At 31.5% G+C, this 115,907-nt stretch overlaps 3 protein-coding genes across 7 annotated transcripts; 2 read left to right on the top strand and 1 right to left on the bottom strand.

The window, feature by feature from the left end:
• Positions 1–16,685: 16,685 nt before the first annotated feature.
• Positions 16,686–19,044, top strand: LOC132747551 (adenylate cyclase type 9-like). Its single transcript, XM_060736960.1, has 2 exons — positions 16,686–16,778; positions 17,129–19,044. The coding sequence occupies exon 2, from the start codon at positions 17,521–17,523 to the stop codon at positions 19,027–19,029; it is 1,509 nt and encodes a 502-aa protein (XP_060592943.1). The 5' UTR covers positions 16,686–16,778; positions 17,129–17,520; the 3' UTR covers positions 19,030–19,044.
• Positions 19,045–71,326: 52,282 nt separating this feature from the next.
• On the bottom strand, positions 71,327–79,061 carry LOC132747549 (heavy metal-binding protein HIP-like). 3 transcript variants are annotated; one of them, XM_060736957.1, is made up of 2 exons: positions 72,439–72,914; positions 71,327–71,803 (listed from the first exon to the last, which is right to left on the bottom strand). In XM_060736957.1, the coding sequence occupies exons 1-2, from the start codon at positions 72,869–72,871 to the stop codon at positions 71,397–71,399; spliced, it is 840 nt and encodes a 279-aa protein (XP_060592940.1). In that variant the 5' UTR covers positions 72,872–72,914; the 3' UTR covers positions 71,327–71,396. The 3 variants fall into 3 exon arrangements, with proteins under 3 accessions (XP_060592940.1, XP_060592942.1, XP_060592941.1); XM_060736959.1 differs by lacking the exon at positions 72,439–72,914 and adding an exon at positions 78,538–79,056 and having other exon boundaries at positions 71,328–71,803; XM_060736958.1 differs by lacking the exons at positions 71,327–71,803; positions 72,439–72,914 and adding exons at positions 77,426–77,883; positions 78,538–79,061.
• A 2,626-nt stretch (positions 79,062–81,687) lies between these two features.
• Positions 81,688–112,088, top strand: LOC132747548 (cytoplasmic FMR1-interacting protein-like). 3 transcript variants are annotated; one of them, XM_060736956.1, is made up of 28 exons: positions 81,688–81,809; positions 84,030–84,254; positions 85,614–85,691; positions 85,954–86,055; positions 87,969–88,150; positions 91,336–91,561; positions 92,113–92,217; positions 92,447–92,650; positions 93,118–93,234; positions 93,480–93,557; positions 94,647–94,861; positions 95,413–95,560; positions 96,041–96,197; positions 99,133–99,215; positions 99,523–99,596; positions 99,851–99,947; positions 100,446–100,522; positions 101,183–101,411; positions 101,728–101,927; positions 102,994–103,081; positions 104,785–104,928; positions 105,560–105,650; positions 106,401–106,531; positions 106,743–106,821; positions 107,374–107,489; positions 108,123–108,361; positions 108,728–108,875; positions 109,214–112,088. In XM_060736956.1, exons 2-28 carry the CDS (start codon positions 84,042–84,044, stop codon positions 109,379–109,381), a joined length of 3,789 nt encoding a protein of 1,262 aa, XP_060592939.1. In that variant the 5' UTR covers positions 81,688–81,809; positions 84,030–84,041; the 3' UTR covers positions 109,382–112,088. The 3 variants fall into 3 exon arrangements, with proteins under 3 accessions (XP_060592939.1, XP_060592938.1, XP_060592937.1); XM_060736955.1 differs by lacking the exons at positions 87,969–88,150; positions 96,041–96,197 and adding exons at positions 87,176–87,357; positions 96,937–97,093; XM_060736954.1 differs by lacking the exon at positions 87,969–88,150 and adding an exon at positions 87,176–87,357.
• Positions 112,089–115,907: the final 3,819 nt, after the last annotated feature.

Genomic DNA, 115,907 nt, shown 5'->3' with positions numbered 1-115,907 from the left:
GCCATCTTGGACGCCATCTTGGATTTCTTGATTGTCCGACCATTTGGGTTAAAATGAAATATCGTTTCGTATTCTACGAACCCTTGTGAACATTTTGGTATATAAAACTTACTGTTCCTAGACATAGACTGGTTGACCCCCAAAATATGCATGATTTACTAGTTCATTTCCTACACTATTATGAATTCGTTGTAAAGATAGTTTGTAAGTTTATTATGACTTTGTATTAACGTTTGTTTGCTATATAACCCTCGCCCATGTGTCTAATATTGAAAGGAAAATTATACAGACCATGTATAAATTATATAAAGATATACCCTGCAACAAGCAGGATAAATAATCTTCTGTTATTGCTTTGTTTTAATTGTTCTTAACTAATATTCTTTCAAAAGGTTTAACCTTAGGTAGGTGGTGGTCTTTGGCAAAACTGAGAATACGAAAATACACTGCATTGTTCTTTTTATTTGCATGAAAAGTCACATGGCTTTTACAATTAATTATTATACTAGTCTCAGATATTTTTAATTACTAGTCCGGTCAATCAATCAATCAATAAACCAACCAGTCAAACAACTGACTCACTAACTTACCAGCCAAATTATCGATCAGTCAACAAATAAATCAACGTGAGGGAAAGTGTTCAATGTGCATGTATAACATAATTAAGAACAAGAATTGGGTTAAGTCGTGTATGGAATAATGGTTAAAAACACTTTCAGATGTAAGATTAATCCACATTCTTGCAAACAATCAACAAAATCAATTCTCCAGCAGAATTTATCAAAAGATTTTTTTCAGAAAAGTGCAGTATTATTGAATAAAATCGAAACGTAATTTCCTGTAATTTCCCGTGAAAACACGATTGCTTGGAAAAAAACGCCCGACATATTCAATACAATTTAATTATAATTTCAGTGAAGTACGGCATAAAACATTTGATAAAAATGTGTTCTAGGCGTCAAAAGGATTATGAAACTAAACTGTCGGTTTTGTTGTGAGCTGTACTTTTTCTTTAACAAGATTTTAAATATACATGTATATTGTTTTTACAAATATCCTTATTTCAAAGGTCTATCCCAGGCTAAAGTAAAAAGGAAAAAATAGTGCCCTCTTTGTTAGAACAAAAGTATAACAAAAAACAAACAAAACAAAAAACAACAACAACAAAGTACAATAACAACAAAGAAAACCAGAGAAATCTGTAAATTTGATAACAATGAACAGGTCTAATCAAATCGATCCCGCAACATTTTCAATCTTGCCGTTTTGGTGTATTTAGAGTTATTTTCTTATTTTAAAAATTGAATTTTTATTTTTTTTTAAATAATTTGATTTTCATTTGTGACAAAAGTCACAAAGGTAAGCTAAATCGTAGGTGTTTTATTTATAGTAAATTACATTATTTCTTACTAAAACTTAGTCTTTGTCCTTTAATGACTCTCAAGGGATTTTTTCCATATATCAAAATTTAATCTTCTGCTCTTATATAATACAAGTTTAAAATATGAATAATTAAATTTGTAACAGCTTTAGAGTATGCAAAAGTTATATTTAAAAGATTGCTTAGCAAAACGATTTTTTTCTTTTATTTCAAAATATATGGATCCCTATATTGTAATAATGTTCATGTAGATTTAAGTTTTCAAAATGGTAGAAGTATTATTTTTCATGTCTACGAATAATGGGGTGTAAGCTAGCATAAGGTCGTGACGTAATTTACAAATAATGTATAAATGACAGTGTATAATGTAGAGATTATTTGGAATTGTGTAAAATTGTGTGACAAAATACGCAAATTAAACCCTTTTCTTTACAACATTTTGTCTTTAAGTATGGACTAAGAATTTTCATAAATCACATTCAGCTGACATGAGAATAACAAGATGGGTAGGATGGGTTGTAATCGATGGAAAAATAATTAAAATCATTGTTACATAACATGTATATGATAAAATGTTTAAACTGACAATGTCTGTGATAATGCATATTTATACCATGTTACCATGTTTAAATTATGGCATAAGAATCATTTTTGCAAAGTCACGCACTCTTGATTAAATTGTCATTTTCGTTGCATAGAGTCTCGTACACTATACTAGATTTAAGATAATGTTTACAAGTTTCCTACTTTAGAGAAATACCTCTTGGTGAGTATTTGTTTATAGCAATATTGTGAAATCCAATCACGGGTAAAAAAAATACAACCACAATGAGTATGTGCATGTTGAAAAATATGATCCAAATTGAATAAACCTGTTATCAAACTCACGTATCTTGCAGTCGATTCATCAAAATATTCAAGAATTTTGCATATACTTGCATGAAATATATTCAATTTAAACTAAAAACATTATTTTCCCGGGGTCACGGACTCCCCTAGGGTGCCTGCTTCAATATTATGAATTTGGCCTGCTGATCTCAAACTTATTGGAACCCATGACAAAGTCGCTTAACTTGCTTTGCATACTGATGAATTTGATAATGTTTTTTATAATCGAAAAGCTGGATAGAATGATAGAAATCTGTTTACAAGCATTTTCCACAAGAAAAGTGGAGTGAAAGAAACGTGGTTTTATTGAACTAAGTTTTCAATTTCTCACTTGTTTCTTTTTTTTTTCTTTAAGTCCTTTCATCTTAAAGATTTAATACCGAATAGCCCAGTCCTGTGAGAGTTGTCTGTATTTCAGAACAATATTTCAAAAGATTTGAATAATAATCTGTTTGAGAAAACATGCAAATTTCTTTTTCTCAACAAAGACAAGACTTAATAAAACAAAGAAAAAATAACAATAAAGCTATCTTATAATCACTTATCCTCGTGGCAGAAAAGCGTTAACTGGAAAAGAGAAGTCGTGCAGTAATATTGTATTTGCATGGCCCATTTGTATGAATTACTGCATCGTTAGTGGTTCTAGAGGGATCCTTTGAGCAATTGATTATAATTATATTGTGTTGAAAAAAATACTGATTAAACCGAAGGATCTCCTTACCTAGAAATAGAATTCTATTTATCTTTACACTAACTGCTTCTAAAAGAATTCAATTAAAGTAATTAAATTGGTCCTTTACAAACAGCGTTTAGATACTATATTTGTGAAATATGTGTGTCAAATGTTGAAAACTTCTAAGGTATATGATGGAATATTTCAATATAAGCGAGTCTTCAGAACGGTTTAGAAAATTAAACAAATAACAAATTAAAACAAAGCGCATTCAGAAGCGGGGGATAAATTTACATGTACAATGAATTAATATTATTTCTTTTTATGTTTGAAGTTAACTATACTGAGAAATTGTAGGATCGTAATATGAGACAGAAAAAGGGGATTAAAATAAAATAAAAACTGTAAACTGTAGGTTTTTGATATATAACTAGATCATTACCCTTTTGTAGCACCTAAATTATTATATTTTTTTCTAAATCAAAAATACGGGGACGATATTGTGATCAGGTTGTTATGAAACCGAAATGATTTTGCATGACAGTTGTTAATTTGAAATCTCAGTTTAAGACGGTGCTGGCTAGAAGGCAGTGAGAGATGGTTCATTTTTATATAATCTTTCATGAACTGACATAATCAAACAAAGCACAATTTTGTTGTTTCCTTTGTTTACTTTTTCTTCAGATTTCAAAACAAATAATCAAATCATCATGATAGAATTCTAACGAATAAATTATGTCCATTCTGTAAAATGTTTTATTTTCAGTGTCTGATAATGTACATTTAAAATAAATTATAACTGGTTAATGAAAGGGAATTTGCGAGAACAAGTTTAGAGATCTTTCCTTTGACAAATAATTAAACACATGGGTCTGGATTCAGTATTTTTTTGTAATTTATATTTGTCTATTTCATGTGCTTTGCACAACTTAGTAACTCGTTATCACGACATATTAAGTCTTTTCCTCGAGAAAGTATCTCGTGGGAATGAGATAAAAAGCAACATACTTTACTTGCAAAAATGATCAATAACTAAATATTGTCTCAAACAAACAAATAAAGATAGACAGAAAAACCTCTTTTCCAGGTAAGGTCCAATCAAAATTGAAACACGCGCAAGACATTTCATTTCTGCATCTTTTCATTTAGTAAAATTGTCTGTGTTAAACAACATGTGTTTTCAGACAGAATTGATCAGACAGTTATTCTCATCTGCAACTCTGTGATAAAGACACCTTGGTTTCTAAAACATTATTTCTCTTATAGGAAATATAGAAAAAAAATGAAGCTAAGATTTATGTACCTTGCATAACAGCGTCCCCATCTGAATATATGGTAAATTTGCCATAAAATGAAAGTTGACATGTTATGTCTACACAGAAAGTTCTTTTCTAGGATATAAAGAGAAAATACTTTCGGGAAGCATACCTTTTACCATCAGAAATAGCATTGATACAGTGAATTGTATTGCCTATGTTTAAATATTATGGAATTTAAAGCAATACAAAATCATTACATTGAAATTGTATTGTAATTAAAAGAACTTGTATACAAGGGCTGCTGGTTATATGTTATATTATAATTATGAAATAATGGATAATAAATTTGGTTTTTAGTGCCAATATACGATGTTACACGGGGCCAATACGAGACTGGACGGACCAATTTGAAAATTGAATTAAAAGAGCATAATTTATACGGAAGGAAATATTTTCATATTAGTTTGGAGAAGCAGGACCAACAAATAATCAAAAAATCAAATAACAAATTCGCCAATATGAAAATACCTCATAAATACGTTATGATTAACAAAGGGTATGTTTTTGTCGTCGAATTCTTTTTGACAAATTTTACGACTATATTATCTATATAGACGGCTGTAACAATTTTATTTATTATAATTTATTGTAATAAAAATGATGTGCAGCCTTATAAATTTGTTTTAATGATATTTTGTCAGTTTATTATGACTTTGTTTAAATGTTTGTTTGCTATATAACCAATGTGTCTAATATTGAAAGTAAAATTATACTGGCCATGTTTAAACTATATACAGATATTCCCTGCAACAGGCAGTATAAACTGTCATCTGTTATTGCTCTTAACTTATATTCTTTCAAAGGTCTAACCTTATAATGATGGTTTTTGACAAAACTGAGAATACGAAAATACATTGCACTGTTCTTTTTATTTGCATGAAATGTCACATGGCTTTTACAACTTATAATCAATTAATTATACTAGTCTCTGATATTTTCAATTATTCGTCCGGTCAATCAATCAATAAACCAACCAGTCAAACAATCGACTCACTAACTTACCAGCCAAATTATCGATCAGTCAACAAATAAATCAACGTGAGGGAAAGTGTTCAATGTGCATGTATAACATAATTAAGAACAGCAATTGGGTTATACTCGTGTATGGAATAATGGTAAAAAACACTTTCAGATGTAAGATTAATCCACATTCTTGCAATCAACAAAATCAATTCTCCAGCAGAATTTATCAAAAGATTTTTTTTTTCAGAAAAGTGCAGTATTATTGAATAAAATCGAAACGTAATTTCCTGTAATTTCCCGTGAAAACACGATTGCTTGAAAAAAAAACGCCTGACATATTCAATACAATTTAATTATAATTTCAGTGAAGTACGGCATAAAACATTTGATAAAAATGTGTTCTAGGCGTCAAAATGATTATAAAACTAAACTGTCGGTTTTGTTGTGAGCTGTACCATTATCTTTAACAAGATTTTAAATATACATGTATATTGTTTTTACAAATATCCTTATTTCAAAGGTCTATCCCAGGCTAAAGAAAAAAGGAAAAAATAGTGCCCTCTTTGTTAGAACAAAAGTCCAACAAAAAACAAACAAAACACAAAACAACAGCAACAAAGTACAATAACAACAAAGAAAACCAAAGAAATCTGTAAATTTGATAACAATGAACAGGTCTAATCAAATCGAGCCCGCAACATTTTCAATCTTGCCGTTTTGGTGTATTTAGAGTTATTTTCTTATTTTAAAAATTGAATTTTTTTTAAATAATTTGATTTTCATTTCAGAACTTGTTACATAATGTATGACAAAAATCACAAAGGTAAGCTAAATCGTAGGTGTTTTATTTATTGTAAATTACATTACTTCTTACTAAAACTTAGTCTTTGACCTTTAATGACTCTCAAGGGATTTCCATATATAAAAATTTAATCTTCTGCTCTTATATAATACAAGTTTAAAATATGAATAATTAAATTTGTAACAGCTTTAAATTACGCAAAAGTTTTATTTAAAAGATTGCTTAGCAAAACAATTTTTTTCCCTTTATTTCAAAATGTATGGATCTCCATATTGTAATAATGTTCATGTAAATTTAAGTTTTCAAAATGGTAGAAGTATTATTTTTCATGTCTACGAATAATGGGGTGTAAGCTAGCATAAGGTCGTGACGTAATTTACAAATTATGTATAAATGACAGTGTATAATGAAGAGATTATTTGGAAATTGTGTAAAATTGTGTGACAAAATACGCAAATTAATCCCTTTTCTTTACAACATTTTGTCTTTAAGTATGGACTAAGAATTTTCATAAATCACATTCAGCTGACATGAGAATTACAGGATGGGTAGGATGGGTTGTAATCGATGAAAAAATAATTAAAATCATTGTTACATAACATGTATATGATAAAATGTTTAAACTTACAATGTATGTGATAATGTATATTTATACCATGTTACCATGTTTAAATTATGGCATAAGAATCATTTTTGCAAAGTCACGCACTCTTGATTAAATTGTCATTTTCGTTGCATAGAGTCTCGTACACTGTAGTAGATTTAAGATAATGTTTACAAGTTTCCTACTTTAGAGAAATACCTCTTGGTGAGTATTTGTTTATAGCAATATTGTGAAATCCAATCACGGGTAAAAAAAATACAATCACAATGATTATGTGCATGTTGAAAAAAATGATCCAAATTAAAAAGACCTGTTATCAAACTCCCACATCTTGCAATCGATTCATCAAAATATTCAAGAATTTTACATTTACTTGCATGTAATATATTCCATTTTGACTAAAAACATTATTTTCCTGGGGTCACGGACGCCCCTAGGGTGCCTGCTTCAATATTATGAATTTGGCCTGCTGATCTCAAACTTATTGGAACCCATGATAAAGTCGCTTAACTTGCTTTGCATACTGATGAACTTGATAATGGTTTTCGAAAAGAAATATATAATCGAAAAGCTGGATAGAATGATAGAAATCATATTTACAAGCGTTTTCCACGAGAAAAGGGGAGTGAAAGAAACATGGTATTCTTGAACCAAGTTTTCAATTTCTCTCTTGTTTCTTTTTTTTTCTTTAAATCCTTTCATCTTAAAGATTTAATACCCCAGTCCTGTGAGAGTTGTCTGTATTTCAGAACAATATTTCAAAAGATTGGAATAATAATCTGTTTGAGAAAACATGCAAATTTCTTTTTCTCAACAAAGAAAAGACTTAATAAAACAAAGAAAAAATAGCAATAAAGCTATTTTATAATCACTTATCCTCATGGCAGAAAAGCGTTAACTGGAAAAGAGAAGTCGCGCAGTAATATTGTACATGTATTTGCATGGCCCATTTGTATGAATTACTGCATCGTTAGCGGTTCTAGAGAGATCCTTTGTGCAATTGATTATTATTATATTGTGTTGAAAAAAAAATACTGATTAAACCGAAGGATCTCCTTACCTAGAAATAGAATTCCATTTATCTTTACACTTACTGCTTTTGAAAGAATTCAATTAAAGTAATTAAATTGGTCCTTTACAAACAGCGTTTAGATTCTACAATTGTAAAATATGTGTGTCAAATGTTGAAAACTTCTAAGGTATATGATGGAATAATTTAATATAAGCGATTCTTCAGAACGGTTTTAGAAAATTGCTATTTAACAAATTAAAACGAAGCGCAGTCAGGAGCGGGGGATAAATTTACATGTACAATGAATTAATATTATTTCTTTTTATGTTTGAAGTTAACTATACTGAGAAATTGCAGGATCGTAATATGAGACAGAAAAAACAAGATTAAAATAAAATAAATACTGTAAACTGTAGGTTTTTGATATATAACTAGATCATTACCCTTTTGTAGCACCTAAATTATTATATTTTTTCTAAATTAAAAATACGGGGACGATATTGTGATCAGGTTGTTATGAAACCGAATTTTTTTTGCAGAACAGTTGTTAATTTCAAATCTCAGTTTAAGACGGTGCTGGTAGAAGACAGTGAGAGATGGTTCATTTTTATATAATCTTTCATGAACTGACATAATCAAACAAAGCACAATTTTGTTGTTTTCTTTGTTTACTTTTTCTTCAGATTTCAAAACAAATAATTAAATCTTCATGATAGAATTCTAACGAATAAATTATGTCCATTCTGTAAAATGTTTTATTTTCAGTGTCTGATAATGTACATTTAAAATAAATTATGACTGGTAAATGAAAGGGAATTTGCGAGAACAATTTTAGAGATCTTTCCTTTGACAAATAATTAAACACCTGGGTCTGGATCCCGTATCTTTTTATGTAATTTATATTTGTCTATTTCATGTGCTTTGCACAACTTAGCAACTCGTTATCACGACATATTAAGTCTTTTCATCCAGAAAGTATCTCGTTGGAATGAGATAAAAAGCAACATACTTTACTTGCAAAAATGATCAATAACTAAATATTGTCACAAACAAACAAATAAAAATAGACAGAAAAACTTCTTTTCCAGTTAAGGTTCAACCAAAATTGAAACTGACCATTGATCTACGCGCAAGACAATCGTTTCTGCAACTTTTCATTTAGTAAAATTGTCTGTGTTAAACAACATGTGTTTTCAGACAGAATTGATCAGACAGTTGATATCGTCTGCAACTCCTTGGTTTTCCTTTATTGGAAATATAGGAAAAAAATGAAGCTAAGATGTATGTACCTTGTATAACAGCGTCCCCATCTGAATATTATGTAAATTTGCCATAAAATGAAAGTTGGCATGTTATGGCAACACAGAGATATAAAGAGAAAATTACTTTCGGCAAGAACACCTTTTAACATTTGAAATACAATTGATCCATAGTATTTTATTTTCTATGTTTAAATATTTTTCAATTTAAAGCAATACAAAATCATTGTATTGAAATTGTATTGTAATTAAAAGAACTTGTATGCTAGGGCTGCTGCTTATAGGTTATATCATAATTATGAAATATAATTATGAAATATTGGATAATAAATTTGGTTTTTAGTGCCAATATACGATGTTACACAGGGCCAATGCGAGACTGGACCAATTTAAAAATTGAATTAAAATAGCATATACGGAATGAAGCATTTTGATATTAGTTAAGAAGCACTCCTAAATCAAATAACAAAGTCACCAATATGAAAACACCTTATAAATACGTTATGACTATTAAAGTGCACGTTTTTGTCGTCGAATTTTTGTAACAAATTTTTACGACTATTATATCTATAAAGACGTCTGTAACAATTTATTTTATACTTAATTGTAATAAAAAATGATGTACAGCCTTATGAATTCGTTGTAAGATAGTTTGTCATTTTATTTTGACTTTGTATTAACGTTTGTTCGCTATATAACCCTCGCCAATGTGTCTAATATTGCAAGGAAAGTTAAACAGACCATGTATAAATTATATAAAGATATACCCTGTAACAAGCAGGATAGATAATATTCTGTTATTGCTTTGTTTTAATTGTTCTTAACTTATATTCTTTCAAAAGGTCAAACCTTAGCTAAATGATGGTCTTTGGCAAAACTGAGAATACAAAAAAAACACTGCATTGTTTTTTTTATTTGCATGAAAAGTCACATGGCTTTTACAATTTATTATTATACTAGTCTCAGATATTGTTAATTATTCGTCCGGTCACTCAATCAATCAATTTATCAATAAACCAACCAGTCAAACAACTGACTCACTAACTAACCAGCCAAATTATCGATCAGTCAACAAATAAATCAACGCGAGTGAAAGTGTTCAATGTGCATGTATAACATAATTATAAGAACAACAATTGGGTTATACTCGTGTATGAAATAATGTTTAAAACACTTTCAGATGTAAGATTAATCCACATTCTTGCAAACAAACAATAAAATCAATTCTCCAGCAGAATTTATCAAAAGATATTTTTCAGAAAAGTGCAGTATTATTGAATAAAATAGAAACGTAATTTCCTGTAATTTCCTGTAAAAACACAATTGCTTGGGAAAAAACGCCTGACATATTCAATACAATTTAATTATAATTTCAGTGCAGTACGGCATAAAACATTTTATGAAAATGTGTTCTGGGCGTCAAAAGGATTATGAAATTAAACTGTCGGTTTTGTTGTGAGCTGTACTATTTTCTTTAATAAGATTTTAAACATATATGTATATAGTTTTTACAAATATCCTAATTTCAATGGTCTAATATCCCAGGCTAAAGTAAAAAGGAAAAATAGTTCCCTCATTGTTAGATCAAAGGTACAACAAAAAAACAAACAAAACAAAAAACAACAACAACAAAGTACAATAACAACAAAGAAAACCAGAGAAATCTGTAAATTTGATAACAATGATGAACAGGTCTAATCAAATCGAGCCCGCAACATTTTTAATGTTGCCGTTTTGGTGTATTTAGAGTTATTTTCTTATTTTTAAAATTGATTTTTTATTTATAATTTGATTTTCATGTATGACAAAAATCACAAAGGTAAGCTAAATCGTAGGTTGTTTTATTTATAGTAAATTACATTATTTCTTCCAAAAACTATGTCTTTGATCTTTAATGACTCTCAAGGGATTTCTATATATATCAAAATTTAATCTTCTGCTCTTATATAATACAAGTTTAAAATATGAATAATCAAATTTGTAACAGCTTTGGAGTATGAAAGAGTTTCAGATTGTGATGATGTTCATGTAAATTTAAGTTTTCAAAATGGTAAAAGTATTTTTTTCATGTCTACGAATAATGGGGTCTAAGCTAGCATAAGGTAGTGACGCAATTTACAAATAATGTATAAATGACAGTGCACAGTGTACATAATTTTGAAATTGTGTAAAATTGCGTGTCAAAATACGCAAATTTATGCTTTTTCTTTACAACATTTTGTCTTAAAGTGTGGAATAAGAATTTTCATAAATCACATTCAGCTGACATGAGCATAACAAGATGGTTAGAATTGGTTGAAATCGATGGAAAATAATTAAATTCATCGTTATATAACATGTATATGATAAAATGTTTGTTACATGAAGTAAACACTATTTTCTTCTGACAATGTCTGTGATAATGTATATTTATTCCATGTTATCATGTACATGTATAAATTATGGCATAAGAATCAGTTTTACAAAGTCACGCACTCTTGATTAAATTGTCATTTTCGTTGCCTAGAGTCTCGTACACTGTACTAGATTTAAGATAATGTTTACAAGTTTCCTACTTTAGAGAAATACCTCTTGGTGAGTATTTGTTTATAGCAATATTGTGAAATCAATCACGGGTAAATAAATTCAATCACAATGATTATGTGCATGTTGAAAATGTGATCCAAATTGAATAAACCTGTTATCAAACTCACGTATCTTGCAGCCGATTCATCAAAATATTCAAGAATTTTGCATATACTTGCATGTAATGTATTCAATTTACGGTAAACTAAAAACATTATTTTCGCGGAGTCACGGACTCCCCTAAGGTGCCTGCTTCAATATAATGAATTTGGCCTGCTGATCTCAAACTTATTGGAACCCATGATAAAGTCGCTTAACTTGCTTTGCATACTGATGAATTTGATAATGTTTTTTATAATCGAAAAGCTGGATTGAATGATAGACATCTGTTTACAAGCCTTTTCCACAAGAAAAGTGTAGTGAAAGAAACGTGGTTTTCTTGAACCAAGTTTTCAATTTCTCACTTGTTTCTTTTTTTCCTTTAAATCCTTTCATTTTAAAGATTTAATACCGAATATCCCAGTCCTGTGAGAGTTGTCTGTATTTCAGAACAGAACAGAACAGATCTTTTATTTCTGATTTGTATATAGTACATCATCATATACATAACATAATAATATTTGAGTAACATGTAATTTTCAGTGCAATGAATATAAAGAAATTAATAAAATAATTAATATAAAGAGATTAATAATTGTAACAATTGTTATTGTTCAGATATTTGTTATTAAGCCTCAGTTAAGTCAGGATGAACATATTTAAGAAGAAAAATCAATATCAAAACTAATTTTTAATCTATCATTAAACTTTATTTTTAATAAACTAAATTTTGATCTATCATTGAACATTATTTAACGCTGTAGTTCTAACAGTCATAGCATTTTTGTAATATAGTGCTAATTTACATAGCTTATTTCTATTATTACTTTGCAGCAATGCAATAAATTTGCATATACTTGGGTTAACAAAATAATATCTTTTAATATAAAGGGTACGAATACTTGTATAACATGGACATATAAAAACAAAATGAAATTCATCTTCTAAGTCTCTTAAAGAACAACATTGACAATACCGTTCATTTCTTTGTATTCTATTTCTGGTATACCTACCATTTTGTATTCTTAAGCTATGTGCAGAAGTTCTTAATCTGGTAATAAGTCGTCTCAAATGATCAGGCAATATATCTAAATAATTTTCGTAACACTTTTTCAGAACAATATTTCAAAAGATTGGAATTATAATCTGTTTGAGAAAACATGCAAACTTTTTCTCAACAAAGAAAAGACTTAATAAAACAAAGAAAACAATAGTAATAAAGCTATCGTATAAAGCACTTATCCTCATGGCAGAAAAGCGTTGACTGGAAATGAGAAGTCGCGCAGTAATATTGTATTTGCATGGCCCATTTGTATGAATTACTGCATCGTTAGCGGTTCCAGAGGGATCCTTTGTGCAATTGATTATAATTATATTGTGTTGAAAAAAAATACTGATTACTTCCTTACCTAGAAATAGAATTTCATTTATCTTTAAACTAACTGCTTCTGAAAGAATTCAATTAAAGTAATTAAATTGGTCCTTTACAAACAGCGTTTAGATACTATATTTGTGAAATATGTGTGTCAAATGTTGACAACTTCTAAGGTATATGATGGAATATTTCAATATAAGCGATTCTTCAGAACGGTTTAGAAAATTGCTATTTAACAAATTAAAACGAAGCGCAGTCAGAAGCGGGGGATAAATTTACATGTTCGATGAATTAATATTATTTCTTTTTATATTTAAAGTTAACTATACTGAGAAATTGCAGGATCGTTATATGAGACACAAACAAGATTAAAATAAAATAAAATAAATACTGTATACTCTTGGGTTTTTGCATATAACTATATTATTATACTTTTGCAGCACCTTTATTATTGTTTTTTTTTTCTTGTACAGGGTCGATATTGTCTTTAAGTAAATTATCAGATCAAGATCAGAGTTATGAAACCGAACATTTTTGCATAACAGACTGATGTTAATTTGAAATCTCAGTGTTATTGTGTTTCTCTGGTCATTTGGTGTAATTGGTTCCAGAACATTTAGAACAGCTTTTGACGGTGCTTGGAAGGGAGCAGTGGGAGATGGTGCATTTTATATAATCTTTCATGAACAGAATCAATCAAACAGAGTACAATTTTGTTGTTTTCTTTACTTACTTTTTCTCCAGATTTTTAAAACAAATAATCAAATCATCATGGTAGAATTGTAACGTATAAATTATGTCAAATCTGATCATGTAACATATAGAAATAAATTGTAACTGGTAAAGAAAAGGGGAATTACAAGAATAATTTTAGAGATCTTTCCTTTGACAATTAATTAAACACATGATTCTGAAATTAGTATCAGGTATTCAATTTTTTTAATTTGTATTTATCTATTTCATGTGCAACTCGTTATCACGACATACTAAGTCGTTTCCTCGAGAAAGTACCTCGTGGGAATGAAAGAAAAGGCAACAGAGAAATAAAAAAGTAATGTATGCGATCTTTGTAACTTCTCACGAACGTAGTCATTCATATTTGTGAATAAAAATGAAAAGATATTTGTTGGTTTGATTGTAAACACATTTGAGCCGCGTCATGACAAAACCAACATAATGGGTTTGCGACCAGCATGGATCCAGACCAGCCTGCGCATCCGCGCAGTCGGATCAGGATCCATGCTGTACGCTATCAGTTTCTCTACTTGTAATAGAGTTGGTAAGCGAACAGCATGGATCCTGATCAGACTGCGCAGATGCGCAGGCTGGTCTGGATCCATGCTGGTCGCAAACTCATTATGTTGGTTTTGTCGTGACGCGGCTCATTTGTTGGTTTGTCTGTAGAACACATTTTTGTCATATCTCGGCGGAAGGTCCACCCAACAGGCTTTCCTGTTAAACTAACCAGTAATTACCAATTTCTCTGCAAGTGACCTACTACTAATCCCACATGATTTGTGAATCAGCATAGAGAGACAAATGACTATTAGACTTGTTGTCCGAGATCAATTGTCACCGCGAAATTTCGCCTCGTGACTGCCGGATTACAAATCCTATATTCTCCATACTGAGAGCTGAACGAGCGGACATCAAAATATACAAATAGACGTGACAGACATGAAACAGACTATGGATGAGTTAAGTATTGTTCTTTTTTCCATAAGATGGAAGCCATTTATGGAATTCATGCTAGCATGTTAATATATTGATGCCAATGTCAATGTGTCAATAAACATAAATGCTTAAATAAAAGGAATACAATACAGTTTCAAGAGCAAACGTGAACATATATTATCGAAATACTTTATTATTATCATTACTTATTCACCATCAGAATCAGTTTCGAACATTTTACAGTATATGAACAAATGAGGTTGCCGCAAGCAATAAGAATTACATGTATATGTACATAACTTTCCGAATGTTAATTTTGACTTAAAATATATCATCTTACATTTCTTCTGATAGGTGACGAAAACCAGACATATAAAGTATATTTGATATATGATATCTTAGAAAAAAATCCAAGTTAAGAAATAGATTTTCTTAAACTTAAAGTTTATAGGGAAAAACTTGAAGGTCTTCGTTCCACTTTTCGGGTTATTCTGTTTCTGAACGAACTTGAGTTTTGGGGGATTTTTTTTTTATTATTATTATTATTTTTTTATTTTTGCTATTTAATTTAGGTATTTGTCAATGTTAGTTTGTTAAATACGTACATGTAGATCACAATATATCTTTTATTTTGTTTTATTGTTTCGTATTTACACTTATTTTTAGTGGATTTATTCATTCCCTCATTTATTTATTTATTTATTTATTTATTTATTTATTTATTTATTTATTATATACTTATAAATGAAATATTGAGAAATATAAAATGCGTATTTTCATTTTCCATATTTTCACTGCAGTGAATCATATTTTCCGTATTGTCACACATATTTTCTGTATTTTCACTGATGTCTTGCCAGTTTGCTAAATTCAACGGAGAGAGTTTCTAAAAAAGCTTTTCATATTATGTCTGTGGTACAATTTATAATTTGTCAAATTATCATGTAAATGAAATGTTTATAAATAAAATATTGTTTAAACTAATTTCAGCCAATATACAAAATTTAAGGAACTGTGATGTCAAAAAAGGAAAAAAATGTATATAAGAAACAGAACATTCAAGTTTTTTTTCTTTAACCCATTACTTCATGAGCATTTTGTGAAAAATGGCTGTTTTCATTGAAAAGTCTCCCCTTACAAGTTCAAATTGCTATAAAAATATAAAAAATGCTTCAATACTAATCAAACTTGGCACAAATGTTGACTGGACCATTGCCTTTGTAACAACATACCCAGGCTTAAATTTCCTGTTACTATGGCAACGAGGGGACACCTCAAAATTGCCAAAAATCACTATTTTGCGTTGATTTTTCCATCAAAATTGATTTCAAAGTGCTGCAACTTCTCAATGGATTGAGATAGAGTCAAATGCTTTTCACCTTTGGTTACACGTTACCTTATGATTGATCTGGGGTCATTTTTAGCCTCTCAAAAGTCTAAAGTTTTCTTGGCGATTAGAAGGACTGTCGCCCCCTTCAAACCCCCCAAACAGAAGGGGGCACATCCCCCTTCTGGCAACCCCCTGATGTATCTTTTGGTTGGGGGCCGCGCCGAAAAAGTGGTCACTTTTTTAAACAACATTTCTGAAACAAAAACAGGTGTTGGGGCCAAAATAAGGCGTATTTTCACCATTTGAGACAACAATAAAGGGGGTGAAAAAGGCGTTAAAAGGCGTGTATATCGGGTAATGGGTTAAATACAGGATTTATTATTTAATTATTTTCATCTGGTGCAATGAAAATAAATCCTGTATTTATAGAAAAATCCTGTATATCTTCTATCTATTTTGACGTTATTTTATTTATTTATTGTTTATTTAGATCTATTAATTTTATTTATTTATTTATTTATTTATTTATTTATTTATTTATTTTTATTTATTTATTTATTTATTTATTTATTTATTTATTTATTTATTTATTTATTTATTTATTTACTGAGATGATAATGATTATTATGATTTGTTGATATAAACTTTATTATCTAAAATTTCAAATAAAGCTTCTTTTTGATTAACTTTTGATATTATCATTTTGCTTGATAAACTTGCAATGTATAGAATTGGGTGCGCTTTTGACATCAAATACGGTAGTATAAACTGAGCGGTTTACACAGCGAGCTTGAAAAAACGATACACCGGCTCTCCGATTCGGCAGTGGAAACGGTAAGATTTTTTTCGGATACGATTATTGACAATGGCATATTCAGATAAATTGTATTCTAGCATTTACAAAACTTGGTGCCTTATGTATTTTTCTTTTAAGATCAAAACACACTTTTATGACCTTGCTTAGGTTTAAAATTATAATCTATGCTAATGAAGTGTATGCAAAAATCTCGTAAAAACGTTGGTAGTGTCAAATCAGGTGATAATTTACAAACAGTTTATTTATAAAGCAATAAACGGATTGTTAATGTTGTTTATTTATGCATTATTATTTTGGTTCTAGGGCGCTTGCAGGAGCAATCAATTTATATTTATTATTAGGTGAAAGATAACTGGTGTATTTTCAGAGTGAACGGAGTGAGGGAAGTATTGGACTAAAACCAATAATAGAGTACTGGATCAGTTCTATTTCTACGGCAGTCAGTGATGTGTGTAGTTCACTGCTTTTTACTTCACCAAAAAATTTACACTATGCAGATTCAGTCAAAGTTAATATCAAAATAATTCATGGATGTTACATGTAAATATCAAAACTTAAAAATTGGAAACGCCTTAAATTTGGGTAGAAAAAGAAAATATCATAATTTTATATGCTGGAATAATTTATTGTGAACAAAATAATGTGTAAAGCTGTTTGATTAAGTTTTTTTTTATGGTTGAAGTTATGAGAGCATGTATTTTAAAAATGAAATAAATGCAACATTTAATAGCTGGAGTAAATTGTAATAATTAAGTTAACATGGGGAAGGAGAATAATGGAACAAGTGGAGAACCAGGAGTTCATTACAAGACTGCCGATCCAGAGTCTGTAAAGGTAAACCAAGAATCTAGCTCCCCATCAAGACGTAACTCTCAAAATGGCCTTCCTATATTGTTTGAAAGAGCGGGAAGCTGGTGGCCAAATCCAAAATTTGACTCAGAAATTTTGGAAGAGGAACAGTGGAAGAATTACTTTCCCCAAACCAGAAGAAGGTTTCAGTATGCTCTGTTCTATATATTTGCAGCATGTATAGCATGGATTGTTTATTTTGGAACAACTAAGCAATATTCAGATCACTGGCCGTACTTTTTAGTTGGAACCCTGGTTTTACTATGCCTAATTGGAGCTATCATAGGTTTCACATATACAAAACATTACAAGAAATTTTATCTTCATTCCTCGGTGTTTGTATCTGTATTGATATGTGGAGGTATTCTTTCAACAATGGTATACACTGAATCTGACTTGTCAATCATCGGAGCTTTTACAGCTACTGTGGAAGTCCTTCTCATGATGTACAGTGTCATCCCAATGCCTCTATATATGACAGTTTTAATTGGAGGCATTTATTCAATTGTGTTTGAAGTTTTGACTGCACTGCAAAACCCCTATATGCAAGCGCCGCTATTTGTAGCAGGGAAGGTCCTTCTTCATTTATGCATTCACTTGATGGGCGTTCATATCTTTACTATGAGACAGGTTCGTCAAAGGAGTACATTCTGGAAAATAGGACAGTCTACTATAGCTCGAAAAGATCTTCAAGTGGAGAAACAGATCAAAGAGAAAATGATTCATTCTTTAATGCCTCCAAAAGTTGCTAACCAGGTCATGGCAAGTAGGACAGATAAAGACGAAGATGACATACCGAAAAAGCGAGGTTCAAAGACAAAGGCTTTGAAAAAAGGAGAGATCATTTTCCGCACATTTAACATGAATAGAATGACTGATGTGAGCATACTGTTTGCTGATATTGTTGGTTTTACAAAGATGAGTTCCAATAAGACTGCTGAGGTTCTTGTAGGTCAGCTCAATGATTTATTTGGAAGGTTTGATGATCTTTGTGCTAAATCAGGCTGTGAGAAAATTAGTACCCTTGGAGACTGTTATTACTGTGTCTCAGGTTGTCCGGAACCAAAGCCTGATCATGCTAAATGTTGTGTAGAAATGGGGCTAGGCATGATAGAAGCTATTATCAAGTTTGATGAGGATAACAATGAGCAGGTTGACATGAGGGTTGGAGTTCACACTGGTACAGTACTCTGTGGTATTGTAGGAACACGAAGGTTTAAGTTTGATGTGTGGTCAAATGATGTATTACTGGCCAACATAATGGAATCTAGTGGGCAGCCAGGACGTGTTCACATCTCTGAGACATCCTATCATTTTCTTAAAGATGAGTACGAAGTTGAAGAAGGAGAAGATGTTGAAGGTAAGAAATTATATACTAATTTATCTTTTACTCATGAAATATCATTATTATTCTGCTGAACCTTTTTAAGGGTATCCTTATGTATGATCTCTAATATGCCATTACAGTTTTGCTTTATAAGCAATTTTCTCTATGTTTATGTAAATTACTCTAATAAATTGATGGAAAAGTCATGTCAGACTCCCATATATTACATGCTAATATGATTCATTACATCTATATAAAGATATCTGGTGATAAAATGGGTCCAATTCTTTGCATAAATTGATAAATTCTAAAAATGAGATTGTAAGCTAAATTAAGACAATGACAAATTTGAATTTCATTAAAATATTTAGTAGCATATTTCATTACAAAGGTATTAAATACAACAACAGCTAGAATTGTTTATATATGTAATTAATTCAATGTTGTGTTAAAATAATTATAATTTAGAAATGATTGAATTCAGTTTTTGTTTTTGCATTTTGTTGAATTTATGTAGAGGTTTAAAGGGTTTGGAGGGAACGTTGTAAGACAGAAGCTAAAAAGTCACAGCTAATACATTGTTTATTGTTAATATCATTTCTTTAGTGTGCAGAGATAATGTGCATTAAAATCTGTTTCAAAATATGTAAATTTTATAAATACCTTATTATTGTCTCTCAAAATATTTCATGTGAGTTTTAGATATATATTTCTCTACCATTTCTACATTGTATATATATATATTAAATATTGTATAGATGTATCATGACGGTTAAAAAAGTTGAATTATGATATAATCTTAGCTGTCAGCATCTTACTAAAAGGAATGTGAAATGTCAAATATTTTTCCCTATTCTGGTGATCTACATATAAATAATCATAAATGATAATGTACCGAATGAGTGATGTACACAGTATTCAGAAAAGCTAAATATTTTGAAAATGTTGACCTTTTTTGACAAACTGTACAGTTTATGTATGTGTTCTTACCTGTAACCTGTATTAATAATTCAGACTTTAAAATCTTATAATATACTCTCTGTCCCTGTATGTATTCAGAATTTGAAGTTTAATTGTGACTTATTGAAATTTTGCTATTCAGCAATAAATAACTTCCAGCTTATGAATAGGTCAGTGTTTTTATTTGTGACAGAAATTCTCTCTTATACATGTTTCTCTCTAATAGATGTAATCATTATGCATACATTAAAATTTCATGTGTAAAATTATTGAGCAGTTTAGCAACTTAATACTTTCTGTGAAGAAAGATAATCCAACACAGTAAATCAATGACCATTCAAAAAGTAAATAAAACCTAAATTCTCTTTGATCGAATGTAAATTAAGCATAAAAAAGTTGTGTGCGTAAGAAATTTTGTGATATATTTGTATACTTAAAAGCCTTTTGAATTTGGCAAAGATCTTAAAATTCGCTGCTGAATATTTATTTACAATTCCTGCTTTTTCCGATGTTATTTTTTCTAGTTTTGTTACTTTGATGAAAGATTTGCAGAATGTTTTTTTTGCTTATTACTGAGCTTATTTTGTTAAAAACAGCTTAATAAAATATTCAAATCTTCTGAAAGGTAAATCAAGTAACTTTTTGTTTTGTTCTATTACATGTATTGATATTTCTGTGCTGTTTTTTTGTTGCTACTGGAATTTTATCAAACAAGATTCTTAATGAAAAAGTATGACAAGTGCAAAGTAAAAAAGCCTAGCAAAATACTTTTGGAGAGAAATACTCAAAGAGTACAAAGTACAGTAAATTCACTAATAAACTTTGATAGATTCTGGTTTCTTCATTTGCATCTATTAAAGCTTGAATCTATACAAGTACAAGGAATAAGGTACATCAAAAGTTGCTGGTCTCAAAAAGGAGAAAAAATTAATAAGAATCCCTAAAAAAAATCCAAAATGTCAAAATTGAAAATGTTGGAGGCTTGGTTTGATTGAACTTATTTATGGACAGTACAAGTGCCTAACATCAAAATGTGATTTTGAAAGTTAAAAGAAAGAAGGAATGTTAATCATGGTAACAACCATTTAAATAATGTGTACCTTTAGTCCTCTGTCTATTTAACAGTGTAAAATAAACAGGTTAGATATACGATTCATGAGATGTAATTAAGCGTATGCATAATAATTAATCTCTTTATTTTATAATTAGCCGAAAGGTCTCAGATTATTACATTTAGCATACTGAAATGTCAACTGTAGTAGCTATTTATAAAACATCTTACACAGACCTTCATAAGCCATCAGCTAGGCTTGAAACACAGCCTGTAAACAAACTTAATGTTTCACTGCATGCTTTAATTATACAAATGTCAGCTGTTTTAATAGTGATATATTTGGACAAAATGTCTTCATATTTAAAGTTTAAAAGTCACAAAATATTTTATGTTTGAAAGATTTATTTAACCTTCATATAAATACAGGCATCACTTTGGTATCAAATTGCTTATGTTACAGAAAGATTTTATAAAACAGATTGCATATTGTTCTTTTATTGAGTATAGTAGATTTTTTTGTGGGGCATAAGTCTTGTTGACACATTAGTGGTTTATTAATATTTGTTTTAAAAAAGATTCTCTTAAAACCTCAAGTATTTATATTCCTGCTTTATCTCACATCATAAAAGGATGTACATGTATCCTGTTACCCTGGACATCAGTCTCTGCACCCACATCAGCATACTATACATGTATTTATGTTTTTAATAATAATAAATAATAATAATATATTTATTTAGAGAAAGTTACATACAAACTACAAAGTTTACACAAAAAGAGAACATGTATACTTACATGTTACTTGTACTTAGGTTCAGTATTTAATTTTCAGCCTTCTGATTTAACTATTACAAAGAGAGAAAAAATAATATAGCGATATAAAAGAAAAATAAAGAAATACTTGTAGATCTATACAAAATTTGAATTTTTTTTGTACAAACAAAAAATCAAGCATTAGAGCTTAGTAAGGAATTTTGTACGACCCTTTTCATTGAAAACATTGATGATTGGGTAGTGATTCTTACTTTGAATTTGCATTACAGCATATTTCGGATTTTGAACCACTCTTTTCACTGAACTGAACAGATTGAGTAGTAATTTTTTTACTAGCATAGTTAGGATTTTGTAACACTCTTTTTCACTGAAATGCCCACTTTGAAACTCAGCTTACTTGACTAGGAGTATGAAACTCAGTCATGGATTTTATTTTGACTGTGAATTTTGCTCAAATGTTTTCGTACCACCTTTCTTTTTTACCTTTTGGGCCATTGTTTTGAGCAATTAGTCAAAGAATTTAACACTCATCCTCATTGTAAATTAAACTCTGACATGGTTTTTGACATAAAATTGAAAATAATAATTATAATGCTCTTTTTTTTTTACTTCCGTATACCTGCTCTTTTTTCCACTGTCAAGCACCAAAAATAGTTGTGTCTTGAAGATAGCACTTGCCTATATTTCTAAAAAACTTAACAGTTTACCTCTGATTGTAAATTTCAAAACTATTGGTCATGTGCTAAGTCAGATGTATGTATGTTTGAGGTAATTGCACACTTGTTATTACAGATATCAATCTACAGCCATTGCTTACATACAGATGAGCTGTACATAATCTAGCTAGACTAAACTGCGTTCAAAAGTATTTTCTTAGAACTCTGTGCCTATTTCACCTTGGTAACCCAACAATATCTAAATAATCTTCACTAGAGCTTGGAACGAAAAAAATTTTGTATATACACATGATTTATGTTTAACAAAAAAATGAAACTTGTTTTCAGTATTGGATATAGACCAGTCAGCTATTTCTTCTTGTATGTAGATTATGCAGCAAGATAAAGTTGCTGTGCATTGGTTGGTCGGGAAAGATAAGCCATCAGTAAAATCCTCAATAATTGTTCTTGAATAATATTGTATATAAATCTACATTTTTCTAGGGTTCTTGCCAAATGTTTTCTGAATTTGACTCAGAGAAAATGGGATATCAGACAGCAATTTATCTGTTATGTTGTTAGAATGATCTACATTTAGCTTTGAAAATGTTTGAACACACACTTATCAAATGTTATCACTAACAGCTGGCAAAAATATTAAAAGAAAATGATTGACTGTTTTACACAAAACATATAAATTTGTATAGTTTTTATGTAGTAATTTCTTTTATCTTAAAAAATCATGCTTCTTAAATTATGTTAGGGTCGAGCGTAAAGAGTTTCTAAAGTTTTCATAGCTCTCTATCTGTTTTGGGGGAACAGTTCCTGTACAAGGGGAATTTTTTTTTTATCTTTTTCCCTGTAGGGTGAATTTCAGACAATTTTTGCTCCACATACATAAAATAGTGCAATACTCATGTTTATTACAATCTGACATATGTTATATATTTAAAAAAAGCAAATTTTAATCAAAGATTATTAATTAAGGATCTTCTCCCTTTGGCAGGTTTAGATAGGTATAGATAAGTAAATAAATAAAAAGAATTTGAGGGGAATTTTTTTTTAATAAGGAGAAATAAAATTCTTATTTTATGTAGGATGATGCCATATTCTCGCCGCAAAAAATCACGAATTGATGGCCCTGGTTTTTTCCACACAATTTGCACGAAATTTCAGCACATTAGATTTCGCTTTCCATTGAATTTTGTTTTTTTCTTACAGATATTTTGTAAAGTATTCTCTATACAAGCAAGACTTGCACACTTGTTTATTTAATATAATCTATTCAAGCTGCACACTTGTTCAGTATCATTTATACAAGCAGATCACTTGTTCAGTTTAATCTATACAAGGAACACAATTCTTTATTATAATATCTAATCAAGCAACACACTTGTTCAGTAACAGTATAATCTATACAAGCAGCTCTCACTTGTTCAGTGTAATCTATAAAAGCAGCACACTTATTCAGTATAATCTATAAAAGCAGCTTGTTACTTCAGTATAATCTATACAAGCAACACACTTGTTCAATATAATCTATATAAGCAGCGCACTTGTTCAGTATAATCTATACAAGCAACACACTTGTTCAATATAATCTATACAAGCAGCACACTTGTTCAATATAATCTATACAAGCAGCACACTTGTTCAGTATAATCTATACAAGCAACACACTTGTTCAATATAATCTATACAAGCAACACACTTGTTCAGTATAATCTATACAAGCAACACACTTGTTCAGTATAATCTATACAAGCAGCACACTTGTTCAATATAATCTATACAAGCAACACACTTGTTCAGTATAATCTATACAAGCAACACACTTGTTCAGTATAATCTATACAAGCAACACACTTGTTCAATATAATCTATACAAGCAACACACTTGTTCAGTATAATCTATACAAGCAACACACTTGTTCAGTATAATCTATACAAGCAACACACTTGTTCAGTATAATCTATACAAGCAACACACTTGTTCAATATAATCTATACAAGCAACACTCTTGTTCAGTATAATCTATACAAGCAACACACTTGTTCAATATAATCTATACAAGCATCATACTTGTTCAGTATAATCTATACAAGCAACACACTTGTTCAGTATAATCTATAAAAGCAGCACACTTGTTCAATATAATCTATACAAGCAACACACTTGTTCAATATAATCTATACAAGCAACACACTTGTTCAGTATAATCTATACAAGCAACACACTTGTTCAGTATAATCTATACAAGCAACACACTTGTTCAATATAATCTATACAAGCATCATACTTGTTCAGTATAATCTATAAAAAGCAGCACACTTGTTCAGAATAATCTATACAAGCAGCTCACTTAAATGAACAGACATGGAATGTCACAAAATATGCTGAATTTTCATGAAAGAATTTACCATTATCAATCAAGATGTTACATGTCTTACAAAGAAGATGTTTGTTATTTCCCCCTCACTTTTATTTATCTACCATAACAGATCTTTTTTACAGTGAAAGATCTTTCAGCACTGAAGAAAATGCGTAATAATATAAAAAAAGAGAATGTTTTTTTTTCTTAATTTCCATTTAAAATGCCCATTTCTAAATGGCATAAGATGTGAATATCCCATATTTACCATAATACATATGGGTATAACTATTATTAGGCCGAGTGTTTTGGTGTTCTTTCTCTTTTGTATCATAGTCAAACATAAAAGCACGTTCCCTGTTGTCACAATATGAAACCCCGGCAAAAATGAACCAATGAACGAACATCTGAATATGACATTTCTGTCGCTTTCCCTTTCTCTGCCGTCACAATATGTAAACCCCAGCAAAAATGAGCCAATCAATGGGCATGCTCTGGAGTGCGGGTAACTAATACCCGCACTCCAGTTAACGCACTGTGCATGTATATGTATACGATTTAACCCTGACACATTTTCAACAGAAAGGTCTCCGAACTATGATACAACTATTATTAGTTAATTATCTATGTTATAAAGGCAGTGACTATACATGTATATACCGGTAGATATATACAGTTTATGGTGGGAGCAGAAATCAATGTATTTTGATGTGACAGAGAATGAAGATAATACCACTGATCCTGTCATGAATAGAAACATGAGGAAATTTGTCGCCTATATGACTTCTCTTAATCAATACTGGTAAATAACATACACTCTTCTCTTGCTATAGATGGCTCTAATTTAATGTATTTAACAAGAAGAATAGGTCAAAACTTTATATTGTAATTATTTGTAAAGGTTACTGGTACTTCACAGTTAACTCTGAACCTACAAATCTGAAGTCTGTAATTTTGAACATATAACTTTCTTATTATTGCTCTTGAAGGATCAGATTTTTGTAACTTTTGAAATAAATTTTTGTATTCTTTCGATTGTCACAAAGCATTTAGATTCCAACTGTTTAATATATACCTAATTCAGTGTAAATAAGTCTTTTAAAATCTTGACCATTATCATTATTAGTATTATCATTAAAAATTTCAGTTTACATCCCTGTACATTGTTTTATAGATGATCAAATTGAAAACTAAATTACTGGTTATTACATTAACCAGATTCAATGGCAGATGTTATGCAATTTATTATTTAACTGTCAACTCAGTAGTTGCTATGAAATGTGGTTGTTTGGTTAAAATGGATGCCTAGTGATAGAAGAGAGGAAATTGTTGCAGCAAGGAGACATGTTTGTGGACATAGATATAGATTTTTCTAGCCACTATCATATTGTGTTGACACTGATGACACAGCACTAATGTAGCTAGCTTCTCTTGGGGAAAACTTTGCCATGTATCTATATACTTCTAGCTGGAAGCAAAAAGCAACACTTGAAATTTATTTACATTTTGATAGGGCGTAAGTGTTTTTATGAAGGTAAACAAATGAACTGCACAGAGTATCAGCGTCTAAAAACAATCTCCACCTCAATTTATCTATATTCCTCTGGACATCATATTAATAACTCTTTTTTATGAACTGATATATTTAATTAACATAATTATAGTTAAAGTGAATACTAATTTGAGGACATATATTGATAATCCACCTTTTGAAATATTGAAATGTAATAAAATTTACAATTTTTGTTTTAAAGGTTATTCGTTAAAATAATTAATGCATGGAAAATGTTTCTCACCCTTTGTCAATTGTTACCCTTACATCTTAACAAGTGAATTTTTGTTTCTACAATTTCAAAAAGAGAGCCTTTAGTTTCAGACTTTAAAATTCATATTTGCCATGTCAGATTAGAATTTGCATTTAGTTTAATTCGCCCACACATCCTCTCTATTTTGAGTGGACTGGATGAGTAGAGTTTTCAACACCTGTATGATCTATTTTGCAAGAAAGCAGTTGCAACATTATATCTCCCCTCTACACTATATCAGTATTGTGTACATATATTATACCTCCCCTCTACACTATATCAGTGTTGTTTACTGATATTATACTTCCCCTCTACTATATATCAGTGTTGTTTACTGATATTATACTTCCCCACTACACTATCAGTGTTGTTTACTGATATTATACTTCCCCACTACACTATATCAGTGTTGTTTACTGATATTACCTCAATCATCTCTACACTAAATTGGTGTTGTTTACTGTTATTTTACCTCTCTTGTACAATACACAGTGTTATATATACTGATATTATAACACTGTTTTTACCATACATATGTCATATACCAGTATTATAGATCCAGGTTCCATTAATTTCCATGCAGCCTCACCTGTAGGACAAATGTTTGCTTTATTTTTGTAACATGACTCTTTTGTATATGGGTCAGTGACCATTATAATTATATAAGAAATAAGAAATCAATTTGCAGACTAGGTATTAAATTTTTTTCTCAAATATAACAGGTTAATATAAGACACAAACAATATTGCAGGTTGACTTATATTGTAATGTTATATACCACCACTTGTTTCCCCCAGGATATATGGATATATATATATACTGTATATATTTATCATATGGCAGATGTATGTATCAGTTAAAAACAAATTAGGGTTATAAATGTTTTGTAGATCAATAAACCATCTCACAGAAACTACATGTATGTATCTTCCAATAGATGTTTTACAAGATATTATGATCTATGGCCATAAAGTTTCCGAGAATAAATTGTATAGATAATACAGTTTATTTAACCTGGTCTAGTTTTTGTATATATATATTCCCAGACAATTTTAACTTTTAAGATATATTTTCTTGTTTTGTTCAATTTTCTTCAGAGAGTTATATCGCAGGATGGTGAATTTTATAGAAAAAAAAACAGCAATAATACATATAAATGAAGGGCTTAAAATTTAATACTTTGCATATTTGGTTTCTGATAGTGGGATATTACAATTATTCATTTTTAGCTTGACTTTTATATTTTTATATAAAATAGGGAAAGCTTATAATCCTACTCAACCCAGTGTGAGCGTCGGTGTCTGCGTCACACTTTTATTTAAGTTTTTCATACCACCCTACTTATTCCCTATACCCTTTGAGTGTAATTGCTTTGAAACTTTTAATACTAAAATGTTATAGTTACCATCATCGCCAGTTCCAGAAAAGTTTTTTTAATAATCGAGCATGCTGTCTTGTTAATTAATTTACAGATATCAATTAATGCGTTTTTGAATAAATTGAAGACTAAGACCAATCCAGCCACTGACCTGATTAAAAAATTCCAAACACTTATCTTTTTCCCCCCACACCCTCAGCGGACTCCTTAAAAATAAATTTGTTTGGGCTTTTTAATTTATTTTGAAGGATTGGTTAGCTAGAAAAATAATATTACTATTATCTGTATATTATTGTTAAGCTGTTATTATGATTACTGTAATTAATTAACGGACAAGTAAAATAATCTCCATACTTATAACCAATCTCTGAACTTACTGTGCACTTATTTTTATACGCCGGTTTGAAAAAGCATATCATTCTCTTACACACATGGAGGAATTTTAATGAAACTTCATAGAAATGTTCACCACTATGAGTAGCTGTGTTGCGCATTAAAGGTCAAGGTCACACTAAGAACTTGTCGGGAGCAAAACTTCTAGATACATAGAGGAATTTCAATATAACTAATGGCACAAATGTTCACTATTGTGAGGTGGAGTGTAGCGAGCAAAATTTCATGACTATAAGTATTGCACGCATAATCCAGGTCCCTGCTACCAAAGTAAGGGTCACTTAGAAAGATAGAACAGAAGATGTGCACAGGGAACATTTAGTCATCTTGATTGATGGATTGTAACACAAATGATAACTATCATGACTACAAGTGTGACATATGTAATTTAGGTTAATATTTGCAAGGTCAAGGTCACTAGAGATGAAAAAATATCTAGATATTGTCGGGATATTGCCCATAGCATATCTCCTATATACATATCTGTAATGCCCACATCTCTGACAAAGGCTTTTGTGACAGGCGTGTTTTGCCACAATGTTGCCTTTGATGATAAATGTCTAGGTTATCTCTTACATTATTATCACTGTCTACACTTCTTTTATTATATAGACTTTTTTGGTCTTCCAATTAAGAGAAACCAAACATATTTCGTTAATTTCAGAAAATCTAAAGTTGCGAAAAATAAAAATTGGGCATTGTTAAAATTTTTTTATGAAAGCCTTTTTCAGTGCAGTTACATGTTAATTTCTTCATCATGTTCATGTCAGCCAATGTAGCAGGTGGTGTTGACACATATATCTTGTAGAGCCAATATATAGATCAGCGAATTAACTTTACCTGACCAGGTACATTGTTCCTCAATAACATGGCCCAGTCCTTACTATATACAATATATACTATATATCTCCTACTTTAATAAACTGGTACACTGTGAGAAAATAAAGTAAAAGTATACAGTGTATATCAGCTGAAGATTTATGTATGTAATTATTAAGGCTAATGTAGGTCATGGTATATATATATATTTATGTTTGCTGAATGTAATTTTATCTCTGTATCTTGCTGTGTTTCTAAATTTAGAATATTTTGTTACTAAAATTATCATCTCATTTATCTATTTACCACAGGCAGAAAAGAACGATAAAGAAGTTTATCACACAATCAGTCAATTTATTTCCCTTCAGCTCCTATATTTATATTACAACCTTTGTTGTTGTTGTTTATTTTAACAATGTACCTGTTAAATTTGTGAAATTTCATGTAACTTGTCTGGCTATGGATTAAATATGGGTTAGATTAAGTAATACAATATCCAAATGCTTTATGCAGCAATAACAAACTAGATTCTGACTTAGATGTATGTTTAAGTGTAGGGTCGCCTGGCTTAATTCTGAAAGTGCTGGAACCGAAAGCATTAAGCTTTTGCCACCAGTATAGAGCCAGGCCAGCCTGCACATCCGTGCAGTCTGACCAGGCTCTATACTGTTGGCTGACAAACTTTAAATATTCAAATTGATATCCCTAAAATTGATAATGGACAGTCCCAAAAATGGAAGTGGGACAAGTCCATTTAAAATATTCAGCATGTTAAGGGTTAATATTTGTGGGCAAGTCATCATGGCTGCTAAATGTTAAGAGGATTTAAAATCTTAATCTTGTAAATAATGGATTCCCACAGTGAATAATTCATATAATGTTAGCCACAGTTGTCATACTAAGTCATGCATAAATGCTCGCCAAAAGCAATAAAACAATGTTTAGATAAACGTATTTATGCAATATTGTCATTTCAGCCAACCTTTTCAACTGAATTTAATAAAAAATGAACTGAATTTTATAAAAAATACTATAATTTATTGAAATATCCAGCATTTAAGTTAATGTTTTATAAAGCAACAGTAAAAAGTGTTCATATGTTATAATCATTATAATATTCATCTTTTAATACACCTGTTAAAAATTTGGCTAGTAATATTTTGTGTTGAAAGATTTATTTCTTACAGGTTTAATGTCTTGTCTTCAAGCAATTTATTTGAGAAGTTCTGTTTGAAGAAGTAAGGAAAGCATTTTTTTTTTAATTTGTTTTTCGTAGATATCAAGTTATATATATGTAAGTACATAATGTACATGTATTGTATGGTTCATGGTTATCATAATATTTATGGTAACTTTCCAGGATCTTAAGTTTATCATTTGGTCACAAATGTACAATATACTCAGTATTCATTAGTTCTTAAATACAGAAAAGACCATGTATCTGTATCTTTGAGGAAGTTATAAAAAAGCCATGAACTAAATAAGAAACAAAGCAAAGTACCAGTCAACAATACAAATATAAATGTACAGATAGCATATAATATTTCATCACCTGTGATGTTATGATGGCTATGATAACAAAATATAACTTTACCTGTCATAAAGGAAGTAAGTCAGGATATCAAGTTGTACATTATTCCGTGCTTAGATATACACACAATGCAAAATATGTATAAAAGTTATTAATATCAATTTTTATGCTGCAGAAGTGTATTTTGATGCAAACTTAATGGATATCATCAAAATTTTCACCCCATTTTAAACAAAAAATAAACACTGTTTAACATTTTGCAGTCTCTGACTTAAAATTTTGGAACTTAATCGAAGCCCTTATTGTAAGCTGGAAGAATTGTACTCACCTGGAGGTGTCATTGTTTGCCGAGCCTTTGCATGCAAGCTGATGTGTCTCCAAAAACACTGAAGTGAAATAGGTTTTAAAAAATCTGGAAAAGGGGTAATCCTATAGTAGCTATGAAAACAACAGTATTATATAGAATTTTCAGATTTGGTTTGATTGAGTCTGTTCATGAGTGTAACATCTTTCCCACAAAACCGCCACCCCTAGCACTGTCTCAAGTGGTATTCTATGTGCTGGACCCAATAATTTTGAAGGACCAGTAATGAATAGAGTATGTAACTTTTTACAACTGCCACAAAGCACTTGTTATCAAGTTAAAAATCTTGTTATGTGGTTGATCCCTCAAATGCAATGAAAAAAGTATTTTATGAAATTAACAAACTTAGTTTTGAGTCAGTTTATTAGAGCTAATGTAAAAGTAGAACACCACTCATACCACTAGCACCAGCTTAAGCAGTATTCTGAGTCTGCAACACTTAATATATGTGCTGTAATCAGTGATCCAGAAAGAACAGAAAAATATAAGAACATATTTTATATGTTACACACTAATTGGAAAGCATAATAGGAAGTTACTGTCCAAGGCCCATAACTCCATAACATGGATTTTGACAGAATTATGGCTCTTATCCCAGCTCTTGTTTTACTATCAAACATTAAGAATAATTTAGCACACTTTCCTACTGACATCTCTTGTTACTTTGAAGTAATTTTTCATTACAATGTATGTGAATTTAAGCAATTTTGGTAATTTGTTGCAAGAACTTTATTAGATTTAAGGAACAGTTATGGCCCTTGATATAGCCAAACTAAAGCTTAACTTAAAGCATTTTTAAACATTAGTCAGGTATAACTATCAAAGTAAAATATGGGGCATCCATGTCCTAGGGGCACTTGTCTTGTTGGATATGATAATATTAGTGAAAAATATTTTTTATAATGTCTGAAACCTCTGGGTTAATTTAATTAAGTACTTAAGTGTCACTGTAGTGTTTTAAATCATCAGTGGTTGGATGGAGTGTGCATGGCAACACAATTTATTAGATTAAAGAGCACACTTATTCTTAATTATCAAGCTAAAAGTAAAATAATTAATCTAATTACGGAATAAACTAGCAAATTGTTTCAGTTAATATCAGCACAAAAAATCACAAATTAGGTACCTGTTAGCATTATACACATCACAATTTGAGCAGTTTCAAGACATCCTTTTTCATGTTACTTTGTTAAAATAGTTTATTATTGATAGAATTAATATGCAACTTAAATGACATTTCTTGATGCAGAAGTTCATCTATTTGTTCTGTTCTTCAATCAATTAAAAGTGTTTAGTTTGATTGGTTATTCTGTTAAATTGATTTTGTAACAACCAATCATTGAGCAGGAAAAGTAGACTGGTTGGAGATATAGAAGAAGAACTAGTTGAACTGAGGCACATTATACAAGCTAGCAGGTCCTTAATGCAAGTAATGTAGCAGAAAATTACAAATTTTCACTGATGAAAAACTCATTACAGGCTTACAGCCAGTAGCTTACTATCATTTCAAACAAATGTTGAAAGGTTCCAAATGATGTTGGCATTGAGTCAGCTGTAAGGGTAGTAAGTAATTATTGGGAACAACTTTTTATTTAACTTTTTTTTTTTTTTCTACACCCTGATGACTTGCTAGTCTATATTAAGAGACCTTTCCGATTATGCTTATAAATATGAGATGTTTCAATATTCAATGTTAAAATTTCAGAATTTTAACCCCTGGTCCGGCCATTGCAGACTCTGGTCAAGCTACTAAGATTTATTATTACTTCCACTTGTGTTAAGAGAAGGAAGACTTGAGTTACACATACACAACATTTTTATATTGTTTAGACAGAAAAATATAGTATTATATTGCATATTGATGATAATTATGTTTGTTAAAAACTCACTCAGTTTCAAAACTAGAGACCAGTGCAATTTGTGCTAGGTTAATTTGATAAGCTGTATCAACATGGCATTATTGAAAGTATCCCAGTAATCCATTATAACATTTTATATGTTGGCTAAAAAAAAACATCTTAATTGGATTTTTTGTTCACCCAATTAAAATTTAACCAATTTAATAAAGAATAAGATTGCAAGGAGAAACTGGTTCATAAACTACAGAAAAAAACTTTCAACCAATAATTTTGACTTCTATTGGACTCTGCAAACTTTTGGAAGTTATTTATGTGCATGGATGTATTTAAAGTATGTGTAAGATTTTCTCACCAGCATTTTTGAGCTATGCATACAAACAGTTTGCTCTGATCTATCACATTTGGCTGGTATACAAAAATAGATGTGTGTTACTATTTTAAGAATGTAATCAAAGCAATCATTATAGAGCTCTCTGACTGGTAGTAAAATCCTGGCCGATACTGAAGTGATTAATACAAAAATTACTCTCCTATTTTTCCTGAACATCAAGAGTATAATGTTTATGTTGGAACTGTATCTTATAGGCTTCTTACTCAGATCTCTTATGAGTAAAGAATAATGAGGCATTTTTTCTGTTATGTGAAGAAATGGTGAAATACAGAGCCAATTTATACACATTTATATATTTCTACACATTTGAGGGGTGTCCGTGGCCGAGTGGTTAAGGTCGTTGACTTCAAACCACTTTCCCCTCACCGCTGTGGGCTCGAAGCCCTACAGGTACTTTGGATTCGTGCATGTGAGGAAGCTATCCAGCTAGCTTATGGAACGTTGGTGGTTCTACTCATGTACCTGTTTGTGCCTAAGGTCTTCCTCCACCAGTAAAGCTGGAACGTCTCCATATTACCTATACTGTGTCGGTGTGACGTAAAACCAAAATCAAACAAATCAAACACATTTGGACTTGTCTTCTTTTGAATTGTTAACTATTAAAGCATGTTAAAAAGAAAATTTATATTCCTTTTCATGCTTTAATACTGTAATGCTGATTTGTTTTCCATACACATTTGAACTGTCCATGCTTACTAAATTGCTGCTGAGATTTTCTTAATTGAACAGTTAAGTCTGGTGGAACTGTGGTGATGAGAGCAAGTTGGTCGCCATTATACTGGTGGCATAGACAAATTACTCAACTTTAATGCAGTTTTATTTGAAATATTCATGGAGTATGTCACCAAATTTATATTTGCCTGACATTTGTATTAAGTTAATAAAAGACTTCTGTTCTTATATAAGGATCATTAGATTTCTTTCTAGACAAAAACAAACATTGGAATTTTCTAACTGAAGTAATTGTATTAGCTTATGAACAAAATTAGTTCTTGTTTAAGTAACGTATTACTTATTCAGTAATGCAGCGAATTTGATTATAAGTGATGTGAATTAATTATTTTCTAGTAATTATGATTTAATAGATTCCTACAAAAGACTGTTTGTTGCATTTTAATTTCACAAAGTAGGATATTGATTTCAACTTCACAGATTAACAATTTTATGAAGATTAATTTATTATACAGCGTATAAATGGCAGCCATAATATATCTCTCCTTAATACTGGCCTATTAAAACATCTATGGCATGGATCTTTTAACGATATACCTGGACAGCAATTTCTCTATTAAGTTACAATGTATATTAAAATATTCATAGCATAATTATATCTCTCAGCCATATATATCTCTTAAGCCTTATTAAACTTAACAGCATAATTATATATCTCAGCCATATACACCTATATCTCTTTAGCCTTATTAAACTTAACAGCATAATTATATCTCTCAGCCATATATATCTCTTTAGCCTTATTAAACTTAACAGCATAATTATATCTCTCAGCCATGATATATATCTCTTTAGCCTTATTAAACTTAACAGCATAATTATATCTCTCAGCCATATATATCTCTTTAGCCTTATTAAACTTAACAGCATAATTATATCTCTCAGCCATATATATCTCTTAAGCCTTATTAAACTTAACAGCATAATTATATATCTCAGCCATATACACCTATATCTCTTTAGCCATATAATAACATTTACATGATATAATTATTCAGCCATGTACCTTTACAGCATACATCTTTAAGCCATACATCTGTGTGCAAAACCTTGTATATATATATCTCTCTAAATATGCCTTATTAATTAAATATTACATATATATCTACAGTATTTATCTCATAGCCATAAATATTTATAGCAAATAACTGTCAGAAAGTTGCTCAATGGATGTGATTTTCCTTGTACAAAACTGCATCAAAGCTCTTCTGTAGATGATAAAATTCAAAATTGCAGTTTAATTACAATTTGTTGGTATGAAATTGACAAAATCACACATGCAACAGATATTAAAGTTGCTTTCCCCAACAATAAATATGAAATAATATTTGCTGACTCTCCCATTCCTGAATGATGATTTACTTCTGTATCTTTTATATGAAATATAGCACTCATATGACTTCAGAGTTGGAAAGAAAAATCATATAATGACACTGAGGGAATCCTTTTGGGACAAGTGCCATAAAGAAAACAGACAAACAAGAATCTGAGTTAATGCATTTGGTAAATTGAACAGGCTGTTACATTCTCCTCTTTGTGAAAGTTTAGAACATTGATTATATCTCACAGTGTTCCATTACATCTTGTCAGGACTTCACTACATCATCATTTATCCTTCCCTTTTAACTGTCTACATCTATTGAAGTCTTCGTATCATTTTCATAATGAATCTAATAAAATATTCTTAGTGTATGCTATTGAACAAAACTACAATAACTACAGTAAGGTCAACAAAGTTTAATGATAGGAATCACTGACCTGTAGGTATCAGATGAAGTCATAGTCCATTACCTCTATGTCAGCATCAAAAGGTCTGATATATGTTCTTTTGTGTTGCATCAAGTCATAACTCAGATAACCAAGTTCAACTTAATCTGCTCACTGCTCTTAATTTATTTGCAACTTCAATACATTTTAAATAAAGCTCTCCTGAGCACAAAATGCTCATGGTAAGCTTTTGTGATTGCCATCTGTCCCTTGTGTGTTGTGTGTCAACATCAACATCTCCTGAATTTTGATGAAACTTTTTAAGAAATGATTCTAGGGTAATTCTCTACCAAAATTGTTAAAATGGTTCCAGTTAGCTGCAATTATTAAATATGTCACAGAGCCCAAAATGAGTTTAAAAATGCCAATTTCAAAAATCATCTTGTCTGAATTTACAAGTCCCAAGGCTTGATATTTGATATGAAGCATTTTCAGGTTTTCTAGGTGTTCAATTTTTGCTTCTAGGGTCAAAATTGGCCTCACACTGGGAATCAGGGATGTTCCTTGTATAAATGGTGTACAACCTAAAAATGCTCTTCTCTGAAACCTTAGGTCAAGGGTAAGCACTAAGATGTTTTGAAAGACTTTTTAAAAAGTTTACTTATTCTTTGCCGTTATAAATGTGATTCATGAATTTTATTCAAAGGATAGTAGTGCCTTGTTAGCATTGTAAGTATACAGAACTGTATTACAATAAGTCTTCTTCGGCTTATAACATTTCACACGAATACTGTTCTGTCTTCAGGTGAGCGGTATGAGGCCATGCAATGACCCTCTTGTTTAGAAAATGTTTTATTTGCCACAAAAAAGATGTGATACTTTGTTCATAATATTTTTGCATTTGAATTCTAAAGTTAATGGAGATGTGCTTTTTCAAAAGCAGACAGCAAGTTCTCTCAGTTTAGGAGACAAAATTAGACATTGTTTTTCAAAATCATTTTCAAAAGCAGAGAGAAAATATTTTGAGAAAAATTTCCAGAAGACATATTTCCTTAAAGGCTTCATTTGATTATTTGAAAGATTCCTCAAAACAAAGGAATATTGTTCCTTGTAATGATTGGTGGTAACAGTCAGTTTATCCAGCATTTCATATTTATCATCTTTAATAAATGTCTTATTTTGGTTAAATGATGCAGTCACATGGGAAATTTACCAATACAAATGGTGAGCTTGGTGAAGGAATACAGGACACCAGTATTAATGTCAGGTGGATGTTTAATTCTTCATTTTGTTACAAGCCAGACTGAAATTCTTGCCCTGACATACACGATTTTCAGAGTTTTTTGGTCATTACTGTTTTGATTAATTATAGTTCAGCATTTCTATGTAATATCACTTTGTCATTTGTACCAAGGTTACGCATGATTTGCTGGATGTGATGTCCTATTATGCTATGGTCACAGATGACAATGTTATAGTGGTTGGTGACAATATTGTAGTGGTGATAATGGTACAGTGGTGGCAATGCTATAGTGGTGACAATTCATGACTTGCTTATAATACTACTACTCTACTAGTATATTGTTGGGCCAATTTGCTGATCACGCACACTACTGTTGACGGCTTAATTTTCTAAATCACTTTAAAGAATATTGGACAGTATCAGAGACAATTATGAACTTAGAATATCCTAGCTGTTATTATAGTTCGATATTAAGGGTAGCTTAACTGAGCTTATTTTTTTTCTGGAAAACAAAATACAACATAATTATATGGCCAAGAGCCATTACTTTTCGTTTATTATATCAAATGGTGCCTTAATTCGTTTCAAATATCAGTCTTATTATAATCAAATATATATCCATAGTAGGTTTTAGACTATAGCCCTATGATAGTTTAGCATTTAGAATTGCTTTGTTCTCGGAGTATTATAATAGTTAAACTAAGCTTTTAAAGTCACATAATTATAGAAGATATTGTGAACAGTATAAGTCAAAATAGAGGTTTGAATTACTAGTCATTGATTAGTATGTAAACAAAGAAGTTAAATGATAAGGAAGAATGGAGACTGCATAATGTTAGTAATTTAGGTTGAAATTAATACTCTAATCTCAATAATCATGTAAATGAAAGGTTATTATTCTCTCTGAAGGTCATATAACATTGTCATATTGGTTGACCGTCTTCTCACATAGATCATATGACCCAGCATGGTTACTATAAAAAAGTGAGACTTTCATTAAATTTGTGAAAAAAGAAAATCTTCAGTTTTGCTGTATTATTGTTAAAATGCTATTAAAAATTAAATGAAAATATTTGATTTTATTTAACTTGAGGATTGAGGTGTATAATTGCCATTGACAGTTCATCTGTTTGCATTGATCTAATTCAAATATACTTATTGAAGTTATTCTGATTCAATGGTATTTTATATGTTTGCTTTTAATTAAACTATTCTGACAAGAGCTACTTTATAGAGGCATGTCAGTGCAAGATAAAGATGTATATAAACTTTAATTAATGTTGTAATATGGCAAGTCAAGAAGCAAGAAAAAAGAGAAAGATAAAGTTATATATTGCCTGTCACAGAAAGGTTAAATTATTTTTGTTTTATACATCATGCTTAATTATCACCTTTTACATTCGTTAAGCATTCTTTTTAACGGTGTTGTAACAGCTAGTACAACACTAGCCTATAATACATAATATTTATTATATATATATATATTTGAAGTAAGGTATAAGGTAACTTTGTATGTCATATTAAGTTTCCTTATACTGTAAAAACCAGTAAATTGCATATAAAATTCAGACTTAAACTATGACGTTCACCTTTCAAAAATTTTTTTAGATATACACATATAACAATTTTTTTTACTTTAATACCTGTAATAGTTAGTTTAGATGAAGTATCATGCAATGTTTTGTTGACAATGACTTCCCTTGAATGGTGATTAAGAAAGTACAGCATCAGGTATTTTTGCTATACTTTAAGCTGTAAGGCATGACTCCGTCAATTACACTAATATTTAAAGATAATAGTGAGCTTATTTATGCCATTCATTCATTTAACTCAATTGTATACAGATTTCTTCAGTAAATATAGTTATGCATTTTAATAAAATATTGATTTTACCAGTTTTCAATCTGAGTGCAATATTTCTGGTTGAGAATGTTAGAACAATTTATTATTTTTTATAGAAAATCCATAATGTTATCTTCTTGCCTGCTGGTAAAATATGGAGATTTCCATTTATATTCCTCATTATGTCACTATATAAATGGTTGCAGCCAGAGAAATTGTGAAAATAGCACGACTTCTTTAAGACCACCATTCTCTGAGACAATAGAGTGAAAAATATTTATGCTAACATTATGACTTGGGTGTACTGGGAACTATTGGACCTTTACGTGCCAAAAAATGTTATGTTAGAACAAGACCTTAGTTATCAGTACTTCATGAGCATTTTGTGAAAAATGGCTGTTTTCATTGAACAGTCTCCCATTACAAGTTCAAATTGCTATAAAACTATAAAAGCTGCTTTAATACTTATCAAACTTGGCACAAATGTTGACTGGACAATTGCCTTTGTAACAACATGCCCAGGCTTAAATTTCCTGTTACCATGGCATCTCAAAGTTGCCAAAAATCACTATTTTGCGTTGGTTTTTTTTTTCCATCAAAATTGATTTCAAAGTGCTGCAACTTCTCAAAAGATTGAGATAGAGTCAAATGCTTTTCACCGTTGGTTACATGTTACCTTATGATTGATCTGGGGTCATTTTCAGCCTCTCACAAGTCCAAAATTTTCTTGGCGTTCAGGGGGACTGCCGCCCCCCTTCAAACCAACCCAAACAGAAGGGGGCACATCCCCCTTCTGGCAACCCCTTGATGTATCTTTTGGTTGGGGGGCTGCGCCGAAAAAGTGGTCACTTTTTTAACAACATTTCTCAAACAAAAACAAGTGTTGGGGGCCTAAATAAAGCATTTTTTTCACCATTTGAGACATCAAAAAAAGGGTGGAGTGAAAAAGGCGTTAAAAGGCGTGTATATCGGGTAATGGGTTAAGGAGCTTCACTGAGGTTCAAAAGCTTTAAATCATGAAATTTTAAATTGAAGATGATTTTTATGTGTGATTATATTAAGGCTGATTTGAGTTAAAGCTTAAAGACTTTTCATTTTTTGGGGTCATTTGCATTATTTTGAAAAAAAAAAAGAGAGTGAGCTAATGATCTTAATCTTTGTACACAAGTCTAGAAATTGACATATCAAATGATATACAAATCAAGAAAAAAATTGCCAGTCCTATCATGTCAATAAACTTTAGGGTAGTCGCACAAGTCCCAAGGCAACCTCTAAATTAAGAGTCAATTAAAATTGTCCAAAACAAATAAAACATCAGTTCTATGTCCCAAAGCAGCAACCAATAAACCAGTTGCTGTAAAAAAATAGCACTTGAGGTAGTTTTTAGACATGCGTTTGGAGGTTACGTTTTGGGACATTGGTTCGGAGTTAATTTTAAGCGTTGGTTTGGAGGTTATTTTGGGATGTTAATTAGTTGGGGGGTTATTTTGGGACGTTGGTTTGGTTTTAATTTTGGGATGTTTGTTTGTAGGTTATTTTGGGATGTTTGTTTGGAGATAGTTTAAGGATGACCAAAAGCCGCCCGATGTTGGTTTGGAGGTTATTTTGAGTGTTGGTTTGGAGGTAATTTTGGGTCAATTGTTTGGAGGTTATTTTAGGACGTTTGTTTGGAGGTTATTTTGAGCGTTCAGGTTTGGAGATAATTTTGGGACCTTGGTTTGAGGGTTATTTTAGAACGTTTGTTTGGAGGTTATTTTTGGGATGTTGGTTCGGAGGTTATTTTGGGATGTTAATTCGGAGGTTATTTTTGGAAGTCATGTTGGTTTGGAGGTTATTTTGGGATGTTAAGAAGAGAGTTTGGAATGTTATGTTTTGGGACTTGCTTGAGACTGTATAAGGAGCTTAGTTAAAGATAATATTGCCATGTTTTTATAAAAGAATATGTGAAGGATTTTGTATTCTAACAAGACCTTTTAATAAGTTATGTCAAGTCAGTATCTTTATGGACATTGCCTTGTAAGAGGACTGTTTCACACTTGAGAGTTTTTCTGGGACATTTGCAGGATAACGAGAACTCGTAAGTCGTAATTGTGAGAATTTCAATCTGATTGATTGCCTACCACTGAATATTATTAAGACTGTAGGAAGATTCTAGTGTGCTACACTGTAATTACTGAAGGCAAAACACACACAAATAACCTGTAATGAGACTGGTGGACATCATATGGTAGCAGCTGTGTCATTGTTGTCTTGATGTCACGCAATGCTAGTCTACTCATTGTATTTATATATATATATATATATATATATATATATATATATATATATATATATATATATATATATATATATATATTACTATATGTCTATGAGCTGTTGTTATTGACTTGCCAGCTGTTGTCATTCCCCATATTTTGTTTGATACAACTCTTGGAAAGCTTTTTTCCCCCATAGTTAACAATAGATGCATCTGTGACATGTTTAGTGTACATATTAACAGTTATTGAAAAAAATCAGAAATTGTGTATAAAATGGAAATTTTCTGCTAGTCACCAATACATAGAATAAAAGAAGTGTCAGCACTTTATGTTACTATAAAAGGTGCTTGTGATGTCAGTTGTGAATGTCTCCAGTGTAACGGTCCCGAGGGTAATTGATTGGAGATATGGCTGCAGTAGGTTGATGATGCCAGGGAATTTCATTGATTGATGAGCAGCTCGATCATTCATCTTCAAAACTAAAATTGTTTAATTAGATATATCTGCCTGTTTCTCTGTGCTCACTGAAACATTTGTTATCACTTAACCTAGGTTGAAAATCAATGAAATAGCCTACATGAAAGTATTTTTGAAAATACATGGTATAATGTAAGCTTCATATATTTTGTATTTGAAACATAAGGGAAAGACTTTATGTTCATGACACACATGTATCTACATAACTATTTTAGTAAAAAAAATGTTGTTTTTCACATAATATATATATGCATAAATAAATATATTTTGCCTTCATCATTGAGTCATGTTGAGAAGTTGGCAACAGAAATTATTCTTGTAACTGTCCATTGATCTGCTTGTTTGTTACATTAATTTTAACGCATGTTTTTGGTCATATATCATTGGTAGCTCTGACCAAACAGGCTCTCCTGAAAGACTAACTAGTAATTACCAATTTGTCCACAAATGACCGACTACTAATACAACATGATTTGTGAATCAGCGGTGAGAGACAAATGACCATTAGACTTAATGTCTGAGATTAACTGTCATAGAGAAATTACCCTGTGTAGGAGGATTGAACCTGCAACCCTTGCATTACTTATCTGATGTTCTTCCTATTCATTGATCTGTAAATGACAGTAGCACAAATTGAAACAGAAGCGGCTTGAAACCCTCAAACAGTTGTAAAATGATCAGACATTGGGTAATGTAATTGTAATAAATGCAGTGAAAATTGATAGGTTCATCTTTAGGTTTTGTGTAGGAATACATATTAAAGAAAGTTCTGTAATACAATTGTACAGGAAAATACAAGAAATGCACTTTATGTAGGTCTATATCAGTGTACACTGATCTATGTGTGAATAGAAATTTTCACTCAGAACAGCTTCAAACTAAAAATAACTTCAACAAGTGCCAAACGTCCATTGTAATAATGCAATAGTTGTTGAAGTCAGAGAAAATGCTAATACTAAGCTAATTTGATAATACATTAGAGTACACCATAACTCAATACTTGTGATTGCTTAAGGTTAACTTGACCAGTGCCACCATGCATTACAGAGTCACTAATATTGCAGGCTGCATTCCTTTGCTGCCTTGTTGCTGTCTTGATATTTTAGTATCATTTTGATAATGAAATCCATTTTAATGAAAATGGATATTTGCATTCAAAAACCAGAAAAAAATCAAAACAAAGGTTGATTAGGTTATGAAAAGGTTAAGCCGATTATATTTGTACCTTGATTTGCTGGATTTGTATGATTGAGACTGAGAAATATTTTTGAGAAGTTTTATCATAATAATATAAAGGTAGATCTATGTAACACCAGCAATAAAAACCTGGCAGACATGATTGCATGGTGCATTTAATTAGGAAACAGATGAAAATTCCATATGTTATTAAGAATGCCATAATAACAAAAGCTGATTACTTATAAGCCCCAATTATTCAAGATAAAGTCTGATAGGAAATAATGTTTGTAAATCTGTAGACATTTTTTCTCAATAAAAGTTTTTCCAGTGCGTAAACAATATCTGTTTGTGTCAATATTATAACATATGAGGACAGCAAAAAGGCTGCTCAACCAAACACAGCCTTTAACTTATGATGTTGGGGAATCTTTAGTAGTCTATCATAGATAATTGTGTTCCTTTGTGTGTTGTTTGTCAGAGGGGACAAGCTTGAATTGCATACATGGGCCAGTCTTTATCATCTGCATTTGCCTTCTTTTGTATAAGAAAATTGAAATGTTTCTTTGTAATCATTTGTTCTGTCCTCTTAAACTTATTCACTTACTTTTTCAATGCCCTACATTACTTACTTCATAATATTAATACTTTGTCAGTTGTAGATGAAAATTATTTCTTCCATCTCTAAATCCATTGAATAGAAATTTTAATAGAAAGTAAAAGAATTTTTAAATGCATTCAGAAGTATTTTATGATTATGAATGATACATATAAACTTGTTATAACATATTTCTACTGAAGTTATTTAGCTAGTGGTGCAGAGAGAGGTATTGATTGAATGTTAACTTCTGTACATATATACAATAATTAATTTCTTAAAGTTAAGTTAAAGCTGCCATGTCTATATGTGGACATTGTCCTGTAAGCAGTAAATCTTGATTTAATTTATTGATAATCATACCGGCTTTAAAAATCCTTTTACTAAAAGTAATGCCGAGTCTTTGACAATTTGTGTTGACCTTCTTTTATAAAAACTCCTATAAAATTCCTATTAATCAAGAAAAGTAAATATGTAGACTATAAAGCCAAAGTGTACATAAACAGAGTCTAGTGTAAGGACTATAGAAAAGTGTTTAACACAAGTTTGCTATGACATGTTAACGCTTTTGTTATGTCTTGAGGCCTTTGACAGACAGTAATTTACATAAATTATAGGTAAACATCATTTATAATATTTCTGTATAAAGCTAGGAGACTGTGTTTCTGTAATTATGTAAATTACTTTTATTCCACCATGCTGTTAAAATGTTTTACCTGTACAGACAATGCTGTGATTAAATGGAGTGATTTGTGAGAAGAATTGTTAATGAGATATGTCCAGGTATAATAGAGTGATGTGAGGTTAGCTGGAAGTGAGGTTCTTTTAATTGATTAACTATTATAAAACAGGTGCTTGTTTCATGAACAATTAGCCAACCCTGTTGAAGACATATGGTCATAATCTTTGTTTTTTGTTGATTACAAAATTGAGAAGATTTGGTACATTATGATGAATCTTAAAAAGCTAAAAAATTAGACTGAATGACCGAGCTTGCATAAACCAACTGCTAGCTATAATTATAACTATGCCTTGGTCACAAGAAATAATAAAGAAGTCAATAAAATTGAAGTTCTGTCCAGACATGTACTACTCGTATTATTTCCAAATTCTTTTATAACTATTGGTCATCAATAAAAATTGTTAAAGAAAAATAGGCACTGGAACCAAACTTATGACCTAGTTGTCATACACACTTCCCACATTAAAATGTAAAATGTTGAACTATTTTTTCTCTTCTAGAGTTGTACTAATTGTCCCCCGCCTTTTCGAAGAAAAAAGGGGGATATAGTAATAGGCTCCGTCCGTCTGTCTGTCCGTCCGTCCGTCTGTCCGCACTCACAGGAGAGTAATTTATTATGTTGCTAGAGGGACAATAGGTTCTCTTTGATGTCATTCCGTAATGCTTTTATGTGGCTATTTTCTTTTGTGTGGCTAAAAAGAACAATAGAGAGAACAATAGAGTAGCCACATAATTACTGTCCTGTGAGAACGTCCGTCTGTCCGTCCGTCACACTTTCGTGTCCGGTCCATAACTTTGTCATTTATCAATTGAATCTGAAATAACTTGGCACAAATGTTTGTTATAATAAGACGATGTGTCATGCGCAACAACCAGACCCCTAACTCCAAGGTCAAGGTCGCACTTGCTCATTCAAGGTCAACATTGTCTATTTGATGGTATATGTCGTGTCCGGTCCATAACTTTCTTATCTTTGAAGGGATTTTGTAAATACTTGCCACAATTGTTCACAATAATGAGACGATGTGTCATGCGCAACAACATGTCATCTACCTCCAAGGTCAAGGTCACACTTGGAGGTCAAATGTTAACATAGTCTATTACAGGTTATATTTTGTGTCCGGTCCATAACTTTTTCATTTATCAAAGGAATCTGAAATAACTTGGCACAAATGTTTGTTATAATAAGTCGATGTGTCATGCCCAACAACCAGACCCCTACCTCCAGGGTCAAGGTCGCAATTGCTCATTCAAGGTCAACATTGTCTATTTGATGGTATATGTTGTGTCCGGTCCATAACTTTCTTATCTTTGAAGGGATTTTGTAAATACTTGCCCCAATTGTTCACAATAATGAGACGATGTACATGTGCAACAACCCGTCACCTACCTCCAAGGTCAAGGTCACACTTGGAGGTCAAAGATTAACTTAGTCTATTACAGGGTATATTTTGTGTCTGGTCCATAACTTTTTCATTTATCAAAGGAATCTGAAATAACTTGGCACAAATGTTTGTTATAATAAGTTGATGTGTCATGCCCAACAACCAGACCCCTACCTCCAGGGTCAAGGTCGCACTTGCTCATTCAAGGTCAACATTGTCTATTTGATGGTATATGTTGTGTCCTGTCCATAACTTTCTTATCTTTGAAGGGATTTTGTAAATACTTGCCCCAATTGTTCAAAATAATGAGACGATGTACATGTGCAACAACCCGTCACCTACCTCCAAGGTCAAGGTCACACTTGGAGGTCAAAGATTAACATAGTCTATTACAGGGTATATTTTGTGTCCGGTCCATAACTTTTTCATTTATCAAAGGAATCTGAAATAACTTGGCACAAATGTTTGTTATAATAAGACGATGTGTCATGCGCAACAACCAGACCCCTACCTCCAGGGTCAAGGTCGCACTTGCTCATTCAAGGTCAACATTGTCTATTTGATGGTATATGTTGTGTCCGGTCCATAACTTTCTTATCTTTGAAGGGATTTTGTAAATACTTGCCACAATTGTTCACAATAATGAGACGATGTGTCATGTGCAACAACCCGTCATCTACCTCCAAGGTCAAGGTCACACTTGGAGGTCAAATGTTAACATAGTCTATCACAGGGTATATTTTGTGTCCAGTCCATAACTTTTTCATTTATCAAAGGAATCTGAAATAACTTGGCACAAATGTTTGTTATAATAAGTCGATGTGTCATGCCCAACAACCAGACCCCTACCTCCAGGGTCAAGGTCGCACTTGCTCATTCAAGGTCAACATTGTCTATTTGATGGTATATGTTGTGTCCGGTCCATAACTTTCTTATCTTTGAAGGGATTTTGTAAATACTTGCCACAATTGTTCACAATAATGAGACGATGTGTCATGCGCAACAACCGGTCACCTACCTCCAAGGTCAAGGTCACACTTGGAGGTCAAAGATTAACATAGTCTATTACAGGGTATATTTTGTGTCCGGTCCATAACTTTTTCATTTATCAAAGGAATCTGAAATAACTTGGCACAAATGTTTGTTACAATAAGTCGATGTGTCATGCCTAACAACCAGACCCCTACCTCCAGGGTCAAGGTCGCACTTGCTCATTCAAGGTCAACATTGTCTATTTGATGGTATATGTTGTGTCCTGTCCATAACTTTCTTATCTTTGAAGGGATTTTGTAAATACTTGCTACAATTGTTCACAACAATAAGATGTGTCATGTGCAACAACCGGTCACTTACCTCCAAGGTCAAGGTCACACTTGGAGGTCAAAGATTAACATAGTCTATTACAGGGTATATTTTGTGTCCAGTCCATAACTTTTTTATAGATCAAAGGATTTTGTAAATACTTGCCACAAATAGTCACTATAATAAGACAATGTGTCATGCGCAACATCTGCATCCCTACCTCCCAAGTTCAAGGTCACACTTAGAGGTCAAAATATAACATATTCTGTTTTAGGGTATATTTTGTATTTCTTCAGGATTTTGAAATAACTAGGCACAAATAGTCACAATAATAAGACAATATGTCAGGTACAACACCTGCATCCCTACCTCCAAGGTCAAGGTCACACTTAGAGGTCAAAGGTTAACAGAGTCTGCTATATGGTTTATTTTGACTCCCGTCTATAACTTCTTTCGAGATCAAGGGATTTTGAAAATACTTGGCACAAATAGTCACAATGATAAGATGATATGTCATGCATAACACATGTGTCCCTACCTCCAAGGTCAAGGTCACACGAAGAGGTCAAACATTAACATACTCTGTAATAGGGTATATTTTGTGTCCAGTCCATGACCTGGGATTTTAAAAATACTTTGCACAAATAATCACAATAATAAGATGATATGTCAGACGCAAAACATGGGTCCCTACCTCCAAGGTCACACTTAGAGGTCAAAGATTGACTTAGTCTGTTATAGGGTATATTTTGTGTCCGATCTATAACTTCTACATAGTTCAAGGGATTTTGAAAATACTTGGCACAATAGTGATATTAATTAGATGATATGTCATGCACAACACCTGCACCCCTACCTCCAAGGTCAAGGTCACACTAAGAGGTCAAAGGTTAACATGATAGAATTTTACATTCCGTGTTTCATTTTACTAGTATTTCTTTAATAAATTCATTGTTGCTTTTGCAGATATAGCATTAATTATAATATTGGAATGAAAGTCCTGACATCCATACCTCAATCTTTTGAAATAGCACAATTTTATGCTTCATATAAAACTTCCCCGAGGCGGGGGACGTTGGTAACTCTGTTACAAATTCTTGTTGTTTACATTATTGGCGACGCCGGTGAACGGCGTCGTCTCTTATGGAATGCTTTTTATTTTGGCCTATGGAAGGAGCTATTATTATAAGCAGTTAATGTCATGTTGTGTTAATCAGTTTTATTTTGATTCATAAAAATCAAGTAAACAAATATGTTGTTATATTTGTATTTAATAACTTTATGTAAAAAGCATGTGCATTGTGATATTATTTTCACGAAATTTCAGGCTCAGTTTAACAGTTTGTACATTTTTGTATTTCTTTTACTTGGTCTATTATATCTCACTTGTGCATTATTAAGCTATATGATGTTACAGGAAGATAATTTTTTCCTATTCACATAATAAAAGTTGGGAAAACAGAATATTTTACATGAGATTACCTATCAGTTGACAATGCTCCCTATTAACTGCCAGTTCTCCATCATGTCGACCTGGCACTATGTAAATTCTATCAGGCATTCCAGTATCTTGTTTGCCAATCACGCAACTCACTCACAACTGCACAGGCTGTTGTTGTGTTTTTTTCGATGTCTGAGAAATACAGAGTTTTGCTATGATATGCAGGGCATATCTATAATTGTTTCACTGATTATCCTAACAGGTACTTTTCAAGAAGAGAATACATGCATAATATACTGTTATAAATTTGAAGTTTAATGTCTGGAAAATTTTGATGTGGAAAGAAGATCAGTGAAGTTTACATGGTATATGCAAATGATTTTTGAGATAATTTCTTAACCTTTCTTTATGTTGTTGAATTGCATAAAATGAAGAACCAACATAATGCGTTTGCGACCAGCATGGATCCAGACCAGCCTGCGCATCCGAAAAGTCTGATCAGGATGCGCAGGCTGGTTTGGATCCATGCTGGTCGCAAATGCATTACGTTGGTTTGTTGTGACGCAGCTCAATGCCTGTATTGATGTGTCTTTTATTGCCCCTAGCACTCGAGCAGTTTTGATCATAAACATTCTAAAATCATGTGTAAAATCACAGTAAGTTTAATTGGTATATAAGTGCAAAATTTGACAGAAGAAAACAAAGCATCATACATGATTCCAAAGTAAAAGGCATAAATTTGTTATGTAGAGAAAAGAAGATAATTTGTATATTAGTATATGAGAGAACCTGTACATATATATTTATGGTAAGAATTGATTATATTGTTAATGAAACAATACCATTGATGCTTTTATTACAAAGGTTTGTTATGATTGTCTTCATATGCCTTTGTTTCCAATTGCATAAATAATACCTACATACATTATTGCTTTATATGATTTGGGGGTTTTTTCTCTTAAAAATTCGTTTTTTAAGGGTTTTAAAATTGCAATTTTTCCCAAGGTTTTATTGCTACTTGAAATTTTATGGAAGACTTTTTTCCCAACCCCCCACAATCCCTTTGTTTGTTTTTTCTTTGCCCGGTTTTTTTTTTTTTTTTTTTCCTTTTTCCAAAAATTTTTAAGGAAAAACTGTTTTTTTTAAAATTTTATTTAAGGAAAATTTTGATGGGGAGGCATGAATTTAATGGAAAAATTTTTTTTTTGATAACAATTTTTTTGGGAATTCAAAATGAAAAAAAAGGTTCCAATTCCCCGCCCCCTCCCCTTTAAAATTTTTGATTTCTTTAAATGTTGATAATTTTTTTTACCCTTTTGGGGTTTAATGTTTTTTTTTCCCCTAATTTTATCAAAAATTTAAAACTTTTAAAACAGTTTTAAATTGTTTTGAAAATTTAAAAAAAAAAAAATTTCATTTTTAAATGCTTTTTTTAAGAAAAAGAATTTTGGGGAAAGTTTGGGGAAAATTTTAAATTTTTTTTAAAAAAAATTTTTTTTTTTTCAAGCTTTGAATATATTCAAAAAAATTAATTTTTTTTGTTTTTTTAAAAAGGAAAAATTTAAATTTTTGGAAAATTTTTTTTTCCAATTTTTAAAAAAATTGTACGTAAAATTTTTTTAAAAACGGTTTTTTCCCTAAAAAAAAAGCCCCCCCCAAAAGGCTTTTTGAATTTTGGAAAAAAATTTTTGGTTAGGGTTGAAATCTAATTAAAACCCCTTTTGTAATTTTTTCGATTTTTTATTAAAAGGGGGTAATTTCCTTATCGCCCGGCTTTTTCGTCCTTAGCTTTGCGCACCCCTTTGGTTTTTTTTTAAAACCCTTTTATTTTGAATTTTAAAGAAAATGGCTGAAAATTCCATCTTGGGTTTTTAAATTTATATTTTTATGGAAATTTTTTTTTAACTTTTTTTTTTAAAAAAAAAAAAAAAAGGGGTTTTTGAAAAGGAATTAATTTTTTTTTAAAATAGAATTTTGTTATTGGGGGAGCTTTTTGTTTTTTAAGTTTTTTGTAAAAAAATTTAAAATTTTTATTTTTTTCAAAAACCCATTAGGATGTTTAAAAAAGACATTTTTGTTTCCATCCCGAACCTTTCTTAAAAAAAAGAATATTCTTGTCAGTTTTTGACGGAAATTTATGCCCTTTGGGTTTTAAAAATAAATTTAGGAAAAATTTCCTCTTTTGATTTTGTTTAAAAACCTTTTAAAATTATCATAAATTTACCCAATTTTTTTTTTTTTTTTTTTTCTAAAGGAATTTTTGGAATTTGGGTTTTGTTTTAAAAATAGCCTTCATTTAAAAAACCTGTTTAAAGTTTTTTTCCCCAGGCCCAATTTTACTGAACTTTTTTTAATTTTTTTAATTTTAAGTTTTTTTTTATTGTTTAAATCATGGGTTTCCCCCCCAAAACTTCCGAGGGGTTTTTTTTTTGTCCAAAAAGTTTTTTTATTGGAATTAAGGGGGGCCCTTAATGGCAATTTGTTTTGTTAATTTAGAAAAAGGGGAATAAAAAACCCTAAAAAATCTAAAAAAAAATTTTTTCCTTTTTTTTTTCCCCTTTTTTTATCCCCCCTTTCCATTTTCCTTTAATTTTTTTAAATTTTAAAAAATTGGGGGTTTTTTTTTTTAAATTCAAGGGTTTTTTAAACCCAAAAAAAAAAGTTATTTAAAAAAAAACCAAAAAGGGAAATTTTTTTATTCCTTTTCTGAAAAACTTTTTAAAAAATTCCCCAGCAATTAAAAAAGTCTGGGGTCTTAAAGGAAAAATTTTTGTTTTTATTTTTCAAAAAAAGTATCACATAACTTTAATTTAAAACAATTTATTACAATTTTTAAAACCAAAATGTATTTTAAATTTTTTTGGATTTAGGAAAAGTTTTAAAAAATCCCCCCTTTGGCCCCAAAAACCCCCCGGGATTTTTAATAGGAATTTTACGTTATAAAAAAAACTTTGAATTATCTGAAAATTGCGGGGGGTTTATTTGGGCCCTTGGGAGGTGATGGGGAAAAAATATCTTTGTAAAAAAATTTCTGATTGGGTTTTTTAAAGGTATTTGTCTGTAAAAACCTGTTTAAAAATAGTGGGTTTTTTTGCCCTTGTTCCTTTATTAGTTTAAAAATTTAGGAAAGTCTGAAAGTTGGATTGGAAACGGGTTTAAATGACCAATTTATTGTTAAAAAATCAGTTAAAAACCAAAAAAACAAACAAAAAAAATGTATTTTTAGATAAAAAATTTTTAATTAAAAAATTTATATTTTAATTTTGTCTTTTGTTTTTTAAAGGTTTAAAGGTTGTGCTAAAATTTTAAATTATATTTTTGGATTTAAAATTTCCCCATCAGAATATTTTTAACATGTTAAAATTATGCCCTTTTTCCAACCTTTTTAAAAAAATTTGAATTTTGCCCAATTTTTTTTTGATACATTTTTAATTATGTTAAAAAAAGGTGTTGGTTTTCTTTTCTTATCTTTAAGACTTAATTTTTAGAAAAGCTGAATTTTCCCCAAAAAAAAGTTCACTTAAAGTGGCTTTAACATAAACATGGATTTTCAACAGTCCGATTTTTTTACAAATTGTTTTTTTTTAAAAATTTGATGTAAAAATCAAATGAAAATAGAAATGAACAAAAAATACAAAGTATATGTAGATTTTAAGTAAAATATTCAACATTCAAAACTTAATGTTTCCCCCAAATAATGATGAAAAACAGAAAAATGATACAGATATATGATTGAAATAAATGGGATTTAAAGGTTGTTCACCCCAAAGAAATATATGATAAATCAATAAGTGTTATTATTTTAATAACTGGATATATAAACCCAATTCCCTGTTAAATTTGTAAAATTTTGCATTGTTTTTGGGGATTAAAAATTTAGCTCATCCAAATTTTCAAGGAATTCGGTATTAAATAAAAAAATTGAGTAAAACCCGGTTTGGGGCCCTGATCAGACTGCATGGAGGTGAGGCTGGGGGGTCAAGGTGGAAAAAGGTTTTAAAAATTTTTCCCCGTTTTAAGGTTAAATCCCATAAATAAAATTAGTAAAACATTTAAAACTTTAAAAAGTAAGTTAAATGAAATTTTTTATTTAAATTTTTAATATTTGATTATATTTTAAATTTGTGGGTTTTGAAAACTGAATTTCACTCAAGTTTTTTATATTTATCATTGCATCAAGTTACCTTCTTTAAAAATAGTATGAAATTCCCTTAAATAAAAACTGCATTGTAAATCGTCTGATTGCTTATAATAATGCATTCTAAAATAAATCATTTTTTCTGTAAAATTTTATTTTATTGTTTTTCCCAAAAAATTATAAAGTTTTATCTGTAACCATTATAAAAAATAAGGGGTTTAAAAATTTTGGCCCTGGTAAACTTCTTATTTATTTACAAAAAATTTTTTGGAGTTTGCTTTTTTTTCACAGACAAGAAATTTTTTAGCCATTTTTTGTTATATGTCTTTTTGGCTGTTGGGGCTGTAGAGGGTTATTATGGTTGAGGAATGCTGATGTAAAGGGAGATACAATTGTTGGGAAAACCAAATAGAAAAGGGATTTATACAAATTATGATAAATTTATTCCATTTTATATCACATTTTTTCTGCTAAATTTTTTTCCCTAGTATTGTTATTTGTTGGTGTTATGGACATTCTTTTAACCTTATTCGGATTAAAGGGCCCTTTTGGCGTTTTAATAATTGTTTTTTTGGAGAAAAATTTTCTCCCGTTTTTTCTTATGGATCAATTTTTTTAAAATTTTAAATTTTGGGAAAATCATTTTGCCCTTTTTAGTAATTAAAAAAAAATTATATATTTAAGATTGTGTTATAAAACTTCCTAAAAGTTAAACCAGTTTATTTTGCAAAAATTTTTTCAAAATTTTTATTTTTGTTTGGGGGCAATAAGTTGAAATGTTTGTATCCTAAGAATTTCTTTTTTTTATGGAAAATGCGGAATCTAAGGGTTTTTTTGGGAAAAGAAACACAAAAAATTTAAAGCGTTAAAGTTAAATATTGAAAATAATCCTGTTTAGGGGAAAGTCTCCAAAAAAACCTGTAAAAAGACAACACAAAAAATGTTCTTTTAACACAGTATGTAAAAAACACTCACTTTTGCTTTTTACAACTGAATTTTCAAAATATGAGGTTTCTGGCGGGGAATGAAAATTTGATCTGAAGTTAATTTGATAACTTTTACACAGGGAATTTGCTGACTGAGTTTAAAAACGTTGTCAGTAAAAATTGTGGGCCAGTTCAAAAATTAAATATCCATAAATTGATTTTTAGGGGGGGAAAAATTTGTGGGAAAAAATGTAAAATTTTAAAGAGGAAAAAAATGTTAAAAACCAAGTTTTGATATTTATTGTCGGGTTTGAAGAGGAAAAAAAATTAAAATTTTTTTAGGAAATTTTATATAAAAAATGAAAACCATTTTTCTTGCAATTTGTTAATAAGGTTCGTTTCTGTTTTTTGAAATTGTTAGAAATTAAAGAGTTTTAAAGTTTAAATTACTTATAGTAAATGACAGTGTTTAAAAAGGGAAATAGATGGCTTCTTGCTTTTTGCTGTGACATTATATATAAGAGATTATTTCAGTTTCACTACCCCCGGGTTTAGTTATTAAATTCATCTTTGGCAGTGAGATCAAATAACCAAAAAGTTTTTTTAATTTAAAAAATATATTAAAAGGGAGATTTTATTTGTATTGGGCCCCAAATTTACATTTTTAAAAATTAAATGCTTAAATTTAGGAAAATAGCAGCCCTGATGGTTATTCATCGAAGTGCAGAAATTAAATGCGTAAAATAAAAAGTTATTTTAACAAATTCGTGTTAATTGATGAAACCCCCTTTTCTAAAAGTGAGATGTATTTTTCCTCTTAGTTTTTGTAACTTATGTATATTAATGTTATATCTAAACTAGATTCAGAAAGGGAAAGCATTAATTAGACTCACTCATTTCTTGATTTGAATGACAGTATTAAAATATGCTTATAAATGAATCAGCAAAGAATACAAATTGCAAAAACAAACTCTGTTTTAATTTCTTTAGAAGAAATATGGTACTTAGTAGAGTGCTGGATATTTAAAGGGGAAATAAATTTTATTTATTTTTCAAAAATTTTTTGCTTGGTTTGTTTTTATTGGAAAAATGTTACAAAATTTTTTTAAAACACCCTTAGAGAAAAAGCTTTTTTGAAGCGATGACACAGCAACCTCAAAATTCTGTCAACATGTACCCGGTTAAAAATATGTTTTTCTAAATAAAAAGGTATATTCCATAAAATGAGCCCTAGACAAAAAAAACATATGGGTTGGACCAGCCTTTTTCCAGACCAGCCTGCGCATCCCGGGAGTCTTCAGGTCCATGCTGTTGTTTCCACTTTTACGTGGGGGGAATGCGCGAAAGCAGGCCTTTTATCAGATGCCGGGACCCAGGTGGCTGGGGTCCATGCTGGTGCAAAGGGAAGTTGTTTTGCGTGACGCGGTCATTTTTTTATGGATAAAAATTTTTTTTAAAGGAGGGTGTTTTTTAGTCTCTTTGTTCTCTTCTTTTTGAGAAAAAGTAAACTATGTTTCCCAAAAAATCAGAATTTGGAAAACCTTTTTTTTCAAAATTAGCGGGAAAAAATGTCCTAAAGTATGGCTTAAAGTTTATAATTAGGGGGGAAAAAGTGTGTAAATGCGGTGTCGTCATTTTCGTCAGTATTCGAGGGGCCCGGGTTTCAGTCCCAGTGGGGTGACATTTTTTTACCCTAAATTTTTGCATCCCAACGGGTAATGAATCTGCTCGAGTTTATTCAAATTGTTCTCTTTTCCCCATTATTAGGTGAATAAAGTGTAACGTGGATGCTCATTAAAGCCCGGGTACGGTATTGTGGGGTCCGGGTTCAAATCCCGGGGCAGGGGGGGGTGTAAAAAAAAGCACACTTTAAGCATTTTTGCCTATAAAAAAAATTCAGAATAAAAAAATTTGCCTTTTATTTTTCGTGATTAAAAAATTTTTCATGGGGGAGAAAGAAAGACTAAATGATAATCCCAAAAAGAGATTTGGCCCGGGGAGGGTGGGGATGCCAGGAATCAGATAATTTGATGAATGACACTTTGGGCTAGAGGTATTTTTTTCAGTTTTTCCTCCTCTATTAACTTAGGTAAAATGAATTGTAATAATTTTTTTGGAAAAATTTTTACCCTGGGTCCTTCTAGTAAAAAGATTAGGGTTTCAAAAGTGTAAAGGAAAACTAAATTTTTAAATACTCAGCTGGCAAAATTTTTAAATTTTGGAAACGAATTCTTGTAAACTGAACAAGTAAAATTTTCCCAAAATGAATCCCCTTTTGAGTTTTATTGATGATTTTTGATTTTTCCAGAAACTGGAAAAATGAAAAAAAGCTATATTTTTGGGGATTGATTAACGTGGAGTTTTCAAAATGATCAATGAGTTAAAAAAAGGTCAAATTTCATGAAAAATTACTACCTAGATTGGGGAAAAAAAAAAAATAGTATTTTTTTCATTCTATATAAAAACTTTTTAAAATATGTAATGTTTATGTACCTTGACTTGTTTTTGAAACTTAAACGTGTAATAAGGAGTGATGCAAAATTTAGTGGGTAGTTTACCTTTTTTGCTTGGGTATAATTTGCTATCTAAATATAATTTTTTCCTTCTCTTATGAAAAATTTTCGCAAGAGAAAAATTACAGATATTTCACTTCCCCTTTACAAGGGGGTTTTATGGTTGCGCCCGTCCAAGGCATTTTTCGCTCGCAATTTTTATTTTACACAAAGGACTGTCCTTATTGCTTCTTTAAATTTCCAAATACTTGACGGGCTTTTAAAGTCAAATTTAAAAGGGATATTTACGTTATTAAGTTGCATTGCTTCTTTTCTCATAGATGAACTTTTTTGTTTTTTTTATTTAAGTTTTGAATTTTTTAGAGTTTAAATTCTATTTCTATTTGTCTTTTGTGTGATTGTATTTTGGGGGGCTTTTTGGTTTTCTTTTAAAATTTTCAAAAATTTCTCTCGAGGAGCGGACCCGGATTATATTTTTGTTTAGATTAAAATTTTTGTTTTTTTTTAAATACTGTTGAATTAATGTGTTATTTTTTGTTTTTTTGTATGTTTGTAGGTATATGTTTATGTATTTTAGGAAAAATTAAACTTTTAAAAGTTGTCTACATGTGTTTTTGTTTACAGGGGTGATGCAATGGGGACCCAACCCCAGAATGTTGGTGAGCTTTTATTAAACCTCCCCCCTAAATTTTAAAAAAGGGTTTAACATTTTTATTGAAAAAAACATTTTTAATTGTAATAATTAACTAACCATTTCGGGTGATTGTCACCTTTAAAGCAAAAGGTTAATCTATCTATTTTGTAGGACTAAACCTGTTACAGCAAAAAGTATGGTTTGCTTTTCTTTAAAAATATTTTTTTTTTGTTTTTTTGATTGTTTTTCTTAATTAATCTTTTTTCCCGAGTGGTCTAAAAAATTTTGAAAATGCCAAAAGTTGTTAAAGTGAGGATGCTGATTAAACGCCCACATTAAAATATGTGGAAAAAGTGATCCCCCGAAACTTAAAAAAAGCAAAAATTTCATGAAAATTTTTCAGTTTTGGGCTGTTCATGAAGTTTGTCGGGTAACAGATGTGGGTACCTGTAAATTTTGCACTTATAAAAACTTTTTTATGGTAATTACTGCATTTTGACCGTTTCTTAATATAAAATGCCCGTTGTAAAATATCTTCATTTTTGGTCTTGAAACTATAAAAATTATTTTTTTCAGTGTAAAAATGTATTTTTATGCTGTCATTTTTTTTTCATATTTGTCCCCAAAAATCCAAAAAAAGTACTGTTTTCATTTTTTTGTTATTGTGTTAAATTTTTTTGTATCTTAGTGGAATGTTTTTTGTAGGTATGAGGTTTTTTTGGGAAAAACTGCTTTTATTGATTTAAAGTTTTTAAAAAAATAATTTTTCTAATGATGTTAGTTGCTTATTGTAGTTTAAATTTTGATTTTTTTTGCATTTCCTGTAGAATGTTTTTTATAAATTAAATTGGGATCTCCCCAAAAAAAAGCAAAAAAGTAAAATGTTGTCTTAAAGGAAATTTAAAGGTCCTTAAAAAATAAAAAAATTTTACTATTTTAGAAAAAAGGCTTTGCCCAAAAATATTTTAACATTGTATCAGTCTGTCCCGCTTTTATGGAAAATTTTCTGTAAAGGATTGAATGGGCAAAAAATTTTTTTTTTAATTTTTAAAAGTTTTTGCCCCTTTTTTTTCTATATTAATTTTAGTCCGGCTATAATAACTCATAAAATGTTGAAAATTTTCATGTTTTAAATTTAACCTGTATTTATTTATTAATTTAAGCAAATGCTTTAGAACCTAACTCTCTTTAAAAGATTTTTGATTTTTTAGTTTTTCAATGCCATTAATTTTTTTCTGATAAAAATTTATTTAATTCAAGGTTTTTCAGAGAAAGCATTGTTTTTTTTGATAAAATAAGTAAATGGGATTTGAATTGTGGCAAAAACCGAAATGCTTTTTTAGTCCCCCGTAATGTATATTATGTAGTAATTTTTGTTTTAATTTCAAACTAAAATATTGAAGAATTCATTTTTTTTTTTATTGTTGCTTATTTTATTGTATTTTTTATTTTCTCCAAATAAGTAAATTTTAAAAATTTTGAGAGTAGAAAAAGTTGGGTTTTTACCAAATAAAGTGGGGAATGATTTTCCATGCAACAGTGCCCGGGTTAGGATTGATTATTAATGCTAGGGCCCCTCCAAATGGGCCTTTTTTAAAAAACTTTTTTCGGGGAAAAATTGGTTTCCTTTTGACAAAAACTTTAAAAAACCTCAAAATTGCTTAAGGGTTTTGGTTTTTTTTTCCCCAAAAAAGAATTTTTTAAAAGTTCTTTTTCTTTTTGGCCCTTTTTTCCTGGGGGACGGATAAATTCCGATTTAAACAAGGGAAAAATGTTCAAGATTTTTTTTCTTTTTTTAAAAAAATTTAATTTTTTTTTAAAAATTTTTAATTTAAAAAAAAACCATTTTTTTTTTAATTTTTTAAAAATTCCCCCCTTTCAAAAACAAAACCCAGTTTAAAACTTTTTTTATTTAAAGCGTATTTTTTTTAAAAATTTAAATTCCCAAAAAATTCCAAAGGCAAAATTTTTAAACATTTTTATTTTTTAAGGCCCAAATTTCCATTTTAGCACGCCATCATCTGGCCCCCCCTGAAGATGAAATTTTGGATGGGGAAAAAAATGGAAAAACCCCTCTGTACCAAGGAAACAATTGGAATCAAGTATCTAATGTTTAAATAAAAAAGTTGAAAATCAAAATTCAAGCGTTAAAAAATATTTATTTTAAAATAAAGTCATCATGAATTTTATGTGGAAAAAATTTTGTTCCCTTTTTTTAAGTATTAAACCCGTAGTATGTGTTTTTTATTTTTTCACATTTTCAGTTTTATCTCAAAATTTTTGCAATTTTTTTTCATATAAATTGTATGACACAAAAATGTTAAAGTAAGTAAAATTTGGTTTCTTGTTTCGTTTAATTTGTTCTGTAAGGGAAAATTCCTGTAGGAAACCAAAAAAAAAAAAAAAAAAAAAAAAAAAAAAAATAAAAAAAAAAAAAAAAAAAAAAAAAAAAAAAAAAAAAAAAAAAAAAAAAAAAAAAAAGTCTGCCTTGTTCACTTTATGTCCTTCTTTTTCGAAAAAACCCAAATAAAATCACTAAAACTCAAAAAATAAAAACCCCGTAGCTTCCCCCAAAGCTTCCCCTTTTAATTTCTCGCCGTATTTCCCCCATCTGTTTTCAAGCCACCCGTCAAAGGATTGGGAAAAATGTTTTTCTTTTCAAAAGCTAGCTCCGAACACCCGTTATCAAATTTAAACTTCCTGTGATCGTTGCCCCCCAAATTTTAAAGGGTGAAGTATCGCCCCGGGTCCCCGTACTTAGACGTTGATGGTTTATATGTTGCCCTGTCTCCATATCTTGGGGTGTCTCATGAAGGGAGGGAACCCCTTTGTCCGGGTTTCAGGGTTTTTGTTTTAAAAGTGAACCCTTTGGCTTGTTTTCCTTGACCTTACTTTTTTATTAAAACCTCTTTTTTTTCTCACGCGTGAATTCCTATTTTATGTTTTGGGTAGACAGAATATATCTCTGCAAGGTTCTATGGGTCTTTCTCACCTGTCTTTGTAAATGTTGAAAATGAAATTTTTATAAAATTAAAGTTAAAGGATAAAACAAAAGGGCCCAATTGACCTTGTGTAGAATGAGTTTTAAAATTTTGTTGTGATTAAATTTTTTTTTATTTTAATGAAAGTATGTGTTTTATAAAACCCCCCCGCGCTTTGGTCATAAAGATGGTATTGAAAATTTTTGAGTTTATCTTAGGGTTTCAACTGTGTAAAGTTCCATTAAAATGTTGGGGTTTCTATATGGCGCGTTTAAAGAAAAAAAGACTCTTTTTTTTTTTTTACTTTAACAGTTTTATTTTGATATGTTTATAAATAAAATTTAAAAAATTCATAAAAATTATTATGAATTTATTTAACTGGTTGAATAAAAAAAATTTGTTCAAGGCCCACATAATGTATTTTATTCAATTTTTAAATAAATTATTTGAATTGCGCCATTCAATTCCTCTTTGTATTCATCATTAATTGTCTTAAAAGATAAAAATTGTGATTTATTTTGTGGTTTTTAAAAAATAAAAAAAAATCTAAAAAGTGCTTTTCAAGTTCATTAAATTAAAATTTTATTTGTTTATTTATTTGTCTATTTGAATTTTAATTAGCTTTTTTATAGGTTCCCAGTACCCGCTGAAAAAGTAGCCTAATTTTACCATTATGGCCAGGGCCCGTTAGGCATATTGTGCAGCTGTTGTTTCAAATTAATTTTTTTCGTATATGAAATTTTTTAATTTTTTTTTATTTTCCCGAAGATAAAAAACCCACCGACAAAAAATGTGTGTTTGGACCACTGGATCCGACCGCCCGGTCCCATTTTGATCGGTTGTGTTGCTTAAACCCCATTACAAAAAAGAGAAATTTTATTTAAAGCATGGTTCCCGATAGTGCGCGGTATTGGATCTTGGTTGAAAAAGCTATGTTGGTTTTGTCATGGTGCGGTCAAATATGTTTTGATAAATATGTTGGTTATGAAAATTTTATCAAAAATTAAAATTTATAAAAATTTTTTTAAAATTAAACAGGCCAGTCAGTTTTTTGCAGGTAATGATTCAAACATGTTTTTCATCCCAAAAATGTGTGAATTATCTTTTTAATTTATTGTTAACTGTATAATAGGTTTTTCAAGAAGAAAAGAGATTGAAATTTTTTTCCCGTAGGAATAGCTGTCCTTTGGCTTTCCATTATTTTTCTAAATGTTGTTGCTGGGTTTTTTTTTATTGAAATTTTTTATTTGTGTTTTGTTTTAGAAAAATTTTTGATTTATTCTGATAGTTTATATTTTGATAAATTTGCTGCATATATTCTTTGAAAATCTGTTTAAGTTTTTTTTTTGTTTTTTTAACATATAACAATTAAATTTTAGATTTCGTTTAAAAAAATTAAAGACAAATTTTAATGCTCAATTTTCTTTTAAGATGGGATTTTGATCCCGTTGAGCCATCAACAAACAAAGACAAAAAATTCGAAAAATCAAAAATTATACTGATTATAAGGAAGGTAACGGAAAGGAGTTTCAAAAAGGACTACTTCTTAAAAATCCTAAAAAACAATACGTGGATTTACGGGGGGAAAAAAAAGGAGAAACTTTGGATAATTAATGGGGTTTGCACAATCCATCCTTCGCACCCTTCATTCATTCCCCGAGATTTTGTTTATTTCTTGTGTTTGTAATTTCAAAATTTGCTTTGTTGTTTTTGAAAAACAAAACCGGGGTGATTCTTTTGGGGTCTTTAACTCGAGATCCCGAATTTTGGTGGAGCCCTTCAAACAAGTATCGGGGGAACAAGATGGGGGTGGGGTAAAAATTTTTTCATGTCATTCTGGTTTTCTTTTTGGAAATTTTTGGGTCATTTTATCGCCAGCTTGCCCTCCTTTTCAGTATTTTGAATTCATGTTATGCTGGTGATTTTGTGGCCTGGAAGACGTTTTCTGTTTCTGTTTTTGTTCGCTTTTTTCATTCAAAATTTTTCCCCATTGAGTCCTGGTTTAAAACTTTTTTTGTTCCTAGAAGGGGGTATCTTATTTTTTGGGTTTATTAATGTGTTTTTGATTAAAGGGGTGATAAAGGGACCCATCATGAAAATTGGTTATCCCAGTTTTTTAAAGAATTCACAGTTAATGTCTGTAAATGAAACAAAAAATTGACAAAAATATGTCCCGTGTTTTAAAAGTTTTACATTCCATTTGAAAACATACTGAATGTTTTTTATTGGGTTTGTTAATAGATTTTTAAATCGTGAATCTGAAATCAGTTACCGTTTAAATTACCATGGAGATGCACAAGCTTGGCAGTACAAGCAGATAATGCAGGAAAACAAAGATCAAGCTGACTGGTTGCTACATAACATTATTCCTGCTCACATCTCCGAAGTTGTTCGTACAACGTCCAAATACTCCAAAAACCACAAAGACGTAGGTGTTATATTTGCAGCCATTGTTAACTTCAATGAAATTTATGATGAATCATATGAAGGCGGGAGAGAATTCCTAAGGGTATTAAATGAATTGGTTAGTGATTATGAAGAGCTACTAGATGATAAACGTTTTAAAGATGTAGAAAAAATAAAGACAATTAGTAGTACATTTATGGCAGCGTCGGGACTTAACGAGACATCTAGAGCCCAGAATAAACATCCATATGCACACTTGTATGCCCTGATGGAATTTTGTACGGAGCTACATAAATCAGTGAAGAGGTTTAATGACAGTATATTTAATTTTGACTTTATTCTAAATATAGGGTATAACTATGGGGAGGTAACTGCGGGTGTTATTGGCACAACCAAACTATTGTATGACATCTGGGGTGATACTGTCAACATCTCAAGTCGTATGTATTCTACAGGGGTTGCTGGGAAAATCCAAGTGCCTGAGGCAGCAGCAAAATTGCTGGGAGATCAGATGGACTTTGAGTATAGAGGGGAGATAAGTGTCAAGGGCAAGGGTGTGATGAAAACATTCCTTCTTAAAGAAATTAAAGAAGATGCTCATTGGGAGTAGACTGGTAGCCAGTATGATGTATCAAAGATTGTTGTCGTAAAACTGAGCTTTTGGTGCAGTCTTGCTCTTGTAGGATTGATTGTAAGCAATGATTAGGTGCTTTTTGTGGATGCTACCAAATCATAGTAGTATAACTGTTTAAGAATTTGAAAATAGATCAAACCATGGAAATTTTATATGTTTTATTAAAGTTAAGTGTACAATGTTTTAAAAGGTGAGCCGAATTTGTCAAGTAGATGATGTTGTTAAACTGTTGATATTATAAATTTGTAAAATTAACCATTTTAAATTGTAATTAATTTACAATAATGGAGGTACAACCATTTTGCACAAATCACACAATTAATGGATGTGCTGTAAAATTCCATTTAATTAACCTAGTTGGTTGTACAAACAGCTTGAGTGCTGTCATGGTTGAATTTCATTATAGGGCAATAGAATTTTAAACTTAATCCACCTCTACTCCTCTGATGGTGAAACTTTAAAGTTATCATCTTAAATTTCTGCAGAGGTGTATACATGCTCTCTGTTTCTCCTTATCTTGCATCATTTTCAAATAACAAAGGCTTGATGTAGTGATTTCAAAACAGTGAGAAATTACATACTTTATAGAACAATATGGGTTTTTTTTTGTCCATGATTTTACATTTTATTTATTAATACACCTTGATGGTTTCTGCGCCATGTATTGTTTAATAAGCCTTTGTCTTCTGAACATTTTTGTGATATATTTTATTTCCTATCCAGAGTTTTAAGGATTTTTTTATTAGCCAAATCATTGTGAAATATTTTTGAAAGTTCTGCTTTGAATAGGAAAACTAAGCTGTATGAATCAAGTGCTTACAGCATGCTTTATGTAAACATGTTCATGGAAAGTTACATACATTACTATGTAAACATGTTCATGGAAAGCAACATAAGTTACTATGTAAACATTTTACATAGAAAGCATTGTGGCACAGTATGCTGTTCTGTAATTGTGTACATGGAAATAACAATATCATGGTATGTTGCTATGTAAACATGTACATGAAAGCATTGTAATATCATATGCTATTAATGTAAACATATAAGATCTTTGGTTGCTTTCATGTAATTGTGTACATAGAAAGTATTGTAGAGCATGTGCTGTTATGTTGAACATGGAAAACAAAGCAATATATGAGGTTTTGATTCTTTGTGTTGATGGAGAATATGATGATATAAGGTTTTGGTGGAACCTTGTATTGACTGTGATAAAATCTTTCTCAAACAATCATTGTGTTTGTAGGTATTCTTGCGTGAGTACAAGAAAAGTTTGATGATGTACACTAAGTCTTATTTTTGACTTTCAAATATACTGTGTTAGCTGAAAACTAAAAACAGTTTTGATCTACTTTTATCTTTATAGAAAACCATGAATGATTAATTTATTAAGACTTTTTGATAACTTTGTATCTATATTAGTGACAGATGGAATATTTTTCGAATGTAACATCACTTTATTTGAACCTTATATGCATTCAAATTATCATATATATACGGATCAAGTTGCCACAGTTCTATCCAGGGTATGTTGATAACTTACTGTGATAAGTTCAATCATAATATTGGGTACATTCAGTTGGCATTTTTTTTTCAAAAACCCTAAATTGATTACATATGATTTTGCAATAATTTGTTGAAGGTGAAAGAAACTGTCTCAACCAATTGGAAGTTATTATCTTTATTATTTTCTATTCATTGAGTGAACAATTGGAAGTATGCATGAGTTTCAAAAAATTCAAATGCAATATGGGACAATAATGTAAAATTGTTAAAAAATGATACATATGTTACAACTTATGACATCAATTTATATTATTACTCAATTTATGTGATTTTTTTCCAATTCTTAATGATAAACACATGCTATTTTAGTCAGTCATACTTAAATGAGCCGCGTCACGACAAAACCAACATAATGGGTTTGAAACCAGCATGGATCCAGACCAGCCTGCGCATCCTCGCAGCCTGATCAGGATCCATGCTGTTCGCTATCAGTTTCTCAACTTGTAATAGAGTTGGTAAGTGAACAGCATGGATCCTGATCAGACTGCGTGTAAGCGCAGACTGGTCTGGATCCATGCTGGTCGCAAACGCACTATGTTGGTTTTGTCAAGACACGGCTCAAATATATTTTTAGCTAGACTGTTTGAAGAATAGTTGGATTATTTTACTCTCCCATGTGTCAGGGTTACACTTTGGTTTTAAGTTTTACATGAAACTTCTTGTAAAACATTTTTCATCAACCACTAAAGATATTTGCTTGTAACTTCAGACATGTTTTTTAGATCATAATAGGTAATTTTCTTTAACCCATAACTCTAGCATGAATTTGGACAGAATTATGGCCCTTTGTAAAATTTCCTGGTTAAAGTTTTGAATGCAACATTAATTTCAAAACTACTTAAGGTATTTAGATCTTCATCAAACTTTGTCAGAGTATTCATGTTAATGTTATCTTTAATTAATTTGAATACTAATGTTTGTCTCAGTAATATACAGGTCAAGTTGAAATATTGGGCAAAAACTTGGCCATGAGGTTAAGTCTTGGAAAACCTTGTTAACATTATAGAGGCCATGATTTTTATTTGATCTTCATCAAACTTTATCAGAACAATTTTCTCAATTTTTGTCAGAATAATTGTCTCAATGATATATAGGCCAGGTTTGAATTTAGGTCCTATTAGGTAAAAAAACATACAATCTTTCTAGAAGAAACTGTTTTGTCTGGATTATAAGTAACAGTTCTGTTTGGATTTTATCAATATCTGTATGTGTGAACATCTGTTTAATAAACCTAATTAATTAGAGACTTAGGTGAGTGATTAAGGGCTGTCATAGCCCTCTTGTCTTTAATTTTCAGCATAAACATTGACTGTTGTTTATAACTTTGAAAAGTGGAACAGTGTGCATTGTATTGTTGTTATTGAAACATTTGTTATAGTAATATATTTATATGTCAATGTTTTTAACTTTTTATTATGGTATGTTCTGATAACTATTTCTTATACTTCTGTTATATACTTTATAGGTTCATATATTTTACTTCTACATATTGTAAATTGTAATACTTTAATTTTGAAATTTTTTAATTACCATTTTAATCAATTAGAACTCTTTGTTCAACATATTTATATATTATATATATATATTGTAAAAAGCAAATATTTACAGTCTTTTTAAACAGGTGTTATTGCATAACTTGTTATTCATTTTATATGTGAATGTATGAATGTATTTATTTTAGATTGTGCTCTAGATTTAGGATTTCAAAAATTAGAATTTTTCAGCTTTTTGAAGAAAAAAACAAACAAAAAAAACAAGCATACAGCGTAAAGATGTGTTAATGTATACTTTATTACCATTCAAACACAAAATTAAAAATGTAATAAATTTTATGAAATATATACCAAAACAAGCTTTCCTGATTGAAAAGTTAGAAATTTATTACCTTTAAATCATTTGGATTTCATAAATAGGTTTAAGTAATGCAAGAAGGTCATTCATAGGACAAGGTGTAGGTACTTATTAGGCCAGCCCATATAACATATGGGAAAAAAATTCTTTCATGAAGCTTTAGGGCAATTACTTCAATAACATTAGGTCAAAAAGGTCAAATAATGTCATTGGTTACATGGATTATAAAAAACTTGCTTCATAGATATGTGATGATGCTAAGCTATTCATTTTACAATGAAAAACCTTTTTCTTTTTCATAAACTTACACATGTGTTAAACATCTAGAAACTTCAATGAAATATTTTTTCTCTAATTTATATCAATTTTTGAATTAATATTTATTAAACATCTAAACACTTCAATATTTTTTTCTAATTTATATCAATCAATAATTAACTTCTCTCATTATTAAACATCTAAACACGTCAATAAAATGTTTTTTGTCTAATTTACAGTATATCAATTAATGATAACCTTTTCCATTTACTTAACATCTAAATACTTTAATAATAATGTTATTTAAAAAAAAAATGGGTAGGGAACTGTCTGCTTATTTGCAAAAATGCAGACGGTTCTCCCCCAAAATAGGGAGAGAACCGTCAGGGAAGGAACTGGTAAGTGAGAGAATAGTCTGACTTCCCAACAAGGTCAGTATTGGCCCTACCTAGGTGTCCCTTAGTTTGTATAGACTTATGAAGGAAAGCACATTTAAATATTATTTTGTGAAAGGACATGGTCTAGAGCTGATCTGGCTGAGATATCTGGCATATAAAGAGACAGTGAATCGTGACCTTGAGGTTCTTTTTTGTTGTCAGAAATTACTTTAACAGTAAGATTGTTATAGAGCTTTAATAGTCCATATTGATAACTTTAATTTAAAGTTTTTAAAGTTTTATTTTTTGTAAAGGATTTTTTTATTGATGAGAGTATTTTGATTGTTTAATTGATGAGATGTCTTGTTAATAAGTTGATCTGCAAATTTGCAAGATTGTATTGTGGAGTTTACATAAAAATTGAATCATTTAAGAGCATAGTTTTACATTTTCTTCTTGAGGTAAAAATCATTTTACATTGAAATATAATCATTTATATTGAAAAGCTAAATTCAAATATGCCCACATCTCTGTCAAAAGCTTTTGTGGCATATTTTGGGACAATGTTGCCCTTGTTACTACTTAAATGGTAGACTTACCTGATTGTTTTTCTAAAGATGACCTTCAACAAAGCTATTTTCCACGGCTGAGATTTCAAGACAGTTTTGACTGTCTTTACTGCTTGATAAATACATCACTTGTTAACAAACAGTGTATTTATAGAATGTGTGTATCACACTAGTTTACATTAACATTTCTAGCCATTATCATACTGATATCTTTTATTCGTTTTTTTAAACATAAACTTTAAATTTTTATAGTTTTGCAATTTTTAAAGTGTTTAGCATATTTTTTTTTATTCACAAAGAGGTTGTGGGATGTTGAGTTTTCATTCATTCATGCCATGAATGTGTGATATTTGTTGAATAAACCTTTTTTTTAATGTTTTTTATTATGGAATTGTATGGTAAGTTTTCTATATTTTTATCTGTTTTACTGAAATATCTACAGTATAGTCCGGTCTAATTGCTAGTAACTTTTTATAGAATAAACAGTAAATGTATTGCTATAATATATGTTTTTGGTTGTATTTGCCTAATTACAGACTACAGTAATTAATAACCCTTTAATAGACATGAGGAGCATGTAAAGTATATTATAATATTATAACTCACACTTACAATATATTTTTGTTTTTTGCTCAATTATTCTCCTTTAAATCCAGTAAAGTAGATGTGTAGTGTATTTTATGTGAATGTATTTGGTTGATAAATTTTCTAAAGTGAATGATATACAGAACAGATTTCATTTTTCTAAATCAAATATTTTCTTTAAATGATTTTCAATGAGACTTAGATAAATATCAATCAATATGAAATAATTTTCTCGTTTTATTATCACAGATAGCAAATCATTTCTTGAATAAACTTACTGTCATTTATGTATAAAAATGTTAGTATTGATATTTTACAATTAGGAAATATTGTAGATACATTTATTTATTATTAGGCAATAGCCTGTAGAATTGGTAACTCATGTTATATAGATTTTTGAATATATTTTAGGAGTGACATATTTTTTTGTTATTTGACAGCTGTTTTAGAGTGAAAACACTATTTTAGGTATTGGTATGTTGTAATAATAGGAGTGTAGAAAATATTGAATATCATCTAAAATAGTGACTTACACTGATATTCTAAACTCGTAGAGCAACTCAAACATACACACAACCGTTACCGTAATAAAATTTATATTTTAGAAATACAAAGGGTAATTTGAATGTATGGTTCTCTACCTAATTCTCATTATTGCAATTTCTGTACCAGTCATCATGTCCGGAATAAATTAATTGTGTTAACTTTAAGTCATTTATATCATAAAAGACAAGACATTCAGAAAACAAAACATAAACATTTTGTGCTGGAAAATACCTAAACAGAATTGGTATTTCATGATATTTCTGTAAATGTAAGACTAATATAATTCTTCTTGGGACATAGGGACTATTTTATTTTATGTCTGGAAGGAGCAATAAGTTCTTTATCAAGGTTCTCCTATGATAGTCATATAATTTAGTGTTTGATGTATTTTGCTTCTAGTAAAAACAATACTTTCCTAAGAAGGACATATTGGTTGTCATTGTAATTCCATTTAAACTTTGTAGATTTATATTTTATTAGGAATATGTTATTTAAGCAGTAAATAAGTTTTATCTTTACTTTTATGTACTATATTTTTGTGAGTATTTTGTCACGTGTTGTTTTACATTAGGTCACTGTGTGTTGCTGTCTGCTTATAGTATTCAAATAAAGTGATCTTAGATTTATTCTTTAAGCTTGTTTCTTCTTCTGTTACTATTTATAACTTGTGTTACTATTTATAATGTTACTATTTATAACTTGTGCAACTATATAACTTTGATACATTAAGAAGATTATTGTCTTCTTCAACAATGTAACCACTTAGATCATCGCCACATTAGAAGACTTGTTCCCATATACATGCATCTTCAAAAACACCATCAACAGAGTGTTCTTATCTTTCGGATGAATAATACTGGTATTTCCATTAAGTTTAGGAATAATTTATGTTGTAATGACCGGTTCTTTTGAATTATTCCCTAACTCATCGGAATTAAATCATACAAGGGTATGTATTTTTCAGGGATCAGTAACATGCCTAAGTTATCATGAATTATTAACCACCCTGGTAATATCAGGGTGGAAATGAATCAATCCAGACAGTATAAATGTTAAGATTTTGATACATGTAATTGGAAATTTGATGAGGCAAATAAGTGTTTATCTCCTCTTACTGGGGTTAGGGAGAGGGGTTCGGAAGAGGGGAATAACCTTAAATGGTTGTTCCGACAGGACTCTTCGCCAGTTCATACACTTCAATTGTAATCACAGGATAAGCCTGTTCATCTTGCAAAGTTTATAAACATTGTCCAGCCTGAATCCCCCCCACCCCCATATAGTGTGCCTAATAACCCCTTGAAGGGAAAGGGTCTTAAAACAAAATATTTTTATTCTAAGGTATAAATACTGAAAATCCTAGTTAATTGAGAATTAAGTTATTAATTTATATTTGATTAGAAAGCTCGAATCTTTTCCTAGAACAGACCAGTACAAGGCAATGAGTTAATTTTTTCTTGACCAAGTGAAGGATACAACGGCGATCCTCGGTGGAGTTTGCAGCAATCTTATGATTACTAATCACGCGGGTATGCTGCCACTAAAAATCTTATATTCTGCTCATGTTTTTTACGTTTCTATTGTTATACTGATTTTGGTCGGTAAATAACATGATGTTTTTAAGAGCATACATGGAAGAGGATTCTATTATTCTGTCATAAAGTTCAATCATTTCAAAACAAAAATATCAAATTGACAATCTTTAGTGTGAGAAGAAAGTGTTAACAATTTTACAAAATAGACGAAGGACAGCATTTTTTTTGTTGAGCTTGACATTAAGAAATGGTCATATCCTGCTGTTTATTGTTTATTTGCAGTTCGGCAAATAATTGACAACAAAAGAAAATGATATTTTGATTATTTATTCTCTTATTTATCAGTGTTCTACTAGTATGTCTTTAAACCAATGATAACATCAACTCATGGTATACCCCTATAGTTAGCAGGACTACGTTTATCACCATCTTGTATAATAATATACCAGAATTTTATATTCTTTAATTTAGCTCATGAATATAGACTAATAAGTAGTTCTAAATTTATAATTATTCTTCACCATTCGGTTTGATTACTTTAGACAAGAACTTAAAAGTGGGGATTCAAAATTGCTTGACATATGAAACTTTGGAAACATGCTTCCTTTGTGAGATTTACCTGCCATGTCGACGTACTCTAAAAAAAGCATAGAAATATTTATTTCACATCTTATTAAATAAAAAAAAATCCATATCGCACCCAATATAGACTTTCTCATTTTCCGAGTCAAAAATATCTATATCGCATTTCATACATCTACAGCCTTGTTTACATTTTTTTATTAACTTCACCAGACAAAATTCATATAAATTTGTTTTTTCTTCCAATACACAGAAAGTTTTCAGAGGTTTTTATGCATGTTAAGCATTAGACGCCGGTTTTCGGAATTCAGAGGTTGATTTGTTTTTGCAATGAACCTAAAGGGAGAAAAATACGGGACTTTTAAAATCGTCCGGTTTTCAAAGTTTTTACTGTATTGCATTATTGAGTTGTTTTAGTTTAGAAAAGTCAAAAACAGTATACTTTTCCTTGAACTTTTACACCACCCGTGTAAAAGTGCGCGAATTTTGGGCAAAACGACTTTCTGAGCACGAGTAATGTTACAAGTGGCATTAATAACTTGATAAACTACACAGTGTAAGGTCATTATTTCGGTTCAGATACTGGCTCATTTTGGTGACCTATTTACGATATCAGTGAATATTGTTAGTTCTTCTAACTCTTCGGCGGTATGGGTATCCGAAACAAACCGGTTTAAAGGTCTATCTGAAAGAGCATTTCTATTGTTAGTGGTGGAGTGGGTTAGACCTAGTTAATACCGAGGATATCAGAATTATATATCGTACCATTGTAGCATATAAAGAAGTTTGAAAAAAATTGGCATTTACTTATTGACATTTCATCCGCTTTTTGGCATAAAGCAGTAGACGGTTGGCAGTTAGCAGTAACCGTTAACAGTAGGCAGTTTAAGCAGTCGCCTGTAGTTGACTGTAAACAATCGCCTGTCTTTCATTGAATTCCGCTAGTGTCTCAACCAATATAGTTTTGAGAGCTGTGTAATCGTCCAACATAAAACAGCATTTTACTCTAAATGTATAATAAGCTCATATAATATACAATAAAATTGATTGTAATTTTTCAGCATTTATTGTTCTAGCACTCGATACAATAAATGCAAGTGTTCTAATAGTATAAAAATACACCAGAAAATGTGGTTGCGGAGTTTTGCAAAGAGTCGTTGTTGCCGTTAATGTCAATTGCCACCCAAACAGATTGACCTTGAGTCAGTCTTAGAATGACCAAGTTTGATCCCATTGAATGTAAAGTGGCTCCTCCTTCCAAAATCAACGACTTCCGGTGACCGTCAACCAAGATGTCAGCGAAAATTCGATGGTTGTGGTAGTCCTCACAAGAGAAGAAGAAAAGGTAGACGCCATCAAAAGGGACTGTGAAGATGCCGGTATGTGCGTTAAATGCATTTCCCTCGTTGATGTATGTTGCCCCGTATTGTATAGTATGACCAGGTCCTAAGTTAGTCAGGTCTTTGCTAAGGAAAGCCGAAAATGCTACACGTTCGCCCTCTCGACTAACTGAAATATCAAAATGACAGAACAGTTATTATAAATCGTAATAAATTCATATGTAAACGTAAAACAAAAAAACTTCCAATACATCCACTGATGAAAAATAGTACATGTAATTCGAAATACAGATGTAAATGCAATTGAAAGTCAGATGTTTCTTATTGGTGCAATCTATATAAGTTACATCAGTCAGACTTTGTATCAAGTTGGATCATTAGTAGTTGACAATTAACCAATACCACGCTAAATATCTTAAATGGCCATTAAATTTTTCAATCTGGAAAAAAGAAATAGAACCTCTTCAGTACCCCCGAAACGGCCAAATTGAAAATTGTGGTTGAGCCTGTTCATGGACGGTTGTGTAATGTGCAAGCTGCCGTCCACGTCCCCCCCCCCCCCCTCACCACCACCCCCACTATCCCACACTATACTTTAAATCTGGAAATATCTGCAGATGTGACCATTCATCATTTAATGGAAATTTTCAAAATATATAATTGACCCAATAGCGAACAGTGCAGACCATGATCAGACGACACGAATGTACCGATTGATATCAGGCAGCACGGATATGCCGACTATGTGCGCTATGCGAAGCCGTCTCAAACAATACCAAGTATCTAAAACATGACAAAGTTTACCAAAGCGCGTCGAAATATCGTCATTTTCACGTATGTACTGCTGAACGTCTCTTTTTAGTTGCCTTTTTGTTATGTTTGTCTTTGTCTCAAAAACACCCAAGTTTAGGATCCTCTTTAGAAACCTATCTATATGCTCATGTTGTTTCTCAATCATTTCGACTTTCTTCTTCAACTGACCCTTGTCTGTTTTAAGTGATTCGATTTGTGCTTTCTGGGTTTGCAATTCTTTTTTTTGTTTCTGATTTATGTCTATTTGCACTTCAAGTTGATTTTCTACGACTGAAAGTTTGCGCTCAACGTTATTCAATTTTGACTCCAGCGATGTGATGTAAACGACAAGTTCCTCAAACTTGTTTGCCTCAAGTGACGTTGATTCCGCATTTTTAAGGAGAACAGTGAAAGTCAGAAGAAAAGTAATTAAAATCCTGTCCATTTTGTAAGATGGTACTAGTCCACAATGACTCTCTGATATGTTATCTCTCGTTCTAATTTCTCTTATCATGTTCTATAGTAAACATGTATAGTGTTCATTCTAAACAGATAAACGCCAAATAATATTCGAAAGAATAAGTATGTAAGAAAATCATAATTGAAAATACCCCATGTTTTTACACAACAGGAGAATTTATTATGAAACAAAAAAGTCAATTTGAGTTTCATGTAGCTCGTCTGTAAGTTATGAAAAATCAAACAGGATCCATCCACCCTCCCACTCACACACCCTCTCTCCCTTCCTCCCTACCTATCTATCTTCCTTTTCTGTCAAAGCCCTCGTGAGAACGTAGACAGTCGGTGCGTGCAGCCACTAAGCAAATCTAAAAAGTGAAACTAAAGAAGACATATATATATAAATTATAGCATACATGTACTTATAAGATAAAAATATAGGGAAATGTAAAGGGTTTGACAAAAGTAAAAGAAGCCTGGCAATATGTAATGGTGAGATTTGGTTGAAGAGCCATGGGTTTGGCTCGCCTTTTTGGTCACATGAAAGATCATTTTATATATCAAAGCCCATGTGTTTGGCCGACGTAACCGCCTCTAGAATAGTTCCATGAAGAGAATAATTGGTTGGCATAGGAAGTTTCCTTCTTGTGACGTGAATTACTGGACATTTTAATGGGTTGAACACCATATCCCAATCCAACACTTTTCTTAGGTATTTAAGTTTTTTTGAAGGTTTTCCGATTTAATTGTGACCTGCTGTTAGGGTCAGGTATATTGCAGTATCAACAGCAAATAGAAGAACTTTTGATTGGACGTCTTTTATGAGGTCATTTATGTATAAAAGAAAGAGAAGGGGTCCAAGCATGGTTGGACTGTGAATCGGTCTGCTCTTGCATGTACAGAAGTTCCTTGTGAAAGTGAAAAAAAAATCTGGAAAAAATGAGATCCCTCTGAAGCATTAATCACAACACAATAACATGAAAATTGGAGACTTGCTTTGATTGATTCTGTACAGTTGGTATAATGAAAAAGTGCAACGTACTCACGCCCGCTATCGCCGGCTTTAATAGCGGTACTCAATTTTCAACACTTAATTGAAAGCGTTTGCATCTTGAAAGCGTTGGAATCAATGATCCCGAAGGACCAGAAAATATAACAACACTGAAGTAAAGTACGGGGCGAGTTTTTACAGCTGCCACACAGCTGTTGTGAAGTATAAAAATCTGTACAAAGTGTGATCCCTCGGAAACATTAATCACAACAAAGTTACATGAAAATTGCAGACTCGGTTTGATTGAGTCTTCACGCGAAAATGTGCAACATACATAATGTACCTGACGCCAGTTGACAGCTTAGCCAGGAACGATGCTGTGGCTGAAATAGGCTATATTATATTCAATGGGGCTCACCCTGTCGTGGTTCGGAGGGTACACTACCAACATCATTATCACCACCACCACCAAGCACCGACTCCCTGGTGGTCTCCAGAAGTAACCATTATGGCTGCAGAGGAGCTGCCGTCTAATACTACAGATTGCATATAGCCTGTCATTTCAAAAAACAACACCTTTAAGTGTTTAACAGCTTATATATACCATAGTTATGCATTTTAATAGTATGTTCCTCATGGCTCACCTTATAAATGGCTTTACTTAACTACAATATAAGAGGATGAGGACTACTTGTTTTTGCTGTAGACTGAAGAGGGTCATTTACTATCATCATAAGTTGCTTCATACGGGACCTTTTCCATGAAAACCATGATGGAGATGATATAGAATGTCCATGTTTGTAAACTAACAATTTGTCATTCATTTCAGAAAATCACTCTCATGAGTCCTGTAAAATCCTGTACTGAATTCAACTGGAGATACAGTCATACTGTCACGACCCCATCAGCCATGCACACTTATTAAAAAAGAACAAAATGAAATCCACATTTAAAAGTATTACCAGAACATTCGGAACATAAAAACAGGAGAATAAGTGACAATTATATTGTACCTGTAAAATAAAAAAAAGATGTGACTAGCTTCTTAATAATAACCGAAATTTATGCTTCATTAACAAAATTGTCTAGAAGACTAATACATGTAATACAATACTATACTTATTATTTGCATGTTGTTATTTCTTTACAAAACAAAGCAAGGGTTTTTAAAAATTCATAAGATCTTCAAATTTCAATGTACTAGGAAACCTATAGTTATACGGTTTAATAAATTAACGTCTATTATTAACAAAATGTGAACAATAAAAGAGATAGTGAAATTAGTCAGCCATTTGGTTTGACTCACATGGAGTACATATACGCATGTTTCTCTCTATATTAAGGAATCTACAATTCTCAATTGGCATTTTATGATTCATACATCTAAATGTAACAAAGCTGAAGACAGTTGCCAAGGAAGTATGTTAAAATAATCTTCGAATACAAACTTTGATTTATATAAACGGTAGTTTAAACATTTGCTTAAAGATTGGACATCACTGTTCCAACTTTACATATGCAATTTTCTTTTCAGTAATTATTAATATTCTGGTTTCTTGACCAATGACACAATGGCTTGTCCAGCAATCTTATGATTACTAATCACGCAAGCATGCTGGCACTGCAAATCTTTAAAAAACTGCTCATGTTTTTAAAGTTTCTATTGTTCCTTTCGTCGGTAAAATAATGATGTTTTTAGGAGCATAATTATGTGAATGAGGGTTCTAATATTCTGTCAGGGAGTTCAATCATTTCAAAACAAAAATATAAATATGACAATCTTTAGTGTTAGAAGAAAAGTGTTTAACTATTTTACAAATTAGACAAAAGACAGCATTTTTTTGTTGAGCTTGACGTTAAGAAACGGTCATATCCTGTTGTTTATTGTTTAATTGTAATTCTGCAAATAATTTAAAACAAAAGAAATAATGTTTTGATTATTTATTCTCTATGTATCGTTATTCTATTTCTGTAAACCAATGATAACATTAACTTATGGTATACCCCTATACGTTTATCATCATATTGTATATATGCCAGAATCTAATATTCTTTAAAATAGCTTATGAATATGGACTAAGAAGTTGTTCTAAATTTGTAATTATATTACACCATTTGGTTTGATCACAATATAAAAGAACTTCAAGTGGGTATTCAAAATTGCTCGATACATTACGCTTTGCAAACATGTTTGTGCGATTTTTTCGCCATGTCGACGTTCTATTCTACAAAAGCAAAGTAATATTTATTTCACACCTTATTAAATAAAACAAATGAACTTTCAATGCTTGCACCACGAGATGTTCAAACAGAAACCACTATAAGCTTTTAAGCCTCATTTTCATTTCCAGATTTCTAAAAGTGTATCAAATCCATATCGCACCCAATATAGCCTCGTTCTCATTTTCCGAGTCAAAAATATCTACAAATGTATATCAACATACATGTGAACTCTCCCAATTTGAGCGGGAGACACCCTCTTTCTCCTGTCAAATTTTTAAATATTTTTCTTAAAATAAGGGGTGTTTTAAAAAAATATAGAGATCTTTTTCATTTCAAAATTTCCTACTATGTCTATTGTCAATTAAAAATCGCCCTCTTTTTGAAGTAATTCTCCCTCTTGAACATTGAAAAGTTCAAATGTATGTATCAAATGCATATCATATTCCATCCAGCCTTATTTCATTTTTGAGTGATAAAAGTTTGTTAAGCCAGCTGCGTAACAGGCCTATTCAAACTGCACAGCATTATAATAATTATTCTGCAGTCTGGCAGACTAAATTGATCTACATTTGTATTATCTTCCAATTCACAGAAAGTTGACACTTAGATTTACTGTCCGGTTTTCAGAGCATTTTATACATGTTTAGCTTTAGATGTCTTAGAAAATCGTCCGGTTTTCAGAATTCAGAGGTTCCGGAATTTCAATGAACCTATAGGGAGAAAATACAGGACTTCGTCCGGTTTTCAGAGCTTTTGTTGTATTGTATTATTAAGATTAGTTTTGTATTTAAAACGTTTAAGTTTAGAAAAGACAAAAAGAGTACTTTTCCTTAGAATTTTACACCACCCATGAAAAAGCGCGCGAATTATGGGCAGAACGACTTTCCGAGCACGAGTAATGTTACAAGTGGCATTAATGACTTGATAAACTACGCAGTGGAAGTTCATTATTCCGGTTCAGATACTGTCCCATTTTGGTGACCTATTTACGACATCAATGGGTATTGTTAGTTCTTCTGACTCTTCGGCGTAAATGGGAAACCGAAACACACCGGTTTGAAGGTCTTATCTGAAAGAGCATTTCTATTGTTAGTGGTGGAGTGGGTTAGACCTAGTTAATACAGTGGATATCAGAATTATATATCGTACCATTGTAACATATAAAGAAGGATGAAAAAATGGCATTTACTTGTAGACATTTCATTGGGGTATCCGCTAGTGTCTCAACCAATGTAGTTTTGAGAGATGTATACTCGTCCAAAATATTCAGTATTATACTCAAAAATGTATAATAACCTCATATATTACAAAATAAACTTGGTTGTGATAGTTCAGTATTTATTTTTTCAAGCACTCAATAAAATAAATCCACGTGTTCTAATAGTATAAAAATACACCAGAAAATGTGGTTGCGGAGTCTTGCAAAGAGTCGTCGTTGCCGTTAATGTCAATTGCCACCCAAACAGATTGACCTTGAGTCAGTCTTAGAATGACCAAGTTTGATCCCATTGAATTGATATTATCTCCTCCTTCCAAAATCAACGACTTCCTGTGACCGTCAACCATGATGTCAGCGTAAATTCGATGGTTGTGGTAGTCCTCACAAGAGAAGAAGAAAAGGTAGACGCCATCAAAAGGGACTGTGAAGATGCCGGTATGTACGTTAAATGCATTTCCCTCGTTGATGTATGTTGCCCCGTATTGTATTGTATGACCAGGTCCCAAGTTGGTCAGCTCTCTGTTAAGTAAAGCGGAAAATGCTACTCGTTCGCCCTCTCGACTAACTGAAATATCAAAATGACAGAAGAGTTATTATAACTTATTATAAATCGTAATAAATTCATATGTAAACCTAAAACAAAAAAAACTCCAAAACATGCACTGATGAAAAAATAGTAATTCGTCATACAGATTAAAATGTATTTGAAAGTAAGTTATATTTCTTATTGTTGCAATCTATATAAGTTACACTAGCAAGACTTTATATCAAGTTACGCCAATAGTATTGTTATAATTAACCATTACCACGCTACATATCTTAAATGTACATTGAATTTATCAATCTGGGCAAATTGGAAAGAAATAGAACCCCTACCCAAGGTACAGTACGCCCAAAACGGCCAAATTGAAAATGTTGCAGGTTTGGTGTGGTTGAGCCTATTCATGGAAGGTACTGTAAAGTGTAAGCTACCGTCCACAACCCCGTCCCACTACCCCACACCATACTTTTAAATCTGGAAACATCTGCAGATGTGACCATTCATTATTTGCCGGAAATTTTAAATTATATAATGACCGAATAGCGAACAGTGCAGACCATGATCAGACGACACGAATGTACCGATTATGCCGATGCACGGATATGCCGACTATGTGCGTTATGCGAAGCCGTCTCAAACAATACCAAGTATCTACAATATTATAATGATAAAGTTTACCAAAGCGTGATGAAATATCGTTATATTCACGATTGTACTGTTGAACGTCGCTTTTTATCCGCCTTTTTGTTATGTTCGTCTTTGTTTCAAAAACACCCGAGTTTAGGATCCTCTTTAGAAACCTATCTATATGCTCATGTTGTTTCTCAAACATTTCGACTTTCTTCTTCAACTGCCCATTGTCTGTTTTAAGTGATTCGATTTGCGCTTTATGTGTTTGCAATTCTTTTTCTTGTTTCTGATTTATGTATATTTGCACTTCAAGTTGATTTTCTACGACTGAAAGTTTGCGCTCAACGTTATTCAATTTTGACTCTAACGATGTGATGTAAACGACAAGTTCCTCAAACTGGTTTGCTTCAAGTGACGTTGATTCCACATTTTTAAGGAGAACAATGAAAGTCAGAAGAAAAGGAATTAAGATCTTGTCCATTTTGTAAGATGGTACTAGTCCAATACTTGTTATACTTCAAGATGATGCACTGACTATTTGATATCTTATCTGCTGTTAAACGCCTCGTTCTAATTTCTGTCTTATCATGTTGTAGTATATCATGTATAATGTTCACTCTAAGCAGGAACACGCCAAATAATATTCGAAAGAAGTAAGTATGTAAGAAAATCCTAATTGAAAAGACTCCATGTTTGTACACAACAGGAGAATTTATCAAAATAAATTGGTCAGTTTGAGTTTCATATAGCTCGTTATGCAAGTTATGAAAAATCAAACAGGGTCCATCAACCCACCAACGCACACACTTCCTCCCTCCCTATCTATCTTCCTTTTTCTGTCAAACGCCTCGCGAGGATGTAGACTGTCGGTGCGTGACTCCACTACCATAATTTAAAAAGAGAAAATAAAAGAAAACATTTATATAAAATATTACATACATTAAGATAAAAAGGGAATGTAAAGTGTTTGATAAAAGTAAAAGCAGCCTGGCAATATGTAATGGTGAGATTTGGTTAAAGAGCCATGGGTTTGGCTTGCCTTTTTGGTGCACTGACAGATCATTTTATATATCAAAGCCCAGGTATTTGGCCGACGTAACCGCCTCTAGAGTAGTTCCATGAAGAGAATAATTAGTTGGCATAGGATGTTTCCTTCTTGTGACGTGAATTACTTGACATTTAAATAATGGGTTGAATTCCATATCCCAATCCAACACTTTTTTTTAGGTATTTAAGTCTTTTTGAAGGGTTTCCGATTTAATTGTGACCTGTTGTTAAGGTCAGGTATATTGCAGTATCAGCAAATAGACGAACTTTTGATTGGACGTCTTTTAGAATGTCATTTATGTATAAAAGAAAGAGAAGGGTCCAAGCACGGTTGGACTGTGAATCGGTCTGCTCTTGCATGTACAGAAGTTATCAGTTCCTTGTGAAAGTGAAAAAAAATCTGGAAAAAATGAGATCCCTCTGAAGCATTAATCACAACACAATAACATGAAAATTGCAGACTCGCTTTGATTGATTCTGTACAATTGGTATAATGAAAAAAGTGCAACATCCTCACGCCCGCTAGCGCCGGCTTTAATAGAGGTACTCAATTTTCAACACTTAATTGATAGCGTTGGAATCAATGATCCCGAAGGACCAGAAAATATAACAACACTGAAGTGAAGTACGGGGCGAGTTTTTACAGTTTTTACAGCTGCCACACAGTTTTTGTGAAGTATAAAAATCTGTACAAAATGTGATCCCTCGGAAAAATTAATCACAACAAAATTACATGAAAATTGTAGACTAAGTTTGATTGAGTCTTTACGCGAAAATGTGCAACATACATAATGTACCTGACGCCAGTTGACAACTTAGCCAGGAACGATGCTGTGGCTGAAATAGGCTATATTATATTCAATGTGGCTCACCCTGTCGTGGTCCGGAGGGTAAAGTACCAACATCATTATCACCACCACCATCAAGCACTGACTCTTTGGTGGTCTCCAAAAGTATTATGGCTGCAGAGGAGCGTCCGTCTAATACTACAGATTGCATATAACCTGTCATTTAAAAAAACAACACCTTTAAGTGTTTAACAACTTATACGTGTACATACGATAGTTATGCATTTTAATAGATTTTTGTCATGACTCACCTTATACATGGCTTGCGTTTGTAGGGGTTGAGTTCATTGAACGCCGCCTTTCCTTGGTGAACTTGTTTATCATATTTTTTACTAAAATATAAGAGGATGAGGAGTACTTGTTTTTGCTGTAGACTGAAGAAGGTCATTTACTATCATCATAAGTTGCGTCATACGGGACCTTTTCCACGAAAGCCATGATGGACGTGATATAGAATGTCCATGTTTGTAAACTGACAATTTGTCATTCATTTCAGAAAATCACTTTCATGAGTCCTGTACCATCCTGTACTGAATTCAACTGGAGACACAGCTAGTCATACTGTCACGACCCCATCAGCCATGCAGACTTATTAAAAAAGAACAAAAAGAAATCCACATTTAAAAGTACTATGTATTTACCAGAACATTCAAGATTTTCAAGATTTATTCAATACTGCCAATGGTTCATAAGAACATGTGACATAATTATAAAAACAAAAATTGTGAACATGTAACAACCGGAACACAGAAAAATGAACATAAAAACAGGAGAATGAGTGACAATTATATTGTACCTGTAAAATAAAATAAAGATGTGACAAGATTCTTAATAATAACCGAAATTGATGCTTCATTTACAAAATTGTCTAGAAGACTAATGATATACAATACTATACTTATTTGCATGTTGTTATTTCTTTACAAAACAAAGCAAGGGTTTTTAAATGCGATTTGTTTTTACTATTCATAAGATCTTCAAATTTCAATGTACTAGGATACCTATAGTAATACGGTTTATGAATTTACGTCTATTATTAACAAAATGTGAACACTAAAACAGATAGTGAAATTCGTCACCCATTTGGTTTGACTCACATGAAGTACATATACGCAAGTTTCTCTCTATATTAAGGAATCTACCGTTCTCATTTTACGATTCATACATCTATATTTTAACAAAGCTGAAGACAGTTGCCAAGGAAGTATGTTTAAATAATAATCAAATACAAACTTTGGTTTATATAAACGGTAGTTTAAACATTTGCTTAAAGATTGGACATCACTGTTCCAACTTTACATATGCAATTTTCTTTTCAGTAATTATTATTATTCTGGTTTATAAAATTTTCATTAGGTCAATTGTCAATCTTTGGGTTGATTGATACCGGAAGCAATCTTCCATTATTTTTTTTACAAAAAATAGGTTAGTCAATTTATTTGATTTATCTGTTAGATACTGTTATTTTCGCTTATTTTCATTTTAGATAAGTTTAAAAATGAATTAAGATGTTGTTGTACGAAACTAAATATATCAAAGCAGTTATCATTCATGTGAAATCTGCATAACTATCGGTTTGACGAACACTGATAAATTGAGGAAGAGAGTTTTTCAAAGTTTATTTAACTTAAAAGCTTTTGATGATATAGAATAAGATTATATTGTCGTAAAATGTAGTTGAAAATATGAATAAGGCAAAGCCTCAGAGCGAGCTCTATGACAGAAATTAATATGAAAAAGGCAAAGCCTCAAAGCGATACTTTTAACGTGAAATAGTATGAAATAATCGCTCATTTTTATTTCAAATGCAGAGACGAGTCCGTGTGACGTTACACATACTGTGTTATATGGCTCCGCCCCTGTCGTTAAATGAATAACGAGTTTTGAAAATGTTGATAAAACTTTGTTTATTTTATTTCACTCTATAATTTTTCAAGCGAAATAAAGATTAATATGAAATTAGGTGCTACCTATGGCACGGAAAGCTCTTATGAACTATGGTTTGAGCGTAACATGTTTATTGTACATGTAAACCAGATCTTTCTTGCAGGTATTTTGTACTGTAAACAAAACAAATAAATTGGTGGTGTTCAGCCTATCGTCAGAGCGCTCGGAATATTCCGACAATCTCCGAACGTATAGGGGGACCACTGCGCACGCGTCGGCGTTTTGAAATCCTGTCCGCCATTTTTTGTTAATCTCTAATCACAGTTGTTGTTTTAACGTTATTTTTAATGTGCTAATTTATCAAAAAGGATATGTAAAGTAACTTTTTATATTAATTATCGTTACTATAGTTCTTATCAATTAAATGCATGTTTACTTTCTGATTTTGCACATCATTCTCTCACCGAAAGTGTTATTTAGCAGACGCTAGCAATAGTCTAAATTATGTAGACGCTCATTAAAAGCGCTGTAATATTTATATTTAGCTCAAAGTGATTTCAAAATGGCGGCGCCCAGTTAACTAAGGATTTTTTCACAGCTCATTAGGTATAGGATATATTTTTTTGAAATTTTCATTTACTTTTAATTTGATTTCATTTGAATTGATACGCGTCATACATGTTATCTAAGAGCGCTACAGCCCTCGCGGGGCCTTTGGCCCCGCTCGGACTTTCCGCGTATTAAAAGTGAAATAAATGTAAAACTTAAAACGTTTGCGACATTAAAATAGCGTACTTGATTTGATTGTTTTGCACGTGCTGTTTGGTGCTACATTGTGACGTCACGTAAACAATACCTTAAACGTCTGTACCGCGTTAACGACTGAATAAAAGATATTGGTGCTCGGATTCATTTTCTTAGTTAGACCATTTTCTTTCATTCTAGATAGTTTTCACAACAAAATTCGACAAAAAATTGTTTTTATTTCTCAGATTTTTCAAACAAAATGGCGCCTTCAATTTTCATTTTACATTTTCCGTTTTAAAACTGTCATTTGATATTTTATACACAGCTTTCGTTATTCTGGTTCCCTGTCCAAGTATGGTTCCCATAGACGTGCGCGGGTGACCAGTCTACACATCCGTTTTCAGTCAGAATTCCTCAGTTTTTATCGTTATCTTTAAATTCGAAAAGTTGCGATGTGTCCAATTCGTACTCCGGACGAAAGTTTTCAAAACCATCACTTAGCAGGTACTAGCGTTACCGTAAAGCTCGCTTTGCGAGCAGGCCCTTCGGGCCAGCTCGTCAAGCTTACTATAATACATGGTAATGATGGTAGTCAGAAAGCGCCATTTGGTATTTTATGCACTTTCAGTTTATTCTGGTTCCCTGTCCTATTATGGTTCCCATAGTAGTGAGCAGGAGACCGGTCAACACATCCGTTTTAAATCAGAATTCCTCAGCTTTTATCTTTTAATTCGAAAAGTTGAGGTTTGTCGATATGTCAATTACCCATAATTTTGCAGTACTTCTGGCATGAGTTTTTAAAACCATCACTATCTAGCAGGTACTCTTGTTACCATAAAGCTTGATTCACAAGCAGGTTCTCTGCTCTTTGAGCTCGCTTATAATCAAGGGCACTGAAAGCTCTTTTTTTTAATTATCTTTTAGGAGTAACAGTTCATTAAATAGTGTAAGATGAATACATTTCCTGTTCTTGACACATTACAGTTTACTATTTATGTGTTTTTATTTCAGGTGGTGGCCAACATGGCCTCTGGTGAGAAGATAACGCTTACTGATGCATTGCAGAATGTTGATGTTCTGGATGAGTTACCTCTCCCTGATCAACAACCATGTATCGAAGCTTTATCACTTTCTATACACTACCAGACCAACTTTGACACAAATTTTGAAGACAGAGCAGCCTATGTTACTGGTGTTGCCAGATACATTGAGGAGGCCACAGTCCATGCTGATCTTGTAAGTTTATTCTACATGTAGATCTCTACAAGTTTGTGCCTAAGTTTTCTTTGATATTAACTCTTGAAATAATGAGATATTATAGAGAAATCAGTCTATTGTCAGTTGATACAGAAGATTAACATAAAAAGATTATAGAAGAAGAATCTCATATGTAAATTTTGAATCTTTGATTGGTTTATCAAATAAAGTTCGGCTATAAGGTAATTTTGATCATTACAATTTATTGTTTTATATTAGGCTTTTTCGTTATGCTTAAAGTACACGTGAACATTTCTGTTCCATCCTATCTGTTAAGGGACTCAGACAGTGATCAGGGCTCAAGCTAGGTTCAAAATTTAGGGAGAAGTCACTTCTCCCTCCAGCTGCTTTAGGGAGAAGTGGGGAGACTTTAGGGAGAAGTGAGGAGATTCATTTATCGATGTTTGTTGTATGTTATCGCAATTATGTTGACTCACTGTACATATCTTATTAAATGAATTGGATTTGTGTTACAACAGAATATTCAATTTTAATTTAAAGTAGTTTGAAACAAGTAATAAGAATGAGTATCATGTAATGCAACCATTGCATTAAATAAAGATAAAAAAGCCATAGTTGATTCCTATCATGGATCATATCATGGGTGGATTAACAGTTATTCCATTAAAAAGCTTGCGCCGGACATTACATTCATATTCACTTATGTTGTAAAGAAAATGAAAGTAGATAACGAAAGAAACGATCTTTAATTTAACTTCATTTGTAATAAACACAGTGTAATACGCCGTCAATTTTATCAAATTTAACTTGTCAACAAAAAAGGTTATCATAACTTTCATTTAAAATTACCGTTACAGTTATATGTCGAGCGTTCCTCTTAATTCTGACAATCATTCGATAGTGAAAATTTAATTGACGTTTGATCCGTCCATGATAAATAATTGTTACGGGTAGTTGTATGTTAGCGATTTAATGATTGGTTTAATAATGTCGCCTCGATTAAAACGTGAATTACGATTGGTTTCTCGCACATATCGGTAATCTCGCCGTGGGCGGAGTATAATTGTTCCTCGAGTGTCTGTTAATTAGACTTTTATGACATGTTGGTAAACAAACGGATTAATGACATTTCGCGTTGATTGAGATGCATGACAGTCCCTTTTTCCGGCGGTGAGGGTAAACAAAGCAAACACACACAACATGTTATTCACAGTTATTGTTATTGTTTGTAATTTTCAATAATGGATCAATAAAAATCGGGCGACTTCATCTTCGCTTTCATGTAGGATGTCGGCGAAGTCAGACGGAATTTGGCGACTATTTCGCCCGAATCGCCCACTAGCTCGAGCCCTGAGTGATTCTGTTATATATTTTTAGAATAAGTTGTTGGAAGAAGGACAAGAATATGCTGTTATGATGTATACATGGAGATGCTGCTCCAGGGCCTTACCTCAGGTACTGTATGTTATATAATTCTGCATGTTTGTAATGTCACTTTTCATTGGATAACCATGACATTTATATAAACTATATACAAATTAAATTTAAACCAACAGTGATAATATAAATGTGAAGTTTAAAGATTTTAAAGCTAAGAGTAGAGTTGGTAAAAAAAACCCAGATTTTACAGTGGAATCAATGGTGCCTTTTATAATGTTGATAAATTACATCTATAGCATGAATAAAATACTGATTGTGAGCATTGTTTATATTAAAGGTAAAGAGCAATGAGCAAGAGAATAGAGTAGAGATATATCACAAGATAGTCGAGGTACTGGATCCTGGCGTATCTAAACTCAGGAACTTTATGTACTTCCAGGTATGTCAATTATACTGGTTACCAGCTTATATTAGAACAATAACCGGCTGTCAATAAACTTTGAATAAATGTATGTAAAGAAGCCAGGGTCACCTATTACATTACATTTAAATCTTTCCAATGACAGTTTCTATCATAACATAATCTCAAAAACAATTTTGTTAGCATATAGGGTTTTTGTGTGTCTTATTGTTTCTTTTACTGTAATTGATGATTCTGTGCCATCTGTTCATGGTCTGGTATGTTTACTATTTGGTCAGAACTTTTTAGCTAGATTTTTTAGGTCAGTAGGTCAAAGGTCAAGGTCATCTTGCCTTTGACTACTGAGAGCTTTTCCCACTTGTTATTAGAGAAAACTTAAAGAAATACTTGTATAATCATAATATATATATATTATATATACCGACAATAAATAAATTTTGATTTGATTTGAAAAAACTAGAGTTTCCTAAGTTATAGGTTTGCAATAGTTAATAAGCTTTTATTATATATGTAAGTTATTAATATAACACTTGACTTTTATAAAATGTAAAAAATATATGCATAAGTATGTAAATTGTACTTATAACTCTGTGACAGGAAATGAAGTGGGGACATAAGTGTCCTATGATCACATTTCTAGTGTATTCTATGTTTGTATATGTGTTATCCATATGTTATACTTCCATTTATCCTTATGATTTGAATTAAAAAATCATTTGTTATGAGATAAAAGTGTATTAAGCTATATTCTGATGAAATATTTTGTAAAAAAAAATTTAACGACAATAAAATTGTTTTCATGATCATTTCTTAAAAGATTTTTAACATAGAATGTCTATGTTATTTAATGTACATGAATGTTGTATGTAAACAGAATGAAATTTTTGAGAACGAAATGTAATGCTTCTGTTTTTAGCAGATTTGGCGATGATTTCACCCATACATAACTAGCTTTCAGTAGAATATACTGACAAGTTTCTTTCGTTCTATGTCTCATATAATCATCTTAATAACAATATAAAAATTAATTTTACTATCCTAAGAGCCAAATATAGCTTTGTAAATTTTAATAGAAAAATATTCCACCTATCAATATATTGCATAACAATAAACAGAAAGGTGTTTACATTCATTTAAGATAAGAGCAATTGAACGTTTTTGTGGCGAGGTAAAAAGATTATGTCACAAGGAGAAGAAAAACGACTTTGTATCTGAGGCTTACCTCGTCACGCTTGGCAAATTCATCAACATGTTTGCCGAACTTGATGAACTGAAAAATATGAAATCTAGTGTGAAGAACGATTATTCAGCTTATAGAAGGTAATTGGTGGGGTGATATTGTTGTTATTATTTGTCTCTCCTCGATTTTCATGACTTCAGGCCAGTCTGTATTTATCAAAAACCAGGATTATTTTTTTCTGTAGAATATACAAGAGTTTATATTAGACACAGCCAGTGAAGTTAGTGAAAATCGAGGCTCAGAATAGTTGAAATTACAGCTGAGGCTTTCATATTTACATTAAGATTTGAGGCGGGAAATTAGTTATGCTGTCAAAATTAAGACAAATGTAGAGATTTTATATACAAAAAGATGTCCTTTTTGGTAACTTTGAATGTCTTGAAAAGCTGTAGTTTCAGTTAAGCTGATGGAATTTTATGCTCTTTGTTATTGTTTCTCCAAGAAATGTAGACAGAGTGACAATATTCACAGAATTTTATGTTTATAATGATAAGGATTCATGCAATCTAATATTGCATAGAAGATTAGGAATACTGTACACATAGTACAATTTCATTCTTAAATAATCTTCATAAATAGATCACTAGTATGTCACAAAGTGAACATTTCTTGGAGGAAAGGGCTAGGAAAATGTATGACAGAGTAATGTTTATATATTTATATGTATATTGTATGATTAATTCTCTAACAGGAAAGGGCCGTGTCTGCTATCGGAGCTCATGTTAAAAGTATGAGTCATAAACATAAAAAATCAGACTTCCGGTCAACGGCTCAGCGTCTAATGTTGGCTAAATGTCTGAATATGATGTTTGAGCTGAATGAATTGCTCAACAGTAGGTCTTCTATAAAGAATGACTATTCATCTTATAACAGGTAGAATAAATCCTCCTTCCCTAACATATATAACCAGCAGACCCAGCCACCTTCATGTAGAAATATATCGCGACACTCTCATTTTATTTTACACAATAATTCATCCTATGAAGGTATTGCTTTACAAGAAAGTCATACAATTTTTACAGCTTCTGGGGTTAGTATCTCGAAGCTATCGTTATATTTGCGTTTACGAACGTGCTAACGATTGACGGAAGGTTGGTTAACGAGAGACTAGCGCGGGTATCTCGAAAGCGATAGTTAAGCAATCGTTCGTTCCTTACTCGTTAGTTATTAACGATTGAATTATGTAAACATTTGAATACCGCGAACAGTGTGTTAAAGCAGGAAGGAATGGTCGTAACAAAACGTAAACCAAGAAAAATTGCAAATGTTGAAAATTCCTATGAAACTGACGTGATTACTATTGAAAGGTAAAAACTTAAAATAGAAACAGCAAGACTAGTAACTGAGGGAAAACGACTGTAGACTGACGATTGTGCAGTAAAGGCTGCAAGTGGAAATCAGACATTTTAAACACTTTACTAAGTCAAAACAAATATTCTGGCCGAGCTTCTTCTCAATACCCTCCCTCATTTTTTTCAGGCTACAGCAATTAACATGTTTCATGGTGTAAGTATACTCTCAAGATTCAAACTTGAAAAATGTTGCTTTCATGGATGAAATATTGGAATTGCAAATATCTAAATGAATGTAAATAGCGAACATTCAGTCGTCATAATGTCTATTTTGAATACTAGTAGTCTGTTTATTTAAACACATATCAGGACAATAAATTAAGATTCAAGTTAGTCCATAACTCGGCTTAGTATACAATGTAAACGCTTTATCTCACCATAATTAATCTAGAATTCTTTTTTCTTATGTAAATTAAAAAAACGATCGTGATATATCAGTGACAATGCTTATTTCTATGATAATGATGATGATACAACGACGACAGCGAGTATGGGTTAAGTTTTAAATAAATATTAAGATGTTTTTCGTTTGAGTGAAATATAGAATATGTTCACGAAACATGATAAATTTCCATATATCTAAATCTTAATTTTACACTTTAAAAAGAACTTCCGATTTCGAAGCTTTATAAATTCGTTATAAATATTCCTGACAAGTTATATGGCCGTATATAAACGGTTGTTTGCAATATAAACCTCGCCTGACGGCTCGGGTTATATTTACAAACAACCGTTTATATAAGGTCACGCAACCTGTCTAATATTAAAAAATATTATTTTCAGTGGATATTCACTATGTTCACTTCAGTGTTGTTATATTTTTCTGGTCCTTCGGGATCATTGATGCCAGCACTATTAAGTGTTGAGAATTGAGTACCGCTCAAGCCGGTGCTAGGGGACGTGAGGGATGTTGCACGTATTCATTATCCCTCATGTACAGACTCAATCAAACCGAGTCAGCAGTTCTCTTGTAATTTTGTTGTGATTAATGCTTCCGAGGGATCATTTTGTTTCCAGATTTTTATATAACCTTCTGTTAATTTATGGATAAATTTTCATTTTGTCTTTAACAAAGGATTAAGAAAGGATTATGTATTACAAATTTAAATATAGCAAGTAAAAATATAACAGCTGGTGTTGGCAAGAGCAAAATGTTTCAATCTGTTACGTTAAACAAACAAAATTTCCATATATTTCATGCCTTTCTGTTGTACTGATTTTTGCAGCGTAACGTAATACATTTTTCTTCATGTCATTAAATCATTACATCACAGGTAACTTTTCGAAATATAATTCTGTAAAAAGTACCGAATTTTGTTACATTTTTAACATTATGTACATGCAAATATTTATTTATATTGTCTTGTGCAAAATTACACATTTCAGAGTTTATTCCTTTCGATGCTTCAGTTATTATATGAATTTTTTTCATCTGCATTTAAATATACATCTTCATGTAAACTAAAAGAGCTTTTACATATGTTTGATATGTGAGAAAAAGAAATAAAATATTATATTTATGTAGGTTCATCATTTTTATCAATAAGGTGATATAATTCTCATTTTTTTGTGTATTTTAAATTCAAAGTATTCTTCCTTTTGCGCCAAAGTGATAGTAACGAGAGCTATACGACACCTTCAACGCAACCGTTAATAATTGGGCATTTTAACGATTATTCGTTAATTACGAGAGTTTCAAGATACCAGTAAAAACCTTAACGAGAGGCTTACGACAGTCGTTATGCTAACGATAGCTTCGAGATACTGACCCCAGTATCGTAACAGGCAACCCTTTTAACACAGTCACTGCTTTTACCAGATCTCTTATTGAAAAGAAAACTGAATACATGCCTAAAAATGTTGATTATTACTAGCATGAAAATAGAAAGAATACAGCTACTGGTGCTTGTGACAAGTCGTTTAATTTTGTTATGATCTTGATTTGGATTTTTTTATAGAGATTTTATAAGAGTTTATATTGATATAGCTTTCTGTTTATTATGTTATAAATTCTACAAAGAAAAACTAAAATTCGTATTTTAAGAACAATACAAAATATTTGGAGACAGATATAATTAAATAGAGCTTTTAAAATATTTATGTCTATCCCAGACCATTTTTCATGATCACATGTTTATCATTTTTTGCCATCACACTAGCACAAACAGAAACAGACATTTCCTTATTCTTTAGTATTCCAGATTATAAATGTACAATTATATTTATGCAGATTGTTCCCTACAAGACACTTTGCACAATTTTATATATCATATTATTTATGATTTCATTTACAAAATGTAGTTGATTTTTATCTTTTTATGAGTGTGATTGTACAGTTAAACAAATTGTTTATTATCTATTTGAGATATATTTATGTAAAGTATAATTCAAGCATTATCTTAATGGTTAAATATGTAAACATGAATAGTTTGTTATTTTGCTGTATTTGTTCCTTGTTAACTAAACCTTTGACCTTTTTGAATAAGTGGTCTTTTCCTCATCATAATGAATGATGATAACTAATTATGAAGTGAATTTTACATCCTTGTAAGTGGTGGGTGTTAGTATGGCAAATTTGCATGCTTTTGAAATTTCTGTATCATAATATATTCCCAGGCTCATTGAGGAATTGTATTGTAATTTATGATCAACCATGTCTTTATCACTTAACCTAACTTAGTTTGTATTTAAACTGATATATTATAGAGCTGCACAGTTTTTGAAGGTAATGGCCGACCCTGCCACTTTAGAGGAATCACAGAACCTTTCAATGTTCCTTGCCACTCAAAACAAGATACGAGACACATTAAAGAATACCCTGCAGACTATACAGGGATATGAGGACTTATTTGCTGACATCATCAGTATATGTGTACACATGTATGAAAATAAAATGTACCTGGAACCAAATGAAAAATACATGTTAGTTAAGGTAAGCATGGCTTGTTTGTGGGTTAAGTCAATTCAGACCTTATACTTTCCAACCAAAACTGAAAATGCTCTGGCATATAGTTCTAATGTTAGTAGAGGTGGTTGGCCGTTTCAAGTATATGAGTCCCTATTTATTCTACGGCTGGATGGTCAAGGATGAAGGATGCTGCATAGAAAACTTGCCTGATTAGTTGTCATAAAGCTTTGGCTTACAGTCATTGACTTGGTATGAATTTTGGTGTTGACTAGATGATAATTCCTGCAGATATTTAGGTCCATAAGTCAAAGGTCAAGGTCACTGTTTTATTGTCCACCTAAGGTTAGGCTTATCAATAACTAAAGAACATTTTGGCACTCAGATATGTTAGATTGGTGTAAAGGTGGGACATGAACTGTAGATCTTAACAAGTAAATAAACATAGTAAAGAAGATGATGTAACATGACTAATTTGTTGCAATCTTGCTTCAGTTGTTTTATTACTTTTATTATATTTTGTAGCATAAAAAAAGGTTATTTCAGAAGTGATGTTGAAGTTTTTATTTTGTATACAGGTGATGGCATTTGGTTTATTTATGATGGACAATGCTGACAACAGTATTTATAAGATGGACCAGAAAAAGAAACTCAGCCTCTCTAAGATAGACAAAATTCTCAAGGTAAACATACTTTTTGAGATTCGAAATAGTGTTGCACATTCATGATAAATAGCCATTTAACTTTCAACAGAGTAAATTGCTGATTTTTTTTATAAATTCCATATTTGCAGATAAGTGTATCTTTTAAAACAAATATTAAATTGATAAGAAAAATATTTTTAATGGCCAAATAAATAGTTCACATCCATACACAATTTTGGAAATGATATGATGTCATATATTCTTTCAGCAATTAGAAATTGTTCCCCTTTATGGAGATATGCAAGTTGCACCCTTCCAGTACATCAAAAACAGTACAAACTTTGATCCGTCAAAGTGGCCAAACTGTGAGTCAGGTCATGTGAGCCCACAGTCTAACATCCTAGCTAACCTTGAACCAATCAGAGAAGATCATATGTCATATATTAGTCAACTCTCAAGACATAGTAACGAGGTATTCCTTAATTTATATAATTTATGTAAGATACTGTCAAAAAAAATGGAACCCTGGTCAATTGATTATATAAGCAGCTATCAATCAATGTTTCCAACATTTTATAGTGTAGTAAGTTGCTAAGTTGTGCTCAGAGTCTTCCTGTAGCTACCTTTTGAAGGATTCTTTGTAATAACTATGTAGTGTTAATAAATGTATAAATCTGGAATGTTATTAATGACAGTTTTGATGATGAAGTTGCCTTTTCTAGCATGTATTGTAAAAGATGTATGTTATTTTGTTAATCAGTTTACCATTTTCATGCTTTATGTTATTTAATAACAAAAATTTATGTATTTGTGCCTAATTGTAATGATTATGTTTTATAAATAGGAGAAATCTGTTCATGCAAAATTGGTTTGTCAATTAAGTGTCAAAAACCTTTGTTACTCCACACATGTACAAATATTTTATTTTTGTGTGTGTAGGCAATAACAACAACAAGAGAGAGTCCAAGAACAGATGCAGAAAATAAAGATCTGTATGAACTTGCTCTCCGGGGTTTACAACTGCTTTCTGCATGGACTCAACAAGTCATGGAACTGGTATTATTATAATAAGTCTGCTTTATCATTATATACATAAAATAAGTTTATATATAAATACAAAGATGATAATAGATGATCATTATAAATAATTGTATCTTAGAGTTTTTATCAGAGCTAATAATCTAAATGACAATGATACAACATTAGATTTTTAATCTACAATACATGTGTTGTTTTTGTGTCTTATTTGAATGTGTGGTCTGATTGGATGAACATTTCTTACCTACAAATATGTTTTTCAGTATTCCTGGAAGTTGTTGAATCCTACAGATCCGCATCAGAACAAGAATTGTCCTGTAGAGTCAGAGGAGTATGAAAGGGTATGTACTATATACTGCACATCATTTACTTATCTATATTCATATTTATATATTGTACCTATATATTAGGCATATCAAACATGCTACCTCTAAGCAAAGACATTTTTCCTTACTCATTGTGTTTTCTATCTATTTACATGAAGCAATTGCTTAAAAGATCGCCATATTCTGTCTAAAATAAGTAATGTATATTTTGAACTTGACTTTGGTTATTTCCATATGTTTAAACATTATCTGTTAACCAAGAAGATTTTTTACAAATGTCACATGTATTATTTTCAAGTAGTTTTTAACAGATTTTATACATGAGGTAATAGTCTGATGCAATAGTAAGTCATAAGTTTTAGAAATGAAATAATGGAGGAAAAAAGATATTCAACTCTTCTTATCTGAAACTTTATGGCCTAGATATTTAGTCTGTGACATTGTTTCATCGTCCTATCAAATTAGTAGAAAGTATTCTTCTCAGATAAAAAAGTGTGTCACTAAATCTGTTTGATTTACAGATATGATATTTCATATATGGCTAGTTTAGTGAGCCACTACAAAAGTTATACAAAGAAAAAAAAATGCCTTTTGTATCAGAGGGTCATTTTTTGTTTCAGAGCCTGAAAAAAAGCTTAAACATTTAGTTTATAAATCTCTTTGCTAGACATTGGATTGGTTGACGCTTTTGTTACTTGGATTAATATAGTGAAAAAGTTTAGATACATTATGAAACTAAATGGTCCTGTGTTTACATTTCAATCATAGCTCTTGGTGAATAATAGCATTATCCTTTACCACCATATGAACACATCGCGAATGTTTCAATATTCGAAGTATTATCAGTTCAAAAAACTGTAAAAATAAAATATTGAATTTTGCTTAAGCCAGTGCTAGGAAATGTGGACGGTAACTTGCACTTGACAGTACTGTCCATGAACAAGCTCAATCATACTGAGCCTGCAACATTTTCAATTTTGTCGTTTTGGGGCGTTCTTTGGGACTTCCTTTTTCTGTATTAGATTATGTTTTATTTACTTTTTCATTGATGGATTAAGTAAAAGTGCTAAATATTATTTATTTTCATATGAATTTATATTTCAGTCAACACGTTATAACTACAGCAGTGAGGAGAAGTTTGCTCTAATAGAGGTGATAGCAATGATAAAAGGGTTACAGTTGCTTATGTTACGTATGGAGTCAGTGTTCATGGACGCTATACGGCGCCATATTTATGCAGAGCTACAGGACTTTGTACAGCTTGTTCTCAGAGATCCAGTCAGGAAGGCAATAAAGAAGAAGAATGATGTCATTAAAGTGTGAGTTATTTTAACTAAGTGTATTAAATATTTTGAGCAGAATCTGGTGTGATCTCATTTTTTCTCAATATCAATATGTTTTTTTTTCAGTTTTGATGAACACTATATATCAGAAAAATTAAATGTTAATATGATATTTTATTTCTTTACAGTCAACCTCTGAATCAATGTTTTATATTGGTCTTTGTGTATTGATATTATAATCAAGATGTAGGCAAATTTTTGGGGTAATCGGCATAAAATGAATAGTTGTGATACATGAAAATATATTTTATTTTGGTTTATACATAATATATTTTAGTTTGATTGTGTAGGAAGCTATAAGATAAACTTTCTAATCTGTTCCTGGAACCAACCAATACTGAACAATGAGTGTGAAGTTGAACCCGCAAGTCTTGCGATCCATAGATAACTAGTCTTTTGGATACTTGTTCATTTTGTAAATTTCATTTTTAACATATACAAACATGAATAAGCTTTTGACTTATGTATGTAAATGGGTTGTGTTGAAAACATTAGTCATGATGTTATATTAACATGTTTATTTATAGAATTGTGATGTCTGTACGTAACACATGTGTAGATTGGCTGAGAGGAGTTGAACCTCATGAAGACCCTGCTATGAAGGGAAAGAAAGACCCGGATGAAGGGTTCTTTATTAAAGTTCCAAGACGCAATGTAGGGCCATCAACTACCCAGGTATGCTTCCTCTAACATATTATTAATAGACAAGTTAAGTCTCAAATGTTTGAAGCAGGTGGAAATTTTTTTTTATATTTTACTCAAATCAAGGAAAGATATTTTTATTTTTATTTTTCATATCATTGACAAAGAGACTTTTGAAACTTGTAAGTTTGACAGATGGCAATTTGAAGCCACCTGTTATGCTGTAGTCTTGTCATCAGATGTATATATATTTAAGTTAAGAAGTGTTTCCATGTGTTAACATATTATAATGAAATAAGGTATGTTGTGATTTGAGTTGATGAAAGCAACACATTATAATGCTACCATTGGATTGGATTGAATTGGATTGGTCATTAATAAGCAATTAGAAATCATAATTCCGTGAATTATACTTCTACAATTTACTTGGGTTAGAGTAACTTTACTTTAGGCTGAATTTTCAAAGAAAAGAGAAACAAGTCATTGATATGCCATGCTGATGTTATATTTCAGTTGTACATGGTACGCACCATGTTAGAATCTCTCATTGCTGAGAAAAATACAGGAGGAAAGAAAACTTTGAGAAAGGACATTGACTACCAACATTTTCTCGCCATTGATAATTTCCACAAAAATTCCTTTTTTTGGTCCTATGTTCTGAACTTTAATGGTAATTATACAAGCATGACAGTGAGGATGTCAGCACTGGTGTTGTTTTCCTTTCTGTGTTGCATGTTACCCTTTAGCTTTCAGAATGTTCACAGATGATGTCTCTATGTACCTGATCACTAGCTTATACTTGGTTACCTAGCAACCATGTATCACTGATGAATCCATAGCAACAGTCTTTCTATTGTGTTGTATTTACTGTAGCCATTCTGCCATGCTTTTCCTTTTATTTTCCTAATTTATTTTCAAGCATGATAATTAACGTTATGCACTAAAACATCAAATGTCTTTGTATCCCCATTGTGACTTCAACCCTAGATGTTCTTACTGAAATATTCTGGCAATATGATTTCTTATAAATAGGGAAAATCATACATCAATGTTAAACAATCTAGTTCAGAAGTGTTTGTTGGAGAAGAAGATTCTTTACAAAAACAGTTGCCAGAATATTTCAACTGAAATTTTTATTTTCCATTTTATTTCAAAGCACTGTGAATGTTTCTGCATCGTCCAGGTAAAAGTCAAAATTGAAAAGTAAGAAACTTCCACTCCACTGTAAATAAAATGTTTTTTTTGAAAGTACAAGGATTATTTTACAAACAAAAGTTTCATTTATCACAGACATTTTTATGCAGAAATATTTACTGTTTATATTGTTGTGTGCATGTTTTTATATGGCATTATTTTTGTCTCTGGATATAAGACGATGTTGTACCATTTCTATGCATGCCTTTTTCCAGCTCTATATGGTACGCACTATGTTAGAATCAGTAATTGGTGATAAAAATGCTGGAGGAAAGAAGACATTACGTAAAGAACTTGATTTGAGGGATTTTGTGGCCATTGACAACTTTCATAAAACTTCTTACTTTTGGAGTTATCTTTTAAATTTGAATGGTAAAAAGTTTCATCATTTTCTTTCTTTATGTCCAGTGCATGTATATTTTTTCATGATTGAATTGTGTACATTTGCTTTTAGTTTATTAGTCCCCTACCGGTTTAACCGGAGGGGACTTTAGGTTTACCCTCCGTCCGTCTGTCTGTCTGTCCGTCTGTCTGTCAGTCTGTCAGTCCGTCCGTCCACAAAACTGGATCCCGCGATAACGCAAAAAGTACTGAAAATATTTTTATGAAACTTGATATATGGATAGATGGCAGTATAGAGATTATGCACGTCTTTTTCTTTTCTTCCTATGTTGAAAATTCTGGTTGCTATGGCAACAAATAGTCTGAAAATATGGCAAATTTAACACATAAACTGGATCCAGTGATAACTCAAAAAGTACTGAAAATATTTTTATGAAACATAAAATATGGGTAGATTGCAGTCTGCAGATTATGCACATCTTTTTCTTTTCTTCCTATGTTGAAAATTCTGGTTGCTATGGCAACAAATAGCCTGGATTTCAAGATTTCTGATTTAATTTTTTTCAGCTTTTTCACTATAAGTTCTGTATTTCTTAAGGTGTTTACTTCAAACTTTAAATATAAGTTTCTGGTCATCAACCACATCATATGTGACAAGGTTTACAACTCTAGCACAAAAATTATCAGTATTACCTCCCTTGAACTTAGAATTTTTATGAAAAAAAATGTTGTCTTTTTTAAATAACTTCTTTATTTCGTAATGTATCTTCTTCAAACTTCATATATATGTTTCTTATTATCACTCAACATTTTTGAGAAGGTTAAATACTCTAGCAAGACTATTTCCAGAATTATGTCCCCCTTGAACTTAGATTTTTTTCGAGAAATTGGTATTTTTTACTCCAACTTCTTCATTCCTTATAGGATTTACTTTAAAATCCCACATCGAAATAATATGACCAGGTTGTATAAACATAATTGCCTTACTAGGCAGGGAAACTTAACACATTACTGTGAAATAGACAAACTTAGAACTCAAAAGATTTAAGTTCATTCATGTCATTCATTCACTGGTAAAATTGAAATCAGAATGTTGCTGGGGTTCTAACCGGTAGGGGACTTATGGATTGCTTGCAATACTATGATAATTGCTTGTTTATTTGATTTTTTGTTTCATAGGGGTTTTAGTTTATTGTGACTTTGCATGATATTTCTTCCTTAAACTTGTGAAGAGATATATTTAACTTTATAATTAATTAAATACATACTCTTGTTATATAATAAAATTGCTATGCAGGCAGATGCATTATAAAGTTCTAACATTTATATGAAATATGCTAAATTGATATTCTCTTGTATCACAACTAGTTCATTCAGATAAAAATTGTGTAAATACTGAAATATAATAATACCTATTATTTACCCTTGTAAATACCATGCTTTCCTTGCATCATTATACTTTTCTCTGCACTAGCACATTTAATGTAATTTATTTCTAAATATAAATCTTCACTAACAGTTTAAATTTGTTTTAAATAGTTTCTTCCATTTTTATTTGTAAGAAATAAAAATGCATTTCAAGGTCACAACAAAGATTATATCTTTTATCTACTCTAAAGTCAAAATATTTTTTACTACTTTAAAAAACAAATGAGCCACGTCACAACAAAATCAACATAATGGGTTTGCGACCAGCATGGATCCAGACCAGCCTGCGCATCCACGCAGTCTGATCAGGATCCATGCTGTTCGCTATCAGTTTCTCTACTTGTTAAAAGGTTTGTAAGCGAACAGCATGGATCCTGGTCAGACTGCGGGATGCGCAGGCTGGTCTGGATCCATGCTGGTTGCAAACCCATTATGTTGGTTTTGTCATGACACGGCTCAAATACAAAAAAGAAGAAAGAGGAACCAGCGTTAACAATGGGTCAAACTTTAACTGTATTTATTATTCTACTAGTTTCGGTTGAACAACAACCTATCTTTAAAAAAAATGTTAAATTGATAAATCTGTAACAGATAATATTTGAGTGTATGCAGTATTTCAGCAAGTTTTGTTATTTTTATAGAATCTCTACACAACAGTTGTAACTTGTCACAACTCTGGTACCGGGAATTCTTCCTTGAGATGACCATGGGACGTAGAATACAGGTAATTTTATGCTATCAGAGGATAGTCTTTTTTGAGAAGCTATATTCCCAAAAGACTTCAGTCAAAGTTAGTTAAAACAGTATTTAGCTAATTGTTGCAGGTAGCTGTAAAAAAAATTCTTTGTGCGAAAAAATCTGAGTCTGTCCTTTTATGACTATTTAACTAAATAATTTATTGTGAAAAGGTAAGAAAAAAGCTGTTTGAGTTTGTTATGAAGTTATCATAGCTGACATTATGATGAGTTATATTAAACGTTTCTCTCAAATGTTGAAGTTACAGTTATATATGTTATACTGTTGTGTTACAGTTCCCAATAGAAATGTCTATGCCGTGGATACTGACTGACCACATCCTAGAAACCAAAGAACCATCTATGATGGAGTAAGTGATAAAACAAAATGTATTGATTATAGAATTCTAAATAAAAGTCTGTTTCAAATATCAAAATCATTGTATTTACACAAAGATGTACTTTATGTGATATTTTCCCTTTTTTCTTATATCAACTAAGTTGTTGAGTTTCATTTACAGTATTATTACATACATATATGACATGTGTCAAAGTTATAAGCATGCTATTTATATAGTGATATATATGTTAACATAGTTATATGTAATTAAATGTAATATTTCAGATACATCTTGTACCCATTAGATCTGTACAATGACAGTGCCCATAATGCACTCATACTGTTCCATCAACAATTTCTCTATGATGAAATTGAAGCTGAGGTATGTATCAATGTCTCTTTCTTTTCATCTTTATTTCTTGTTTCAAATCATAATAAAAACAAAGTTAAATTCAGAATGTCAAAATATATATCAGTTTTCATTATGCTAACATCACAAGAGTTTATAAAATTCAATGGATAACTTAAACTAATGAAAACAACAAGTTTGTCCTTTTAAATTGATATAGTTTGTATATAGATGAGAATTCATAAAAATTGCAATTGAATAAATTAATCTTATGCTTTAAAGAGATGAAAAAGAAATTGAAAAGAACTGTGCAATTAGAGGGAAAGTACTTAAATCACTAACTGAAATGATAAATGAAAGGATACCATAGGTATCATAAGTCACAAAGTCATAACCTTTTCAGTGCAGTATAACTGAAAACATAATCAAAAGGAAAATTCACTATTTAAGTAAAAATGTTCTGTTTGTACAGTTAGTATTATTTGGTATTAAGATTTTTCCATAATGTTTATTATGCTCTAACTCTTTCAGGTAAATCTGTGCTTTGACCAGTTTGTGTATAAACTTAGTGACCAGATCTTTGCCCACTATAAGCATCTGGCTGCAAGGTAAGTGCAAAAATTAACACATTGTACATATTAATACTTGAATTATTTGAATTTTGATAAATATTATATATGTAAGAGGCAAAACTAGATTATTCTCATGCTGTGATGATATATTGTTATATGAAGGTGTACTTAATCCATCATCGTCAGATACCCACGGTTGATTTACATGTAACATAACATGCAATTGACTGTGGGTAAAATGATTCAAATTGCGTTGATATACAGCAACAGGGGCATAAAATATCGACCAATGAAATCATGTTCAGCAAAGTTTATATTCTTTGACTGCAAAGGTAAACAACTATCAGAAACTAAATAGCAGCAACCACGGTGTAAACCTGTTTCGTGTGTCTTGCCAATATATATAAGGCAAAACTATTCCCAAACTAAATTATTCACAAGCAGAGAGCACAATCGTAATATGTTTCTAGAATTCACATTTCACCAAACGTCTTATAGAACAAGCTTTTTGATTTGTTTTAATCGCCTTATGAAATGGTGAGGCAACCAATGAAAAAGCTGTCTTTGACACACCTCTTATGGACTCGATATCAGCCAAACATCCTACAGCTGTTTAATGTTAATGGTTCGGCCGTGGGTATCTGACAATGTTTATCCATGAACTATGGTAACTTACAACTTGTTTTATTATTACAGTATGATGTTAGACAAGAGGTTTCGTGCTGAATGTGCTAATGCTGGTATAACTATAAGTTATCCAGTTGCTAATCGCTATGAGACTTTATTAAAACAGCGCCATGTACAACTACTGGGACGTTCTATTGATCTCAACAGACTGATTGGTCAGAGAATTAATGCTGCATTACAAAAGTCACTGGAGGTGGCTATTTCAAGATTTGAGGGTGGAGATATTACAGGAATTATGGTATGAAATGTCCTTAATGGACTACAATTTATTAGAAAGGAAACTTGAATTTTAATTTTATTTTCAGTCAATCTGTGTCCATTAAATATTTAATTTTTCTCTAGGCTGTTTCTCTACATATCCATTTCATTCTTTACTTTTATAGATATTTTAATTCTGCTTACACATTTTTTCTGTTATTATATACTAGTTTTTAACATTTTATGATTCACTGCCTGTCATTGTTATGTTTACAGATTGAAATTTCTTACATAAAATGACTAATTTAAAGCTTTGTTTTTTTTTAATTAAAATTGTGAGTTCTATTTTGTTATAGGAATTAGAAGGTCTGATAGATTGTAACAAGCTGACACACAAACTGTTGAAGAAGTTTCTGACATTGAACAAGTTTGATGCTATGTTACGTGAGGCTAATCATAATGTGTCAGCACCATATGGAAGAACCACCTTACATGTGTTCTGGGAACTCAACTATGATTTCCTGCCAAACTTCTGCTACAATGCTGCCACTAATAGGTATACTGATACAATCTCAATACTGGCAACTCTTGTTTTATATCTAAAGTTTGTTGAGGATTAATTATCAATGGTTATAAAGAAAGATGGTTGAAAAAGAAAGTTATTCATTATTAATTACAAGAAAATAATATATTGATATGGCATGCTTAAAAGATATTTTGTTTAGGAAATAGATACCAATTCTGAGTGCATTGTTGTAGAATAATGCACGGTTTGAGTTCAAATGCGTAGTAATATAATCACAAAGGCCGATAGGCCTGAGTGATTAATTACAAAGCATTTGAACGAAAAACGTGCATTATTGTACAATAATGCACGAAGAATTAATATCTATTTCCATTCTAACACGTCAAGAAAAAATATAATTATTATTATAAAGTTGGACTTTATGTTTGGTGGTTAAATTTGTTTTCGCCTCAGAGTTTCCAATAGAAACGTTCTTTAAAGGCCGTTCCAGTGGGTTGAAAAAAACTGTCGTTAAATCTACCGTGTGTAGAAACATTTTGAGAATAACGAATTTTGAAAACATTGATAAAACTTTGTTTGTTTATTTTATTTCAGTTTATAATTTTCCAAGAAAAATACAAATTATTAAAAGTGAAATATATGTAAAACTTGACTCGTTTGCGACATTAAAATAGCGTACTTGATTTGATTGTTTTGCACGTGCTGTTTGGCGCTACATTGTGACGTCACGTAAACAACAATTTAACAACTAAATTAAAGATATTGGTGTTCGGATTCATTTTCTTAGTAAGATCATTTTCTTTCATTCTAGATAGTTTTCACAACAAAATTCGACAAAAAATTGTTTAATTTATCAGATTTTTCAAACAAAATGGCTCCGTCAATGTGAAAATACTCAGGGAGATAATAAGAACGGCGAGTGCATTGTTGTAGAATAATGCAGGCTTCGGGCCTTTTTTGTTTATATAGAAAAAATTCCGATAGTGTTACAATCGTGAATTATGTACAACTTAAAAGCAAAATGTATGCATAATCAAATATAACTGAGTCAAAAGTCATATTTATTGGTGAATTAAGAATACAAGATGTATTTCAGGTTTGTAAAGACAAAGTTGGTATTGAGTGAACCAAGTGCTCGTGATAAACCCCCAAATCCTTCCCATCCTTATATCTGGGGAACAAAGGTAGGTTTTTTAAACTTTTATCTAAAAACATACAAAATTCACTAATATGTATTTTCTTGTTATGGTAGAGCATGCCTAGAATGTTGAAGTATTCTATACTTGTAATTGGAAATCTTTACTGTAGTCCTTTAGATATGTTCAATTTGATAAATCATTCTAAATGCTTTAGCTTTTAAGTCAAGTGTTTATTTAAAACTTTTGTAAGGTACATGCATGCAATATCAGTTTTATGGGGAATATTGTATTTTACTTTAAACACTTCTTGTGTAAGAATATCTTATATTTTGAAATTATGAAAGTTTTGTTTAAAGGAGTCTGAAAATCAAATTCTGCATATAATCAGAATATTGCTGAAGTAAGAATTTAACTTGAAAGTAGAATGAAGCATAATATTGTAATACTCGGTATAGGACGGGGTGGTGTGTAGTCCACGGTATTATGATTAAATAGGTATATTCTTGAATGGCCTGTACGCAGATTTATACTAATAATGGAATTAAGAAAAGACTTCACCCTGTTGTTATTTATCTGCTTAATTTAGCTCAATCTGGGTATGTCCAATTTAGTGGTGTAATACCTTTTACTGATTATTTTATAACAACAGCATTTAAAACATTTGTATATTTATTAAACAATAACTGTAATAAGAAATTATATTTGAACACAACAAAACTTGATTCTCTTTATTGTTCTTAGTAATAATATATAAGTGATGTTAACTGTCTTTTCGCGGAAATGGTGCCTTTTCGTTTAATATATAGAGGATACCATAGAAGAATGGTTACGGATGCGCGGTTACGTAGGCCTATATGTTTAATCAATTAATGTAAAATCAAGAGAAAAAGTTACGCCGTAACTAGAATGTAACAGTTGCACACACAAAGATACACAGTAACTATATAAATGACTTAGTTCACCTTGGTTACGGGATGGTAATTAGTTACGGACAATTTACAAAGTTTTCCTAGTGGACCAAATGTTTTCTTGACATTGGTTACGCTTATTCGAACCAGAACCGCCAAATGAAGTTTTTCGCCTCTATTTAAAGACTTGTTATCGCGTATGAATTCCGTACCGTAACTAGAAAGCAGTCTATGAATTCTATTGGTCGAGCCTTCCTGGAATTGGTTGCGGAGTGCGTTATTTGCCTGGAATTCATACACTTCAAAACTACAGTTCCGTAACCAACTTGCGTAACACAAATTAAAAGTCATAAAATACTTTTGCAAGTAAACTAATCATTAATTCAGTATTTGCAATAAATTATATGTCAAAATATCTTTCTGTTATTTAAAAATCTTTCCGTATAATAACTAGCGTTTGGGCACTATTTTTGTACACAAACATTTGCAGACATCGTGACAGTATGAAAACATACACAAATATAAGCTACTCTCTGGATGTTACAAGTTCATTCATAGTTGACATGAATAAAGTAAGGTCTATAGTTTACATTTGAATAGATATTGTTTTTAAATTGACTTTATGTTATAGGTTACGGATCATTTGTAACATATTTCCGCGATCTTTTAAAAGTCGTCCCAAATTAAGCACAACACATAACATAGCTGTATGAAGTTTATTTAGGCAACCATTTCCTAACAATATTAGGTTAGTCATCCACCAGTGATGTCTAATTGTTACATATTTCAGTAATTGACCACTTTGTCAACTCTATCTATAGTCAGTTGTTAATATTTCAGTCATTGACCACCTCGTTCAGCGCTATCTATAGCCAGTATGCAGGTTTTGTTGGGCCTCCACATTTCCGCGTGATCTGTCGGTTGCTAGGATACCAGGGTATTGCTGTAGTCGTGGAAGAACTTCTCAAGATTGTATCAGATCAGGTATTTATATACTGTTGTCAAACATAATAGTCTTTGTGTACTCTGCAGATATCATTACCAAATCATGATGTTAAGTTTTTAGGGATTCTTTTTGTCAATCAATTTAAAACAATTCTGATTTTTGAAAAAAGAAATAAAGATATTGTTACAGTCACCTAGGTGTTGCCGTTGCCGTCCACAAACGTGTACCTTGATTATTAATTTTTGAGTTCTGCGTGTATTGTCCTCATACTGGGTCACAACAACCCTTGGGACATGACTTTTCAGTAGACCAGACTAACCTTGACCTTCCTTTGTAAATGACCTTGAACTTGCTTAATTTTTGCTGATTTTTGCTTATGGTGACTTTAACTTTGTTATTTTTTAATGGATTGTCTTCAAAGTTGAACATAATAATCTTTTAGGATAAACCGACAGACATTGATCTTCATTCATAAATGACCCTGACCTTGAAGGTCAAAATATTGAAATTTCCATTTATTTTGGCCGTTACTGGCTATAACTTTGTTATTACTGACTGGATTGTTTTCATGTTATAACAGAACATTCTTTAGTTATTCTTACACAATTTATACAAGAAGGTAAAGATGATTGATCAGTCTTAACTTTGTTTTTGTATATATTTTACTAGTTGAAGGGACCATTGATGAAGTACACAAAAACTTTGATGACAATCATGCCACAGAATTGTCGTCTGCTGAGATATGATTATGGGTCACCAGGTATATACATTAATATTTTGTTTAAGAAATTATATATCCCAAACAGTGATTTTATTGCTCAATAAAATCACTGTTTTGAGTTGGATGCAAGGAATTATATCACGAGGGCGTAGCACGAGTGATATAATGATGCACATCTGAAAGACAAATAGTTATTTTATCAAGCAACAAAATCACCGATTTGGTTATATTATTTTGATTCTAACACAACATCAACAAATAAATGCTGCCGTACCTGATTATTAAGCTAAATTGCGCCTGATTTGTTTACGTACTTATTTTCAGTGCGTCGCATTTTGAGTGGATACGTCACATGTCTAAATATAGAATGTCATCAGTGATTTTGTTGCATAATAACACACACTTTCAATTCTTCTATGTTCAATAGGGAAAAATTTTTGTCATGTTAGAATGTACATTAATATTTAATTGTGTGTTAATACACATCACAACAAGCTATCATATTATCTACCTGTGTCATATTGCTGGATGACTTTGATATAAAAATATTACTTCCATTCATACATGTTGAAATAATACATACATCTTTATTATGTAAAGAAACTATTCTTTTATTTTATGTAAAAATTTGGAAGTAAAGATAAACAAGGGGATATAACATTCATAGAATGCAGCTTCATTTACAATTGAAGCCGTAAAGAAATTTCCTGTGATATATACATAGTTATTTAGAATTAAATAATTGCATTAATATTCAAGATAGAACATAAAACATTTATATGTTTTTAGGTGTAATGGGTTACTACCAGGCCCAGCTATCTGAGTTAATACAGTACCCAGACATGAGGACAGAGGTATTCCAAATCTTCCGGGAAGTAGGCAATGCCATTTTGTTTTGTCTCCTCATCGAACAGGCATTGGTAATTACACTTTATTTGTTGTTTTTTTTTAAATTATATAAATCTCTTAACAATAATGTTTGCTACTTAATCTATCTAAATGTATATTGTTTTATCTGTAGTTGAAGATATACATGACAGGTATTTAAAAGTGCATAAAAAGAGTTTTTACATATTCTATATTAAGATAAGCTGTTATAATTTAGTACAAACTATTTTCATATTTTTTCAGACACAGGAAGAAGTGTGTGATTTAAAACATGCAGCACCTTTCCAAAACATCATACCTAAACCATTTATACCTGTCAAAGGTAGGTAACTCAGTACATAAACCATGTATACCTGTCAAAGGTAGGTAACTCAATACATAAACTATATATACCTGTCAAAGGTAGATAATTCATTGCATTAACCATTTATATGTATTAAAGGTAGGTAATACAATACATAAGCCATTTATATCTGTCAAAGGTAGGTTACTCAATACATAAACTATGTATACCTTTCAAAGGTAGGTAACTCAGTAAATTGATCATTTTATATCTATTAAAGGTAGGTAATACGATTCATAAACCATACATACCTGTCAAAGGTAAATTAGTACAAAAGTCAATTAATAATTTCATTTATATGGGTATCATAGTATAATAACTTTGAAGACAGCAACAATCATCAAATTTATTTTACTATGACTTAGTGTATTTACTATATTTAAAAAACATTTGTGTATGTATTTATATTTGGCTATGAGTATATTGCTTATAAAAATTATTTTATATACTTGTTGAATAGAAACAAATGAATATCTTTTGAATAAAGATGTTGTCTTAAATATTGATTGTATTTTGTATCATTTGTAACAGAGGGTGAGAGCAGAAAAGAAAAAGAACAAGAATTGAAGGCTATGATGAAAAGACTGGAAGCTAAATACCAAGCCTTACAAGTTGTACCTGTTATAGGAAAGTTTGGTAATCAGAAGGTATGTGGTAATATAATATTACCTGTTATAGGAAAGTTTGGTAATCAAATATAATATTACCTGTAATAGGAAAGTTTGGTAATCAGAAGGTATGTGGTAATATAAGACAACATTCATGGAATATAAGACTCAAAGACTGATTAAGAATAATTAGTTTATTTGATAAATAACAAATCTAATACTCTAGCTAAATAATTTGTCAAATCATTTTGACATCAAAACATTTACAGATAAATTTAAAGAATAAATCACATATCTTATGACCTATTAATTAAATAAAGATTAAATACAATACTTCTATTATGTTATGGCTACGATTTTTACAAATGAGTTGGTTTATATAAACACTTATGACTCTATATAAATATTTTATGTTTATGAAGCCATCGGCCCAGGTGTATTTAATATGTTGTATAATTTGATTTGTAAAATATGTTTACACATGTCACTATAATAAATTACTTACTTACTTGCTTGCTTACTTACTTATAGCTTTATAATGATATTGGATTGCAAGTTGTTCAATATTGAAAGTTACAATCAAAAGTACAAAATGAAATACATTGAGAAATTCTTACAAGATTTATAACATTAGGGTATATCTATAACAGCAGTATCTTGTATATATTTCAGCAATCTGACATAGCTCAGGAAGGTGATCTGTTGACAAGGGAAAGACTTTGTTGTGGGTTGTCTATGTTTGAAATCATCTTGAAGCGTATTCAGTCATTCCTAGATGATCCAGTCTGGCATGGTCCGGCCCCTGCTAATGGTGTAATGAATGTAGATGAGTGTACGGAGTTCCACAGACTATGGAGTGCTATACAGTTTGTGTTCTGTGTACCTGTAGGAGAACATGAGTACACTGTTGAGTAAGTGTCATTTAACATTATATATTTCAAAACATGTTTCCCGTTTTTTATGGCATGTAGATTTGCTTGGTATATATCTTAATTCTTGATATTGAAGAATAATGATTTAAAGCAGAATTTTGGTGATGAAGCTACTTTACTTTATAAAATTTGAACACTTTATACATGTATGTTAAGTATCCTTTTAAAGGCATACTGACTAAATCTTGTCATATATCAATGATACTAGTGTAATATAACTTTATTCAACTCATTTAATGAATTCAGTATTGAACCTACACTGATTCAATCCACTAAATTACTTTTTATATTGCTGATGGTTGAAGTAAGATACCTGTGTAAAAGTTATGTTTATATGTTATATAGAGAGTTATTTGGTGAGGGTTTGAACTGGGCTGGCTGTGCTATCATTGTGTTACTAGGACAACAGAGAAGGTTTGAGGCCTTGGATTTCTGCTACCATGTCCTGAAAGTAAACAGGGTGGACATGAAGGATGAGAATGTGAAGGGCATTGTAAGTTATTTATCATAATATATATGACTAACTATTTCACAGCAGATTAGCTTCTTATTCATGTACATGGGATTTTATAATGTATTTATGTAACTTTCATAATCCTCTGTAGAGGATTTATAGAATATAGTTTATCACTTGTAAAGTGCTTTTTAAGCGGAGTGTTTTAAGTGTCATTGTTACAATATTTTTGTATTTATTGAAACATAAGACAATCTTCAATACCTGTTATTTATCTGTTTAAGTACAGTTACAAAAGCCAATGAAAAAGTATATGAAACATTTGGTGAAAGATTTTAAACATAATTTTTATGCATTTTGTTTATTTTTTTTTTCAGCAACTGAAGAAGATGGTTGACAGGATAAGAAAGTTTCAGATTTTGAACAACCAGGTATTTGCTGTACTGAACAAGTACCTGAGGTCAGAGGACCGAGATGGTCTACCTGTAGAACATGTACGCTGTTTCCAGCCTCCCATACATCATTCACTTGCCACAACTATATAGATTGTATATCTACGTTGGTATACAAGCTTCCTTATATTGACTGTACTAGTCCATTGACAGAGATTGTAGCTAGAAATGTTGAAATGTTTGATGTATAGGGCAGAGAAACCATCATTGAAGGAAAATAGAACAGGCACATTAGATTTTTATATGTATGTCGGCACTTAATTACATACATGTAATTTAATCATTTACAATGTATAGATCAAATGTTTTGGAAGGATAGTGCTTGCTGCTTATTAAGATCATTATCTAATTACTGGTGCAGTAATTGAAAACTGATGAGCTTGAAATTGTATACTTTCATGCAAATATTATTAAAGATTGATTTGTTAAGAGAAATTCTCACTTTTAATTGGGTATGTTATGGAAGGTATAAGACCTTGCTGTCAAAAATTCTGCTGAATCATGTAATAAAAGCTTGTTTAAGAATCATGTAATAAAAGCTTGTTTATGAAACATGTAATAAAACTTGTTTATTTGTGAGATAGATTTAGATTTGTGGTGTTTATCATGTGTTGTATATAAAAAGCTTTATAAAAATATGAATTAAAGTTAATGTGAAATGATTAGATAAAAAAATAAATTTTAGAGCATTACAAAAAACTGTCAATCACTAGTATTTGTTACTGAATAAGATGTTTTAATTAATGATGAATAACCAGTTGAATGGAAGTAAGTAACTCTAGTTTATATATTTAAACAGGAACTATGTATGTCTGATTATTGATTATTGGTATATATTATGATCACTTTGTAAAGTTGATATGGAATAAAACAACATAGATGTACAAACTTACATACCATACATTTAGCAGTGTATAAAGTGTATAGTCAGGATACAGAACCAATAAAACCTTTAACCTTGTAATTTTATATGATAGACTTGCCATGATCATGGATTTGTCCATGGTGTAATTAGGGGATTAGAATGTTAGAAAACAGAAAATAATACTTGAATAGTATAGTGTCTTGTCTGATTGCTGGGGCCATCACTAAAAAATTTGGTTTGCAATTGCGCGACCCACCTTTTTTAACAGTGAGTCGGTAGGCCAGGATTTTTTTAATTTTCTTATATTTTAGTGTTGATTCAAACAAGCATATTATATTTTGATAAAAAAAAATATGCATGCTTGGTGAGTCAAAAAAAATTTTTGAGTCCGGCCAGTTTCCTTGAATCGGTCGCGCAACTGCAAACCAACAATTCTTTGTTACTACCTAAAATATTTAGGCATGTCTGGTTCTGTACAGGTGACTTACGTCGTATCTTAAATACTGCTGGTAGTATAAAGGGCTAACTACAAGATACTTCTTCAGAATGTGTGGTATAATACTTACTATACACTGTAAATAAATACAATTTAAGACTTTCTTATCAGCTGGCTGACAGTGGCATGGCAGTACATGTCTTGCTGACAGTGGCATGGCAGTACATGTGTTGCCGAGATAAAATTTGTCCAGTAATGGCATTTGCTGGTGTAATTCACTTTTTTGTAGATATAATTTCAAAAGTGATCTGTATTTTGTATCAATTTTTAGCTCACCTGTCACAAAGTGACAGGGTGAGCTTTTGTGATCGCTTTTCGTCTGGCGTCCGGCGTCCGTCCGTCGTCCGTCGTCCGTAAACTTTTACTTTAAATGACATCTCCTCATAAACCACAAGGCCAATTTCATCCAAACTTCACAGGAATGTTCCTTTGGTGGTCACCTTTAAAAATTGTTCAAAGAATTTAATTCCATGCAGAACTCTGGTTGCCATGGCAACCGAAAGAAAAAACTTTAAATATCTTCTTTTAAAAAACCATAAGAGCTAGAGCTTAGATATTTGGCATGAAACATCTTCTAGTGAGTGTCTACCAAGTTTGTTCAAATAAAAGCCCTGGGGTCAAAATTGGCCCCGCCTGGGGGGGTCATTGATTTTCCCTATATGCATATAGTGAAAACTTAAAAAATCTTCTTTTAAAGAACTCAAAGAGCTATGGCTAAGATATTGAGCATCAAACATGTTCTAATAGGTGTCTATCAAGTTTGTTCAAAGAAAAGCCCTGGGGTCAAAATTGGCCCGCCCCAGGGGGTCATTGATTTTCCCTATATGCATATAGTAAAAACTTAAAAAATCTTCTTTTAAAGAACCAAAAGAGTTAGAGCTAAGATATTTAGCATGAAACATGTTCTAATAAGTGTCTACCAAGTTTGTTCAAATAAAAGCCCTGGGGTCAAAATTGACCCCGCCCGGGGGGGGGTCATTGATTTTTCCCTATATATGCATATAGTAAAAACTTAAAAATCTTCTTTTAAAGAAATCAAAGAGCTATGGTTAAGATATTTAGCATCAAAACATGTTCTAATAGGTGTCTACCAAGTTTGTTCAAATAAAAGCCCTGGGGTCAAAATTGGCCCCGCCCCGGGGGTCATTGATTTTCCTTATATGTGTATAGCAAAAACTTAAAAAATCTTTTTTGAAAAAAACCCAAATAGCTAGAGTTAAGATATTAAGCATGAAACATCTTTTAGTGAGTGTCTACAAAGTTTGTTCAAATAAAAGACCTGGGGTCAAAATTGGCCCTGCCCCGGGGTCATTGATTTTCCTTATATGTGTATAGCAAAAACTTAAAATCTTCTTTGAAAAAACCCAAATAGCTAGAGTTTAGATATTAAGCATGAAACATATTCTAGTAAGTGTCTACAAAGTTTGTTCAAATAAAAACCCTGGGGTCATAACTGGCCCGGCCCCAGGCGTGTCATTGTTTTTAACTATATGTGTATAGTAAAAACTTTAAAAAAATCTTCTTTTAAATAGCCCAATGAGCTAGAGCTTAGATGTTTAGCATGAAACATTTTCTTATGGGTGTCTACCAAGTTTGTGCAAATAAAAGCCCTGGGGGTTGGGGCGGCCTATATACAGGTGAGCGACCTCAGGGCCATCATGGCCCTCTTGTTTTTTATATTTGTGCAATATTTTTGTACTGTTTTTTTGTGTGTTGTATATGCTGGTATATGTAGATATGAAATGAATGTTTTACAATAGTCTAATGATCTGAGCCAACCTTTTAAATAAAACGTTGTACTCAAGTTAATGACTTTCCCAATTTACCCAATTTATAATTTGAAGAAATCCTCTATATTTACAAAATAGCTCACACATATAATATCTTGCGCTCTTGTTTAACTAAATATTAACAGTGATTAGCATTTGCATGCAAATTTTATATAATTGACCTGAATATGTTATTTAAGCATGTTTTGTAGCTTTGTTAAATCAAAATATATAATTATAGCAAGCCAAGTTTTTTATATTAATAATCTACATGCAAGTTAACAGTATTTTGTGTCATGACAAACTTAATGGTAACACAAGTTCACTAATTGTCTTCCAAAATCAGCATTTACCCAATGTGTATATTTACTTTTTTTATACACTAACATATAGAGTAGACATGCTTGAGTTGACTGTAAGTTTGCTGTGCTTGCTGGATGTGTCCAACGTAAAAAAATCATCAACATTTGAAGTCTGAAACCATAAAATACTGGACATAAAGTTTTAAAGTTCATTTATGTTATATTCACAAATTGTAATTAAACTTGGCAAGTATTTACAGCTCGCTGGTTGGGAAAAATTTCACATAGATTAATTTAAAGTGAGATCAAATATAGCATTGTAAAATGTAATTAAATTTTAGTCTTGATATGTTGATGAACAGAGGCTCTGATATAGGCACTGTGTTGTTTTAATGTTGTTTGTTTTTAGAAGTCTTTTTTTATTTGAAAGTGAATTTCTAAGAAAATTTGTCTTATGACCCATTTAAAATAGCTTTGTGAATATTAAAATTTTATAGACAATTGTAATAAATAAGAACCAATATTTCCTTTATCTTATGATATGAATAATAAATATTCTATATTAATGTATTTTTGTTGTATTTTATTGCACGGACCAGCCCCCTCCCTAAGAATATGAGTAATTCATGAACCTGTGTATGAGGTGCTACATCCTGATGTCAGTGTATGAGATGCAGCAGGGTTTCTGACATCAAATGTGTGCCTGTGTATGAGATGCATCAGGGTTTGGGCATCTTATGTGTGCCTGTGTATGAGATGCATCAGGGTTTAGGGCATCTTATGTGTGCCTGTGTATGAGATGCATCAGGGTTTAGGGCATCTTATGTGTGCCTGTGTATGTGATGCAGCAGGGTTTCTGACATCAAATATGTGCCTGTGTATGAGATGCAGTAGGGTTTTTGGCATCTTATGTGTGCCTGTGTATAGATGCATCAGGGTTTAGGGCATCTTATGTGTGCCTGTGTATGAGATGCAGCAGGGTTTGGGCATCTAATGTGTGCCTGTGTATGAGATGTAGCAGGGTTTGGGCATCTAATGTGTGCCTGTGTATGAGATGTAGCAGGGTTTGGGCATCTAATGTGTGCCTGTATATGAGATGCAGCAGGGTTTAGGGCATCTAATGTGTGCCTGTGTATGAGATGTAGCAGGGTTTAGGGCATCTAATGTGTGCCTGTGTATGAGATGTAGCAGGGTTTGGGGCATCTAATGTGTGCCTGTGTATGAGATGCAGCAGGGTTTAGGGCATCTTATGTGTGCCTGTGTATGAGATGCATCAGGGTTTAGGGCATCTTATGTGTGCCTGTGTATGAGATGCATCAGGGTTTAGGGCATCTTATGTGGTGCCTGTGTATGTGATGCAGCAGGGTTTCTGACATCAAATGTGTGCCTGTGTATGAGATGCATCAGGGTTTAGGGCATCTTATGTGTGCCTGTGTATGAGATGCATCAGGGTTTTAGGGCATCTTATGTGTGCCTGTGTATGAGATGCAACAAGGTTTTGGGCATCTAATGTGTGCATGTGTATGAGATGCAGCAGGGTTTTGGGCATCGAATGTGTACCTGTGTATGAGATGTAGCGGGGTTTGGGCATCTAATGTGTGCCTGTGTATGAGATGCAGCAGGGTTTTTTGGCATCTAAATGTGTGCCTGTGTATAAAATGCAGCAGGGTTTAGGGCATCTTATGTGTGCCTGTGTATAGATGCAGCAGGGTTAGGGCAACTTATGTGTGCCTGTGTATGAGATGTAGCAGGGTTTGGGCATCTAATGTGTGCCTGTGTATGAGAGGCATCAGGGTTTAGGGCATCTTATGTGTGCCTGTGTATGAGATACATCAGGGTTTAGGGCATCTTATATGGTATGTGATGCAGCAGGGTTTTTGACATCAAATGTGTGCCTGTGAATGAGATGCATCAGGGTTTAGGGCATCTTATGTGTGCCTGTGTATGAGATGCAGCAGGGTTTAGGCATCTAATGTGTGCCTGTGTATGAGATGCAGCAGGGTTTAGGGCATCTAATGTGTGCCTGTGTATGAGATGCAGCAGGGTTTAGGACATCTAATGTGTGCCTGTGTATGAGATGTAGCAGGGTTTGGGCATCTAATGTGTGCCTGTGTATGAGATGTAGCAGGGTTTAGGGCATCTAATGTGTGCTTGTATATGAGATACAGCAAGGTTTTGGGCATCTAATGTGTGCCTGTATACGAGATGCAGCAGGGTTTAGGGCATCTAATGTGTGCCTGTGTATGATATGTAGCAGGGTTTGGGCATCTAATGTGTGCTTGTATATGAGATACAGCAGGGTTTAGGGCATCTAATGTGTGCCTGTGTATGAGATGCAGCAGGGTTTGGGCATCTAATATGTGCCTGTATATGAGATGCAGCAGGGTTTAGGGCATCTAATGTGTGCTTGTGTATGAGATGCACCAGGATTTGGACATCTAATGTGTGCTTGTATATAAGATGCAGCAGGGTTAAGGACATCGAATGTGTGCCTGTGTATGAGATGGACATCTAATGTTTGTCTGTTTTTGGGATGCAGCAGGGTTTTGGGCATCTAATATATGCCTGTGTATGAGATGCACCAGGATTTGGATATCTAATGTGTGCTTGTATATGAGATGCAGCAGGGTTTATGACACTTAATGTGTGCCTGTGTATTAGATGCAGCAGGATTTGGGCATCTAATGTGTGCTTGTATACGATATGCAGCAGGGTTTAGGGCATCTAATGTGTGCCTGTGTTTGATATGCAGCAGGGTTTGGACATATAATGTGTGCTTGTATATGAGATACAGCAAGGTTTAGGGCATCTTATGTGTGCCTGTGTATGAGATGAAGCACTGTTTGGGCATCTTATGTGTTCCTGAGCATGATTTGCAGCAGGGTTTGGGCATCTAATGTGCGTTGGAATATGAGCTACAGCAGGGTTTAGGGCATCTAATTTGTACTAGTTTATGAGATGCAGCAGGGTTTGGGCATCTAATGTGTGCCTGTATATGAGATGCAGCAGGGTTTGATCATCTAATGTGTGCCTGATCATGATATTTAGCAGGGTTTAGGGCATCTTATGTGCGCCTGTTTATGAGATGAAGTAGGGTTTGGGCATCTAATTTGTACTTGTTTATGAGATGCAGCAGGGTTTGGGCATCTAATGTGTGTCTGTATATGAGATGTAGCAGGGTTTTGGC

This window comes from Ruditapes philippinarum, unplaced genomic scaffold, assembly GCF_026571515.1.
Source record: "Ruditapes philippinarum isolate M1 unplaced genomic scaffold, ASM2657151v2 ctg2908_1_1_1_1, whole genome shotgun sequence".
Lineage (NCBI taxonomy): Eukaryota > Metazoa > Mollusca > Bivalvia > Venerida > Veneridae > Ruditapes > Ruditapes philippinarum.
Note: the sequence above shows the minus strand (reverse complement) of the source record. Positions and strands in the feature narration are given on the sequence as shown.

Coding starts and splice junctions, on each gene's coding strand:
- LOC132747551 (XM_060736960.1), top strand. CDS start 17,521: ATGGGGAAGGAGAATAATGGAACAAGTGGAGAACCAGGAGTTCATTAC.
- LOC132747549 (XM_060736958.1), bottom strand. CDS start 78,970: ATGGACAAGATCTTAATTCCTTTTCTTCTGACTTTCATTGTTCTCCTT. Junction 77,884..78,537: donor CGATATTTCATCACGCTTTG/GTAAACTTTATC, acceptor TTGATATTTCAG/TTAGTCGAGAGGGCGAACGA.
- LOC132747548 (XM_060736956.1), top strand. CDS start 84,042: ATGGCCTCTGGTGAGAAGATAACGCTTACTGATGCATTGCAGAATGTT. Junction 92,651..93,117: donor TCTCAAGACATAGTAACGAG/GTATTCCTTAAT, acceptor TTGTGTGTGTAG/GCAATAACAACAACAAGAGA. Junction 93,558..94,646: donor AGTCAGAGGAGTATGAAAGG/GTATGTACTATA, acceptor TTTATATTTCAG/TCAACACGTTATAACTACAG.